At 42.4% G+C, this 141,228-nt stretch overlaps 3 protein-coding genes across 5 annotated transcripts in view; 1 reads left to right on the top strand and 2 right to left on the bottom strand.

Moving 5' to 3' along the window:
- The first annotated feature begins 31,139 nt into the window (after nucleotides 1-31,139).
- On the top strand, nucleotides 31,140-85,093 carry AVIL (advillin). Of its 3 annotated transcripts, none has more exons than XM_063427822.1 (20): nucleotides 31,140-31,421; nucleotides 51,228-51,331; nucleotides 60,072-60,146; nucleotides 61,518-61,714; nucleotides 62,438-62,546; nucleotides 64,588-64,698; nucleotides 68,112-68,317; nucleotides 68,804-68,882; nucleotides 69,770-69,868; nucleotides 72,105-72,258; nucleotides 72,796-72,896; nucleotides 73,658-73,795; nucleotides 74,048-74,206; nucleotides 76,493-76,672; nucleotides 77,281-77,426; nucleotides 78,658-78,802; nucleotides 79,813-80,001; nucleotides 81,326-81,394; nucleotides 82,139-82,270; nucleotides 82,675-85,093. In XM_063427822.1, the coding sequence occupies exons 2-20, from the start codon at nucleotides 51,266-51,268 to the stop codon at nucleotides 82,786-82,788; spliced, it is 2,469 nt and encodes an 822-aa protein (XP_063283892.1). In that variant the 5' UTR covers nucleotides 31,140-31,421; nucleotides 51,228-51,265; the 3' UTR covers nucleotides 82,789-85,093. The 3 variants fall into 3 exon arrangements, with proteins under 3 accessions (XP_063283892.1, XP_063283882.1, XP_063283902.1); XM_063427812.1 differs by lacking the exon at nucleotides 31,140-31,421 and adding an exon at nucleotides 35,284-35,434; XM_063427832.1 differs by lacking the exon at nucleotides 31,140-31,421 and adding an exon at nucleotides 50,475-50,553.
- Nucleotides 85,094-87,125: 2,032 nt separating this feature from the next.
- Nucleotides 87,126-118,768, bottom strand: TSFM (Ts translation elongation factor, mitochondrial). The gene is made up of 6 exons (XM_063444780.1): nucleotides 118,696-118,768; nucleotides 118,332-118,484; nucleotides 116,290-116,418; nucleotides 105,901-106,023; nucleotides 89,001-89,079; nucleotides 87,126-87,638 (listed from the first exon to the last, which is right to left on the bottom strand). The coding sequence occupies exons 1-6, from the start codon at nucleotides 118,726-118,728 to the stop codon at nucleotides 87,223-87,225; spliced, it is 933 nt and encodes a 310-aa protein (XP_063300850.1). The 5' UTR covers nucleotides 118,729-118,768; the 3' UTR covers nucleotides 87,126-87,222.
- A 16,498-nt stretch (nucleotides 118,769-135,266) lies between these two features.
- EEF1AKMT3 (EEF1A lysine methyltransferase 3) overlaps nucleotides 135,267-141,228 on the bottom strand; it is a 12,082-nt gene continuing 6,120 nt past the window's right edge. The window contains exons 2-3 of the mRNA XM_063427800.1: nucleotides 140,379-140,490; nucleotides 135,267-136,891 (exon numbers count right to left, since the gene is read on the bottom strand). Of these exons, the coding sequence (XP_063283870.1) occupies nucleotides 136,509-136,891; nucleotides 140,379-140,490 (495 nt within the window). The 3' untranslated portion in view covers nucleotides 135,267-136,508. The remainder of the gene's footprint in view (nucleotides 136,892-140,378; nucleotides 140,491-141,228) is intronic.

The following is a 141,228-nucleotide window of genomic DNA, read 5'->3' as shown; positions in this document are numbered from 1 at the left end:
ATCAGACCTGTTTGGCAGAACAAGGGGGACCTAAATGATATTAGGCGGGTGGTTTTAGTGTTGTGGCTGATCAATGTATCATGTTTTTTTTAGATAGGAATCATCCTCAGTCAAGTCTGTTTCGGACAACTCATTATTATTGGCATTTATATAGCAAGCGCCAACAAATTCTGTAGTGCTTTACAATAATATTATTGGAGGGGGAGAATTAACAATAAATTAGACTATTACAAAAACTTACAGGAACAATGTGATGGAGAAGACCCTGCTCAAATGAGCTTCCAACTCATCACAGGCCTGTGCCCGTTTCCAGGATATGGCTGATTTTGCCCAACTAGCGTCTCTCTTGCCCAGTGGGTGTGTGCCATCTGTAACTACAGTCATCTTGTCAGTCAGGGCAACAGCATCCCTGTCTGTTAATGGTGAGGAAATATCTTCAAATTTGGCCTGTGCTTTGCTGGCTGGGAGTTCAGCTTTAGTAGCAGCTGGCTATAGAGCCAGATGGGCATATGGGGTCACCTGTTGCACATGCATAAATGTCTGTGCAATAGAATGCGAGATTGAAGAGCACATCACCCCCATTGCTGAGGCAAGTGCTTTATTGATAGATTTCAACATGATTCAGTCTAAGAAGGCTTGAAACTCCTCTAACGCCAAATAGGCCAGTTCATTGCCTGATCCCGTAAGGGCTGGGGAGCCAGAGGGACCCTCACCATGGAATTGCATATTTAACAAATTAAATCCCAAACTCTAATAACTAGGAGCTGGATAACTAAATATTTCTCTTGTACTGAGAATAACAAAGAGGGAAGGTAGGGTGCCCACCAGATGTGGCAGGAAAGTTAATAAAATCACATACAGGGTCAGTATCTGGTCACAATCCTGTTATTATTGAAATCACACTCAGGATTCACAGATAAGTATGTCTAACCAATACAAATCCTAATCAGGTGAAACAATGGAGAAGTTTAACCTAAGGGTGCAAATAAATTCCGGTTTAATAACCCTGGGAATAAAATCAGACAAATAAACCGGATGAAGTGAAGGAGCTGTCGATCCGTGCAGCCCATTTGGAGCAAATAACAAGGAAGATGCAACACAGGGGTCCCAGTCATTTAAACTTAGGGACCCGCTTCAACCGCAGTTCAACCAACAAAATGGCTACCAGGAGTACGTGCACATTTGTGGCCCATTTTGGAAACAAAAGGAGAGCTGGAGAGCTAATAAAAGGAGAAACAAATATAACATCACTCTCAAGGAAAAAACAGATAGAAAATACCTTAAGCTCGGGAGCAATAATACAAGTGGCATAATTGCCAGGAAAAAAAAAAAGGGGGGGTCAGGTCACACCCCAAAGGGGAAGTTAGGGGTAACAGAAAACCACAAGAATCAATTACCGTAATCACAATTCAAAGCTACGATACTCAAATATGAACCCAGTTTATGAATGAAAGCAATATAAAGCTCTGAGCTCTGATACATATGCAAAGACAAATGGTTGTATTTAGCTGATCTAAGGGAACAGCTAAGAAAGAGAGGGGACAAAGATGATCTCAAGCCTTTTACAGACTTTACTCGTTTGTGATTGGTTATTGTTGTTTCTATGCAGTTTTGCTATACCTTACATAAATGTGCTCATATTTGTTTCTTTGCTGCTGAGGGAAATAAAGAGAAAAGTATAATAGGATCGAACTATAATAGGATCCTCATCTTTTTTTTTTTTTTTTTTAAACCAGATATTTTCTAGTGTGCTGAAATGCATTGGCTGAATATTTATGCTCCTTTATTGCAAATGGCATTTTTATTTAAGAGCAATGGCAGAAATCCTCTTAATTATGTATTTATAGTCAAAGGTTAGAACATACAGTATTTATTCTAATTCAGTGTCGAGGACCAATTTATAAAGAATGCTGTGAATTTTGTTATCAGCGGGTTTAAGGCAGGCGAATCAAACTCTGTAATAGGGGGTGGCAATCCATCCAGGATTTCAGGACATCTCAAATTAGCAACCGGGTAAATAATATATTAATCAAACTAACACATAGTTATGTGTTGCATATCTTGCTGTAAAAAAAATTAAAATTTTTTGTTTTTTTAAAAAAAGGTGAGGCCAATGAGGATTGGGTTTGAATATTAGACCTTTAAGAATACATTTCTACAAATTAAACATGTTTAAAATATGTATTGGCTAAATCCAGATATGTATGGATTTATAGGGATTTATCTTCCAGTTGTAGTCCAATGATGACTTATTAACAAGCATAGTGATTGCTAGTTATGCTTATTTGCTATTTTGTTTATATATACCATGGGGTATGTAGTACACAGATGTGCACAATGCTAGATTTCACCACCACTGCTCTAGTGATTAGAACTCTATTATAAAAAGTATTGTTGACTGAAAGTAACGTTCACTCTCTTCTGTTAATTTGGAGACATAATTGAATGGCTTTGACTTTATATTATGACAATTCCAGGTACACAAAAAATAACCAAAATGTTAATTTTCCACACTGTGTGATATATTGATAAATGCTAGTTGCAGATGGCCACATTGTATACAGGATGTAACTATTTTGTTTAATGTTTACTAGTAGGAAATAGATGCAGATTAATATATGAAAAGATCCAAATAGTAACATCTCCTAAACCTAATATAAAGGTAGATCCCCAGATGTTGTAAATCTAAAACTCCCATGGTGCTTTGCATGCATTTAGAATGCTTTAGAATGACAAAGCATCAACAAAGTTGTGGTTTAAAAACATCTGGGGATCTACCTTTTGGGAACCCCTGCAGTAATACAATATAGATGATTGAAGATGAACCTTGCTCTCTCCTTGCAATTTAACATAATATGTGTTTTTATTTTTATTTATTTATTTACCATCTCCCCTTTTCCTTCCACCCCCCCCCTTTTCCTCCCTCAATTTTCATTTATTTTGCTTAATTGTAAAAATAGTCACATGTCTGAAACACAAGTTAGACTCTTAAAGGGAATACAATTTAGAACAGAATATATAGTATATTAACGAAGCCAAAATCTATCAAATGCATTAAAGCTGCATTGGTGCCTGGAGTGTCCCTTTAAGTGAATTTGGATGGTCCACACTTTTTCAGACTTAAAATGATCAATGAATTTAACATCTTTTTCCTGCCAAAACAATTTTGTTTGTCTTCTGAAATGGACGTTTCTGTGAAAACTGGTGAAATTTACTATAAAGATAACTAACATTTTTTTTAGAACACTAACAAATATGAAATCAAAATAATGATGGAATTTCACTGTTACTTTTCAAAACACTTTCATAAATATACCCACGTTCAAAGTTCCATAGCAGCCCATAATTTTTTTTTATTTATTTGGTGGTTGCTACTAGAACAGAGCCAAGCCTGGCTGCATTGTGCCCACCATGACCTTGATGGAAGGGAAATAGTGTTTTGGTACTTTCTTTCCCACCATTGATCCAGGTAATTCCCTCCCAAACGTTCTAGGAAAAGGACACATTAAAAGATCTCTCCACACCCACAAGGCACTTCAGAGATCTAAGCTTTTAGAATTCGAACTAGAAACAGCTCCCTATTTGTCAATTTAAGGTCATAGACTGGTTCTCTCTTGCCTTCTCTTTTTCATGAGTTTTTCAGTTTTTAACAGTAGGGAAAGGTAATTTCACAGAATTGACACTATTGAAGGCCTTACATAGGTACATGGATAAAAACCTCACCCCAAGTGAAGTTAAACCCACATATATGGACAACAGTTACATCAGATGCCTGGGTCCTCCAGTCGGTGCAAGGATTTTTAGCTACACAGGCAAAGATGCATTTTGCAAAAAAAAAAGTGCCTCTTCACCTGTGTGTCTTGTAGCCCTCCCCCTCCCCCCCTTTGAATTTATCATTTTCTTATCCTCTTTTGTGTTTCATATCCCCTCTTTTGAAAGTATAACCTCTTTTGTGCTTTAGTGTATTTTATTCCCTCTTTCGGTGTCTCTTACCCACCTGGGGCCGGAAAGACAGCTGTCTGTGCTGGCGGCCGCAAGGGGGAGCTGGCTCCTGCCTGTTCTGGTGGCCACAGAGGGAGCTGGCTGTGCTGGCTCTGCTCCCCCGCCCTCGCGCTACTTAATGAGACAGGGGCCTTTATATGGCGTCATATTCCGGGCTGGGTCTCATTAAACTGCACGCTGAGGAGCAGCGACAGCACACCAGACCCAGCTGTCTGCCCTGCGCGACTACCTGGCCGGTCGCCCACAGTTAGCTATATTATGTGTCAGTCTGTCAGTGTGAGTGTATGTGTGTGTGTGTGTGTCTGTGTCATGGTGTGTGTGTTTGTCTGTCACGGTGTGTGTCGGTCATGATGTGTGTGTGTGTCTGTGTCAAGGTGTGTATGTCTGTCATGGTGTGTGTGTGTGTCAAGGTGTGTGTCTGTCATCTGTCATGGTATGTGTGTATGTGTGTCTGTGTCTGTCATGGTGTATGTGTGTGTTTAAAATTAGTGTTTTTACTCACCTTTTTTATCCCCACGCTGGCTTTGTACAGGGCTTTGTATCCCCAGTCCAGCCCTGCTCTTACCCCAACCCCCCTTCTTTGTCTCTTTCTCCACCACAGTCCCTCTGTGTGGCTCTTTCTCCCCATAGTCCATTTTGTGTGTCCCTCCCATCCAGATCCCTTTGTGTGAATTTTCTCCCAAGCCATGTAGAGATAGACATGCAGGCAAAAATACATACATACTTACACAATCAAAGACACACACAGGCATAATTTTTCAGGCACACAATAAAAGTCATAAAGGTACACTGTCATACAAACCCAGAAATCATCATACAGAGACATACAGACACAGAGACATACAGGCAGAGACATATAGACATACAGAGACAGTCACATGGAGATATACAGGCAGAGACATACACACATACAGAGACATGCAGGCATACAGTCATACAGATACATACAAACAGAGACATATAGACATACAGAAACATACATACAAAGACATAAAGGCATGCAGAGACATACAGGCATACATACATACAGACGCATACAGGCATACATACATACATACATACAGGCATACAGAAACATAAATACGTACAGAGACATACATGCGTACAGAGACATACATACAGGCATACAGAGACATACATACATACAGGCTCACAGAAACATACATGCACACACAGACATACATGCACACACAGACATACATAAATACATACATACAGGCATACAGAGACATTCATACAGAGACTTACATACAGAGACAAGCATACATACAGGCATACAGAAACATACATACATACATACATACAGGCACACAGAGACATACATATATACACAGACAGTCACAATTACATACCTACTGTACATACAGGTCCCTGGGATGCATGCTGTCCGGCTCTGTGGAGTACTTTCTTGCAGCCCAGCCTCATCACAGGGTGCCAGCCGCACTGTGTGGTACACAGGGAGCAGGTATATGATGTCATTAATATCCCAGCCACCTCCACACAGCCTACGCCAGACACCAGTGTAGGAGGCTCGTCGGGCGTCAGTAATCTGGGCGGGCGGTAAAAGGGTGGGCTGCGCTGAGGGCAGGTGCTTGCGCTCGGCCATGCTTCATAAAGTAACCGTCTGGAGGGGAGCGCAGAGCGCTTCCCTCCTACAGGACAGGCTGACATTGCGCCCCCAGCGGCTGCCTTATTGTAGCGCCGGCCCTGGTTACCGCATAGACCTTACAGAGATTCCATTCCAGCTATCTCTCCCTTCTCAATTATTTTATCACCGACACAAATACCTGGTAGATGCACAGTTGGTGGAACTGTGGTGTAAAGTGACCACAGAGCTGGCCCTTCCGGGCCTGGGACGTTTTGCAAGCAATATCTTTCTGGTGCACAAGAAGGGCATTCAGATGAAGCCTGTGACAAACCTTTGAATGCCTACCATGTGGATGCATGTTCAGTGCAGACTCCTTTGTTTTTCTTTTTGTTCATGTTTGGGTTTTAAGTTCTCTTGTGTTTGTGTTTGAAGAAAAACTGAGGTTTTAAACTGTCTCAGGTTCTGTGGCGAAACCGACCTCGCCACGTGTCCTTGGAGGGGGCTGATTGCCCGCCTCTTGCCTTTGGACTATGGACCAGACTTTATGGGAATGTGATACCCCAGATAGCCATACCATGGAGCCTATTCATATAATGAAAGACTATGGGAAAGACTTTAGCTCCATGGTAATTGTACTGTGTGAGTAGGATCTGCACGCTATTCGGTAGTTTTGTGCGTGCAGATCCCAGCTATCTGGGGATAGGTGAAATGTCTATGTGTTATGTGTAAATGTGACTTTATGTATTTTAAAGTGTTTTATGTTGTTTTGCAACCATGTGGTTAATGGAGTCTGCCTTTAGTCCTGGGTAATTGGATTATTTCTCCAATTAACTCCAGGGCAGAAGGGAGGAAACCAGGGTGCATTGTGGGGATGTTTTTCTGCCAGCTAGAAAGGAACAAAAGATACTTTTAGTAACTTTTGAACCCCTGGTCGGATTCATGCCATTTTTTAATATGTTGTTCCCCTGAATGGATTGATTGTGGATATGTATTTTTATGTGAATGTGATGTATGGTTTTAAAGTTATGAAAGTTGTGTAAAAGTATATTTTACACTGTATGCATAATGGGATTATGTGTCACACTAAGGGGAGGGGATGTGTGGGAGGTAACATCTATGTCATTGGTTCTTTTATGCCTCCCCCTGGGTGCGGCCTGTATGTGTGAGTTGGAAATAAAAGCCAGGCTGGATGAGCCAGTCCGGAGTTCCTGTTTTACCCTCAAAGTGATGTGTCGTCTCATTATTGGGGGAAGGATTGATCGTATGCTGTTCCAGTTGACTGCTAGGAGTACAGGCCTATTCGTATGGTTCCTATTCAATGGTCTACAGCATTCATACGCTTGGGAGAATTTAAAGGTTTCTCGGATTCGGTGATTATGGTGTCTGCCAGAGTGCTTGGAGTCCTCAGGAAGCACTAGGAGCATCCATTAACGGAGGTACCCAGTCGGGGTGCCAGGTGATCCGTTACATTGGTGGCAAGCGGTGGGATGGCGTCCTAGTGCGAGGTAAAGCAGCTCAGAGACACTGTTTAGATTTACAAATTGAGGGCAACGCTAGCACTCGTGCAGCGCCCCTGGGAGCAGACTAGTATGGAAGGTTCTGGCTCTGGAGATGATTGGCTGGCCGAGGTGAGGCAGCGAGTGGCCAAGTATGGGGATGATATACCCATGGAGACACGCCGAGTGATCTGGAACCAGGTCATGGCCGAGCGAAACACAAGGCTGGACCGAGAATTCCGGTTGGCGAAAGAGAGGAAGTATGCTCAGCAGCAGGAGCGTTACAGCAGCCGAGTAGAGGCTGCATCCGAGGAGGTTAGCCGTCTTTCCCTGAGGCGGCGGGAGGAACCCGAAGTGGGGGTCCTCATAGACTGGTCCTGTGAGGAACCACAACAGGCAGGTAGAGATGGGACCAAGGTCTCTCCACCGGGATGCTGGGCAGCCGGCCCAGATCCCCAGCAGCAGCCAGAGTTGCCAGGTGGGGAAGCAGGTGGCCCTTACTCACAAATGTTGAGGGGCCTCACGGATTGGTCCTGGGAAGACCCACAGATGGCAGGTGGAGATGGGACTGCGGTCTCTCTACCGGCCCTACAGGGATGCTGGGCAGTCGGCCCAGATCCCCAGCGGCAGTGTGCGTTACAGGGAGCTGAAGGTGCCGTTCTTGCTCCTCAGCGGCAGTCTACGGTGCAGGGAGAGGAGCCTGTTATCCCCTCTCCCCAGCGGTTGAAGGTGTGTAAGGGAGAGGAGTTTGTTATTCCCTCTCCCCAGCGGCAGCACAGCTCACCAAGGGGAGAAAGTAAGCCCCTCACCAGCGCAGATGGGACCGTGGTCTCTGCGCCCTGCCTACAGGGAGTACAGAGGGTCAGCCCTGCTCCCCAGCGGCTGAAAGTGTGTAAGGGAGAGGAGTTTGTTACCCCCTCTCCCCAGCGGCAGCTTAGCACACCAAGGGGAGACAGTAAGCCCCACACCAGCGCAGATGGGACCGTGGTCTCTGCGCCCAAGTTACAGGGAGCTGAAGGGGCCGTCCTCCCTCCCCAGCGGCAGTGTGATTTGTTGGGAATTGGGAGCCCAGTCTCCATTCCCCAGCGGCAGAGTATCCAGCAGGGAATGGAGAGCCCAGCCCCCTTTCCCCCTCAGCAGGACTCTGTGCTGGGAGGAGAGACAGTCGGTCTCCCTCCACAGAGACGGGAAGTATGTATGGGAGAGGATATTGTTACCACCTCTCCCCAGCGGCGGATCATTAATGTACAGGGAATAGAGAGCCCAGTCTCCATTCCCTAGCGCCAGAGTGTTCTAATGGGAGAGGAGCTGGTTACCACCTCTCCCCAGCGGCAGCTTAATGTACCAGGGGGAGACTGTAAGCCCCAAACCTGTGCAGATGGGACAGTGGTCTCTGCACTTCCAGCACAGGGGGTAGGGACGGTCGGTCCTGCCCCCCCACGACAGGGCTGTTTAGCCAAAGGGGAGACAGTCTGTCTCCAGCAGCAGAGCTGTGTACCCAGAGGGGAGACGGTCGGTCTCCCCCTCCCACAACCAGGCTCCAATCAGGCTACTTCAGTGGTAGCGCTGGCACCAGGGCAGAGTACCGCTGGTCTCTGCCCACTCAGCAACCCACCAAGGCAGACTACCAGTCCCCCACACAGCCGTGGTGAGGCACCTGGACCTGGACAAAGTTCTCCTCTACCCAGGTGTAGTAACCAGTTATTGTGGGTGGGAGGTACTGCTGTTTGTGCTTCATGGGTGGGTTGCTGGACTAACCAGGGCACTGACCGGCAGGAGGTCAGATACCCTGTTAGTCTGGGGGGTAAAGGGGAGAAGTGTGGCGAAACCGACCTCGCCACGTGTCCTTGGAGGGGGCTGATTGCCCGCCTCTTGCCTTTGGACTATGGACCAGACTTTATGGGAATGTGATACCCCAGATAGCCATACCATGGAGCCTATTCATATAATGAAAGACTATGGGAAAGACTTTAGCTCCATGGTAATTGTACTGTGTGAGTAGGATCTGCACGCTATTCGGTAGTTTTGTGCGTGCAGATCCCAGCTATCTGGGGATAGGTGAAATGTCTATGTGTTATGTGTAAATGTGACTTTATGTATTTTAAAGTGTTTTATGTTGTTTTGCAACCATGTGGTTAATGGAGTCTGCCTTTAGTCCTGGGTAATTGGATTATTTCTCCAATTAACTCCAGGGCAGAAGGGAGGAAACCAGGGTGCATTGTGGGGATGTTTTTCTGCCAGCTAGAAAGGAACAAAAGATACTTTTAGTAACTTTTGAACCCCTGGTCGGATTCATGCCATTTTTTAATATGTTGTTCCCCTGAATGGATTGATTGTGGATATGTATTTTTATGTGAATGTGATGTATGGTTTTAAAGTTATGAAAGTTGTGTAAAAGTATATTTTACACTGTATGCATAATGGGATTATGTGTCACACTAAGGGGAGGGGATGTGTGGGAGGTAACATCTATGTCATTGGTTCTTTTATGCCTCCCCCTGGGTGCGGCCTGTATGTGTGAGTTGGAAATAAAAGCCAGGCTGGATGAGCCAGTCCGGAGTTCCTGTTTTACCCTCAAAGTGATGTGTCGTCTCATTATTGGGGGAAGGATTCATCGTATGCTGTTCCAGTTGACTGCTAGGAGTACAGGCCTATTCGTATGGTTCCTATTCAATGGTCTACAGCATTCATACGCTTGGGAGAATTTAAAGGTTTCTCGGATTCGGTGATTATGGTGTCTGCCAGAGTGCTTGGAGTCCTCAGGAAGCACTAGGAGCATCCATTAACGGAGGTACCCAGTCGGGGTGCCAGGTGATCCGTTACAGGTTCTTATGGTCTAAAGTCAAGGCCTGTGGGTCTTTACATTTTTTTAATGTTGTTTGCTGCTACGGGGGCTAATTAAATAATTATATGCACAATACTCACCTCCGTGTCTTTCATAAAATTATGACTGTCTGTCATGTAACAGCAAAATCATGTAATTAGTTTGCTGGTTAAATTATTTATTACCAAGTAGCAAACATCTCTTAAAATATGTGAAAATGCATGCAGTTTGTCAGAGAAGCCACTAGATGTCCCTGCTGTGCAAGATATATCTTTTTTAAATTAGAGACATGGAAATATTGGATAATGCTAAATCATTTAGGAAGGGCATGCTTTGAAACAGAACCATGTTGCTGTTTGTATGTGGGAGACCACTATTTACCTGATGTATCCTTTAGGTGAAGGAGCAAGTTCTAGAGATTGTGTCTAACGCATTTCCTCCATTTCCTTTTCAGTTATAAGCTAATCTTGATACATGGGCACTGCCACACTTTTTTTTTTATAATATATTTAAAATAGACGAAGCACCACCCACCCTTTATTTGTCTTTAAATATTGAAGTACACTCAATCCTTTTCAGTCAACACTGAACATGATATAGTTGTTTCTTAACCATCTAAAAGTATGTTGACTGTATGATTTAGGTTCAATCGTGCTCCGTTGATTGCATAGAGCATGTTTTAATTCAGGCTAAGTAGCTTAAGCTATACATGTGGTTGGTGTTAGAAAAATTTGGTCTACCATCAGCATTTATTTCCAGCTGAATTGAGTGCATATGTCTTCTTCTCTCTTTATAAACATAAGGCTACCAAGACCCAAGGTTGCCCATTAATATGCCAGCAGTCGAGGTAGAAGCCTTGAAAGCTGCCTTTCCTTTTGAGTGGAGGTTGAAGTCTCCATCACGTATAAGCACAATCACACAAGCAAGAGCTTCTAACTTGGAAAGATGTCAACTTGTCCTGGGGCAGGTCACATAATTGCGCTTAAGACTATTCTACTACTGAAACTCCTATAAGTGTTCAGAATGCTCCACATCGCCATACGGTTACCCTCAACATACTGCAACATATTTGATTTTCTCCTCTTTTATCTAATCAACACAAAGCCAGATACGCGAAATCCATACCTTAACATCCGATGGTGCTAGGTGGCATGGGAGTACCTCATGTGATAGCTTACTACAAAGCAGCTCTATTAGCGCACACCATCAAACTTCATGCACCCCAGGGATTACTCCGTTGGGTGGATTTTTTTTGAAGATTTCTGTTACTGTCTATGCCTCTGGCAGCCTTGCTATGCAAGTGGTATCTTATGCTCCATAAAATCACATCCATTTTGGGTTGGAAATGCAAAACTCAAGTGGGGAATTTGTGTCACAGGTGGTGGGGTTGCCTGGAGATCTGCCCGCGGTGGTCAACTGCCTCACAAATTATAAATCCAAATAACTAGCACAACTGCAGCAAACCTATGGAAACATCTCCCTCCAAATTTATAGTTTGATGAACCAGCTTTAGCTTCTGATGTATTCCTAAATATCTCATGGCTCCAAGTTGGAAATTAATTAATGCCCTGCAAACGCACAGTTAATTGACAAATTACATACCAAGAATATGGATGAGGTGGCTGTGCCATCACCCCAGTGCAGAAAAAGACAATAACCCGTTTCTGGGAACCTTCGGTCTCGGGTAGTGTCATTCCTCCCCCCCCCCCTTGTTTCATCCCTTGTTTATTTGCAACCCCCGGTATACATGATGACTGATGTAATTGATGGTTTTGAATATACCAATAAACATTAATTTCCAAATAAAATAAATCTGGAAGATTTAAAATCTACTCTCCAATATTATATTTCTTTCTATACAAAAAAAACAAAACAATTTCATTTTGTTCGCTAGGTAGTCAAATGGTATCAAATTGTAGTATGTCAGATTCTAAGTCTAAAGGCTGATGGTTTTGTTTTTGTTAATGTTTGGTTACTCTTTTTGGGAATGTTTGGGAAGTCGAGTGGACGATTTTAGTTCCAGACACTCGACGACCAAGTCCCGCTGCCTCCTTTCGTGCAAATAAGATGGCCGCCGTTTTCTCTTCCACATGGCTTTCGTCTACGCGCCCAGAGTGCGCTTAATGGACAGTTCCCTTTGAAGTTAATGAGCCAGGAGGGTGGTCGGTGTTCCGTAGTTTAATCTACCAAACCAATAAACGAAAAATACCAAATACAAGAAGAAAATGCTGAAAGTTAGTCTATTTTCTTCACAACATGTAGCTGCAAGTACAAAATGATACAGTAGTAAAGTACAGGTACAATTAGTAACATTGTTATAGTAAATTAATAATGTAGTAACTAAGATGAAGGAAATACAGTAGAATAGCTTCTGATTCTCAGTCTGGCCCTTTAAACTGCAGTCTTCAAATTAAATGGACTTCTTGCAGGGATGGATGTAAAACGTGGTATGATTAATTTTATCTTTACTGCAACATATCCTGCTGCATTCCAAATCTTCCTGCTCAAAATATATTCTCTTTCTTTCTGTACACCCAACCCACAGAAAAATACATTGAAAAAAAAACGTAAAATTTTCTAACTTAAAAAAAATCATAATTTACTTTAAATCATAATAAAAAAAGAGAACACAGTATTCACAAATGATCAAAGAAAATAATATAAGTCAAAATCAATATTTAGACCCATAGGAGCCATTGTGTATAATGTATACAGGGAGTGCAGAATTATTAGGCAAATGAGTATTTTGACCACATCATCCTCTTTATGCATGTTGTCTTACTCCAAGCTGTATAGGCTCGAAAGCCTACTACCAATTAAGCATATTAGGTGATGTGCATCTCTGTAATGAGAAGGGGTGTGGTCTAATGACATCAACACCCTATATCAGGTGTGCATAATTATTAGGCAACTTCCTTTCCTTTGGCAAAATGGGTCAAAAGAAGGACTTGACAGGCTCAGAAAAGTCAAAAATAGTGAGATATCTTGCAGAGGGATGCAGCACTCTTAAAATTGCAAAGCTTCTGAAGCGTGATCATCGAACAATCAACCGTTTCATTCAAAATAGTCAACAGGGTCGCAAGAAGCGTGTGGAGAAACCAAGGCGCAAAATAACTGCCCATGAACTGAGAAAAGTCAAGCGTGCAGCTGCCAAGATGCCACTTGCCACCAGTTTGGCCATATTTCAGAGCTGCAACATCACTGGAGTGCCCAAAAGCACAAGGTGTGCAATACTCAGAGACATGGCCAAGGTAAGAAAGGCTGAAAGACGACCACCACTGAACAAGACACACAAGCTGAAACGTCAAGACTGGGCCAAGAAATATCTCAAGACTAAGATTTTTCTAAGGTTTTATGGACTGATGAAATGAGAGTGAGTCTTGATGGGCCAGATGGATGGGCCCGTGGCTGGATTGGTAAAGGGCAGTGAGCTCCAGTCCGACTCAGACACCAGCAAGGTGGAGGTGGAGTACTGGTTTGGGCTGGTATCATCAAAGATGAGCTTGTGGGGCCTTTTCAGGTTGAGGATGGAGTCAAGCTCAACTCCCAGTCCTCCTGCCAGTTTCTGGAAGACACCTTCTTCAAGCAGTGGTACAGGAAGAAGTCTGCATCCTTCAAGAAAAACATGATTTTCATGCAGGACAATGCTCCATCACACGCGTCCAAGTACTCCACAGCGTGGCTGGCAAGAAAGGGTATAAAAGAAGAAAATCTAATGATATGGCCTCCTTGTTCACCTGATCTGAACCCCATTGAGAACCTGTGGTCCATCATCAAATGTGAGATTTACAAGGAGGGAAAACAGTACACCTCTCTGAACAGTGTCTGGGAGGCTGTGGTTGCTTCTGCACGCAATGTTGATGGTGAACAGATCAAAACACTGACAGAATCCATGGATGGCAGGCTTTTGAGTGTCCTGTCAAAGAAAGGTGGCTATATTGGTCACTGATTTGTTTTTGTTTTGTTTTTGAATGTCAGAAATGTATATTTGTGAATGTTGAGATGTTATATTGGTTTCACTGGTAAAAATAAATAATTGAAATGGGTATATATTTGTTTTTTGTTAAGTTGCCTAATAATTATGCACAGTAATAGTCACCTGCACACACAGATATCCCCCTAAAATAGCTATAACTAAAAACAAACTAAAAACTACTTCCAAAAATATTCAGCTTTGATATTAATGAGTTTTTTGGGTTCATTGAGAACATGGTTGTTGTTCAATAATAAAATTAATCCTCAAAAATACAACTTGCCTAATAATTCTGCACTCCCTGTAGATCTAATGTATCTCCTGTTGCCTTATCTTTTTGGATGACATCCCCTTCATTTATTTAATTACATTGTCTAGTGTAAAAAAAAAAGATCCACTAGGATTCTGAACATGCTGCTCTTTAAAATCTAAAGATACACTATGTTTCTCAAAGCCCTTTTTTATATCATATGTATGCTCTTATAAGCTTATATGTAACTCTTTTCTTTTTTTCTACAGAATATAAGTTACTACATATATATGGACACACCTGACTAAGAAACACAGACCATTCATATAAGTGTATATATAAGTATTGGGTGCTTCTGAAAAAGCCAGTTCTCCACACTGGAGAAAAATTGTTTAACTCTGAAGAAGGCCGGTGGAGCTGAAACATCACAGTGTTGTGACTGTCACTACCTGGTGGTATGTTCATGGCCACCATCAGAAATTTTGGGGCCCCTAACAAGGTCTGGGCCCCCGGGTTCCCGCCTCCAAGCCCGACCCCAAATCCCGCCCACAGGAATACACAGACACACACACACACAGAAAGATACACACATACTAACAGACACAAATACTGAAACAGACATACACACATGCATAGGCATACTGACACACACATACTGAAACAGACACACACATATACAGACACACACACACATGCATAAGGAGATACAGATACACACACACACATACTGACATACAGACACACACACACACATATACATACAGACATACATACTGACAAACAGACATACATACTGACATACATACATACTGACATACAGACACATACATACACATAAATACATACTGACATGCATACATACATAATGACATAATGGCATACATACACATACATGCTGATTTATATACATATTGACATACATACAGACACACACATACATACTGACATATACATACACACACATACTGACATATACATACACACACAATGACATACAGATAGATACATACATGCATACACAGATACATGCATACTGACATATATACATACACAGATACACACATACATACTGACAAACAGACATACACATACTGACATACATTATATACATACATACAAGCATACACACACACAGACACACATGCATACTGACATACATACACAGTGACATATAAACATACACACAAACATACATTACATACATACAGAAATACACACACATAGACACACATACATGCATACTGACATATATACATACACACATAGATACACACATACATACTGACATACAGACACATATATACATACATACACATACTGACATACATTACATACATACATGCTGGCATACATACAGACAGACACATACAGATACATACTCACATACATATATACATACACACGCACACCTCATTTTTCAGCCACCCTCCTCTTTCTTACCTTTTTGTTGCAGGAGGGTGGCTGGGGATGATGGGAGTCAGCTGCCTTGCCTCACCTCTCCTCATGGCCTTCAGGTTGTCTCGTCTTCTTCCCATGCGGAGTAAGCTGGGAGGAAGTGACCGCCGTCACTTCCTCCCAGCAGCACTTGCGGTGCAGCTGCAATATTTTTTTAAAGAGGCCCGGTCGCGCTATTACAGCGCTGACTGGGCCCCTGAAGATATAGGGCTCATTGGGTGGCCCTAAATGCTTGGGCCACCTGATGGGCACAGGTGCAGATGCACCGGCGGCAGTTCTGCCGCTCTACGTGGGGCCCAGGCAGCCCTGGGTATGTTAATAGTATCCATACTGATATATCTCTGTACTTGCATTTGCATTAAGTGTGTGATTTGTGTTTTGGTTCTTTTGTGTTTATGCCTACTTTTTGTATATGTTTGATAAGTAATAGTATGCATAGACAGTTCTCACATAGCCATAAGTTATATTGATTAACTGTTCCATTAACCGTTTTGTGGACTAAATAAAATGTGTAGTTTTTATTAAATAGAAAATATATTAAAGCTCTATTACTGTGCAACAGAGTTTTTATAGAGTATTTATTTACAGAATATAAGTTAAATGAATAAACTAGGACAAATATTACATTTTGAGAGTGGCATGTCTTACATTGTTTTATGATGTGTCTTATTCGTACTGGCTGTGGCTGTACTAAAATCCTTTATCGCTCCTCTTGCTCCTGTTTCTTTGCATCCCTAACATTGACCATATTTAAAACAAAAACAAACCCTATGGGTATTTTAAATGCGTTGGGCGTCCTCATGCACAGCTCACAATGTGAGGACGTCCAACATAGTTTCAAAGAGTTAAGCTCCGAGAAAATGCCGGAAGCACTTATAGTGGCTCTCTTCCAGACAGCCACTGAAAGCTATCTTAACCCTGCAATATAAACATTGCAGTTTCTCTTAAACTGCAAAGTTTTACACCGCAGGGTTAAGGGGACAGTGAAACTGCACCTAGATCACTTCAATGAGATGAAGTAGTCTGGGTAACTATAGTGTCCCTTTAATTCCTCTCCTCAAACTATCTATATATTGTGAAGAAGCACTAGGAAAACCATGCTGTCCCTACTCTGTCAGGATAGGATGTAACCCAACATTAAGTTGTTACTATGGAGAAAAGATAAAGAGAGTGTGTCAGGTTGCTTGAGGTTAATGGGGGGAAACCCCTAGATAAATAATAACTTAAAGGAAGAAGGTACAAGCAAACCTTGAGGGCACAATAAATCTAAATAGTATCCCAACAGGTTTCTAGTACTGTAACAGCAACCCAAAAATTATTAAAATATAACTTTTAATAGAGAAATATTTTAAAAGAAAGCAGGGTTGCTGGGTGGTAGGAGTTGGGGGGCTACACTTTCGGCAAATAGATACTGGTTACACTTTTACCCCTTGAAATCCCTGCACCACCGGTGCCATTACCCGATAGTGGTGACACCTTTCTGACAAATATCTCCACTGTGCTTTTTCCCTTCTGTTTTTCTACTATTTATCTCTTTATAGCGACCCTGCTTTCTTTTTAAAGATTTCTCTATTAAAAGTTATATTTTATTAATTTTTGGGTTGCTGTTACAGTACTAGAAACCTGTTGGGATACTATTTAGATTTATTGTGCCCTCAAAGTTTGCTTGTACCTTCTTCCTTTAAGTTAACCCAACATTAAGAATTAACTCACATCTCACAAGGTAGAATAGAAAATGGATAGGTACTTATTCCTGGTCCATTGAGGTGGCCGGACTTAACAAATAAGTAGTCGTAGAAATAGTGGAGTCAATAAACAAGCCGACATTATGGATTTCAGAAGTAAACAAGAGTGATAAACTAGTCAAGGTCAGGGATATAGAAAGCAGAGTCTCCAGAAGGGAATTCATGACAGAGCAAAGGTCAGGTTGCAAGTGAAAGCTTAAATAGCCCCAAGTCTGATTGGCATATATAACTTCTGTGACGCCAAAAGACGTGTAAATAGTGCAGCAAAAATTATGCAGTGGTATTTGCGATGGAAATCACAGGGGCTGTGCCAAGCATAGAGGAGGTACGCCAAGGTGGAGGTTGCACCCCACGAAGGAGAAAACAAGGGTTTGGCTGCACTCACAGTTCTCACATAGCCATGCTTAAATGGGGTGCTGCTGGGGGCCAATACGTACAGTAAAAATGAAAATCCAGCGCACTCACTTATCTACTAGACAGCTATTTTGGTGCTGAACAATTGTGTTAGTTTTAGTAAAAACACCTAATCTAGGCAAAAAATATTGGGGGTTTAGTTACATTATGATGTAACTAATCTTTGTACACCATCTTTGGCAGGTCCTACTCTGTCTGCTATATGAGCTACTCACTTGGGGAAATCCTTCCATCTCAAGTTCTCTGCAGTCAAAACCCACCAAGGAGCTGTGACATCGGTGTTGATCAGAAGGTGAGTATTGTAAAAAAACAATGGTCACATTGAAGGTGAGTGAACATTTTATAGGCAATACACAGCACAATAACCATAATTAGACATATACAAGTCCATGATCATTTCACTTTCAACAACACAGCTTTGTCTGGATTGTATTAATAATATTAATGGAAGGACCGCGGGCACCCGACAGAGACAAGTAAGTGGCAAAGCACTCTTAAACGGTAATGGTAAATACACTTTAAACTAACCTACCTATTGCTTGTAACATGCAGGTGCCTGTAGTGCCCTTTCATACTACGTTTATGCTATCTGTACATTAATAGGAAGTAAAAGATCAATGTTTACTCTAAGGAATTTAGATAATGATGACTGGTTACTTTTTGGACATGGTGAATATCATTTTGTACATAGCATATTAAGTTAGGACAGATCATGATAGAAAGTAACAAACAGAAAAAGGCAAAAACATAAACCCAAAATGATTGGCACAAAAACTAGATTGCATAACGACATTGTAGCAACATTATGGCTACAAACTGTATTGTCCTTGCGATTCAGCGCTTGTGTTCACCTATGGTTTGCCATTAGGCAAGCTACAGCTTTGCTAACATCATACTGTGAATATTTCAATTTTCAAAAATGTATATAACAGAAAAAAACTATTATGTATGTATTTTCAGTAATTCAATTCTTATACCAGAAATAGGCAAAATGTAATTAAGGTCCGGGGCCAGACCGCCATGCTGAACAGTCACAGAACAGAGCAATCTTTTCTATTTTCAGCCCATAAACACTGAATTAATACCTACCTGACAACTGGCAGCTGTGACCCAGTGCAAGAAGGCATCCTGGTTCCGAGGAAAGGCATGCTTATTAGTTATAGTCTCTTGGAGGGGTGCTCTCCGTCATCTAAGATGGGGATCACTCGGGCGGTGAGTGGGGTGGACAGTCGCTGCCCTGCTATCCTGCCTACCAGCGTCATGCCAGAAGCACAAAGCTATGTGGAACTAGCCCTGTTCCCCCCCACCCTTTGGACCTGTGGCCCTTATACATGCAAAGACACCAGCATTCCAAGATGTGGCGGGGTCGACACAGGGTTCAGAGGCCGCATCCAAAATGGCAGAGACCGCATGTTGAGCCACCTATGCAAGAGGGAAGACCAACACTCCCTCCTCACGCGACTCTACATTGGTGGATTACCGACACCTGCTGGAGGGAAACCAGCGGATGCCTGCTAAGACCCTACTCAGAATCCGGGTTCCGGTCCTGAGACGAGTCAGGTTTTGACTGAGGAGCCAGAGGCACACCAAGCTACCGCATACAGCAATGAAGCGACCAACGGGGCAGAAATGCACGGGCCGACTGCCTGCAACTGTAGTGCTTAACCTGAAGATCAGCAAGGCCATTGGGATCTGTATCCTGTCTGCAGCGGGCATCGGCTGAGTCACAAGTTAAACACTTGGGGACGACCGCTCTGACACTTACCTAGATTTCATCTCCTACAGCAGTTTTCAGGCTCTTGTCCTTCTCTGTTTCTTTATCTAGGCTGGTCTAATGGCACATAGTCCCTGACTGTCATCTTGCTATCTTGAATCACCATGTCTTTGAATTTAAACTGGCAGGCCTCAATATACAGTTGTATTAAGTTTTGCTTCTCTGTCCTGCCTGAAAGCCCTGCAACAGCCGATTGCCTAGACGTGTTGTAATATCTTGTTCTCTCCTCTACTTTAACAAAAATGTTAAACATAACAGAATAAGGCAGTCATATCAGAATTGTATCTTGTGTACTTCTGTGATTGCTTACATATGCTGTTGTGGCAATGTCAGCTTTTATGTATTCACAAGCACAACAAAAATAAGGAACACAAAAAAAATATATGAAACAATTCTTATTAACATAACAGTCACAGTGCATAAAATATTAATAAATTATAGATTTTGTTATGGAAGGAAAGGAGAAGAAAAAAAAAAGTGACTCAAAAATCCAATTCTCCTACGAATGTTACAAGCAACTGACCTTCCATAAACGTGAACTTCTTCCAAAGTAGACATAAACTATACTCTTGATATGTAACTATACCTCTGTTAATAAGCCAGATATTTCATCATTTGTATTTAAGTATTGTCTTCATTGCAAATGTATATTATATGCCAGGTCTCCTCTCTATCTTTTGCTACTGATACCCTTATAATTATTTTCACTTGATATATTTGTTCATCATTTATATAAATTGGTTATTCATTTATTTGTTATACTTGTACAAATCTTAATAAAATATGTTATTTCCAAATACAAACTTATATCAAGAAAACCAGATGCAATAAAAAGAAGTAAATTAACAGATACAAAACTAGTGCTTATTTCTCGCAAAGTAACATTATTTTCTGTCCCTGGAGAGATTTTAGTGGGAAGTGACAATCCAACACATCTTCGGCTGTCTCTCCAACGCAATTACAAATGTTCTAGGTTACATTATACATGTGTTGTCAAAACCTTCTTGTAACTTCCATGTGTAAATTAATGTAAAACTTTGCATTACGAAATAAAAATTGCTAATTAAAAAAAAGGTTTCTAGGTTACACTAGATATTATATGCATTTTAGTTAATCTCAGGTTGCTAGGCCACGTGTTGAAGGTCTAATCACTGATGGGAATCTAGATAAGTAATTTAGTCTCAAGCATGGTATACCTGTTATATGTGATGATCTAGCAATTCACTTGTTTCTAAAAACATTTCCCAAAATACAATTTAGCAAAATGTAACCAAACTTAAAGCTTCCTATTACAGGAGTTGTGGTATGTGACGGAGCTACTGTACTCCTACTGAGTACCTCCGCCAAGTCAACTTCCTCGTTACTACCAGGGGACTCTGGAGCTCTTGAGACCCAATCACCGAAGCTTGACTGGGGTCTCTGAATACCTCTTCCAAAAGACCAGGTTGCAGCTCTCTCTCCTTCCAAGCAGGTATCGTCCCCTCTGCCTTTGTCTCTCCGGTTCCTCTTCCAGGCATGTATCAACAACTCGGCCTATGCTGTGACCAGCTGCTGCCTTTGCAAAGGCACTTCTGGTTCTTAGGTCTAGCTCTTATTTAACATTTCCTCAGAATCAGGGACTAAAGCAGCCAGCCAAAAGGTCTGACGTCTCTGCAACTGGGATCACTAAATAAACCAACCAGGGCACACAGTTCCAATGGAACTAACAGACAATGCTTTATTTTAACTCAGGACTAGCCCCCATAAGCATTACATTTAACTTATGGCGACTCACTCAATCTAATACACATTACTAAACCATATGGGAAAATCCACAGGAACGCATAGTAAAACAATAAGATATTTATAAAAGGGTGGGGAATTCAATAACTAAAAAGAAGTATCTCCCCTGCCCACAGAAATTACAATATGCATATCTACCTATTAGCTAGACTTGCTATTCACATAGTGCATAAAGCTATTTCAAGATCTTCACAACCAGCAGTTGACCTTAAGAAACAGCAGGACAACTGGCTTACATGGGAGGCTTTTGAGGCTCCTGTTGGGTATACCTTTACTCTCCACCACGGAGCCACTGCAGCTTAAATATTGGCCCTTGCGCTTGCTGACTGTCCTGCTGATCGACGCTCAGTTATACTCAAAGTGGCATTGGTTGACCAGCGACTGGACTCTTGCCCGCTGGCACTAACCTCTTTCTACAACCACCACAAGGCTTGAATTTGGTATATCCTCCTCTAGTTTCCCACTTAATGTTGCATATATATTGCCTAACGTTTATTTGGATTACTGCCAGTAGATGTTGTGCTTGGTGCGCATGTGACCTAAAAACTTAAACAGGGGCCGCTGGGGTGTTCCAACATCTGCATTAATTGTGTCTCAGACATACATATTGAGTACTAGCATTACTGTGTATCATGCCTTGATACCACTAACTGTTCTATTATTATTATTACTAAAAATGTGCATTGCAATGCCACACTGAAGTATTATAATGTCTAATGTTATTAAGCTTGTTCCTGCTGTTGTGGTTATACAAGCTCGTCTAATTTAATGTGTACAACAAAAATAAAGAATTATAAAAAAGAATCAGCAGGACAAGAGAGCACACAAAACATTTAACAATAAACAATTAATTTATACAAACCCTGCACCTATAATGAGCACAAGGTGACGAAATATAAATATAAACCAGATATCTACACAGAGTGTTAAGTCTTAAGCTCCTGGTGATGGTGACTGCCGTCACAAGGTATATTGTAACTCTCTCTTCTACAGCTCCTGTAATAAAGAGTAGTTAGCCTTAGGACCAGGTCTTTAGTTAAAGGGGCTTCCAAGCCTTCTAACTAGTGAAACAAATTGTTTTGGAGGGGGAGCATGACTGCAGGCACTATAACAACTTCAGTGTTCAAAGATGAAGTTGTTAACGTGCCTACAGTATTCGTTTAATTTGATACATATCAATGTGTATAATATGTGCAGAGAACATGTATGTGTGTCTAATATATAACACATAATTTAAGTATATGTTTGTTTTATTATATTTTTTCAGAAAGAAGTGACACTCCAGCAGTCAACTTCATTGAATAGAAGTGGTGCCAGGATACACAAATCCCACACAGGCTGCCCACTTCTCTTTTCTCCACACTGTAGTCCTACGTTCTCTCTCCCTTTCTCGAGCCTTCATATCTATAACCTCTTCCAGTGAATTATCCAATACTCTATCTGCTTTCTACCTATTACTCAGCTTCCCCAATGTCAGCACTTGTTCATTTCACACTCAATTCTACAAGTCTTTCTCTCTTGCTTCCTTAAAGGAACACTCTGGGCACCATAAGAACTTTATCTTAATGAAGTTATGGTACCTATAGGTTCTGGATCATGTACTACCTTAAGTTTGCATACAGTTTAATCCAAAAATGCTCTAGAGAGCACTCATCGTTAAGGTCCTTGTGCCTCCTTCTCTGGCCCCAGCCTAACTGTGGAAGTATTGCACTGGGTGTCAGTGATAGGCAGTGAGCATCAGGTGACACTGGTTTCCTAATAAATGTGGCTTTCTAATAAATTAGGAAGATACATATGGATTAGAAAGGCACGTCGGCTCCATTAGGAGCACTTTGGCTTTAAACCATTTGTACATGATTTAACACTTGAAGGTAGGATGGTGCCTAGGACCTCCAAGCACCATAACAACTACATTGAGATTAAGTTATTGTGGTTCCCGGGGTATCCTTTTAACTGTCGACCCCTTCAGTATGGCTTGACATGGACAACAGGAGCATACTGGCTGTTTAATGTCTACATTCAGTATAATACTCTTTTTGAAGCTGTACCTTGCTCTCCCTGTACTTCTATTGGCTTTATAAGCTCAGCAGGGTGATATTGTCCATACATTTATACTAAGCAAATACTTTCTGTCCCAAGTATAGCAGCAGATGTTCAGCAGAGACATAACATTCTATATAATTCTGCTTCTAGAATAATTACCCGAGGACTTTCCAAATCAGATAATCTTGTGCACTGTGAACTGTTATTCTTGTGAACAGTTAGAAACGTGTGGAAGGTGACTTTATTGCATCCACCAATTATTGGAGGGATTTGTTTTGTTGACAATATTACCTCATGAAATCGTGGGAGTGAACATATAACATAGGAATGCATATGCTGATGACATTTCTCAGTTGGATAATGCCTACAACCTGCTGTGGGTTTAATTATTGGCAAAGTCAATGTATTCATCCTGTAGTTGAATTAGGAAGCTGTAAAATCTATCTTTTATTCTGCTAAAACATTTTGAGTAAAACACATACTTTCAGCCAGCTTACTAGAGGGGCTCATTTGAATTTGTGCAAACTGCATGCAAAACAGTCCCCTTTCAATATTGATTTTAATAATTTGTTTTAGTTTACAATATAGACCAGTAGTACATCCACATTTGTGAACACTCCAAGCACCATAACCTCACTAGGTGTCCTGGAGCCCTCCCTGAGTAAGTAGTCAAACTGTTTAAGAATATTTTGACTTTATACCTGTGCCCTCTACAGAGCCAGGCTTAGCTCAGTGGCAGAACTTCCAGCAGCAGGGGAGGTTGACGGTGGTATCTTGTGAGGGCAAGGTAAGTTGTCAACAGTTTAACTGCTTTCTCTGGGAGGGTGCCAGGGCACTCTTGGCACCATATGGTGTTTGGAGTGTTCCTTTAAAAACACATTATAAGCCTTTTGTGAAAGGGCATCTGCACCTGGGCCCGCAAGCTCAAGGGGCCCATCGGGTGGCCAATGTACTTAGGGCCACCTGATGGCCATCTATGATCAAGTGCCCAGTCAAGCACCATGACCCTTTAGCAACAGGCCTGGGCCCCATGCTGGGAGTAAGTTAGTACACTTTCCAGCTTACCAATAAGCCATGTAGGAGATGGAGAGAGGTGAGGACAACAGAGAGGAGGGAGAGCCTGGACCAGATTCTCTTCATACTCTGCCAGATGCCACTGAACCCCATGGAAGCCAACCTCCTACACCAAAAAGGTTTGTAAGCAGGGATGTGGCAACATTTTTAAAATTGTGATCTTTGTGTGTATATGTCTCTGTATTTGCCTATATGTTATCTGTGTGTTTATATGTGTTATGTGTGTGTATGTGTCTGTGTGTGATTCCCTACAGTATGTGTGTCAGTGTGTGTACATGTGTTTATCTGTGTGTATGGTTTGTGCATTTGTGAGTGTGTATGTGTTAGTGTGTATGTATCTGTGTGTTTCAGTTCGTATGTATGGTGCAGTGTATGTGCATATGTGCATATATCCTAGCAATCAAACGACAACTCTACGTATATACAGATTCAAACACAAACACTAAACACCAGTACACTACTGCTTTCAAATAGCAACAGTACGCACAAACATACAATTGCATTAAAATTCTGGAAAAACATTGTGAGAGTGGTATAACATATGAGGATGTACATTTTGGCCATGCTTGCGCTAGTAGGGGCCCAAACAATATCTTGCACCAGAGCCCTCTCTACTTATATCCGCCTCTCCTTGCAGGCATAATGGGGTTGACACAACAATGATACACTCTAGTGTCTACATTAGAATGACAAGATGCAGGAAAAATAGTTGATCTGTCACAGCTTGGATTTTTAGCCAAAATCTCCCTATAATGATTTTTTCCTGAAGCTTAGTGAATAATACCCACATAATAGAGACACTGATTTTTAATGCAGATGAAAGTCAGTTGGCTTACCTAGTCTGCCATTTTCTCACACTGTAAAAAGCTCTGAAGTCAGCACAGCAATGTATACAATTACTATCATTATTATTATTCAAATGTCATATTCCAAGGTTTACTGCAACCACCATGACCACTTCTGCTTTTTGAGGTGGTTATGGTGGTAGGAGCCCTAATGTGCAGTGTTTAAGCTTGACACCCAGCGCATCCAGAGTTATTTTAATTGTTTAATTGCACCCCCAACACATGTGAATTACGCATCCAAGAGCTCTGTTCCGAGCCAACTAATGTCAATTTTGTACATATTTGACACTTGTCTGCGCACACAGCATGCTGGTGACAGACGTAATTATCTTCATTGGGGGGCTGGTACCTCCTCTTCTCTTGTGGAACCTCAATCAGGAATCCAGTGAAGGATGATGAATTGCTTTTATTATGGCAATCAATATATGAAAATAGGTAAACAAAACAAAAGTAATATAAAAGCAGGCCCTCACGTTTCACCCTAAATATAGAACTTCTTCAGGGTCGACACATGATTAAAAGCAATATTTCAAATAATCAAATACCACAAAGCATCCTCTAGCAGACTATTAACAGAGCAGCAGATAAGAAACCATATATTAAACAGACTGTGCTATACACCAAAACCACTTCATTAAGCTAAAGTTGTTTTGATGCTTATTTCCACCATGTTTTCTGGAACACATATAATTTTGTCATATTTATGAAAACGCATAAAAAAGGGTTACCCTGCAGTATGCATAATGCATATTCTGCAGGATTCTTTATTGCCTACTTACTTAATCTTATAACCCTCTGAATTCCACATACTACAGGGCAGACCTGTTTACCTTTTGTGCTGTCCATCAATATGTATACATCAGGGCTACACTGGGAAATAAATTCACCTGGGCATTTTTTTTTTTTTTTTTAATTCTTTATTTTTGTAGTGCACGTAAAGGAAACAGGCAAGCTTGAGGTGCCCCAAAAGCAATCCTCAGGAGATTCCCACGCTTAACATGCGGGGTATACGATTAACTGCACAATTTTATATTTTATCAGGCTTAATTAGTGTAACATTAAAACATCAGTTGAAATGTAAGTATATTATGTAAACAGGATTGGTTCATGCGTGAATTAGGTTAGTGGCAACATAGCTAGTACAGGTAGTGTAGTAAAGCGCTAGTAATAACATTTAGCATATACATATGTACCTGTGTGATATTCAAGGGGTCGCTTATATAGTATAACCAGCTAGGGCAGAGTCGCTTATAAGTATATCAGTTGCGCTTACGGTTATAAATACGTGGCTTGCATTTAATGTGATATATTCGCCTCATGCGCATAGCGGTGGGATTGACAAGTTGTGATGCAATGCAAACCAGTAGTTATGGTACATGCTTAACTTGCGCATTAAACAACATAAAACTAAATAGCAAAATGAGGCAGAGTAGAGCTAAGCACAGGCAAATCAGCGCAGTGAGTCTGGCATAAAGTGTGCTTTAGAAACGCTCTGTGTGGTAGGATTTAAGGGTCTGGCATTTGCGTAGGCTGTGGAGGGGGAGAGTCTCTGCATGGTGTGCAGGGTCTTGGGTTGTGGGCCTCACCCCTTGTCTGTCCATATTGCCTCAGCCGATGCCCGTCCTGGAGGTCATACGTGCGTGCCTGGGCAGGTGTTCTAGGCATTTTTGTGAGCACCTTCCATGGGGGCAGACGGATTCTGTGGCACCTCTGTGCCAGGGCTCGGTTCCCTCTATGGGTGGTGGCGTGGGTCCCCTCAAAACGATCCGGTAGGCGGCTGACACCGGAGAGGGTAGTTGTGTGTCACGCAGGGCTCGGCCAGGTGCGTGCGTCTGTGGCTTGTGTAGCTCCCCAGATCCTGCCCGTGTGGGGACGGGTGTACGTGCCCGCATACCCGCATACCCGGTATTCGCTTCCCGCTTTGCTGGTCGACCGCCATTACCCCGCCCGTCAGCTGGTCTGGGGGCCCGCGGCAGCGCTCCATAATGGCGGCGTCTGGTGGCTGGGCGAATCCAGGCGGCCACCGCTCTCATTGCTTGGTGTTGTGTCGCTCCTTGGTTGCAGAGCACTGCCCACATGCCTTCGCAGAGCCGGTCCATCGTCATTGTGGGCTGGAGTGGCGGCTGGATGCTTGTGTCCTTTGATTGGGGTCTGCGTTGGGCCGCCATCTTGGCTGTGCCTCGATGGAGTCTTACCCCTGTGGGCCACGTGGCCCTTCGTTCCACCCTCGGGTGTGCTTAGCGTGGCTGGGGCGGACCGGGATGACCCCCACCGGTCCAGGGGGGGGAGGGTATTTGCCGGGTTGGTCTGGAGTTCCCAAGGTCGGGGAGAGTAGGCGTCTTGCCCCGGTTCCTGTAGGCCCCGTTCGGCGTTTAGCGCCCCCGTCTCCGGCGGGCGTCGGACTCGTGCCTTTCTCCTCCGTGGTGCACCCCCAGCATGGGTAGTGCACCCAGAGGTGTCTGTGGGCTTTGTAGCCGCCGCTGAACTGGAAGATTTTGCCCGTCGGGCAGGAGCTCATGAAACCTGCGTCCGCTCCGCTTGACGGTCAAGCTCTGCCCCCCCACCTGGGCATTTTTTAATCACAGCGGCCCACTAAGAAGGGGGCGGGGCAGAGAGGGTGTGTTTTGTCATCACCAATGACAAGCACACCCCCCCTCAAAGTGAGCATGTTGGTTCAATGCTCGTCCAGGGAAGACTATGAGCAGAGCTCTGCTGAAGAGCTCTAGCATGAGAAAAAGGCCCTGTATTTGTTCTGCAGAGTCACGGCCGTCTTTAAAGCGGGGCAAACGGTGCAGCTGTCCCGGGCCCACTTACTCCTGGGGGGCCCAAAGCAGCTACCCCGTGGGCCCCGATGTCCGCCCAGACATTTTTTATTTGCCCCATGGGCCCGCCGGTGCTGCGGCTGCACCGGGAGCCCACACACTAAGAGGGCTGGTCGGGCGATGTGGCCCTTTAACAGCGCGACTGGGCCCCCTTGTTTTACAGCAGCAGGCTGGGAAGAAGTGACTGCCGTGAGTCACTTCCTCCCAGGTAGAATGAAGCCTTGCGGGAAAAAAGAGCAGGCCATCAGGAGGGGGCTGGAGTGCCAGAGCCTCACACTCCCAACTACCTCAGCCTGCCACTGCACCCCAGGGAACCCATAGGGTAGGACTGGAGGGCGACTTTATAAATGTAAACTTGCATGTGTGTGTGTCAGTATTTGTGTGAGTCAGTATGTCTGTGTGTGTCTTAGTATGTGTGTATGTGTGTGAGTATGTCTGTCAGGGTGTCTGTGTGTGTCACCATTTATGTGTGTATGTCTGTGTATGTGTCAGTATGTCTGTGTGTCTTAGTATGTGTGTATGTGTGTGAGTATGTCTGTCAGGGTTTCTGTGTGCGTATGTCACCATTTTTCTGTGTGTGTCTGTGTGTGTCTTAGTATGTCTGTCTGTGCATTGAAATGTCAACAATACATACAAACACATCTTTGTGTTAAATACCAAAAATATATATAAACACACCCCAGCATTAAAAAAAACTACACATAGATGCATGCTTGCATTCAAACACCAACACCACATACAAACACACCCCTACATTTACACAAACATTCTCCATACAAAAACATGCTTCCATTCAAACACACAAACACGGCTCAGTGCTAAATACAGCTCTGCAAGCATGGGAAAATGGTTCCACTACTGCATTGGGAAGTGGAGAGCGTGATTGCATGTCAGGGAGTGGGGGTCAGGGAGCCCCATCAAATGCTTGCCCAGGGCCCAATCAATATTAAAGATGACCCTGTGCACAGTGCAAGCAAATTTAATAACATGCTTGCACTGTGTTTCCTTGCAACCTGTCTATGGTGTCTCTATAAATGGGATACCAGGAGACAAAAGGGCCAGGAAAGAGTATTGTGCATGTGTTTGGAGCCTGCTTGTGGGATTGCGTGTGTGTAGAGTAAGCTGATTGTGGTGTGGTATTGTGTAATAAGGTCAGTTTTAGTGGTGTTGTGTTTGTGGTGTAATGTAATGCATGTGTGGGTATGGGCTGTAGAGAGTGTGTGCATAGGGGATGCAGTATGTTTGTGAGGGGTGCAGTGTTTGTGTGAGGGGTGCTGTAGTGTATATATATATATATATATATATTTGTGTGGAAGTATTGTGTGTGTGTGTGAGTGAGTGGTGCAGTGAGTCGGGGGTTCTGTGTGAGGGGTGCAGTGGGTGTGTGAAGGGTGCAGTGGGTATGTGTGAGGGGTTCAGTGTGTATGTGAGGGGTGCAGTGTGTGTGTGTGTGAGGGGTAAAGTGTGTGTGTGAGAGGGATGCAGTGTGTGTGTGATGGATGCTGTGAGTGTGAGGGGTGAAATGTGTGTGTGTGAGAGTGCTGTGTATGCGAGGGCGCTGTGTGAGTGTGAGGGTGATGTGTGTGTAAGAGGGTAATGTGTGTGTGTGAGGGAGCTGCGTGTGTGTGTATGTGAGAGTGATGTGTTTGAGAGTGCTCTGTGTGAGAGAGTGTTGTGTGTGAGAGTGTTGTCTGTGAGGGCAATGTGTGTGAGAGAGTGCTGTGTGTGTGTGTGAGAGTTGTGTGTGAGAGTGCTGTGTGTGAGAGTGATGTGTGTGAGAGTGCTCTGTGTGAGACTGTGGTGTGTGAGAGTGATGTGTGTGAGGGTGATGTGTGTGAGAGTGCTGTCTGTAATAATGATGTGTGTGAGAGTGTTGTGTGTGAGAGTGATGTGTGTGAAGCATTGTATCCCCCCTCCCATCTTACCTTTAGCCTGGGATGGGGGACCGTGCTGCCATTCCTGGTGGTGCTCAATCTTGCAAGATTGGGGGCGTTGCCTTGGCAACGCTCCGGATCTCGCGTGAGGAACCAGGCGGAGCTGCAAGATAGAGCTCCGCCGGGTCCTCTCTCCCTCCTTCCCCAGCCGCATGTCTATGCAAGTGGGCCGGTGAGGGAGATCTTTGATCTCCCCACCGCCCCTTCATGGACTACTGCAGGGATGGCATTCAGATAGCGCGGGTCCTGCATGGACCTGTGCTCAGATAGCGTGGGCCTTCCATAGTCTTTCAGCTATTTAGTAGATAGCTCCCTAATACAGTGGGAATTAGTGGGTTATCCACTAAGAGGCTGCAAAATGCAGCCACGGCACAGATTGGATCATAATTTCATTCATTCAAATTAAATTCCGAACCAAATAAATGGTTGAATTTTCGGAAAAAGAGACACAGAGGGGCTAGGGGTAAAAGAGAAACACACACAGGAGCTGGTAAGAGTAAAAGACACAAAAGGGCTGGGAGAGAAGGAGACACACAAAGGGGATGGGGGAGTAAGACACACAAAGGGGGGTTGTAAGAGACAAGGCACACAATGGAGAAAAATAGGAGATAAGATACACTAAAGGCGGTAAGACATTTAAAAAAGGGGATAAAAAACAAAAGGTGGGTAAAGGGGCACCCAGGGTTCGCCTGTGTATCCAAAAATCCTTGCACCGGCCCTGGTTGGAATTGACCAGTGAACAGCTCATTCCTTCACTACTAACATTCTAGTGCAATAAAGATTGCACATCTATAGTATAGTGCATTTGTACATAGCTTTCTGTGCAGTCTGTTGGAATCTTGGCCCCAAGTATATGAAATCTGCACAGCACGGCAGTGTTCATAAAAACAGTACATTGTTATTTCTGAGTACACCATGTTTGTTTCAAGAACATTAAAATAATAAAACAAACTTCAGACCTCCGACAATCTGCTGGTCATTTCCAGACTATTTTTCCCATTGTGAATTATTGATTGACTTAAAAGCACTTTAAAAAAATCAATCGAAGCAGGGTGTGGGTCCTGGCCTTGGCATGTAAGCAATATGAGGAGATGCTAGCCCTTACTTCTGCAGCTGATTTGAATTTGACCAAACAGAGAATTTTCATCCCATTTGAATATATTTTTCAGTAGAGTAACTGAACTGTGATTGGTGGAAGACAGAGGACAATGCAAACACAGGCAAATTGAATCAATTAAGATAGAACATTGACTCTTTGTCACACACTACGAAATGCTCTATTGTTATCTAAGAGACCTACTTGTTTTTTGTTTTTCTTGAGATCTTTCACTCCCTATGTAAGAAAAGGGAGCATTATTCTCTGTTTGGCCAAGCAACAAGTGGATGGTCCATCTATTAAGGTAAATGTTGTTATTAATTCCACGCTATTTTAATTTTAGTAAAAACCTATACAAATATGTATTAGCCTGTTAATATAATGCAAATATACTGCAGTTATCAGTTTATTGAGTGAAAACTTTCAATAGCATCATTAATTATTACATCAAACAAGGTGTTGATATTGGTAATGCATCAACAATGCCAATATCGACACACTTTTTGATATAATAATTAATTCAAATAGCTTGGATAGAGAACTGCTCCAAATTGGCTATTTTGGCTTTAAATGTCTAATTGTGCTGTCATTTTTCCAAAATGTGTGAATACACGGTACACCTCTATGCTTTCTATTTAACCACTGCTGTTAATCAGTAATGTTTTGCTGTCATTTATTTTCAAAACCCTAGCTTACAATGTAGTGAATTATAACATGCGTTTGGCTACAAGTCATCAGAAACTTAATTATAGAAGATTTAAAATTATTGAGAATTATGGGGGATGTATGTCATAGTTTTAAGAGAGGAGAGGGTTAATTAATTGGCTCCTCAATTTATACCACAAGCTTGCACAGTTCTATAATAAGATAACTGAAATATATAATTAAAATTGTGCAATTATTAAAAATATATATATAGTGTTATTTAAAACATTTTGGAAGGTTTTATGGCATATTGAATAATACATGGTTACGGTAACAAATTTTCTTTTGTGATATTAAATATTTACTATGTGGAATAGTCATATGACAGTAGTCAGGACTGATATAGGATCTCTATGTAGTGATGTCTGTGATTCATTTTAAAAGCTTGGATTTACCCCGAGTCTTGGCATGAGTTACAATTAATTCTTCAATAAAGATAAAGATAATAAAAATGAATTTTAACAAGAACGCATTAAATTAAATAAACTATTAAACCTTTTTTAATAAAGGGATACTCTAAGCATCAAAATAATGTAAACTTAATGCAGTAGTTATAACAGATTGCATGCAGTCAGTTCCAATAGGATTTATACATCTTTCAGACATGCATTTTATAGGTTTAGTGCAGGCATCTCAAGCTCCGGTACCCCAGATGTTGCTGAACCACAATTCCCATGATTCTCTTGCTATCTATTGTATTCAGGGCCGGATTAAGAGCACAGTGGGCCTGGAGCTGACAATTATGATGGGCCTAATTACTGACTCTTATCGACCAAAATCACTAAAACAATCATACCTCCCAAGCGTGATGTATCTGATGGAGATGGTGCACGAGGGAAACTCATAGGATGCAGCTATAAGAAAACACATACTCTATGCTAATCTCTCTCTAATTTATGCTTTCATCTTTTAAGTAAATCCATAACCCCTAACAGCAGTGTCCAGTGAAGCAGGAAGTCAATGGGCAGGGTAAAAGGTGTGCCACTGGCGCAAATCACGTGACAAGACCTGCCAAAAGGGGTGAACACAGCCTTAATCATTTGTATAATTAATTATGCGTGAAATCACATGATGTAAATCACAAGGAGTGACATCAGAAAAAATTCTGTAAAATCACGAACAAACTACACAGTTTGATTCTGCTGTATAGATGGATTGCTCCCAGTGTCTCAGTGTCCCTATGTATCACAGTGTCAGTGTCCCCATGTCGCCCAGTCCCCTAGTCTGCCAGTGTCTGTGTCCCCATTTCTCCCAGTGTCCCAATGGCTCAGTGTGTCCCCATGTCACTAGGATACTGGGGACACTGAGAGACATGGGGACACTGAGAGACATGGGGACACTGGGAGACATGGGGACACTGGGAGACATGGGGACACTGAGACATTTAGGGAAACTGGGAGACATGGGGACACTGAAACATTTGGGGACACTAAGACACTAGGGACACAGAGACATGGGAACACAGACACTGGGAGACTAGGGGGACACTGGCTGGGAGACAGACACTTGGGGACAGTTGTGGACATAGACATGTGGACACTGGGACATATAGGGGCACTGGGAGACATGGGGACACCAGGCACACTGAGACACTAGGAACACAGACACTGGGAGACCTGGAGACACAAACATTTGGGGACTCTAAGACACTAGGGACACAGACACTGGGAGACTAGGGGACACTGGGAGACTAGGGGATACTGACTGGGAGACAGACACTTGGGGACAGTTGTGGACATAGACATGGGGACACTGGGACATATAGGGACACTGGGGCACATGGGGACACTAGGCACACAGAGACATGGGACACAGACACTGGGAGACTTGGGGACACTGAGACACTAGGGACACTGGCTGGGGGACATGGGAACATAGTGTCTCCGTGTCCCAATGTCTCAGTGTCTCCCAATGTCACTATGTCTCACAGCGTCCCCATGTGTCTCAGTGTCCCCAAGTGTCTCAGTTTCCCCAGGTCTCCCAGTGTCTGTGTCCCCATGTGTCTTAGTGTCTGTGTCCCCTAGTGTCTCTGTGTCCCCTAGTGTCTCAGTGTCCCCTAGTGTATCAGTGTCCCCATGTTTTCCAGTGTCCCCAAGTGCCTCAGTGTTCCCAGTGTCTCAGTGTCCCCTAGTGTCTGTGTCCCGATGTGTCTGTGTCCCCTAGTATCTCAGTGTCCCCATATGTCCCCTAGTGTCTTAGTGTCCCCATGTGTCCCCTAGTGTCTCAGTGTCCCCATATGTCCCTGCTGCCTTTCCCCCCATCCCTCACTTACCTGAGCTGTAGAGCTGCTGTCTGGACTCTGTGCTGTGTTGCTACTCCCCCACGGATCCGTGAGTAGTAGAGAGAGGCAGGGATATGCTGTGTAACTTCCTATCCCTGCCTCTCTCCACACGCAGTGACCCCTACTGGCCGGTGCTGGTATTGCAGAGTAATTTCCATTTATTCTGAGAAAATTACGTGCATTTGTATTGCCGGTATTACTGCAATACTGGCACTGGCCAGGAAGCTTAAAATACCAGCTGTGCCAGTAATATACCAGTCAAGTGGCAAACCTAAGAGTACTGTGTAAAAAAAAAAAAAAAAAAATTTTTTTTTTTTTTTTAAATGGGCCTATTCCATGGGCCTGGGCCTGGAGCTGCAGCTCCATCAGCCCCTATGTTAATCCGGCCCTGATTGTATTCAAAGTATTCTGGGAGTCTGTGGGGGCATAGTTTAAGATCCCTGATTTAGCATATGCTGTTAATTGTCACTATATGCCTGATTACAAATTGGCACTGGTGGTGGCAGATCATTTTTACATTTCGGAGGTAACAGTAACTTATTCATATCCCTGTTGTCATGCTCTTAAAAAGTCTGCATGTTTTACGTAGGTATGCATAAATCAGTTTATATGCAGTTGTAATGTTTAATTTCCATGTAAGCTGTTGATTTGTTCTTCTACCTATTTATAATTTCAAACAACTGTATAAAAAAAAAACATGTGAACCAGTTGCCTGCTTGTTGTATGACTCCAAGTCTGCTGACTGCAGGCCCCTATTTATGCTTGTTGCAGGCCCCCATTTATGCTTGTTGCAGGCCCCCATTTATGCTTGCTGCAGGCCCCCATTTCTGCTTGTTGCAGGCCCCCATTTATGCTTGCTGCAGGCCCCCATTTATGCTTGTTGCAGGCCCCCATTTATGCTTGCTGTAGGCCCCCATTACTCATTCTTTGAAAGGGAATGTGGTGTGCAAAAAATGAGCACTGCAAGGCTGCATTTTAACCCTTACAATGCCAGTATGTTGTGCCAGCTTGATCCATCTATAATTTTCAATTATTTCTAATTACTAGTTTCGTGTGGGCTGTGCCAGATGGCCAGAGGTCTCTTTGATGGTTTAGTGTCTTAGTGCCGGAGATGCTCAAAGCATTAGAGGGCAGAGGAGACACAAGGCTGACCACAGAATTCACTAATTGGAACGTGTCTGCCAGTTTTGCTGATTCCACGTGGCTCTGGGTGTAACCTTAAAGTGTGCCAGCTCCACACCCATACTGACATTGTCAGAGTCTGATGTACAGGAGATATTAGGCTGGACCATATCTGAGGAAGAACAGGCACACAGACTCTGCCATACCCAGTAAGTGTTTGTCTTTCTCTTATTGTGTGTGACTGTGAACTGTACAATGACAAAGAGAGCAGCTGCAAAGCTTTATTCTAAAGCAAAGTGTTCAGGATCACCTGAATTATGTGTAAAGGGGATTGTTTTTTGGAAGGGGAAGTTAGGTTTATGGAAGCATCATGTTTAAGGTTTTAATATTGGGGGAATATTTTAGACTTTGTGTTTAAGGAACACTTTCACCCCCTAATAAACGTGCTGTTTTGATCATATTGGAATTTAATCACTCATCTGTAAAATGGAGTTGACAGGGAACTTGTCATTTTTAAGGAACAATAGCAATTATTGCAGATTTAGCCAGTTTGGCTACTTTGGCATAGATTTTCCTATCATTACTATCAATTTAGTGAAGGAACATCATTTTTATTTATTTATTTTAAGCCTTACGGATGTCTGAGCATTATGGGAGTTGCATTACCCAGCAGGGGGAGTGCCTGCCCTATGTGCATTACTAAGCATTACCTAACATCATGCTACAGACAATGCATTGTTGTAGAGACCATTGCACAGAACAACTGTGGGATCAAATCAGAACCTTGTTATGTTCTGTTACATAAAAAAATACAACCCAAAAGAACTTTTACAATGAACCCCTTCACATCAATGCATTAGGTAAATCCTATCCATGGGTGTGGGAAAGGGGATGGGGAGGGGGGCGCTACAAATCCCCCTTTAAATCTTGAAGGAGTAAGATCCTCCATCCATTCATTGTACTGTAGCTTTTAATGTCTCTTTAAGAAAGATGAGAAAAACAAAACATTTAATGGAGATGGTTTTGTTCACCACACAGCTTTTAAAACAATTACATTTCAACAACAGCATGCACACATATCAGTTAAAAGTTCTTAATTGCAGAACTAATGTTTTGGGGGAGGGTAAAATTCCATATATATATATATATATATATATATTAAAAGTTAGCTTTAATAGATCTATGTCCAATTCTACGAATTGCCTCCTAGTGATAGTGTATTAGTCTGCCTATAGATAACTAAGTGATACATAGTTGTTATGAAAACTCCTCGACCCAGATTTTGTTTTCCACTCCAATCATCCCATTATATCTTGATGTACATTGTATGTCATTGGTCATTATGAGGTCCATTTATCTTCTTCAATGGAGAACTAACCAAATAACTAACACCAGCAAACCAGTTTCCTGAGATTATAAAATGGCATTATACAAGGCATTTATTGCAGTGTTTTCTAGCATTTTCTTTTAATGTAATCTTAAGAATAAGACATAAGAGAAACCAAACATTCTAGAGGTCCACAAGCTGTGAATCCAGGCATGCATGCTCTAAAACCTATTATTCTGCCAGGCTCTTTATATAGCACTCCAGGTGTCCAACATTATAGTAAAGGTGTCGGTCCTATACTCAAGATATTGTAAGTAACAGTAACAGTACCGCGGACAATAGTGTGAAAAGGCCAAATATTTATATATGATCTTGGGCACCTTGAGTGCTATCTACAGAGCATGGGGATGGGTCTGCATTATGTGAGTGGCTGCATTACATTATGTTTGTGTATATTGGTACTGAAGTTTACAGCGATATTACACAGGTATTTCAGAGCATGGAGCTCCTAGAAAAGAGAGATATTAGGATAGAAGAGATGGGCCAGCTGGAAGGTATGCTGTATTTTTTCTTCAAAAATAAGAACGGGTCTTATATTAAATTTCCCCCTGAAAAATGCCCTTGGGCTTATTTTCAGGGATGTCTTTTTTTCGGTGAAAAACAGTAGAAGCATGTGCTAGAAAGGAAATCTATGTACGGGGGAATTCCCCGAAACATAGACCAGTTTACTAAGGCATTGAAAATGACCCGAACATGTATTAGCGAACTAGCGACTAGGGCTTATTTTCGGAAGATGTCTTATTTTCAGGAAAACAAAGTATCCTTGTGACATGCTCAAAAACATCTTGGGGGTGACAGAACCTCTTTCAATATGTTTATATAATATAGTTCCTTTTCTGAATTAGGCAACCAATAGATAGCTCCCAACAGGTCGATGAATCATCCAAAAGTTTTGGAACTGTTCTTGTCATGGTCACATCTCCATCCACGCCCTCTCAAAAAAAAGTATTGTTTACTGGCAATTTTCATTTTTGAAAATTATGACTGCATTACGTAACAAACAAAATTGGGTTATAAGCTGCATTTAAAGATAAAAATAATAGCATAATGCATAATGGAGTTCGTATGTTCTGTTCATTTAATATATATCAGGGTAAATAGCAGAGCTACTACTAAAAATATTGTCTTGCTCTGTAAACCAGTTTTGTTGTAGCGTAGTCAGGACGGGTTTGTAATTTATCTTTGACATTAAAAGTATGGATAACAGTTGCAGTATGTAACTAAATTTGATTTGCTTTACATTTCTGCTTTGTACAAAATTTACTTGGAAAATGTATCCTTAATAAGTCCCTTCTACGGGAAATTGGATGCAATTGATAAAACACATTTGAACTAATGCAGACCACCCTGTAGGGCAGGGATAGGCAACCTTCGGCACTCCAGATGTTGTCGACTACATCCCCCATAATGCTCTTAAACCGATAATGCTGGCAAAGCATCATGGGAGGTGTAGTCCAAAACATCTGCAGTGCCGAAGGTTGCCTATGCCTGCGGGAGTAGTACGTTGTGGAGTGAATGTTAGTAATGTATTTGGTACGAAAACTGAAACTAGGCTCACTATAACACATTTCTCTTTCCCATGTTTCCTTTCTAAGTACTGTAAAGGAGCATACTATAACAGTCTAATTTACTAAAGGATGAATTCAAAGTGAATTCGGAATTTTAGAAAAAGATATTAGTAAAATTAAGGGGACAAAATAACCTCTCCAAGTCAACTGTTTTGCATCAGAATGTGGTATTCACTTGGAAATCCTTACAATTCACACTTTCATAAATAACCTTATAAAACTTTGCCAAATATGTTTTAGTGCAATATATTACATTTCATAAAAGCTTTTTTTAAACTTTTAGAATTTTTTTTTTTGTTAGATTTGTTTGCTTATACTAGACAAAGAGTCTTACCATGTAGCTGTCATTATTAATTCCAGTGATTTATACCATTAGAACGGATTCTGCACATTTAGTAAATTTTGTTGACAGATAGACCCAAACAGTAGGTCTTAAAATAAAGCTTGCACTTTAATGTTTTATTTCAAATTCTTTTATTTTTAAACAGGCAGCGGTACAGTATCAGCAACTGAAAAACATTGCATAATAATAAATACAATTTATGAACCGTTTTACAGCAATTTTACAATCTGAAAAGGTAATCAAACTTCAAGAAAATGAGAGAGAATTAAATTTAAAAAAAAAAAGAGGGAAAAAAGACCGCAATTTATGAAGAGGAAATATTACCATGGAGGGGGGTTATACGTTTCCCACTAGACATGTAAGGTTACCAAGGAAGCCAAACTTTCTTAATGGAGGGTGTGTTTCGGACATGTGCTGTTAGTTTATCCATTTAGTAATTATCTTTAATTTTAGCATGACCGCTTCCATTGAAGGGACTGTATCTTGTAACAAAGATTGGACCAGAGGCCTCGAAGCTGCTAAAGTAACCTTGTTTAAAAGGTTTTAGTGGGAATAGGACAATGGATTTAAACATATGCCAGTAATTCACTACAGAATGCTTTCTAAAGTGATCATTTTAACAGAAAAATACTGGAAATTCAAAATGCAAAAGCTGACTTGACTTGAATAGCTAAATTCCCATGGTGCACAAAGTTAAAAAGGATTATTAAATATCACGGTAATTTGCATTTAATCCCTTCCCTCCCCATTCCATATTCAAAATAAAATCAATTATTGGTGTGTGTCTCCTGGTAGGGCAGCAGAAGACCCCTGCTGCTTGGAATGTATAATGATTTAAAAGAAGAATACTGTTGCATAGCAATCATGGAGGCCTGGCCTGGACACACTGTGTGCTTTACAAGAGGAGTTTAACAGCAGTATAATAAAACTGCCTGGTTTTAGTAAGAAACTGTGTTTACTTTATGTGGGCATTATGCTCATGGGCAGTTATAATGATTACATTAGATGCTATGTATAAGTAGGATATTTTATTTATTTCCCCTTTTATAATTTCTCTTTTTTTATTAATAATTTCATAACCTGAATGGATAAATTAATAGATAAAATGTTTTTAAAAAAAAGGGAAGTTGTTATTTATTCAATGCTAAACTTACTGTCGGGGATGAACGATGAAATATATTGTTTGTCTAGCCGGGATAAAGCAGTAAAACATCTGATAATGCCATATTATTTGCCATGAAAGCAAACTACCCCATATATACACATATTTAGCTAAACTGAATACCTTTTATTATTTTTATGTTTCAAACCTAGATATACTAGCATTGTATATCTTTGTCTGTAGAGTTTTGTAACCATTTTTCTATCTATTGAGACAGATGACTAAGTAATAAAGGTTCAGTAATTCATTTCACCCAGAGCCATTTCACTAAACAATTCCGTTTTACCGTAGACTTTCATTATTTTCAGCTACTTTCAAGTATCTGTCTGTCCATCAATCCTTCCGTCTGTCCGTCTATCTTTTAATGCAGTGGTAGTAGGAAGAGGGGGCTTGAAATATCATGGTGTGTTCTGGTCAGCTGTAAATTAATTTACTAGATCATATTTTTTTCTGAGAAAAATAAACACTATTTGTGGTTTTACCACTAAGGAAACCATTCAAATATTTGTAATTTGCATGATTTACCAGTTAATTCAAATATTGTTGATCTTACAAACAGTGCCACTAATAGAAATCTCCTCATTCATGCAAACTTTGGCACCACGCAGGCAGGCGACAGGAGCAGGTGAAAAATTCCCTCAATGTAAGGAAACTGATCTAACGTACATTGTCCTGAATGTGTGAGATGTTACTATAGTACCTCTGTTCCCCATCTATCCCTATAGTGCCCCCCTGTACCCCTGTAGTGCCCCTGCTCCCACTATAGTACCCCTGTTCCCCATCTACCCCTATAGTTCCCCCATCTAAACCTATACTGCTCCAGCTCCCCTTATAGTACCCCTGTTCCCCATCTATCCCTATAGTGCCCCCATCTACACCTATAGTGCCCCAGCTCCCCTTATAGTACCCCTGTTCCCCATCTATCCCTATAATGTCCCTGCTCCCACTATAGTACCCCTGTTCCCCATCTATCCCTATAGTGCCCCTGCTCCCACTATAGTACCCCTGTTCCCCATCTACCCCTATAGTGCCCCCATCTACACCTATAGTTCCCCAGCTCCCCTTATAGTACCCCTGTTCCCCATCTATCCCTATAGTGTCCCTGCTCCCACTATATTACCCCTGTTCCCCATCTACCCCTATAGTGCCCCCATCTACACCTATTGTGCCCCAGCTCCCCTTATAGTACCCCTGTTTCCCAGCTATTCCTATAGTGTCCCTACTCCCACTATAGTGCCCCCTCTAACCCTATAGTGCCCCTGTTCCCCTTATAGTACCCCTTTTCTCATCTATCCCTATAGTGCCCCTGCTCTCACTATAGTACCCCTGTTCCCCATCTATCCCTATAGTGTCCCCCTCTACTCCTATAGTGCCTCTGCTCCCCCTATAGTACCCCTCTTCCCCATCTATCCCTATAGTGCCCTCTCTACCCCTATAGTGCCCCCTCTACCCTTATAGTGCCCCTGCTCCCCCTATAGTACCCCGTTCCCCATCTATCCCTATAGTGCCCCCTATCTAGCCCTATAGTGCCCCTCCTTCCCATCTACCCCTATAGTGCCCCTGCTCCCCATCTACCCCTATAGTGCCTCCCCATCTACCCCTTTAGTGTACCTGCTCCCTCCATCTACCCCTATAGTGCCCATGCTCCTCATCTATCCCTATAGTGCCCATGCTCCCCCTATATTGCCATTGTTCCCCGTCTACCCTAGTGCCACTGTTCCCCTTATCTACTGCTATAGTGCATTGCTCCCCCATCTACCCCAGTGCACCCGCTCCCCCATATACTGCTATAGCACCCCTGCTCCCCATCTACCCTAGTGCCCCTGCTCCCCTTATCTACTGCTATAGTGAACAAAAATCACACACGGTCAATACACACATATACCAGACACAGTCAATACACCCATTACAAATATGGCACACAGCGAACACATCACACAATCACGTCTGACACACACATGATAAATGTAGCTGTCTACCGAGTTCCGGCCAATCAGAACGTTGCTGTGGATTACCACAGGAGAGCTCTGATACTGTAAGTGCCTGAGCTCATGAGACAGTGACTGATGGTCTGCACCCAGTGAAGGCACCGACCAGATTCCCAGCAAACAGGATCACCAGAGATCAGCATGCCCCCCCCCCCCCCCACCCCCCCCATGCAAGGTAATGACAGGGAAGAGGGGATAAATATTTGTTAATTGTTAAATTTTTATTTAATAAAAAAAAAATCCAAATCTCTATGCATGTTTTGTTTTCCCTGGAGTGTTGAGAAGTACTGGATTTGGAAATATCGTAGATGGTCAAGACCTGTTGGAGTGTCCCCTTAATTGGGAAAAAGATTTAAGTGACGTGCACCTTCTGAGCAGAGTTGCAGCAAGTAAGATGGAGTCACGCAGCTGCAGGAAAAAGAGTTAATGTTTATATTAAGTTTTATTTACCGCACCTCACAGATAAATATTTGTTAAAAATAGGGAAATAACACAAAGAACAAGGTCAATCTAAAAATTGAACCAAAATAAACAGAAACATGGCACCTAGAAGGGTTTATTTACTAAACAGCAGATTTTGCGGGTATGTTTCATGTTACATATGTTTCTATCAGACATCAATCAGTTTGGAAAATATAAGAGATTATCATTGCTCAGAGTTAGCCTAAATGTTTTTATTTTTCTAAAATGAAGGAAGTGACAGTTCCTCTTTTAAGAATCATTAATCCCATATGCATAGTACTTTCTTTCTTCGTGTAAAACGTAAGAATTAAGCAAACAATACAGACATTTAGCTGTTTTACTGTGTGTCCTGTAATACTGTGCCCCTATCCTCTATACTAATTTACAGCTGCAAATATTTAAAGGAATATCTTCTAGCCCACCTGATACAATGGACAACACTGGATTCTGAACCCATCAATGTTGAACTGGTCATATTACTGTAATGGTTACAAGATATAGTGTGTTGGGTGAAGATGGTACCACGTGGCTGTTTGTTAACATAGAATGGAACATCACCCTCTCTCAGTGGATGAGGCGGAAAGCACAAATCTAATTGGTTTTGTACACAAAAGAAGAGAGGGGAGTATGGGGTAGAAGTGGGAGAATGGTTGAGGGGTAGGAAGAACTCCATATTACTTGCAGCAACTAAGCTGAAAAGGTGCAGTTAAACCTCGTTCACGCCGAGGTGAGGGAAGGAGACAACCGGTCTGGAACGTTTCCGATATTTACAAATCCAGTATTACTCCACACTACTGCATAGGGAGTTGAAAAAAAAGAGAGGAAAAATAAAGAGGGGGGAAATAAACTGGGTTAAAGCGGAAAAGGAGAGTGGTTTCCCCTTCCACCCAAGTCCTAGTGAGGTTTGGGTAGAGAGGTAGTACTACTTCACACTCCAGGAAAAACATATATATATACACACATACGTACATAGAGTGTTGAATAAAAGAGAAAGAAAAAAAGAGAAAGAGGGCAGAGGGGAAAACAGGGTTAATGTTGAAAAAGAGTGTAGTCTCCAAGTCCTAGTGAGGTTTGGGCCGAGAAAATGGAAGAGGAGGGAAAATCCGTTTACAGATAAGGAGATCACATCACGGGTTCCAGATTTTGTAAACGATTTATGGATATAGTGAACCTAGGCCTTCACCTATCTATTTACATGACCTCATTTATTTTACGGGATATAATAGCAATAATCGGCGGTTGAGGTGCTTTCCACAATTCTGCTGTCACTCAATGAATCGACACAGCTGTGCTAGGGTACTGAATCTAAGCATTTAGAAAATCAGGAAACTTTTCCATAGTTTCTGCATTCCTCAAAGTTATGTCATCTACAAAATCCAAACTGTCACAAATCAAAAAAAGTATGCATAAAATAGATGAGCAGTTTACTAAAATGATCATATTCTATTAGAAGGAATATTTATAGCCTCGTGCAAACTCAGCAAATAATCGGCTAACACAGCACATTATTCATCCATACAGAGCTGACCATTCAAAATACTTAATGATATTTATTTACAGTCCTGTGAGAATATTGAGGCGGGTCAAACGATGCTTCAGGTTACATTTAAATGATTTCCTGTATAGATTCTCTAAGTAAATCTAAATCATGTAGACTAGAGTTTTTTTATTTTCCGCAGTGCACAATCAAGCATAAAGTAAATATCCTCAAGCAATTAACTATAGAAATTGTGTAATTTTAACTGTTTACACGTTTTACCCACTAAATAGTGAGTATTTGTTTTAAATTGAGAATTAAACTGTAAAATTTGGAGCTGTAGTAGGGCTTTTAAATCACCACGATTCGCAGGGAATTTATTATATAGTGAATTGTGGTAAATTAGAAAACTAATTTGCTACAATTAGACCAAAATAAGTAAATATATATATTTTTTTAATCAAATTTTGCTAGATATTTCTAACAAATAAATTGGCATACATTTCGTAAATTGTGTTTTCAGTGCACCGCAGTTCTATGCCCTCTTGTGCCTTGATGATGAGCAATACATTGAAGTTTTGGCCACCAGAAGCACTTTATTTGCCATCCCATACTACAAACAGAAAGTAGCTCAATCAAACTTTGTTACTGGACTCGGCAATAATGAAATAACCCTTCTGACCCTTCTAACTGTGCCATTAGTCTAAAGCCCCCTGAAAACATGTTTTATTTAATCTTTTATTTAAAAAAAAAAAATAATCTGTATGTGCTGTTAGGTGTTCATTCGCTAAGCACTAAATTGTACTTAACTGGAAATTGAATTGCCAAAAGAATATCTGATTTAGAAAAAAATCCACAACTTAATCACAAGCTTTAATTCTACAAACTGTAATCATAGCTTTTTAATTTGACTGCAATTTGCCTTAATGTCTAAGGATTATTCCAAGCTCCATAATCACCTAAACTCTTAGCTCTGGTTGGAGGTTGATGTCTTACATGAAAACAAACACCTCCACTCATAGGCAGATAAATGACTTGACCCAATGGGTTAAATTTTGTTTGTGTCTGGAAAACATCCTGCAATGCTGCAGCAATTAGGGCATGTTTTATTTTCCTGTGTGTAAACCAAATAGCTTAGAGGTATTTTTACAACTGGTACTGGTCTTAGGATACTTTTTTTAATATTGGACCTCATCAAATAAGCTGTCAAAGAGAGTTTGACAAATAAACACTTGCAATGTATATTGTAAATGAAAGGGAAACTATAGTGCCAGGAAAACAAAGTTGTTTTTCTGGCACTATAGCTCCCTATAGTGCCCCCTCTGTCAAGCTGCCATCAGCTTTCTCAGTCCCTCTCCCTCACAATGCTTGCACTCTCCTCCATGTGGTGTGTGCCTCCTCCCCAGCGGCACTGAGGAGGAAGTGATCTGACCTTCCCCCCAGCATGCCACGGAGAAGAAAAGGGATCACAGGGCAGTGTGTGAGGGGGCTAGCTGTGAGCATACACATAGAAGGTCTATTGCTGTGAGTATGTAGTCAGCCACCCCCATATTACAGGGGCCAGGTCCAGAGCAGTATTAAAGGGCTGTGGCCCCTGATTACCTCAGGTGCCCCAGGGGGCCCATGGGGCAGCTGCCTTAGAGCCCCTAGGAGTAACTGGGCCCGGGGCAGCTGCCCCTTTTGCCCCTCCTTAAAGACGGCCCTGCTGCCAATCACACTGGCATTAAGGGTGGACCAGGCACAAAGCATTGTCACAACACCCACCCTCAGAGTGGTCCTAGTTTCCTAATTGTGCATGATGGTTGAGACAGTTTTATGGTGTTCTCAAAAGCAGGACATAAGGTATCAAACCCAGGAGAGAGGAACAAGACCATGAGATAGGGACTATTCCGTCTGTTTCTGGACAGTTTGCACACCTAGCTAGACATCACACACATCCATGCATACATAGTTTGGCCCTATCTGTCCAAGATGAACACACTGACATGCCTTAGCTGCCCAACACCTTGTTAATGCTGGGAAAAGAACAGTGAGTCTGTGAGGGAGAGCTAATAGTCTGCACTATGTGGCCTTGAGTGAGAGCTAATAGCCTGCACTAAAATAGGCAACTGCATTTTAAAAAGGCACTCAGATGAAGATATTGCTGCCCCCAGTAATTTGCCACCCTATGCCCAATTTGACCCGTGGGTATATATGTCCCTACAGTAAGTATTATTGTATAACCATTTATTACGGCTTCTTCCCAGTAGGCATTTTTTTGTGCGCACTGCACCACACTTTCTCTATTTATCCATGCATTATTTATTACACTTTCTGCTGGGAGTACATTCTTTTTTTTTATTTTTTTATTTTTTTATAATATTTGGATGGTAGAATTGTTAATACTTTAAAAACGCCACAGAGCTAAGGTGTTTTTTTTTTTTTGCTTAAATTATGCACAAGAATTTGAGGTCTGCGTGTGAAAGTTCTCCATATTTTGTGGGCTGGTATTTCTGGTAACTGTGTCCTTCATAAAGGCATTCTGTTCTGGGAATATTATGTTGTTTTATTAGAACTATTGGCATATGGCGAGAGGGCTGGTTTTAATATGAATCCAATGGAATTTGTCTGGCTCTTAATGCTGGGCACGTGATCTTTTCACATTGTACATTCTCACAATTAGGACCCTCCATACAGCTTGCATCAATCTATTTGCATTATATTCTGCCCCAACTATAAAGTATTCCTTTTTTTTTAAAGTTTGCAATATAGTTGTAGCTAGGCAAAGGTATTTGAATACTCTACATTATATTTTAGAACCAGAGACAGGTTTTTATTTTTAATAGCCTCTTGCAGTATATCCTGTAGTTTAGCTTTCCCCAACTGGTCAGTGATCATTTTTTTCTCTTTTCGTTTGTTTCTGCCCCCATTTTCTAGGGAGATTTTTTTTAAAATATCTGCAACTGTAATTACTTCTATATCCATAGACCTCCAGCCTAGAATGTGTCTTTTTTTTTTTTTAATTCTTTACTTTTCGTGCAATAGGGTTTACAAACAGGCCTGCGATTTCACGATAGCAGGAGCAGGCTTAGTAAAACACATAATATCATGACAGGATTAAGTTGCGCTTTTTTTTTTTTTTTTTTTTAAACCCAGGATATATACTCATGGTCTGCAATGAAAGATTATGCATAGTGGCAGTTGTTGTAAACCTGTAAATGGAAAACAGACGAATGTAACCTTTGCCATCATAATAATAACAATAGTAAAAATAATAAAACATATTAATAATAATATTAAAGTAATATTCAGCAGTGAAATGTTAGCTAACCCCTGTAATATGCATGCTGACTAAGCTTGGTAGCTGACTATGCTGTACATTGTTTTACGATTAACTGACGTTTGGCTGAGCAGTAAATGTATAGGGATCTAGGTTCCAGTGGGTTGACCTCTCCTTGCCCAGAGAGCAAAGCAGGCTGCGCTTACAAGATTATTTGTTGTAATGCAAGGGAGTATAGTGATTATAGCAATCCCCAAAGTGAATATAGCTCTCCAGTCCCCCAAACATGAGCCTAGACTTCATAAAGGGTAAAACAAATCTGTTTAATGGCAGCCACAACTGGCCTTATATGCAGGTCCCCATGCAAGGGGCACTCCCCCTGGACCTGAGAGTAAACCACAGTAAAAACATACACATGATTACATTGGCTCTCAGGACCAGGACACCCATACAAAATAGGTCAATCCCTCCCCTGTGCCTGGGAGATAATTGAGTCAGCACTGTATTAAACTCAATTATTTCCAGGCACAGAAAACATACATTCTTACAAAAAAAAAAATACATTTAAACACACAAAATCCCCACAAAAGTTACATCCCCTGATAGCCCTGATCTGGTTGACCAACATATCCAAAAATCACCCAGATCGGTTCAGGGGTTCAGGAATTTCCTGGAAGTCATAATTTGACTGACCACACGCATGGTCCAAAGCCCAAAACAGTCCCAGAGAATCAGGACTTGCGGTCGGTCTAGTATGGTAGTTTAAAAACGAAGAAACTACCGGACATAGTCCATAGTCTTACCCTGGAGCTTGTTCCCCTTGTTCGTGGGAACGTTTCCACCAAACAGTGTCTTCCTAAGTGCTATAAAACCGAACACAGGCGATCATGGAAGTCCAGCGATGTTCAGGAGTTTCCGGTTCGTGCGGCTGTTCGGTTCCCGAACCAAATATAAAATCCCACGAACCAAGTCTGTTCACATAGTTTTTTTTAAAGGGCCTATAGTCTCAGTTCGTCACATTTGGCTTCTCTGTTTTCTCAAATATTATCATACTGCATAATATTTACCTACAAATGATGGGTAGATATGGAACACTTTCACTTTGAAGCGATTTTCCTTTCTTTTACATATGGCTACTGAAGCACTCTCACCCTTTGCTGCATCCTATTGCACGCTTGATGACAAACTCTGTCTCTCTCTAGGATGCTTTAGCTACTTATTTGGATTTACCTCCCTTCCCACCTAAATGTCCTGCGGCGTAATACAGAATTTTACTTTAACCCGTAGATTCCAAACCCAAGCTCCAAATGAAAACAAATTAGCTTCTATTAAGTATCAATCCATTAAAGGGACACTATAGTCACCTGAACAACTTTAGCTTAATGAAGCAGTTTTGGTGTATAGAACATGCCCCTGCAGCCTCACTGCTCAATCCTCTGCCATTTAGGAGTTAAATCCATTTGTTTGTGAACCCTAGTCACATCTCCCTGCATGTGACTTGCACAGGCCTCCATAAACACTTCCTGTAAAGAGAGCCCTATTTAGACTTTCTTTATTGCAAGTTCTGTTTAATTAAGATTTCTTATCCCCTGCTATGTTAATAGCTTGCTAGACCCTGCAAGAGTCTCCTGTATGTGATTAAAGTTCAATTTAGAGATTGAGATACAATTATTTAAGGTAAATTACATCCGTTTGAAAGTGAAACCAATTTTTTTTTCATGCAGGCTCTGTCAATCATAGCCAGGGAAGGTGTGGCTAGGGCTGCATAAACATAAACAAAGTGATTTAACTCCTAAATGACAGTGAATTGAGCAGTGAAATTGCAGGGGAATGATCTATACACTAAAACTGCTTTATTTAGCTAAATCATGGAATACCCCACAACAACCCTCTCTTGGTCTTACTTCCTACAATACACACAAGGTCATGGAAATAGATAGGCTAATGGACTTGGTTCACGTTTCACAAGCATTTCTCTTCCACTTTACATTGTAATCCTTCCTCCTCTGTATATTTTTTTCTTCTGTTCACTTCCAAGGCTCTCCTAATCCTTCTGTACTGTCCCCTCGTCTTGCCCAATTTTCCCCTCTTCTCTGTTTCGTGGTTAAACCTTCTTACGTTTTGACAGTCTGTCTTTCCCTCTCAGGTTGAGATACTAGTTTATTTTGTAGTGTCCCCGACATCCTATGTGTCTCAAAAATGTCATAATAACTTTTGCTTTGAGGTATTCATCTCAGAACCCTTTTTTTTCTGCTGGCCATTATGGTTGCAGATTAACTAGCAGACATATTTATTTATTTGCGCATTGTAACTGTATTGATTATATTTTGCTGGTATCGTTCATTTCCTTTTCTGTGACTGCCAACTGTTAAGCCTTTGGATTATATGTTAACCTGACTTTGTCTTTTACCTAGTAAAACTCATAAATAAATTATTTTTAAAAATATATATATATATAATTACAACTGTAGTTTCCCTAAAAGAACACTCCACGCATTATAACCATTACAGCCCACTGTAGTAGTCATGGTACCAGGAGTAAAACCATTTAAGAATGTTTTATAACCAGGTGCCTGCAAACACAAGCCTTCTTTTAGATTCTACTGCAGGGAAAATCCAGTTAGCTCCACTAAGCTAAGTAGGGCTGTGCAGGGACACTCTCATGGTCAGCTAGGAAATCTCATGCAATGGGTGCAAACCTGTATCGGCAGTAGTTCGCTCAAGGAATTCATCTTCTCCTGTAACAGAAATATGGAGTGAGTGCCAGGGTATCCAGGTAAGTTGTCAAACCGTTCTGGGAGAATTCCAGGGTGCTCCTGCAGGCTCTAGCGGTTATGGTGTTCTTTAAGGCATGTTATATCCTCTTCATATAAAGAAGATTAACAGACAGGAATATGTGATAAATAAATAGCTTTGACTATAACAAACAGAAGGCAGATTCCATTAAACAAACAGAAATCCTTTCTCATACAAGCCTGTGACATCCTGCCAAGCTTGAAGCAGTTTGGATACTCGATGTGCTGTAATTACGTTAATTGAGCTATCATAGAGTCGCATCCTGGATAAACACTCATAAAACCATTATTCAAATTATCTAAACAGAAAAACACAATTATACAGCTTTTATTGACGTGGATCAATTTTGTATAAATATCCATTCAAACAGTATTTTAGTTTTTTGGGGATTAAGATTACACTTTGATACATTTTATTAATGCTTTATATCACTGTCAGTACATCAAAACACACTCAGCAGCATTCTAAGATCAATGAAATTAATAGCTGCCAGGAAACTCTATACTAGTTCAGATTACAATTTTGGAGACTGGAAAAATAAAAAGACAACAAACAATAGTGTAACATTAAAAAAAAAAAAAAACATTTGTAGAGAACATGTGTGTACATTTCCACTCTTGTTCTACAAAGCCTATTTGCTCAGCTCTGGAGCTGTAATAACTTTAAGCCACTATGGGGAGTGTACACTTCCTTTACGTACATGGATCAGACAGGACTAAGGATTGGCAGTGACTATATATATATATATGACTCCTTCTTATATCACATAGAACAGGGGAATAGTAACTGTATGTTACTGGATAACCTTATTGCTGTAGTTCTTTATGAAATTCACACACATGTACCAGAAACAGTGGAACACTGGAAGTACGCCTTCGGAAAATAGGTAACTCAGAAAATAATGCTGACAATATATATATGTGTGTATATACCAATGTGGCGAGTGGAAATTTTGAGCCCTGTATATGTGTGTGTGTGTATATATATATATATATTCTCTATTGCTATTACTTATACTATTACTATGTATATTATTTGTATACATACCCACCTACAGGGTGGTCTCAAAATTTCCACTAACCACATTGAAAATGTATAATTAAAATGTTAACAAAGTTATGTTTTATTGAAGAAAAAAGAAGAGTGTATAAATGTAAAAAAAAAAAATTATGTAGAAGTAAAACAATAAACACTAAAAGTGCTCTATAAGTTCAGAGCATTGCCTGTTTTTCAATTTAAAAATAATAAAAAAATAAATAAAAATCAAACAAATGCTGGCCGAGGTGTATAGTTTTGCTGGTTTAAGGGGGATATGCCACCCACAGATTTATGAATGACAAAGTCCACTTCAGATAAGAAAACTGAATCTAAATGATGTGCTAATGGATTTGCCTGGATGCCATTGATTGGCTGAGGATGCTGAGCTAACCTGTATTTAGATTAATAAATGATATCAGGATAGGAGTAAGAATTAACATAGGTTAACTTTAAGTTTAATGGCCACAACGTCCGAGAAGTACTTAAACTTTGCTTTCTATTGTATTTTTCCATGTTACTCAGGTTTACATTGATTGTCTGTCATCAAGCAGCCAGCAGACATGTCGCTGAGTGGAGCATTTAAGGCTGTAACTAAAAGCCCGGGGCTCATTATTTGGAGAATTGAGGTAAGGAGTTTTTCTGTCACATATTGTAATAATATGGTGTTATTCTAACTGCCAAAATATAAAATATTACAAAAACAAAATGTATATCACAGAGTGTAATTGTATGCTCTTTTTATGCATTAAAGAGCATTTATATGTTCCTCTCAATTGGACATGATCACAAAATAATATTAAAGGGACACTATAGTCACTAAAACTAGTTTTAATTAAGCAGTTTTGTTGTATAGATCATGCCCTGCAGCCAATTCTCTTCCATTTAGTAGTTAAATCACTTTGTTTATGCAGCCCTAGTCACACCTCCCTGCATGTAACTTACACACCCTTCCTAAACACTTTCTGTAAACAGAGATCTCATGTTTACAATTCCTTTCTCGCACAGTCTGTTTATTTTAGAATTTCTTATCTCCTGCTCTGTTAATAGCTTTCTTCAACCTGTACTCATCTTCTGGTACTTCTTGAAGCATTTCATTTTATGTCCATGTGAGAAAACTGCTCTAGCTTGGTTCATTAAGCAACCTGCTGTCCGAGACTGAGAAGATTTTTTTTCTTTTGTTTGAATTCATTTATAGGCTTGTCTTAAAGAAATAGTAAAAACAAAGAACGTTACCTGCGCTCTGGCCTAAATCCCTATGTACATTTAAACAAAATGGAGGCTCTTTAGTTTTTATTCCAATGGCCATTCTCTTAAAAAAACAAAAAACACTGCACACAATTAGGGGAAATCTCTCACATAATAGCTAATTTTTTTTTCCAATCTTTCTTTTATTGAGGCATAAACGTTACGGGTACAGAATAGAAAAGGGAGACAATAAAAGGTCACACAGGATGGGTTATCACAGTTCAGTATACATCATCTCCGAAAATTGTCGGGCTCTTTTTTTTTTTTTTAAATAAAGTGTATGAAAGGCTTTGTGTAGCTTTACGCGCCTGTTTGCTTAGTGTCGGGGTATGTCTTGCAGGCGGGATTAAGGCACCTCTTGTCAGGCTTACCTTGCTGGGAGTCCAACATGCAGAGATAAATGCTCACCCTTGCAATTAGACACAGGCCAAGGTGGTCAAGGTAGAACTCACCTGGCCTGTGAATCTGTGCACGGGGGCTGTGCAGGTGAATGCTTGAAGTGGCAGTACAGAAAAGGAATTCCAGGAGAATAGTCGTAGGTAAGCCAATGGTCAGAGGGTGCCAGAAATCAGGAGATACGAGTAACAAGCCGAGGTCAAGGGATGCCAGAGGTCAGGGTACAAAACGAGTAGCAATCCAAGGTCAGGACAATACTGCAACGTGGAATAGCAATTCTCTAACCAGAGTCATTGAACTGACACTGCCCTTAGGGAGGGGCAGTGTCTTATACCTTGTTGATTAGGAAACAGATTCAGCTGGAGAGTAACTGACAGGTCTGAGCCAGGTGAAGTCCAGCCCCCTAGTGCTGCAGGCAATTCAAGATTAGACAGGAGTTATCCAAAGTCCTGAAATGGTTCAGAGGTAATAGAGCAGGTTCAGAACTGCCGAGTACACAGGTTCAAATCCCTCCTCGGGCAATAAAGGGGCGACCCCGTCTGGCAGTTTGGAGGTCACGGTGTGAATCCTGACAGTACCCTCCCCTTAAGAACGCACTCCGGGCGTGAACAGATTCTTTTTGGGAACTGTAATCCTCGTCATCGGACTCTGTATCACTTAAGAAGTCCTTGTAGTCAAAGTTTCCAGAGCGGAGTCCCTCAGTCGGGGACTTTGGGGTAGCAGTGTCGGGTACTGATGGAGAGAGGTCTGGGTCATTCAGAGGCTTGGTGCAGGCGGAAATAACCTTTGTCCCAGGAGCCATGTTATCTGAAACTTTTTCCTTAGGCGAGTCTTCTGGAGGTGGTTCTCCTTTGGGTAGGTAGGAAGTGGTGGAGGTGCTTGCGCTTTCTTGAATAGTAGATTCATCAAGAAGAGGTACAGATGTGTCTGGAGCAGGAGGTAGAGATTTTTCAGGGGTACCGGTAGCTGATTCTAGAGAAACACAGGTTATATTAACTACCGTGGTCTGAGTACTCTTATGTGTCACGGAGCGTGAACCAGACTGACAGCGACTTTGGCGTTTCTCAGGCAGAGGTGCAGAGTTGGCCGGATGGGTATGCATAACCCCAACTTGAACAGTTTTTGGTCGATGTGGGCAAATTGGGCAGAATGAGATAAAGTGCCCCCTTCCACCACAGTAAAAACAAACAGTGGCTTAATACGTAGTATTCGGAGGCTTACGGAGCCAAAAAATGGAAATAAAAACACAAATAACACAACTAAAAACATAAACCAACAGCAACAGCTTTGGAAATTTCAAACGTGGAACTAGTCAGGTATGTCTCTTGTTATGTGCAACAGGTAAAGGGCGTGTGGGCCCATCTTTGCTGCTGCTTCAGGTTGGTAGGGCCTGCAGGAAGGCTGGTATATCAGATGCGTGGGATAGCTTATATGTTTCGCCCGCCTTTTCTGCCTGTAGTCGATGTGGGCCCCATTTGTAGGGGATAGCTTGGTCCCGAAGTAGCTGGGTGACCCGGCGAAAGGACTTCCTCCACATCATGGTGTGCCTGGAGAAGTCTTTATAGAACGTCAGTTGTGCCCCTTCAAACTCCACCGTGGGGGAGCCTTTTATAGCCCCCATAATCATGCCCCTGTCAGAGTCCCGTATAAATGTAATCAGTACGTCACCGGCTTCTTCGCGTGGTGTGGAGGCCGCCCTGGTGAGTCTGAAACAAGAGTCTATTGTTATCAACTTTGCTTGTCGTGGTGTAAGCAATGTGGCTATAAGCCGTCGGCAGAAGTGCGGGAATTCCGTGCTGGTGAGTGTCTCCGGCACTCCACGGACCCGCAGGTTTCTTGCTTTGTACCGGTCCTCCATTCCAGCCAGTTGGGCTTGTTGGTCCGTGTATTGCTTGCGGAGTAAGCTCAGCGCCGCGCTAGCTTAGTGTCCCCCAGGCCCACCTCCACGTTTGCCACTTTATTGGTGAGTGTGGCTACTTCTGCCCTTACGAGCGCCATGTCCGCTTGGAACATGGCCTGAATGTCCTTCACCAGTGCTTTGATATCTGCCTTGGTGGCTGGAGCAGCGTCCCCCATGTCCATGGGTCTCTGTGGCAGTTGTGGCGCGCGGGTCAGCGGTGCAGGCTCTGCAAGGTAGCTATCCTCATCCGAGGATTGTGAGGCATAGATCTCGGGCGCCATCTTGGAGTCTGCAGGCTGCGACGCGGCTTGGAGAAATGCCCCTATATCTCCAGATCCCGTGCCCCGATCCGCTCTCTGCTTCTTGCTCTTCTTCCCCATACCGTCGGTGAGCTGTGAGCCGGATTAGGGGTCCGGTGGGTGCGGGGATTATGGCTCCGGGCAAGTTAATAGAGCGTGCCGCACGGAGCTGTCTGAGAATGCGGCCGGTTACTAACATCAATTTTTCATCTCTGGAGTGAAAGCTCTTTGGATTACCTACCATTTACCTGTTCCCATGCAAGGTTATTCATATAACATTCAAAGTTATAAACTTTATAACTAAAAATATGAAGCATGTGCGCTCCACAAATAATTAGAAGAAACAAACGTTCCTATAAAAAGATATACCTTTAATAAAAAATACCAGCTAAAACAATGAGAAAGAATTCCCCTAGATATATTTAATAACTGTTAGGTGGGACATATAACACACTTAATAAACTATGTATCCAATTCTAACATTTGTAACATAATATATACTTCCCCAAAACTGCAACAGTTTCAATGAATCCAGAAGCAGTATGTTGTAGTCCAAAGGAAAAGTAGATGTGAACACAAAGGGGTTTGAGTAACTAAATGTTGCAAACCTTGGTGAAAAACCCTTTTATAACATTACATATAAATTGTATAAAAACTGTAGGTAATGTAAGATACTGGATAAATACCTAAGAGAAACAATATCAAATTAATATACAAAAACAACAAGGATATTTGTATTGAAAAGTATATAAAAAAAAAATTAAAAACATGCCATATAACAGATGTAAAAGTACCTGACCTCAGGGGTGCCCCCCCCCCCCCAAAAAAATCCGAGGTGATAAAAAAATAGAAACGGCAGCTCTAAGATCAGAATGTGGTGATAAAAAACTGCTTGACTTGTTGATGAATGGTAGAACACATAGGATCTCAATGAAGGCAGTCACACAGGCAGTAATCCGTAGATATACTTGATGGATATCAGCACGCCAGACAATCAATATAAATAGATAGCAGAGAGGAGAAAGGCATTGCGTCTACGCGCGTTTCGTCCTGTTCACAGGACTTTCTCCAGACCATGTGCAGATGGAGATAATTGCCTTATAAACGCTCAAAATCAGACAACCTAAAAAACCTGTTATAGACCAAATATTTACTAAACAATTCTCCCTTTAGTGAATAACTCTGGTGAATTCCTGATGGTGTTTTTATAATATAGGAGGTTTTATAATATAAACTTTATTCCTTTTATGTTGGACAGAGTCCTTCATTCACAATGAGTGTATTTGGACAGATATTTACTCCTTTCCATGTGCAAACTCCTTTGTGCCAAACGTTCTATTGATTCAGCCATTGACAGGTATATATAAACACTTCAGCCTGCCAATCCTGCTTTTTACACCTGGCACCATTACAGCTCCCGGGATCCGTGCTATGTGTGTCTCCGCTAAATGGGTATAGCATATTAGCTTTTGCTTATGTAAATATATTCTTTATGGAAGGTATATTACCTTGTAAAAGCATGCAACTTTTCGCAAAGCTATAAAGAATAAAATACAGGCAAGCGTTTTCTTGACAAGACTTCAAGGATTGTATCTATCCTCTCTATGTTCATTTGTGGCCAAGTGTCTTTTCCATTGTCTACATCTGGGGAGGGTTCCATTTCCATGAAACAGATCTCACAGGTCTTAATAGAATTATAAGGTGTAAGTGTGCAAGGAAACCTTTCATGAACGTTATCTTTTCCTAAAGCTTCTAATGCGTCTGTAGCCAATTTAAATAAAGCTATTCCTTTATGTATTACAATAATAACAAGAGGAGAGCTATTCTAAAGACATTATTAATACCAGAGTCATCTTTTCAGATGTGCAGGAATAGGGGTGTGTTGAATGAATTGCTGACACATTTAGAATATCTATATTTGTAAATTGTGGCTTGCTCTATTGTAAAGAGCAAGGAAACACTTACGAACAAATATTCTGATGGCAGATGAAAGCCTATAGACCTGTATAAAGGCCAACTAAAAAAGTGGAAAGCTATTTCATTTTACACGTGTTTTATGTAAGAAAATTGTTTTCTGATGCTGCACGCACCCCGAATCTTCCTGTAATTATGTAACCCTGTCTCATCTTCTTCCCACCCCTTCAGTCTCACCCAAACAAAAAAAGTGCCTCTTTAAATCCTCCAGGGTGCTAACATTTCCCATATGTCTCCTTTCCACCCTCTGTATTTACATTCGAATATTTTTTTCCATGTTTTGTATTCCAGTAAAAATATAAATTGCTACCATACTCTGTGGAGACTATGGAATCTAAATCTGAAGGTTAATGCATTTTCTATCTATACTGTTTACTTAATAAAAAAAAGCCTTGGAGAATGGCTGGGTTCAGTTACAATTAAGCATTATAAAATAAGGGTTAAGAAATTTGGAAAGAGGGTTGGTTAAACAGAGCCTGCATGGAAAAAAAAAACTGGTTTCACTTTCAAACAGATGTAATTTACCTTAAATAATTGTATCTCAATCTCTAAATTGAACTTTAATCACATACAGGAGGCTCTTGCAGGGTCTAGCAAGCTATTAACATAGCAGGGGATAAGAAAATCTTAATTAAACAGAAATTGCAATAAAGAAAGCCTAAATAGGGCTCTCTTTACAGGAAGTGTTTATGGAAGGCTGTGCAAGTCACATGCAGGGAGGTGTGACTAGGGTTCATAAACAAAGGGATTTAACTCCTAAATGGCAGAGGATTGAGCAGTGAGGCTGCAGGGGCATGTTCTATACACCAAAACTGCTTCATTAAGCTAAAGTTGTTCAGGTGACTCTAGTGTCCCTTTAAGGGTTTTTGTGGTGGGTGTTCTCTTTTTACCAACCCTGTTTCTAATTTCCCTAACCCTTATTTTATTCTCCTATTTGGTTAGAGAGATCCACATATAAGTGTTGCAGCAGCTATTTATGGTATATAGTGACTGATTATTTCTTAAGCGCCTATATTTCTCACAGATCACCCTTGTCACAATTAAGCATTATATAGCCATTGATTGTGAACAAGATGTCAAATCGATAAATAAGGACTGTTCTCATTGAGTAATTATCTATTTATAAACGCATCATGCAATATTTACAGTATTATTTACTAAAGTGAGAATTTAGAGGGAATTTAAAGTGGATTTAACATTTAAGGCCAGAGTAGCCAAACTGAAAGCTTAGCTGATTTAGAGATTGTTTTCAGTTCAGCTATTTCAGCCTTAAATGTGATATTTACGTGAAATACCCAATGCATTATCACCTACTGAATAACTCTGTCATGAGGGGTGTATATGGCAGGGAGAGCAGGGGTGTTGAAATAAAAAAAAAAAAAAAAAAAAACTACTTGTCCAGGGACTAAAGCGTTTGCCCAATCTACTTGTCCGCCGTGAGAATCTACTTGTCCGGATACAAATTTAATTTTTTTATCCAAACCGCATTTAAATAAGGTCTTTATTGACAGACCAAACAATATTTTAATGCAATTAACTAATGCAAGTAGGTAGTGAACTTAAACATAATCATTTCCAAATGAGAATTGTAGCTTACTTTATCAAAACATAGAACTATAAGTAACTGAGGCCATTTGTTTTCATTGACTTGCTTGGTTACAAAAAAAGGAGTGCTTACACTGCCGAGCCTACAGGGTCAACCTCTTTGCTCCAGAACCACTACATTAAACTGTAGTGGCTCTGGTACCTAGAGCGCGCCTTTAAAAAGAGCTTTAATAAATAGCTATGTAGTGTGTAGGTGATGCAGTGTGTGTAAGGAACATAGTGTGAGGTGGGATAATGATGTAGTGTGTATTTGTATAGGTTATGTAGTGTGTGTACGGAATATAGTGAGGTGTGGAAAAGGGATGTAGTGTGTATGTGTGTAGGTTATGTAGTGTGTGTAGGGAACATGGTGTGGTGCAGTATAGATAAGTAGTGTGTAGGTTATGCTGTGTGTCTATGGAACATGGTGTCATGTGGGATATGGATGTACGGAACATACTATAGTGTGGGATAGGGATGAAGTTTGTATGTTTGTAGGTTATGTACAGTGTGTAAGGCACATCGTGTGGGGAGATAGGGATGTAGTGTGTGTAGGGCACATAGTGTGGGGAGACAGGGATGTAGTGTGTGTAGGGCACATAGTGTGGGGTGATAGGGATGTAGTGTGTGTAGGGCACATAGTGTGGGGTGATAGGGATTTAGTATGGGTAGGACACATTGTGTGGGGTGGGATATCGATGGCAGAGTGAGGGGATGACAGGTGGCAAAGTGTGGGTGAGAGGGAGTGACAGGTGGCAGAGTGAGAGGGTGACAGGTGGCAGTGAGTGGGTGGCAGAGTGAGGGGGTGACAGGTGGCAGAGTGAGGGAGGGGGTGCCTGGTGGCAGAGAGGGGACGACTGGTGGCAGAGTAAGGGGGTGACCCAGTGAGGGAGGGGGTGACTGGTGACAGAGTGGGGGTGGGCTGACTGGGGACAGTGACTGAAGGAGGGGGTGACAGAGTGACTGAGGGAGGGGCTGACTGGTGACAGTGACTGAGGGAGAGGGTGACTGGTGACAGAGTGAGGGGTGTTAGAAATACCTTTTTTCTTTCTTTCCCTGGTGGTCTGTCTATCCAGTCTGCAGCTCCGCCGGGTGTGAGCTGCAGACTGTGCTGTATCTTGCGAGCTCCAGAAGTCAGAGCGTTGCCTTAGTAACCCGCGGCAATGCTCTGATTGGCTAGAGGTTGCGAGATACAGCACAGTCTGCAGCTCACACCTGGCAGAGCTGCAGACTGTGCTGGCTCTCTCCCTGTGCAGATGGGAGGGGCCTCGCACCCGGCAGAACAACGGGCAAGCTGCAGGGCCCCCTCCCGATGTCGGGTCCCTGGTCACTCTGCTGCTAGCCTGAAGCAGGGCTAAAATAAAAATATAACTACCTGCCCGATGGGCGATAGGAATTGAGCATTCCCTGAGTCAGATATTACTTAAATATCTTGTGCGTGAAAGCATGCACAACCCAAAAAAGAGCTTTGGACCCCACAGTTAGTAATCTCTTAATATCGCCTTACTTAATATCCTGAATTGTAAAATATGGGACCTGTTACCTTCATAAGAATATAAGTATTTAGACAAGCCAAAAAAATTTTGAAAAATATTTTGCATCAATTAATCACGTTGTAAAGAAAAATAGAAAAAGAGTAATTTATGAGACATGGCAAAAAAATACACAGTGCTAAAATACGTCAGCTGATATCACTTTTAAACAGCTAATATTCTATATTACAGAGAAAGCACTTGTGTTATGTATATTTAGGAACATATATCTTTTAGGATCTCAAATCCACCAAAATGTTATATTCAGTTCTCTGTGTTATGTGTAAAATGACATGTGTAAATGTTTCGGTAACTTTCAGTACAATCCAACAGTTTCCAACAATATTCCAAACAATGATCTGGTCCTCGCTAAATGAAAAACGAATGATAGAATGCTCCCTTGATTTCTGTGTTTGATTTGACTTGTGTATTTTAGAAAATGGACCTGGTGCTATTGCCAACAAAAGCCCATGGGAACTTTTATGAAGGCGACTGCTACCTCCTGCTCTCTGTAAGTATTCCAAGAAACAGGAGAGAAAAGAGGATTTAACCCCTTAAGGACACATGACATGAGGTTTGGTCCTTAAGGGGTTAAACTAGTCAGGCAGGTATAAATAGCTGGCCCAATCACTGCAAGGAGTAGGCATTTATGTGATATGTAAACAATATAATCTGGATGCACATGAAAAGGATAATATATCAACAGGCACAAATAGTGAGTGCGTGTGACCCTAACTGCAAAATAATTGCCAAGTAGCGTTGTAAATGCAGCATCTGTGAAATCTGATCAAACATCCGAGGTCCAAAGAGCCTCCAAAGCTATGCTGCCCAATTGGGTTGTTTAAAAATGTGCTAATAATCCCAAGCGGCATGGGTTCTAGAAGGGCACAAGGGACCTTGCGGTAAAGGTCCTTCGGAGACCTGTTGACTTCTCCCCTTGGGTGTTTTTGCTTTCTCGTCCAATCAATGAGATACCCAAACATACCCAAAAAAATGCTTGTTATGATATCTCTGTTAGGTAGAAGGCATCTGGCTGATGGATGGCTGAAAATGGAAGCACCCTCGTTACAGTCTATACTTTCTAAAATTGAAAAAAACTTCAGTTAGACATTCATATTGCTCCTACTCTAAAGTATGCGGCCCTTGGAAGGAGTATATGATTAATTGGAATTAAGGAGTTAAATAAGTTTAATAGGTTATAGATTGGGAATTGTGCACAACAGTACTCCCTCCTCCCTTCTTTTTCTTGTTGATTCTTTTTCTTTGAATATCGGTTTACTAAAATCTTAGCGGACGAGAGGAAGCACTGGAAAGACTAAGGATTGGGGAAGATCTGGCATAATACCATATGCTATCATGCAGATTATTTGTTATTTTTAAATGTGTTTTCATGTCAAGCTCCTGTGGTCTCCGCATGTACTGTATAGCAATTTTCTTCCTGACCTCCAATTTTTACATAAATAATTTTGAAAAGTCCTAATAAGTATTAGTAATATTAATTAATAACATGTAGACCCTACTACGACTTACTTGAGGAGGAATATAATCTTAAAATAATTATTCTGAAGCTGGTAATTTACCATATTACTATGCATTAATTACAGTTTTGGTAAAAAATAACACTTGAACCAATGTAACTGATCAGAATAGGCTCATTTGTGATTAATTGCAGAATAATTTTGCTTTTATTAAATATCCAAACTGGAGATTTTTGTTTTATATATATATATTTTTTTAGAGTTCCATTTAAGGATCATTGTGCCACATTTTAAATAATAAAAGATTAAACCACACAGCTGAATTGTAATGAATTAATTATTGAGGAATTAAACCATACAGTTAAGAAGACTCCTCTCTCTCTTCTTCACTTTCCACCCCCCAGACAAGGCAATCGGGCAGTTCTCTGCTGTATGACATCCATTACTGGATTGGAAAAGACTCTTCACAAGATGAACAGGGCTCAGCAGCCATATACACAATCCAGCTGGATGAATATCTAGGAGGTAGCCCAGTGCAACATCGGGAAGTCCAGGGGCATGAGTCAGACTCCTTCAAAGGTTATTTCAAACAGGGAATCATGTAAGTACAGTAAATCAACTCATTGAAAATGTACAAGTAGAATGTAGTAAGTTCTAGAACACTTACCTTAAGCCAAAAATTACAACTGGTGGGGCAAGGGGTCATTAGAGGGGTGAGGGAATTCAAATCAAGTTTTCATTTCTCAAGAACATACCTCTCAAGTGGAGAGACCAGTAGGGTGTAGTGGGGGTTAGGAACTGTAGTGGGGGTCTAGGGGCTGTAGTGGGAGGACGACAGGGCACTGCTGGTATCATAACTACTACAGAAGGCTGCAGAGGTTATTGTGACTATAGTGTTCCTTTAAATAATCTCACAGTGCCCCTCCCGAGATTAGGTTCTGGATCCGCCCCTGCTCAGCCATTTTGAAACTTATTGGTTTCATAGGTTTCATGTGGAGAGACAGTTGGTGATATCACAAAATACATCATCTTCTTTTTAGAGATGTAACAACGTGTCTGCCTGTCTGTCTATCTATCTATCTATCTATCTATCTATCTATCTATCTATCTATCTATCTATCTATCTATCTATCTATCTATCTATCTATCTATCGTTAACAGGAAATTCAACTTTCAAAATCCATAAGGGTATTAATAAAGTTCATTAATGAAGCTGATAGGTTTCTGGAATTGCATCTCACTGTAAACCTACTTTTGGTTTACTTTTATATTATTTACAATTTTTATACCTTGATCGTGAGATATTATTATTTCCTCTCTATAGTTATAAGAAAGGTGGTGTTGCATCTGGAATGAAACATGTGGACACAAACACATATGATGTGAAGAGACTTCTGCATGTTAAAGGCAAGAGGAATGTCACGGCTACAGAGGTACTGCCCAAAATGTCCAGTCAAGTGATATCCACAGAACATGTCTTTAGTGTTTGGAGCTTTTGAGTTATACTATGGCCAATAAGATGACACTATCTACAGAGAAGTTAAATTGAACCACAATTGTACCAATACAGAGTGTACCCCAAGCAGAATACTCCTTCTACAATCATTCTAGAACATTCTATATGTGCCACTACTACAAGGCACAGTCTAAAAGGACCCCTTTTATAATCATTCTACAGCATTCTGTCTCTACTACCACTAAACAGCACAATCTACACCTGGGAGAATTCTCTCTATACTGATTCTACAACATTCTATCTTTACTATCACCACCGATTATGTGCTACACTGCAGTGCAATGTTCTCTCTTGCTACAGCGTTCAGTCCATAGTATTATAAGAATGTGGACTGTGAAGGTAACATCTTCTCGTATAAGTGATTTGGCAATTTAGACAATATGGATGTTCTAGAGGGGTGTCCAAGTGACTCAATTCACAATGGACAATAGGATAGATATGAGTATTAGTTAACAATCTTAAAGATTAAACAATACATAGTATGGTTTCTTCTCTTCTAGAAATACATATATTTGTAATACATTTAACATTTTTGACAATAAATATGTTATACATTTTCTTCTTACCAGAACTTAAAATTAAAAATTATTACTCCAACGAGAAAAAAGCACTCATAGGCTTCAAAATAAACAAAAGTGCAGATTTATTTTAAGCAGACGTGCCTTTGCATGTAATCAATGTCTCAGTCTAACTACCTTGATATATTAAGGAAAGTTTGGTAATGGGACTGAAATGGTGAATGTATGTAGGGCACAACTGTAAAAAATTACGTTATCTTGTTTATTTTGAAGTCCCGTGGGTGCGCTCTTCACTTTAAATATGTTATTGTGCTAGAGTATGCACCTAGCAACAAGACTGGGCCAATACATGCTCATTAAATATGGTACATATTAATAACATTTCTCTGTGTATTATGCATATATAAATGTACATTAATATATGTGTAAATATTATAGGCATAATTATATATATAACTAATACACACATTAATATACATGTCATATATATATATATATATATATATATATATATATATATAGCCCCTATGTGTGTCTCTTTCTACCTCCAGCCCCTATGTGTGCCTCTTTGTTTCCCCTAGTCCCTCTGTATGTTTCTCACTGCTCCTGTGTCCATGTCTCCCCTCTCCTTCCCAGTCTCTCTCTTCCCCCTGTTTCTTTTTCCCCCATCCCATGTGTCTCTCTCCCCCTCTGCCTCTTTCTCTCCCTCCCCATCTGTCTCTCTTGTTTCTCCCCCTCCCACTGTGTCTCTCCCTCTGTGTCTCACTCTTTCCCTCAGTCTCTTTCTCCCCCCTTTCCCTGTGTCTCTCTCTTCCACATCTCTCTTCTCCTCTGTCTTTCTGTCCCCTCCACCATATCTCTATTCTTCCTCTTTCTCCCCCTGTGTCCCTTTCTCCCTCCCTCTGTCTCTTTCTCACTCCTTTCCCTGTGTCACTTTCTCCCTCCCTCTGTCTCTTTCCTTCCCCTCCCCCTGTGTCTCCCTCTATTCTCCCACTGTCTCTTTCTTCCCTCTTCCCCTGTGTCTCTCTATTCCACCTCTCTGTCTCTTTCACTCCCTCCCCTTGTATCTCTCTATTACTTTTCTGTCTCTTTCTTCCCCCTTCCATTTACCAAAAGAAGTCAGAGGGGGCTGGCTGCGTTCCACACTGGTGCCGCCGGGCCAGGTGGCCTCCTAGCTGTCCGGCGGCACACTCATTAATGCTGACAGCAGTGAGCTGTCAGCATAGGATGACTGAAGGAGGGAGCATGTCTCTCTATCATGCTGCCTCACGGTTCCCACAATTTCCAGCACAGCCCTCAAGGGCTGCAGCCGCCTGAGCGCTCTAAACAGCAATATTGGGCAGAGAAAGTGTAGGAATTCCCATGGAAATCAAAGAGATGTTCATCGGTAATTCTTCAACTATTGTCACAAAACTGACATAATATAATTTACTTCTACAGGTTGAATTGAGCTGGCTGAGTTTTAATCTCGGAGATGTGTTTTTGCTGGATCTTGGTAGAGTTATTATACAGTGGAATGGACCAGACAGCAACAAATCAGAGAGAATGAAGGTATCAAGCTATGTTTATTATGTCTTTGAATTATAACCAATCAATAATCTGGGGGTAATTAATTATTTTATAGTGATTAGTAAGGCATCCCCATTATGATTAGAGCTTGCCTGTGCAAATAAATAAAAATACTGATTCCACCCATCGTAACGTCTTAATTAGTTATCAATTTAATGTGTATTCCAAATAATTTCATACAGTTAGAAGACTTTCCATCCAATTTATCTACAGGTGTCACAGTTGAAGTCTATGGGAATTTTTGTAGATAAATGAATTGAAAGATTTTCTAACGATATTGAAACTTTTTGGAAAGCTTATTAAATTGAGGCATTAGGCCTTGATTTAATGTTGCTATATAAGCTTTCTAAATTATTTAATATTTTTGGATAATGTTTTAAAATGATTTACATTTTTTCATATTTTAAAAGTATACTATTAGTATTATTTATTTTTTGATATTTTAAAATTTTGAAAAAAAAAAGTATTTTAAAAGTTTATCCAAAAATATTAACTCATTTGGAAAGCTTATCCAACAATATTACATTGAGGCCATGGTTCCTTATGTCTTGTACTATTATGTTGATGTTGATCATATAAATAAAAAAAATGTGCAATATCTATTCTTGTATATGTTAGTTCTTTATAATTCATAAATCATTTCCATCCTAGTTATTGTTATCTATCCAGCAGGAGAATTTTTTTTTGTAGATTTTATGTGTAATGGATATGGCATTAATCCCATTAAATAGCCCAAACGTATATGGTATACGTTTATGACTTTATTTGGCTTTGGAGACAAAGATTCCTTTTTTGGATTATTCTGTTCACCACAAAGGGAAGAGGCCTTATACCCCAAAGCTAGATTCTAAAGACACATCTTTTTCATCTGGTCATCAATTTAATATAACACTATTTACATTAGTTTTGAAGATAATATAAATACTGTATATCAATTTAATATTGTTGGATAATTTTTTTAAATAATTAAAAAATTTTGGATAAATGTTTAAAAAAAAGAAAAATTTCAATTCTTTATTTTTATTGTGCATAGGGAGGTACAAACATGGCTGCAATGCCACAATAGCAATTACATGCCTTCGCAAAGCTGACAATACTGTGACATGGGATTAAACTGCAAACATTTTTTAAATTGTTAGAGTAATGCTGAGTAAATCAGGTTAGTAAATGCGAGTAAGAATAGCAAGAGGTGTGTTTACGAGAAATAAATTGACATGACTGACGTAGATTAGTGGCCTGCTGAATTGCTAAACACAATAATAAGCAAAATGGACAATCTATCAAAAGACATGAGTAGAAGAGGAGCAATGGAACGTTATGACAGCTGTATGCCTAGCTAGGAACATAGATATCGTGGTCATGCTTAATAAACAGTTGTAGGTTAGAAAGGTACGTAAGCTGAACTAACTTATATAACAGAATAGCAAGGCTATACATAGATAGGCTTAGCTTATAATCGCTTGGTCCCTAGCGATACCCCCCCTGCGGTCCCCGGCATAAACAAAAGGGCTATTGAATTGCATACATACAGGTGTGAGAGTTCATCTCAGGTATTAAGAGGTAATGAATATTGTGCACTGTGCCTGACATTGAGTCCCAGTCTTGTGTGGATCAGCCGATGCCTTGTGGGGGCTGGGTGTGCTCCCACTGCGCCGTTAGTTGCGTCGGATGGTTCTGACCTTGTGGGTAAGCCCTCGCTAGGTTGGTGGGAGGTCGGGCTGATGTGCGTCCGCTGGTTTACTTTCCTGTTCCCTGGGACTGTCGGCGTGCTCCTGGGTTTTCAGTCTCCTGCCGCTTGTGGGTGTCTTGTTGCTTTCGACTCTCCGGGCGGATCGGTACTCGAGTTGTCCGTGCCTTCACCTGTTTAATCCCGCTTGGGTTAGTGTGTGGCTTGGTGACAGGCACTGCCTTTGAGTTCTCCGGGAACATTACAGCTTCCAGCTTGTCCCAGAAAGCTTGGAAGGCCCTGTCCAGCCGGTGCTCTATTCCTGGCTGCTCGCTGTGGGTACCGTGGGAGCACGCTGCCTCCACCATTTTGGGTGTAGTGCCTCCGTTTGTTACAGGCCCCTGTGTCGCTTCAGCAGTCTTGCCAGGTCGCACCAGGGACTCCCGAGTGTAGACCGAGATAACCCCCACCGGTCCAGAGGGGGGGGGGGACGAGGGTCTGGTCCCTGCTTTTTAGCCGTGGTTGTCAGCAGGGGAGCTTCCGTCTCCCGCACGCCGACCACGTGTGTAGGCCTCTCAGGCAGGGCTAGTGCAGTGTACTAGATTCGTCGCTTGTTTGGCATCGTTGTGTGCCCCTGCTTGTCACCTTGAGGCTGGTGGCCTTTTTGGGCCGATTAGGTGCCGATTTAGTGGCTTGTTTGTTGCTGCAGAGCAGGAGCTAACCAGGTCTGCGTCCTCTGCTCTTAGTGGTCAGGCCCCGCCCCCAAATGTTTAAATTTATGAGAAACAATTTAATATTTAATATGTTTTTATGCATATATATATATATTTTTTTTAATAAAAAATTATTTGAAAAGTTTATCCAAACATGTTAAAAAGAGAACATAATTCAATAACTACATTTTCCTGTGTCAAAGGGAACCTAGAGTCACAAAAAAAAAATCCAATTGTTTTTTGGGACTATAGGTTCCATTCTGTCCACTCCCTTTTACTAGAAAAAAAATGTCAAGTTAAATAAAGATTACTTACCTATTTTCCACCACAGAGACTCTTTCGATGTCATAGAGAAGTACTGGATTTGAGATACGCAATCATGGCCAAACACCATGTTCCTTCAATCAAATTGACTATTATTCACTTCTGGAGGAAGAAGTGCCTCTAGTGATTGTCAGTAAGACAGTCACCAGTGGTGGATTAAATCTTACAATGTAAACATTGCTGTTTTTACAAAACGGCAATGAAAGGGTTATAATGACAGGACCACTTCACCCAAATCTCTCCTTTGTGATGAAGTGGTCTGGGTGACTTTAGTGGACTTTTATATCCAACTGGCAAAATTGAGGCTAAAATAGATCAGTTGAAAAAATTCACCAACTCAGCTATAGTGACAATTTGTCTATTTTAGCCTTCAGTTTGCATTTCAATTTCCTTTGCTAACAGTTTGAACTTATTAAGCAACCATTATTGAGCAACCTTGTCTTTCAGTAAGGATCATATTCACCAAGGTTTATGATGTTTCCACTGGTCATCATTATATATTGTTAGCATTTACATTACGTAATCTTTTGTAGATGACCAAGAGCCATCATTAGTTGTTGTATTTATAAGTGTAGATAGTTGCTTTGGAGATCTGATGTCTTTGAACATGGTCATCATGCTAACTATAGGTATTTCATCATCTGCTGACCTTGTGAGATTTAATTAACAGTCGGATATTTGCTTGTATCCAGGGAATGCTGCTGGCTAAAGATATACGTGATCGGGAGAGGGGAGGACGAATGGAGATTGGGGTGGTTGATGGTGATCTTGAGCAATCTTCGCCCGAGTTAATGAAGCTTTTGATGAATACTCTTGGTGAGAGAAGCCATCGAATTGGACCAGGGAATCCTGATGAAGTTGCAGACCAGATACAGAAAGCCAATATCATGTTGTACCAGTAAGCAGACCATGCATGTCAACAGAGAATATATAAGGCCAGTAGATGTGCAGTAGAAGGATAGCGGGGCATATATGAGGTCTTGCTGCTAAAAAAAAGAAAACATATTAATACAGTTTATGATATCGTGAACATCTTAACACTCTTCAGATCTCTGGACTTTCCTTGTATTTACTCCATTGCCAAAGATAAGGAGAAACCTCTTCTCAGTAGCTGAGCAGAGAAAGTGAAATGTGATATGGCTCTTAGTGGTGGCATTATAGTATCCCAGCTACTAGTAGTAGATTTCAGGTTTCTCAAAAACAAAAGATCCATTAAGTTCTTTCTCCACTTATTCACTTTATATGGGGCTTTGTATGTGTTTTTTTAGTTGGGTAAAACTATCTGCAGTGCTCCATGTTCGTCACTTTTTATTTTGGTGAACTTATTTTCATTTTAAGTTGTATAAAGAAATGTAACTCTAGCACATCTGTTTCTTCTGTCCAGAGTTTCTGATTCTGGAGGTCAAATGGAGGTGACAGAGGTAGCAACCAGACCACTAGTTCAAGACTTGTTGAACCATCAGGTAAGTGCATATGGTGGACTTACCTTAGACAGTTGTTAAAAGAAACAAACACAATGTTCTGGCCCTATCTGCAGCTGAGAGTCTATCAGAGAAAATACAGATATATAACCTTGAAGACAGGTACAGATGCTTGTAAACTATATATATATATTTGAGTATCATGTGTTAAGTAGTTCATAAAGATCTTTAGTGTTGTAGTTAGCTGCAACTCTTATATAGTAATAAAAGGTGGTAATGCAGAAAGGACCACAGTGAAACTAAATATATTGTTTCTTTTGTGAATCAAAAGATTGAAATATAAAATCTGCTTTATGCTGTATTGTATGAAAATCAAAACGAAATTATGGATGCAAGATATGTAAACATACATTTTCCGAATCTTCCCTTTTCCCAAATATGATTCTTCCAACTAAAATGCTAATGGTAAAACCTAGTAATGTGGTAGCTTGTGAACTGTATTTGCCATGATGCTCCATCAATTTATTGACTAAAATATTCTACATGAGCTTACTGGGAAATGTAGCAGGGCTCAAAATTTCAACTCGCCACTAGCTACTGGCAAGTAAATATTTAGCCCTAATTAGTGTGCCATGGACCATCCAGGCTCCTGGAGGTGAGAAACATATAAGGACTGGCTAGTAGCATAGGACTTGAAATTTGCAGAGATTAATGTAGTCGTAGTCCATAAGTATTAACAGTGCCAAGGTAAACCAATGCCAGATTTCATTTGGCAACCATATGGGCTAGTCCAAATATAAAAACAGGTTAAGCACTGAGCAACGTTCATCTAGTAATGCTGACATAGTATTCGGTTCATAGTATGAAGCTTGCCTTTCAAATCTTCTAGCCTTGGTAATGAACACTAATGATGCTCTTTGTTCTACCAGGATTGCTTTATTCTGGATCAAGGAGGTACTAAGATATATGTCTGGAAGGGCAAAGGTGCTACAAAGGCTGAAAAGCAAACATCAATGTCTAAAGCTCTGGTGAGTAATTATGATACACTTCCGTAATGTGAAAATTCAACGTGTCATTACATATAATTACATGTGTCAAGCTAAACTCCCTAAACTGTGCATATTTTTTCACTCTGTATAATAATGTTAGAGGTGAATGTTTAAAAGCTTGGGGTTAGTCTATTTAAGGTAGAGTTGGTTCCATGGTACTATATAGCAGTGCTCCTCAATCCTCACCTCAAGGCACACCTAACAGTCCAGGATTTATGGATTAACTTGGGTGTGTCTAAGGTGTTTAAAAAAAAAACAACAACAACACCTTAGACTCTAAGGTGTTAGGTTTTTTCTTTTTCTAAACACCTTGGACACACCCAGGTAATCCCTAAATCCTGGACTGTTAGGTGTGCCTTGAGGTGAGGATTGAGGAGCACTGCTATATAGAATGGGTTAAATTAAACTGGTTGGTGTAGAAAGCAGGGTCATTCTATAACTTACATTCAAGTAGCTAAAAACCTCCAGAATGCTTATTAGCTTGCTTAGATAAACTACATCATGCATAATTGAAGTACTGGTGAAAGTTCTGAAAACTGATGTCCCACTGTAATACATACCTTCCATGCAATAAGGAGAGATCACAAGTGTCAGGGTGGAGGTCCGGTGACTGGGACCCAGACACTGTATGGGCGGCGGTCGAACGACTGGGACCCAGTATGCCTGATGTTGATGTAGGAGTCACAGTGTTGAAGTGGATTAGCAGGGTCTGGTGCAGGGTAACCGCACGCCCCCTGGTGTTGAGCACCAGCTTTTGTGCGGCCACATACCAGGACTCTGATGCAGCTTCAGCGGATCCCAGGAACTTGAAGCTTGAAAGTAAGCAGACCTCCCATGAGCTGAATAGGGAGGCTCTGCAGCAGGAATGTATCCAGTACAGAAACAAGGCAAGGCTAGGATAGACACCAACCATGAAAACAAGACAAAACTAGTAGAACCCAGAACCAGAGAAGGATAGGAAGCTAAACCCAGAACATGTACACAATACATATGGGAAACATAAACAGAACAGGGAGAGGACAGGACAGGACTGTACATGGACTGGGAATACAAACTAAAACAAGACAATATATGATAGGCAAAACAAGAGGAGAAATAACTTAGCACTATATGTGAAAACTATGGGGATTTAGTTACATTATATGATCATACATTGCATAAGCCTGCACACAGCGCCAATGTACCCCATATTTGGCAGGTCCTACTCTAACGCCTAATGTTTGCTAAATAAACCATAATGAAGCACATACAGCACTTACCTGCAAGAAAACGCAGAGAACCTGATCAACTGCCTGCAGGAACCAGACTGAAACAAAAGGATTCATGGAAAAGGAACAGGTGTGGCAACATAAAACAAACATTTAAATGAATCCAGGAGACTGGGAATTCCAGGAACGGAATACAGGAATGAACCCAGAAAACCAGACATAGAATAGAATATCAGAAAAACCAAGAAAAACTAAACAAGAATTGTAAAAAGAGTACTGGATACCAGAAGCCATTGCCAGAATGATCCGCAGCTAGGAACATGATGTGACAACAAGTAAGCTGCAACTCAAAAGTCAATCAAGTCACACATGCATCACTAACATCCAAAATACCTTATAAAAAGCCAGATCAATTAGTAACATCAGGCATGTGTTTTGACGTGTAAATTAGAAGAGTGATTTACATTACAGTCCCACATAGCACACTATTTACATACACATATTGTCTTGTATGTTTAAAAGCTAACATATGTAGTTGTGTTGTAGGTATATAGGGACATTCTCATTATTTTTGTTAACAGCAGGGGGGGTTAAATAGTTTTGAAATGTCAGATTTGGTGCATGAGTAAACTCGTTTTGCCCCTTAAAGCAGCTCGGAAACCTGCTATGTTGGTGTTTCTGTGATCTTGCTAATTCCTACGCAGGGTCAGGGGAGAGGATATGTCAATTTTTCTGTGTGTAAGTCACGTACGGAAAATAGTGGATGGGAACTGATGTAGTATTTAACTATGCTCTCCCATGTATTTTTTTTTTTTTTTTTACAGAAAATAAGCCAATTAGTGAGTAGTGTAATGGCATAAATTTAATGCAGTTTAAGGATTTTTTGACACAGCCAGCAAGTAAATTGACCTCAATGTGTTATTTTCTTATAAAAGCATAATAATAATAATTCCCATTACAGTATGGCCACTTGTTCTGCTAATATGTATCTGTGTTGGCTGTCACAGGAGTTCATAAAGATGAAAGGTTACCCGCACACTACCAATGTGGAGACTGTGAATGATGGAGCGGAATCTGCCATGTTCAAACAGCTATTCCAAAAATGGACAGTTAAAGACCAGTCTGTGGGCATGGGAAAGAGCTTCAGTGTCCATAAGATCGGTTAGTAGTCTTATAGTAATTTCTGTAAGATTAACAGTAGGGGAAATAATTATATGTATTTATTTATGAGTTATAAAATGTCAACATTCTCTGTAGCACTGTAAAATACCTTCTCAAAGTCTACAAAAATATGTAGAACTAGAAGGAGAGGGAGGGCTCTGAGTACTATGAGCACACTGCAATGGTTTTCTGCATTCTCTGAAATGCTACAGATTTTCTGAAATGCTACAGTTGAGGCCTAGAGTATAGTACAGATGCTGGGTGTAACTATATTTACTGTATATGGACATTGGGCCAATAGCAAACATTATATGAACATTCTAATGGAAATGATAGGAAGATGCATTGCTAAAACACCGTTACGTTTCTTACAAATACCCACAAGCAGGATATTTTAGCATTTTTATTTGTTTTTATTACACTTACTGTATGTCCGACGTCCGTAAAACGGTATTCTGGTATCAATGGTATTGATTTGCGGTTTGTAAGGTTTGCTGGACATTTTTATTGTTTGGATTAATCCGTGTGTCTTTTCAGCAAAGGTCAGCCAGGAGAAGTTTGATACATCATTACTCCATGCGCAGCCTGCATTGGCAGCTCAGGAGCGCATGGTGGACGATGGAAGCGGCAATGTCGAGGTACCAGTGTCTAATACTAATCCTTCTTTATCATAAGGTTTGCTTTAAGGGGTGCTCTTTAGATATGCCTAAAACACCTATTTATATTGTATGAAAATACCATATACCATACGGCTTGAATCTAGAGAAAATATTATTCTTCCATTGCTGACTCTCTCCTCTGCATTGACATGCTTTATACACTGGATTACTAGTTTATTAAATTCAGAAACGACTGACAGCACTATTCACTTTTGAGGGAATTGCCATTAATTTCAAATTTAGGTCTGGTAAAAAGTCTCCAACTCAGCAATGTTTTTGGGTTTTGGCCTAAATATTGGTCACATAATTGGTTATGCAATACATCATAAGGAATTGACAAAAAAAAAAAAATCACATTTTGAGCCTAAGTTGGAGAATTGTCCCAATTCGGCTATTTTAGTCTGAAGTTTGAAATTCCTTTGTCTATCCCTGCAGTTTCCGAATACAATCCTCAATGTAATATTTTGGAATAAACTTTTCAAATGATTTGATATTTTGAAAATATTTAATTTGTTGATCATTTTCATGTTTCTTTATATATGTTAATATTTAAAAAAAAAAAAAAAAAAAAGGTATCCAAGAATATTAACCCCTTAACCCCTTAAGGACCAAACTTCGGGAATAAAAGGGAATCATGACATGTCACACATGTCGTGTGTCCTTAAGGGGTTAAATCAAAGCCACAGTGTCACAATTCACTAATAGTGAATTCTGCAATTCCTAATTGTCTGTTTGCTCAGGTGTGGAGAATTGAAAACCTGGAGCTGGTTCCTGTGGAGCCACAGTGGTTTGGATTTTTCTACGGCGGTGACTGCTACTTAGTGTTGTACACCTACCATGTCAATAAGAAAGCTCACTACATACTCTACATATGGCAGGTCAGTTTGGCAAATAATAATCCGCTACCAGTCCCAGGAAACTCATGTGGTGGGAGATGCATTGCAACCTTGTGTGGGAAACAAACCGTATTATTGGTTTTGGTGTGGATTTTTCTTACGTAGCACTTTGCCCCAGAATTTAACCAGTTTTAGTAAACATCTCCCATTGGACATCACCTTAAATGTGCTTTCTAATTTTGTACCTGCAAAGTCTCTGTCTGCCAATGACTCACATACCTTCTTACTTCGCAGGGACGTCATGCATCACAAGATGAGTTAGCAGCTTCTGCTTTCTTGGCCGTGCAGCTTGATCAAGATTTTAATGGCGAACCAGTTCAAGTTCGTGTTTGCATGGGCAAAGAGCCCCGCCATTTCATGGCCATCTTCAAAGGAAAGCTCGTCATATTTGAGGTAACTTTATATCTGCTGGCTCACCTGGTGACCATAGCATACACGTTTGTAGTTTTTACATGTAGAGAAAATTTTCCCTAAAATGGGAAGTCCTCATTTATTGGGCTTATATTATTTCAATAAATAAATGCGAGTATTTTGACTTTAATAATAAGAGAACCTCAGTATGTACCAGTCTTGATTTTTGATCTGTGATTTCCCCCCCTTAGAACAGATTAGGTGACCCTAATTTATTTTTATTTGTCATTATACTTTATTAGACTACTAGAAAGCCCATATGTAATCTTCAGAATAACCTATAATGCACTTTTCAGAAAGGAAGTTTACTGTACAAAAATTGGCAATGAATTTCCCACAAGCTCATTCTCTAACGCTGACCTCAACTGACTCCATGTTTCTGACATGGTCAGATTCACATGTGAAGTGCCTACCTTCCCCCAGAATATTCCTAGCCCCTACAAAATACAGCACTATTGCATGTTCCATGGTTTGATGAATACACAAACAAAACAAAAAATGCAATTGATGTAGCAAAACAAAAATGCACATGCAAATCAATCTAAAATGGAACAAAAAGCACATTTGTAGTAATGGTAGACAACTTGGGTCCATTAAACTCTCCTCGACTTTTGGTGAAATAATACCTCTTGTCTCATTCACTTGTATAAAAACAATATATTTTTGTAATATTTCCATACATGCAATGCTATCTAAGCTGATCATTAAGATTGCAAGTAACATAAAAAGATTTTTTAATTGATGTTGAATGTGCTGCTTTGCTATTTCTCGTTTCACAGTTAATTATTACTGAAAACCCCATTTATGTTGAAGTTAGTACGTTCGGGATGATATAGCACAGAGCTGTATAACTACGTCTAATCACAGATACACTAATATAACGTGTATGCTTTATAATAACATGATATTACTTTCATTATCTCTGTGGAAGATTCACATTTACAAGATGGAATGGTTATTTTTTTCAGCAGAGTGACTTTTTATCACTGTATTCTGGATGGGATAACAAAGGAAGCAGAGACAGAAAATCCATTAACAAAATGTGCAGTAAATTAGATTAGTGGCTGGGAAGTTACATATTGTGTAACCATGAGGAGACAGAATGATCTCTGTCAGCAAGAAAAATACATTATTGCTAATTAGTTGTCCAACCATCCATATACATGAGATATTTATTATCCAGGCTTTTCACTAAGTCCTTGGTTGTTGAATAATTCCAGCCCTCACTAATCAGTGTTAGGTTGTTATGCCTGCTCAGGCCTCATAAATTACATGATTATTCAACAGGCCTCCCAACCGTCCCAATTTCAGCGGGACAATCATGATTTTTGGGTCCTGTTCTAACTTAGTTCCCTGGCCCGCCTTTGGGGACTCCTTTGGGAAGTGCATCATTGGATGCACTTGCGCCATGTTCAGGGCACTAGTACTCTGCTGAGAGAACTGAAATAGTGCTTCCTGTGAATACTACCCTTAGTAAGCTGGCTTTACGTGATTGGCAGGAAGCCTGGCGTGCATTCTTCAAGCCACAACACTCCAAAAAGATTAGTAAGTCAACCAAATCTAGGTTAAGATCACCACCAGACAGTGAGGGATTATGAACAAACAATGAAAGTGCTATAAATATGCATAGTCTAAAAAATGAATAGACCCCCAGATGTTGTAGAACTGCAACTTATATGGTTCTATGCCAGTGTTAAAACCAGGTTCCCAGTTGCAGACTACATTCTTGTGAACATGACTTCTTAGAGGGGCCTGAGATTGGGCATAGGTCCCTATTAATAGAGAATTGTAATCGAAGACGTCCATGGGAGGCATAGGCAGAGCGTAGTCAATCCAGTCCAAGAGTCAGCGGGCAAGCAGCAACAGTCCAATATGATTCTTCCTTGTGCTAATTCTGGCCTGAGCCACAATTCTTTTCTCTTTTATATCTGTAATGGAAATCAAATGAACTGAATCGTTCTGGAATACAGAACCACACCTCCAAGCCCTGTAAGAAGGCTTTTAAACATACCTACCCTAGTTGGCTGAAACTGTGCTTCTCCAAAGAACTTAATAAATGCGAGCTAGTGACTTTCCTGTATACTAAGAGAAAAAGGTCTGCATCACTGGAGGATTGATGAATGAATTATGAGACTTGTCTTGTTTACAATGTTTTAACGTATAAAACTCGCTGTGCTGGAAATATAAAACCTCCCTCACGCTACGACAACTGCAGATGGCTGAGCATGCATGGTCTCTTACTAACTTCCTGGTTTCCTCTGTGTGTAGGGGGGTACTTCCAGAAAGGGGGGTGAGGAGCCAGAACCCCCAGTGAGACTGTTTCAGATACATGGGGCAGAGCCTTCTAACACCAAAGCTGTGGAGGTGCCAGCCTTTGCCTCCTCACTTAACTCCAATGATGTGTTCCTGCTCAAGACACAGTCCGAACATTACTTGTGGTATGGAAAGGTGAGCATGAGAAGATTATGTCAGACACGTGTGTTCCTTAAAGGAACACTCACAACACCATAACTACTACAGTTTGCTCTAGTAGTAATGGTGCCAAGAATATCATGGCGCCACCCCATTGTAAGTAGTCAAACCCTTTAGAATTGTTTGATTTTCTTACTGCTCCCTGCCTCCACTACTCATGCTGGAGTTTCTAAGCAGTGAGCTGTAGTGGCGATGATGCTTGGAGTATTCCATTAAAGTATCAAGTGGAACATCACAGTGCCTGAATACAGATACGCTAACTCACCAAAATGTTAAGTGAATATAAATTGTTCTTATAATTATAATTTTTGTTACGATGGAATACTGTCTATTTAATAAAGTCCAATGAGTAAATAATGAGACAGAAGCATATTGTTCATATGGTTTTGTTGACCCAACCAGATTTCAGCTTGTGATATCATAGCCCTGCGGCTAAACATTGACCTCATGTTGAGGGTGAGCTTCATTCAGACAGAAACCCATCCACAGATGACAAAGAACCAAGTACAGAAATCTCAAAAAACAAAAGCTGTGAGCATTGAATATTTAGATTTTCTTCAGCTAATTTATTTTCTGTTTATCAGGGTTCGAGTGGAGATGAACGTGAAATGGCCAAGCAGCTGGCAGCCGTGTTATCTGATGGTGTTGAGGAGACATTGGCAGAAGGACAGGAGACTATGCAGTTTTGGGAATTGTTGGGTGGAAAGGCTCCATATGCTAGTGAGAAGAGGTAAAGAAAAGCATGTATGTTACAGAGAAAGTTAACCATTAGGTGGAAAGTTAAGATGACTGTTTTTCTACAAAGCCTATTCACCAGCTTTTACGTGAAGCTCCATAGAATTACAATGGAACGGACTATCTATGTGAGCATAAGTAACATTATATGAACCTAATAGTCCTAAAAATCTTTACGTTGGCAGATGAAGGTTTAGTAATTGTCTCTGTAAATTTGAGTTTCTGTAATACAGAGATCTATAGATATAGCCATGTAACTGCTGAGTGGCTCTCCAAATGTGACACTTGATTAGCTCTCCTGAAATAAGATCTAATTGTGGTCCTATCGTTATTCCCAGCAAAACATTAAAAAAAACAAAAAACAAAAAAGCCCGAACAATAACAAGGAAACCGTCCTTTTCATCGCCTTACATTTTTAAATATATTGATTTAATTTTAATGATACATAGCTAGGTTGCATACGAATTTAACTATAGCTATAATTAATTTTTTGTTGCAACAGCATAAATATTTATTGTGGTTAACATTTGGCAAAAAAAATAATTGAGATTAATGAACAAAAGCGAAAGCAGTACTGGTAAATATTTAAAACTTTGACAGCTTGTAGTAATACCCCAAGCACCATAACAACTACAGCTTGATGGAGTGGTTATGGTGTCAGGATGCTACTGGCATCCACCCTGCATTTTTAGGAGTAAAAACTATTTTAAATTGGTTCATGCCTTGTCTGGTGTATGCCAGGCTCAGCTACCTGCCTCTAGTACCTATGCTAGAAACAGAAGTTCCTAGTCAGCTGATGCCCAGCGAGCTAAGCTCTGTAGTGCAGCTCAGAAGACCTAGTGGAAGCAAGGCTTAGGAACATCCAGTCTTCTGGCATTAGTAGTAGAGGTGGGGAGCAGGGCCAGAGGATTCCAGATAAAAAGGCAAACTGTTCAAAAACAGCCTACTCATGTCTACTTCTAATGCTGGACAGTCAGAAGCTCCAAAGCAGGAACATCACTTAACTTTTCTTAGTTAAGCCCTGCTTAGCTAACTGGCTTAGAGCATCAACTGATTAGCAACATCCAGTTCCAGCATTGGTTGTGTAGATGGGCAGCAGCACCTGCTGGACCCCAGGTAAGAATTCAAACCATTCAAAATCAGTTCGACTACGTTGAAGGGTACTGGCAACATGCAGTGGTTATGGTGCTTGGAGTTTTCCTTTTATTATACGTTTTTTGTTGCAGACTTCAGCAAGAGCTAACAGATATTCAGCCTCGACTGTTTGAGTGCTCCAATAAAACTGGTCGCTTTATTGTCACTGAAGTTACTGATTTTAACCAGGATGACCTAGACCCGACAGATGTCATGCTCTTGGACACTTGGGATCAGGTAGGAGATACTTTGCTAGTAACAGAATTAGAATGCTGTAAATGACTACAATGTTTGGCTCAATAAAAGAAACGAATTGTTCTTTTTCCACTTTTGATGCTGCATGAACTCATTATTGTTGTTAAAGAACTGAAACAATTTGTATTTTTGTTTCCTTATACAAATTAACAGGATTATTTACTAAAGTGGGAATTCAAAGCTATTTTACATTTAAGACCTGAGTAGCCAAAAAAAATCCAAATCAAGTTAATTATGTGTCAGCCTTCCTGAGCTTTCTAGAAAATAAATAGAAATAAATAAATAAGCATGTGGGGGTCATATCATTATATTACTTTAACCCCTTAAGGACCAAACTTCTGGAATAAAAGGGAATCATGACATGTCACGTGTCCTTAAGGGGATAAGGAAGGTTTTAATACTGCATATACCCCCACCATATAAAACTAGCAACTGCCCAGTCACTAGAAGGCCTGTAATATAACTGGGCAGGGAGGAGGGGGCAAATACTCTCCATGGAGATTAGGTGAGGGTTAATTAAAAATAATCATAGGGGCTCTCTTTTGATGGTGGTCAGCTGATGGGGGCTATTATAAATTCTTGTAGAAGGACATAGAAGTATGTGGGGCCCTAAATATAATAGTAAAGGCGGAGCACCTAATGTCCAACCCGGACCTCCATTCATGCATGGCATGTGGGAGCCATAACATTGACAGTAAAGGGAGAAGGACCGAATTCTCCCTCGGTCCCCGTCCATGGGCAGCTGTTGGGAGCCCTAATATTAATAGTAAGACCAAAATCCCGGCCCCCCCACCCAAGGGCAGCGGTTGGTTGTACTAATTAACTAAGTAGGGGGTGGACATGCCATTGTTCAACCCCCTCAAATAAAGTCATGCCCCCAACTGACCCCTGGGTACCTAGAAGCCCTCCACCCCCTACCCAGAATATATATTCTGGAATACACATTTACCTTTTGACATTAATTTATTTTCTTTTCCTTTTTGTGATCAAAGATATTCCTATGGATTGGCTCTGAAGCCAATGATGAAGAGAAGAAGGAAGCTACAGTAATTTCTCAGGATTATCTAAGAACACATCCCAGCAACAGAGACACAGAGACTCCCATACTCATCATCAAACAAGGCTTCGAACCACCAGTATTTACGGGTTGGTTTCTGGCCTGGGACCCACACAAGTGGAGTGTGAGTTTTATGTGCTATTAAAACAATCTTTTTTTTTTTATAAATATCAGATCTGATGATAAAGAATCTTTTTCACAATACAACCACCCAAAACGGTTCATTAGTGCCCATACCCAGCATCTATAGTATTATATAAACACAAAATCAGATTTACATAGGTTAATAGAATTCATTTAACAGGAAGGCTCATCATCATATCCTTGTAAACATCACAATATTTGTAATACTGAAATGTATGAGCTGTTGGCCTGCAAGGAGCAGATAATAGTCACTATAGTGTTCTACGCTTACAATCATTTAGCACATATCCGTTACTACTGTCAGTTTTCCTGGATAGAGTTGTAGCATCACCGTACGAGAGCTGGCTATGAACAGTACAGCTCTTTAACACTCATGCCAGCTTACAATCTATTAAAAGCAGCTGCAGCAATTCATTCACCCCAGCTGTCTGTATGTGAACATTTACTAACTTTACTGAGCAGGGTTAGTACACAAAAGGAACAAAAAGTGTAAATGCCGATTTGCTGCACGTATGTTATGGTGTCTTATTGAGAAAACTTACACCTGCATTTGCTACAAGATTGTGCAGTCTGGCTCAATGGTATAGTTGCTCTTTTAAGTAAATACTTTAAAGGGACACTTTAGACCCCTAGGCAACTTTAGTTTGCTGAAAAGCTATGTATGTAAAGAGTGTGTTCTATTTTTTTTCATTTTGCAAAAAGTGCAGATTTCAATAGAAACTGACACTTCTTTAAATTAAGCTGGTTACACCCCCTTGACTTTCATGCAGACAACATGCGATATTACTTCCTGGTTTGGTTAGCTCAGTGGACCTAAACTCAAGAGGCAGCAATTGCCCAGAGTACCTGCCTTGCAAAGAAATCTCATTATGTTGCATTGGGAAGTCTGTGATTGGACAGCCACAGAAAGTCTGGGCGTGGTTAGACGGTGAGGGCTTGCAAAGGCTGCAGACAAGAGAACTTCAAGTTTTGCAATATACCCCAATATGCAATACACTCTTTTTGGATACACCCCAATGACAAAAAAATGCATGCACGTTTTCACTGGGGGTATATATACTAAACAGTGATTTTGGCTTATTTTGTATTTCGGCAGTGAAGTGTCCCTTTAACTAATTAGGGAATCAAGGCATTTTCTGGCCTACATCACAGTATAGTCCCTAAAAACCTGTACTAACAACATGTTTACACCTGTTTTGGAAAATTATCCTTACAAGGAAACTAAGTACTATAACAACTATAGCCAACTGGATAGGTCATTATTCTATAGAGACTGAAAAAAAAATCAATTTTCTGTTATACAGGGTGGGAAATCGTATGAAGAATTGAAGAAAGAACTGGGGGACGCTGCAGCCATAAGCAGGATTACAGGGGTAAAAGACAGAACCATTTAAAGAGTGTGTCAAGGTCTTGAAGCAGTCCACTTTTGATTATCCTTGACGGATTGTTTACTTGTAATGTACCTAGAACTCAAGAAAACCCCCAACTATTGCATTTATTGAACTATTGATTGAAATTCATTGAAAACACAACACAATCAAAAATATACACTATATAGTTACATGCGTCCATCAAATTCAGCTTTTTCACATTTGTTATTGCACCAGACAAGAAAGGGTTTACTTTGTCTCATGCAAAACCCAATTTTTGACATGTCATCTCACATCAGCTGTCATGATTGCTGACGGAATAAGCCACACCACGATGAGTGATAGAAGTGGGATCGTTGGTAGACCCTTGTTCTGTACTCGTGCACATGCGTGAGAGTACAGTAATTATTGTGTCTCCTGGTAGGTGAAGCTGTCAGGAGGTTAAGGGAAGAAGATGGAAGTGGCCAGGAGAGAGGGATAAGTATATACACATTTCTCTTCTCCCCCTGTGCTCTTCAATATAAGTGGACATGTAACCTTCAGGGAAGGAGGTCTTTAAAGAAAATGCACAAATACCAAAAGTGTCAGTTTTACTTTAAGGCTGGCAAGGAATCATGGTAGTTTTAGTATTAAAACAGCTGGAAATATAAATTTTTACCACTCCTACTTTACGTATGCACCTCAGTGTGTATAAAACACACTGTTGTACTGTAAACCAAGACTGTTTACTATAGTCTTCTTTTGTAGGATATGAATGGTGTGTCCCTGTCTCCAACCAGTCCAAAAGCAAGCACCACTTACCAGTGTTTCCCACTTGAAGTCTTGAAAGGCAAACAAAAACATGAACTACCCGAAGGAGTGGATCCAGCAAAGAAAGAGGTGAGTTGTCTGAGAAAGATGCAGGTTGGTATTTGTAAACATAAACCTATATGCTTTACCTACAAGGCATTAAGCAGTCAGCGGTTAATGTCCTAGTAAGATGAACAAGAGGAGATGATTTGCAGGTCAATGAAGAATCTATCTTGATAATGTCATATGGAAGGGAAAGGGAAGGTTGGCTAGGCAATGGTAATGTTTAGTTTTACACAAAAATGGCATTTTGTATATTTCTCTGTGTTTTGCATACCACGTTATATACATAGATACTCTTGGAAATTGTACCATTATTATAAAAGGGAGGAATTAGAGAGGATGAGGTTATACATACTATGCTCAGGTTATACCCAGAGCAGACATTTAATGTAGTTATTCATCTTTAAAAATTACATCTGCTTTTCTTTCAGAATTACCTCTCTGATCGGGAGTTTGTGTCCGTCTTTGGAATTACCAGAGGAGAATTCACTGCTTTGCCATCCTGGAAACAGCTAAATATGAAAAAACAGCTGGGGCTATTTTAAAATCCCCTGCACTATGGCATTTATGGGGCATTACTACCAAAAGATTTTGTTTCTTTGTTTTCTTAATATCATGGCCAATAACTAATAGCATGACAATGCACAGGCTGTAACTGCAGCGAAAGCAGATACTGTATGTAAAACCATGTAAGACATAATATTGCAAATAGCTGGCATTCCAATTATTAATTCAGTTGAGGCATTGGCATCTGAGCATGGCAATCTATTGGATTGGTTTTATTTATTACAAAAAAGGTGATGGCAGTTTTCATAAACAGGGTCATAAATCAGGAAGTGGCCAAATATCCTGTAAGACACTTAATAGAAGACTATTCTCTTGATTTCTATTATGCAACAGATACATGAGTATAACCAATTTATGTTACACTCATTGTTCTTTAGAAATAGGAGTAATGATAAAAAATGTATTTTATATAGAGTGAATTATGTAGTGTATTGTCAATAACAGGACATTATTCCACTAATTGGTCCTGAAATTTGACATTCTCCCAGTGGCAACATCACCGTCAATATTATGCAAAGTCCTTACATGGTGACAGTACCACTCTAAAACAAAGAAATAAACGGTTATTTTTGAGTAAGATGAAGTACAGGCCAAGAAAGTTTAATTACAGCCATCGCCTCAAAAACGTAAACATTGAGGTAACAAATATTTAACAAAGGGTGCGGCTAACAACGCAAATGCCTGTTTAGTAATTGCCCCCCAAAAAATGTGCCTTTTCGGAAATTCTAAGGAAATGCAACAAGTGATATTACAAACACTAGAATAGCTTTGATATTTGACAGGATTGTTTGTTTTTGTGCTGTACTATAGATGTGGCTCTACATGAATATGCTGCTAGATAGACTTTAACAGCAACCGTTTTTTTTTATTTTTATTAGTTTGGGAAGTCCAACATGTCAAAGTGCCCTTTTCAAACAAATGCTATACTGTCACTGAGAACCCATGAAAACTGAACGCTTTGACGTATGTGTAAAGGTGCATTATTTAAAGAACCGCATGTTATCAATTATGTTATCTTAAAGATATATAGATAAAGATATTGATTGCCAAACACCATAAATGTAATGGTAAATATTGAAATTAAATATGTCCTGAGCAGCCATTTATTAAATAAGCACTCTAATGTGAGAAATACAAAATGTTTATTTCTAATGTTAGAAGTACTCGTTGGCTATTTAGAATCTGGGGCCTACAAAAGATCCTGTAGGACAGTAACTGGAAACAGTGCTAGCATGCTGACTGAGCGACAGCCATTTTAGGTCTGCTTAGAAAGCAACGTTAACATGGCCTTGCTAACAGAACATACCTTTTATGCAGGAACAGTCTCTGTACACCAATACCACAGCATTAAGTTGTAACAGTGCTCATACAGAGAAAGACCAATAAGCCTTCCTTATCAGCAGCATGTATACTAATGCTAACAAGGCAATGCCAAATAAAGCCCTGTGTACCATGTCACATTCACACTCCAAAACACAAAGATCCCAGCCAGGCTTCCATTCTGTCACTTACAGGGTTATTCACTAAACACCGTTAAAATTTACCAAATTCCAAATGGTAATTCTCATAATTACTAAAACCAAATACAGTCAGAATTCAGACGAACCTAGCAAATCTGCAGCAATCGCCTGGATACATTGAGTGTCAGGATTAAAATCAGTGCTTTCACATTGGAAAAGGGTGGGAGACTTTAAATTACGTAATGGGAGGTGGACAGTGATCTGCTCCCATCTGTGACTAGCAGGTACGTGCCCTAATTATTTTATTGGAGGGGAGGATCTGCTCTCCCTTGCTAGTGCTGTCAGCAGGCAAATAGTTAAAAAAAATAAAAATAAAAAAATATTCTTATCCAGTCCCGGGTTTGAAGTATTTAGGTCGGGATTTCATCTGTCGGGCAGTGATGGATCTCCGCTGAAATTCAGGCCCATTCGGTACCTCAATTGCAAATCCAGACATTGTTGAATAGTGTGAATGTCCAGATTGTGCCGAGAGAATGGCCCTGTGTGCAGTCGGATGGTTTACCCGATTTGGATTTAAATGAGTAACCATAATCTCTACACAGTGACTGTAAATGGCAGCTTGCGTCCCTCCGCCTCTCACTCCATAGTAGCGTTTGTAGATCAAAAGTCCCTGGCTGTATTCTAGCATTTAGGGAAGGAGACATTGAGGGCTCTGAACATACTGAGTAAATTACAGAGATTATTTTCCATCTGTAACAGAGGACTAGAATGCCCTGTATAGTACAGATACTCGATGAGTATTCTGTCCACATACAAAAAAAAAAAAAAAGTGTAAAAAATCCATTTGTGGTGGCAATACTAGGAAGCTGCTTTCCAAATATACTTTGTAAATAATGATAAGCAGATAATTTGACTTGATTTGTACAGGTCAGATTTTGTCATTCCTATTATACGTCTACAATATTGCAAAACAAAGGAAAACTTTATCTCTAAAACATTGTATTCCCCAAATATTTATTTACAGGAAGAATAAATAAAATTAATTGTTTGTTTACATAATTATGTTTTACGACATTATAAACAAATGCATACATGAAACTAACGTTTTGTGCAATTAATGGTTTAAACATATAACATTTACTCTTTAATTTTCTTGTTTGTGCCAATACAAGTTGACCTGGAATAAAGTGCCAGTATAGCTTACCTCTTTATCAAAGTGTATATCAGCATCTGTGTTTCAGCCAATTTCCTGAAGGTATGTTTAGCTTTAACATTTCACAATGCAGTTAGTCAGTGGCACAACATAACACAAAATTGATGGTGGTTTTCTTTATATTTAAATAAACCAAACACCTGCACTAAAATCGAAATGTACCACAATGCAGCCAACAAGATTATAATGAAGACCCTTTGCGGGACAAGTCAAAAGAAATTATGTGTGAAAATGTAATGCAGGATAAGTTGAATTAAATTTTAAAAATTTCAAATAAATGAGTTTGGGTGTTATTCTATGCGTATTATAATATTGCATATGTTTGAGCCTTCAATGTAAAATTAAGAAAAGAAAAAAAAAGCTGAAAATATATTATAATAGATTAAAACAAGGGTCAATTCATATTTTAGACATTGTCACTACATGATAAATAACGCTAAATTGAACATTGCACCAAATCAGATTCTTCAGAAGAAACAATGTGATGCATTTAAAATAGCCACTATGGGGCTATTGGGGTAATGTACTTACCTGTGCGATAATTCAGATATGCTATTTAGGATCATCCGAGTCTTGTATATATCGCAAATCACAAGCTGAATAAAAGTAGCATCACTTAAAGGAACACTAGAGTCCCCTAAATTACTTAAGCTAAATAAAGCAGATTTAGTGTATAGATCATTCCCCTGCAATTTCACTGCTCAATTCACTGTCATTTAGGAGTTAAATCACTTTGTTTCTGTTTATGCAGCCCTAGCCACACCTCCCCTGGCTATGATTGACAGAGCCTGCATGAAAAAAACAAACTGATTTCACTTTTAAACAGATGTAATTTACCTTAAATAATTGTATCTCAATCTCTAAATTGAACTTTAATCACATACAGGAGGCTCTTGCAGGGTCTAGCAAGCTATTAAGATAGCAGGGGATAAGAAAATCTTAATTAAACAGAACTTGCAATAAAGAAAGCCTAAATAGGGCTCTCTTTACAGGAAGTGTTTATGGAAGGCTGTGCGAGTCACATGCAGGGAGGTGTGACTAGGGTTCATAAACAAAGGGATTTAACTCCTAAATGGCAGAGGATTGAGCAGTGAGGCTGCTGGGGCATGTTCTATACACCAAAACTGCTTCATTAAGCTAAAGTTGTTCAGGTGACTATAGTGTCCCTTTAACTAAGGGTACGCCATGAAGCTTTCTGAGCCAAGCCAATTAATGCTTTCCTATGGTGTTGAATCTGACGCAGTATGTCCCCATGCCGAGGATGTCCAGCGGCAGTTACCGGACCAAAGTCTTACATCTTCAATAAAAAATTACCATGAGATGCGCACTAATCCAACGAATGATAACAAGCATCCTTCTGCCCATTTAAAGGGACACTATAGTCACCCAGATTACTTAATCTCATTGAAGTGGTCTGGGAGTAGAGTCCCTATCCCACTTATTCCTGCAATGTAAATCCTTGTGTGAGGACATCCAGCGTCAGTAAAATCCCCATAGGAAAGCATTGAATGCTTGTGTCTGTAAGAAAAGCTATTTGTCTGTAACAGAATTTGTACAAACTTCTAACTGCCACATACTTTGATGTTTAAAGAAATAAAAAAAAGGGAGTCCTAAAATTATATAGCACTCTTGCTAGATATGATTATATTTCAGTTTTGATTTATTTTGCAATGCAGAGTAAAAAAGTAAATCTGTTAATTCAACAACTATGTAGATCTATGTAGATACATTAGTTATAACTAGCTTGCTTCAGCAGCTTCTGTTTCTTCTCCACATTCAAATCGTACAAAGTCCAGCACATGTACACCTCGTGGCTGTATATACTGCCCCACTGTTACGCTGGGCTCCAAGAGATAGGGCTGGGACAACATTCTGGTCTCCGTATCACCACTTGACTCATCTTCTAGGGATCCCAATGACAGAGGACTCATGCCAACTACGTGCTGGCCCATCCTGCGACCAAGTTCAGAGAGATTGCCTTTAAAGTTGCGATCGGCTTGACATATTACTAGCGCCCCATACTTGCCAAAGGACATGTTGGCCAAGGAAGGTAGAGCAACAGGAAGAGCACCATGCACATAGGAACCAATGAAAAGGTCTGATGGAGCCATCACCCAGGTAGCTCTCTTCAATGCCATATTTTCACCAAGCTTTCCTTCATAAGACAAAGAGGCATAATGAGCATAATTAATATAACTTTTTTGTTTTTTTAATACAAGCGGATTAATACTTCTTGGGAGATCGGGGGAAGGGAAAGGAAGGAGGTTAGATAAGGAAGAAACCCCCCCCCCCCCCTCCCCAAAAAAACAGAATAAAAAAGGAACTCTATACTTAAAGGAACTATACTTAAAGGGAAGCTCCAGTCCCCTAAAGCACCCTAGCTTACTTTACAGGAGAGAAATTAGCACAATTAAACATCTCATTAGTAATCAATCTTAAACAGATAAAGGAACGTTCTAATTTAAAAATAAACAAAGAATATATATATATATATATATATATATATACACACACACACACACACACACACACACACACACACACACACATATATATATATACACACACACCGTATATACTCGAGTATAAGCAGAGTTTTTCAGCACATTTTTTGTGCTGAAAACTCCCAACTCGGCTTATACTCGGGCATTGCCATAATACAGACTGGGGCTGTGGGGGCTGTCAGAGCTGTAACTTACCTCTCCTGCAGCTCCTGTCAGCTCCCTTCTCCTCCGCGCCGTCCGTTCAGCACCTCGGTCAGCTCCCAGTGTAAATCTCTCGCGAGACTTACACTGGGAGCTGACAAAAGAGCTGACTGGACGGCGCGGAGGAGGAGACAGCTGACAGGAGCTGCAGGAGAGGTAAGTTACAGCTCTGACAGCCCCCCTCTCCCCCCCACTGAACTGCCAATGCCAATGGACCACCAGGGAAGGAGAGCCCCCCTCCCTGCCATATATCAAGCAGGGAGGGGGGACGAAAAAAAAAATATAATAATAAAATAATAATAATGAAATTAAAAATAATATAAAAAAATTTAAATAATAAAATTGCCCACCCCCCACCAAGGCTCTGCAACACACACACACGCTGCACTCATACGCACACGCTGCATTCATTATACACACACTGTAAATAAATATTCAATTAATATAATTTTTTTAGGATCTAATTTTATTTAGAAATTTACCAGTAGCTGCTGCATTTCCCACCCTAGTCTTATACTCGAGTCAATAAGTTTTCCCAGTTTTTTGGGGTAAAATTAGGGGCCTCGGCTTATATTCGGGTCGGCTTATACTAGAGTATATACGGTGTATATATATATATATATATATATATATATATATTATATCCTTTAAAAACCCAAGAACATGTGACAAAAAAACAAAAACAAAAACTGTTGAACAAGTGCACAGCAAAATTGCTTGTGTCTTTTATGATTTCCAAAGACAAAACACATTTCTGATGGCCAAACAAAAACATGTTGCATCCTTAGGGGGTTAAATCAAGTACATCTTACCTATTGCCACAGCTACCTGGTCCTTCAGTAAAGACTCTTCTGTTTTCATCTGTAAAAGTTCTTCACTGCCCATAAAACCCTGTAACATATTGACAAACATTGGGTCACTATATTCAAATAATTGTAGAGTTGTGTCAAAGCTGCACCCACATGACAATGAAATATACATAGCCATGTGGAAAAGGACAATGGAGGTGATCTAGTAGAATAATGAGTGTAACAGCAAAACCAAACCAAGAAAAGAGGGAAAAAAGGTGACAGAAATGGGAGTAAATGAAATCTTATAAAAATCTAGAAGATGTTTAGAGTCCAAATCAAAATGAAGACAGAAAACTAAGTGACACTTAAGGAATATAGTAGAGAAATACAATTTTATTTCCCAACTTTTTCTTTTATGGAATTCAGAGAAATACACATTAACAGAAATCAAGACAATCATTGTTAAATGAACTGTATATGCTTAAAGGACCACTCTAGTGCCAGGAAAACATACTCGTTTTCCTGGCACTAGAGTACCCTGAGGGTGCCCCCCCCTCCCGCCGGGCTCTGGAGAGAGGAAGGGGTTAAACTTACCTCTTTTTCCAGCGCCGGGCGGGGAGCTTTCCTCCTCCTCTCCATCTTGATCGCGACGTCATCGGCTGAATGCGCATGCGCGGCAGGAGCCGCGCTCGCATTCAGCCGGTCGCATAGGAAAGCATTTACAATGCTTTCCTATGGACGCTTGCGTGCTCTCACTGTGATTTTCACAGTGAGAAGCACGCAAGCGCCTCTAGCGGCTGTCAGTGAGACAGCCACTAGAGGATTTGGAGGCTGGATTAACCCTCATTATAAACATAGCAGTTTCTCTGAAACTGCTATGTTTATAAAAAAAAGGGTTAATCCTAGAGGTACCTGGCACCCAGACCACTTCATTAAGCTGAAGTCGTCTGGGTGCCTAGAGTGGTCCTTTAATGAAATGTGATATTTAGAGATGTCCCGAATAGTTTGCAGCGAACATCGCTTGTTCGCGTTCGCCACGGCGGGCGAACATATGCGATGTTCGGTCCGCCCCCTATTCGTCATCATTGAGTAAACTTTGACCCTGTACCTCACAGTCAGCAGACACATTCTAGCCAATCAGCAGCAGACCCTCCCTCCCAGACCCTCCCACCTCCTGGACAGCATCCATTTTAGATTCATTCGGAAGCTGCATTCTTAGTGAGAGGAGGGACAGTGTAGCTGCTGCTGATTTAATAGGGAAAATCGATAGCTAGGCTAGTGTATTCAGTGTCCACTACAGTCCTGAAGAACTCATCTGATCTCTGCTGTAAGGACAGCACCCCAAAAAGCCCTTTTTAGGGCTAGAACATCAGTCTGCTTTTTTTTTCTTCTGTGTAATCTAATTGCAGTTGCCTGCCTGCCAGCGTGTGTGTCAGGCTCACAGCGTATACTGTGCCCACTTGCCCAGTGCCACCACTCATATCTGGTGTCACAATAGCTTGCATTTAACATAAAAAAAAATTTTTTGACTGTAATATAATAGCAGTCAGTTTCCTTGACACGTGTGCATTTCAGGGCCTGCCAGGGCACAGTGTCACACCAGTGCAACTCATATCTGGTGTAACAGTAGTGTACATTAAAAAAAAAAAAACTAGGGCGGGCGTGGCCTGACCAGGGAACGAACTGGACGTGGCTGTGTAGAGCTCCGGCCCCAACGCACAAAATTCAGCATACTTAGACGGTTAATTAGACGACTATCAATATCCACCACCAAGCATGGACAAGAGGAACCCCAAAAACAGCCCAAGGGGGGGACTGAGGGGGGGGAACGTCAGTCCTGGACCTGATGACTGCCATAAGACCGGGTCTGCGGATCCCCAAGATGGCGCCGGACGGAGCCCCTCATCCCAACCACCCTCACCACACGAGGTGCCGGGGGAAAAACACAAAAAGGGCGAGACGGCACAAATATTGGAGCGCCTAGCCGAAGTGCAGGCATACCTGGCGGGAGAGATAGACAACTCCACAACGGTTCTCCGAAGTGAAATCGCCGCCTTGGGAACGCGCACCACCCAACTCGAGGAGCGGCTGGATGTCACAACCAAGGCCCATAATGCAGCGGTAACACACATTAACGGCCTGGCGGCCCGCATGTCAGAGGCCGATCTGGCAATTGAGGATATGGCCAATAGGTCACGGAGGAACAATCTCCGCTTACGTGGCCTACCGGAGGGAGAGAAGGAGGGCACGTTGCCGGCTCTGCTCATGGCCTTATTCAAGCCCCTACTGCCGGACCTCTCCGAGGATAGATGGCACATGGAAAGGGCTCACAGGGCCCTCCGGGCAAGAAGAACTGACGTCAATTCCCCCCCGAGATGTCATCGTCCGCTTCTTGTTCTTTCAGACCAAGGAAGCCCTGATGTGCAAGAGCAGGGAGGCTAAGATTGTGCACGAAGGAAAGGAACTCCAGGTATACCAAGACCTGGCCCCTAGCACGCTTCAGAGACGGCGGGAGTGGAGGCCCGCCACGGAAGCATTGCGTGGAGCAAATATACAATACTCCTGGGGTTTCCCGTTTCGGCTGATGGCGTTTCGAGGGGGGAAGACCCACACCCTGACTCCCAACGGAGAGCAGAGAAGCTTCCAAGATGCCCTGGGTGTCACTACTCGAGGTAACCTGCCGGAGAGGAGGCCTTCGACTCGCGAGCTGGACACTCTCCCGACCGAATGGCAGGAGGTGGGAGCACGACGGCGCTGACTTCTGAGGCCAGTACAGTATGTTGGATCGGGGGATACCTTAGGCGAAGCAGAGACCCTACAGGGGGGGGAGCCGGGACAGTTTTGGGTGGGACTTGTGAATACCAGGCCCGGGCCTCCTTGGTTTTTAATGCTAGCACTGGGGTCGGGGGGGATCCCGGTGGTGTTGGGGAGAGGGTCTTAGGAGCTCCGATGTTAGCATTCCGATAGTGGCGATGGGGTCTGGGACTGTCTCCCCAATTTTTGTTTGGCCTGTCACTGACTGCGGCTTGAACTTCAGCGCATCGCAGCGGGGAGTTGGACTGGTGGGACTTTGCCTACAGGTCTTGGAGGGGGTTTTTGGTCGCGGGTCTGTTACATTATCCACGGGCTCATAGGGCAACTTGCCGCTCGTACGGCCTCTCCACTGTTTTTGATATGTGTACACAGGCTGGGGCACGGGTGTAATCTATTACTTCACTGGGGAGGAACACCTAATCACCACGAATGGAATGTTTATGCAAAAAACCCATAAAAATCTAAAAATTAAAAACGAACATAAAAATCAATAGAGAGAGCGGTAAACATTAGGACACAAAGGGGATAAATAGAAATTCAAACACATGATAATGAGGCAAGGGGGGGGGGGGGATAAACATAAACATCGTTACATCCCAACAACACACTTTATATAAAAACAAACACTTACAAAAAAGAAAACAAAAAAAAAAAAGATAAATACTGGGGGGAAAAAAATAAAAATCAAAAAAAGGGGATGAATTTTTTTTATTGTTACACGTACGAAGTTAATGGGGATCCCAGACAAGCTACAACCCATAATACTATGGAGCATAGCTGGAGTGACCCAAACATGGCGATGGACACTGGGGGCCACATAACGGCACTCAGATTTAGGGGGGTTAGAGGAGATTGTGGCCCCACATCCCCCCCACAAGGGAATGGTGTGACGGAGGTTGGAAGGGACAGGCCGCCAGCCTCACCCTGCTCTGGGGATCGGAATCCCCAAACCATGGGAATGTATATTGAAATGTTATGTTGTCTCGTTGATGCACTCTTTTTTTTTTTTTTATTCTTTATTTTCGTTGTGCATAGTTTCAGTAACACGTTAATCTTTGTTGCCATGACAGTGAGTGTAAACATATACATATATTCAAGTACAATTGCATGACAAGTGAAATCAAAGCACTTTTTTTGAGTTTGTGACAAGAGTCTGAGTAGTAAGTCAGTCTCGTTTGGGTTCGAGGGTTTGTCTGGTTAGGTGCCTATATGAGACTGCTTGGTGATCCTGGATGTGGATTTCGGGTGGCTGATTTAGCCTGGTGATGTGGGCTGGACAGGGTGTTTGTAGCGAGTGTGATCCCCTGAGAGCTGGGGTTAGTCCCTGGAGTCTTATGCTTGTTCTTCGTGTGGAGTAGATTTGTGTAGGTCTCTCGGTCACCGTGTACCCTTCCGCCCTAGTTGGCGTCTTGGGTGGTCCGGTTTAGAGGGGACTGGGGGTAGGATGTGGGTGTCCCTGTATGCCGTGTGTGTCATCATGTGGGCCCCTTAACGTGGGGATAGCGGGGGGGGGGGGGAATGCTGCGGCATGCGTGGGTGGGCCTGTTCTTGAGCTTGTGTGCAGTACCCTGTGGTCAGTACAATATGTTCTGGTCTGGGTTGTTTTGCCTCTGTGGCGTGTTGGCGGTCTGTGGGTGTCCTGTCTATGGTGTGTTGAGTACATGCTAAACTGGGTCAACAGATAAACAAAGTTATAAACTTAAATGAACAACAAATATGAGTTAGCATGTTACAAGTCAGGTCCCTGCGTTTCGGTCTCCGGCCGGGACGAACGGTCTAATGTTCGAAATGTCCCATGAGTGCTCGGGTTGGTGTCTCTGCTCCTCCGGGGGTCTATTCAGTAATCCGAGTGAGGCCAGGAACTCTGGTGCCGTAGCTCTGTAGGTCTTGTCCTCCAATGTCACTGTTAGGGCCCTTGGAGCAGTCCAGCGGTATGTTATGCCTGCTTCTAGGAGCCTCTTCGTAATGGGTCTCATGGCTTGCCGCCACTGAAGCGTGGCGCGGGTAAGATCCTGATAGAAGGTCGGGCTGTGTGTTTCAAAGTGGAGAGGTGTTTTGTCCCGCAGTGCCTGTTGGAGTCTTTGTTTGTCAGCGTACGCGTGGAAACGGATTATAATGTCTCTCGAGGAGGCTGTGGGTGCCCTGGGAGATTTCGCTATGCGGTATACACCGTCTAGCTCAATTGCTTTAGCCGCTTTTGCTGGCAACACGGAGGCTATTAGGCGTCTAATAAGGTGGGGCAGCTCTTCTGACGCTATTGTGTCTGGGACCCCCCGGATTTTCAGGTTTTTCTCCCGGCCTTTATCCTCTAGGGAGTCCAGTCTGAGAATCGTGTTGCTGTGGGCAGCTTGCAGTTTTTGTGTTTTGTCCTCCAAGGCTAGTAGGCCTCGCTTAAGGTCGGTGACATCCTCCTCCGTCACTCGAACTCGTTCTGTGACGGCCTGTACTTCTTCCTTCACTAGGGCGATGTCTGCATCAAATAGTTTTTTAATGCGGTCATATAGGTCGGATATATCCTGCTTAGTCGAGGGATCTGAGGATTGTGTGTGCACCGGTTCCCCTGAGAGCGACTGGAGGGAGCCGCTATGCCTACTGGAGGGTCGGCCATTTTCGTCCTCTGGTGGGTTCTTGGTGTGCTCGTCGTCCGCCCGTTCCGCGGGCGTCTGTTTTGTCGAGCCGGAGAGCATTTCGCCGATATCTCTCCCCTTTTGCGGGCCCGTTTGTGTTTTGGGCTTCGTGCGGCTCATTGTTATTGCAGGCAAGTCGTCTTCAGACGGAGGTGAGTGCCAGGCCCAGTTTGCAAAGGCCTCTGCGTATTCCGCGGCCTTCCTGAGGTCTTGAGGCCTGGGTGTTTTTCGGAGCTTGCGGGCTGATTTGGCCTTCGAGTCGTAGGTGAAGGGCATGGATACGTTTCTCGTGTGCTCGTACACCTATTGCACCCTTCTCCGGTTGTCGATGGGGCCTGAGTCTATTATTTTTGAGTGGATTAGTCCGTTTTGGGCCCGGAGCTCTCTGATGCATTCTTACTCACAGTTTTTTTCATTGCTGAACGACCCCGGGGTATGTGGGCATTTTACCCGGCACCCTGGGAGAAGGTATTCGCTTTTCATGTTATGGTGTAGTTTGTAACTGAAAAGTCTAGTTGCCACTTCTGTAAGCACAATTGTGCATAGTGGGAAGGGCTCGCGAACCTGCATCTCTTCCGAACGCTGGACGCAGCTGGGATGCGGGGTCTGGACCCCCACAAACGTCTGGCGGAAAGTAAGACTAGACAATGTTGGTGGAGCACGGGAGGTGCACCACTCTTTTTTTACTTCTTCTATTCATCTTCCTTCTTTAATATGCTTTTCCTTCTTACTTCCTATATTATCCCGAGGGGGTGGCGGTGGGACACGATGAAGGGGGCGCGGAGAGAGCAGAGGTGGGCGCGCACTGCAGCAGACCGAGCGGAATGGACTAATGGCAGTTAAAATCACTTCCCTGAATGTTAAGGGACTAAACGGCATCTATTATTTAGAGAACTCAAAAGGATGAGAACCGACATAGCGTTTATCCAAGAGACGCATTTACCCAGGCAGGCTAAATTTAATTTGAAAGACCACACCTATAGCTCAACATATGAAGCTAGGACATTATGCAAATCTGACTCGAGTTATATTCACTGAATCTGACTCGGAGGGACGCTATGTCATAGTCTCAGGCACCATGCTTTCCCATCACATCCATTTAGTTCATGTTTACGCACCAAACCGCCCAGAGGCAGCCTTCTGGGAGACGCTACAGACCAAACTTCAAACATTACACCATGGGATGATCATTGTGGGGGGCGACTTGAACGCAACGCCAAGCCTGGCAGTGGACAGGAGGGCAGGCAGTGGTACTCAAAGGTCCCAGGGGAGGGGGAGCCAAGACAAACTGCTACAGAATTTCATGGCGGGAACGGGGTTGGTGGACGTGTGGAGAGCGCATCATCCGAGTATGAGGGATTACACGTTTTTTGGCCCCACACGGATCCTACTCCAGGATCGACATGTTCCTGGTCAACAATAGGAGCCTACCAAGAATAACTAGCACTGACATCGGGTCCATCACTTGGTCGGATCATGCCGACATATCACTGACTCTGGGGAGGCTATTCGAGGCGACCCCTTGGACGTGGCGACTTAACGCCTCCCACTGAAAGACCAGGATATAGCGACCCAGATTAGGACAGAGCTTGACAGTTTTTTCAAGACAAACACCACCCCAGACGTGACATTAGCGACAGTGTGGGCAGCCCATAAAACAGTAATAAGAGGTACGCTCATAAAAGTTGCAACAGCCAAAAATAAATTTACATTCCTAAATGAAATTCCTCCTAACCGACCTGACCGGGCAGAACAACAACACCAGGGCAACCCGGACGAACTAACTGCAGGTCGACTGCGGGAGGTAAGGTTGGCAATACGCCAGCTGCTCCTAGACGACACGGCCAAATCCATTACATGGTCCAGAAGGACCTTCTACGAACATGCAAATAAAATGGACACACTCTTAGCCAGAGTCCTGAAACCTAGACAAGGGGGACACATTGCATCCATTAGACATAACGACGGCTCAACTAAAACTAGTCCCCGAGATATAGCGGAGGTCTTTACGAACTACTATAAATCCCTGTATAATCACTCACCGGGATCTGAGACGCGGAACGCGGGGGGGGAGGGTGAAGCACTGGCAAAGCAATTTCTGGCAGACTTAGGGTTGCCCAAACTGGCTAAGGCAGGGGTGGACGCGCTAGCGGCGGAAATCACAACAGAGGAGGTGGCGCAAGCCATAGCCACACTGAAAGGGAATAAGGCCCCTGGACCGGATGGGTTTGACGGGAGTTACTATAAAGAGTTTCGGGACGAACTGACTCCCCACTTAGCGGCTCTTTTTAACGAATTTAGAACAGGAGGCACCCCAGATTTAGATATGTCACTAGCAACCATTGTCTTATTGCCAAAGTCAGATAAGGACCCGGGCATCCCGAGTAGTTATCGGCCAGTCTACCTAATTAATCATGATATGAAGATCTTAGCAAAAATTCAGGCGACAAGACTGAACCCTTATTTGGCTACCTTGGTAGATGCGGATCAAGTGGGGTTCGTGCAGGGCAGACAGCTGTTTGAGAATACCCGCAGGAATATAGATATAATTTGGAAGCAGAAAGTCACACACACCCAAACTATGCTGGTCTCATTGGACGCTGAAAAATCGTTCGACAGGTTCACATGGACGTATTTATTCACACTTCTGTCCCATATGGGATTCCCTGAGCAAGCTATGACTTTGATCAAAGCTATGTATAGCAATGTGCGAGCACAGGTGAAAATTTCAGGAGCCCCGCTAAACCCGTTTAGACTATACAATGGCACCAGACAGGGTTGTCCTTTGTCCCCGCTCCTATTTGTGCTCTCCTTGGAGCCGCTACTCCAAGCTCTTAGGAGACACCCGGACATACAGGGGGTTCGTGTGGGAGGCAAGGAATTCCTTGTGTCGGCGTATGCGGATGATGTGCTCTTGACGCTCACTGACCCCATCAACTCGTTGAGGGCTTTGCAAGGAGTCCTGGAGGTCTTCGGGGCCGTGTCGGGGTACAAAGCTAACATGACCAAATCTAGCGCCCTCCCGATCGAGATTCCAGAAGTGGAGTTGACGGCTCTTCAGGAGGCACACCACATACACGTAGAGCGACAGTCGATTAAATATCTAGGTATTAAATTGACGGCAGACCCAGACCAACTCTTACAACAGAATTATACACCACTCATAAAAAACAACTCATCAGGGAACTAGAGACATGGAATGAAAGGCCTATCTCTTGGATAAGGAGAATTCATGCGGTCAAAATGAACATCCTTCCTATTCTATTTCCAATCTTTGCCCATACATCTCTCCAAGACGCACCTGGCGCCATTGCAACAGGCGATAGGGAACTTCGTGTGGCAAAATAAACGCCATAGAATTTCGAGATATATATTGCACAGGCCAAAGAATAGGGGAGGCCTCGGATTACCTAACTTATATGGCTACTACGTGGCGACACAACTGTCGCAAATAGCCTTATGGCACTCTCCACCTGGACAGCGGAAATGGGTGGACTTTGAATCACTGATGGTTGGGGCAGACATACCGCAGTTACTCATTTTGGTCCCCAAAGATAACAGACCAATCATTAGAGCCACATGTCCAGCGATATTGAACTCTATTCACATCTGGGATAGAGCTCAGCAGCGATATGGGTTAGCGTCAGCCCCGTCCCCTGTGATGCTGTTTCTGCGAAATAGGGCATTTCCGCCGGGAATGGCAGCACGGAATTTTAGGAATCTAGAAAGAATAGGCCTGCAACGTATACATCAGTTGGTACAGGGCTCAGAGGTGGTAACTTTTGATACCCTGCAACAAAGAGGTCACCTCACGCCTGCAGACTTCTTCAGGTACCTTCAAATAAAAGATTTCGTAAAGCTCCCATGGGTCCGGGCTTCGGCCCAAAAACCCATGACTTTTTTCAAACAAATATGCCTTCGAGACCATATGCCTATGGGTCTGATAACCCAGCTGTACGCCCACCTCTGCTCTGTGACTAACGAAGGGGGAGATCTGGCCTACACGGATCAATGGGAGAGGGACCTGAGGGAACAGCTAGAAGGGATTGAGTGGCAAGAGATCTGGGAAGCCAATCACAGATCCTCAGTATGCGTAACGATACAAGAGCAAGCAGTCAAGACGATGCTTCGCTGGTATACAACCCCGGTTAAGCTGTGCCAAATGAAAAAGTGCCCTACCGAATTTGCTGGAGAGGTTGCGGAATGAAAGGGACATATATCCCCATGGACCCGTGGCTATACCTGCTCAGTAGAACGATAGATGGGTGGACTAGACACGAACAAAAACTCATCCATAAAGTAACTCTAGCAGCCAGGAGAGCAGTGGCAGCGGAGTGGCTTAAACAGACCACCCCACCTATAGCGGGAGTAATTAACAGAATACGGGAGGTATACGTGATGGATGACCTGACGGCAAGAGTTAGGGGAACCCAAAAGCAATTCCAGAAAATATGGGCTCCATGGGAAAATAGCCCCTTGAGTTAAGACACGCAGCAGAATTGAGGCCCACAAGACAACTGAACAAAGGGATACATGACTTCGGTGCTTCCCCCACCCACCCCTACCCTGCATCCTCTCTCTTTCCTACTTCTTTTTTCTCTGATTATGTGTAGCATATATCTCCCAGAGGATGCTGGGAGAGGTATACCCGGAAACTGTTTAAACAACAGGTGTGTACTAGGGAACGCAACCCAAGACCTTTAGAGGGCCCTGCCTACTGCCGGCAGTTTGTAGAGAGCGCAAAGATGCCCGTAACACGAGACCCTCCGGGTCTTGTTTTTTTACAGAAAAGACCAGGGGGCAAGAAACTCGTAGCAAGTCATCTTACACTGTGGCACAAAGAAACTCATTACGCGACACCCTATTAGATCAGGGGGCTCCCGGCAGATAGAGGGCACACACCAATGAAGCTTTATGTACAAATACAACTTACCACATATTTCAGGTTTTCCTTTTCTATCTTCCACAAACCACAAGACTCAAGTTGACAAAATGTAACATGTACTCTCAGAAAGTTTTAAGGTAACCAATAAAACAGTTTCGGGAGCAATGATGGGATGTTTTCGACCACCATCAAAGCGCATGGTTATGCGATAGATATGTAAATACAATCTGTATGCAATGTGTATGTCACTCTTTGTTTGTACTACGGAGTGTATTCGATTTATACATGTCATTCCTGTCAACATAAATAAAGAATTGAAAAAAAAAAAAAAAAACTAGAAATTTGACTGTGAAATAATAGCAGTCAGTTTCCTCCACACGTGTGCGTTTCAGGGCCTGCCAGGGCACAGTGTCGCACACCAGTGCAACTCATATCTGGTGTAACAGTAGTGTACATTTAAAAAAAAAAAAAAAAAAAAAAAAAATACAATTTTGACTGTAATAGATTGAATAGCAGTTAGTTGTCTGCAAGCGTGTGTGTCAGGCCTACTCTGCCAACTTCTGCCAGTGCACAGTGCCACTCATATCTGTTGTCACAGTAGCTTGCACGCATAGTACCACTAATCGAAAAAAAAATCACAGGCAGAGGCAGGCCACCTCGCAGGGGCTGTCGTGGTCGTGGTGCTGTGATTCCCTTCGGCCCTAGAATAATGCCCAGTTTTCAGAGACCATGTACCCTGAACTTGAAAAGTTCTGAGGACATAGTTGACTGCTAACACAGGACACCCAATCTTCTACAGCTTCCGCTCGGAACCTTGACGCACCATCCTCCTCCAGCTTAGCTTCGGGCACCTCTCAAGTTACCACTCGCCCGCCTGCCGCCACCATCAACACTAGCACCACAGCCGCTTCACTTGATCTGTCAGAGGAGTTATTTACACATCAGTTGGAAGAAATGAGTGATGCGCAGCCATTATTGCCAGAGGATGTAGATAACAGGGATATGTTTCAGTCAGGCAGCATTACACACATGGACGTACGGTGTGATGATGATGATGTTGTACTCGCTGCTGCTTCCTTTGCTGAGTTGCCAGATACAAGTGAAGCGGTTGATGATGACGATGCGTCCATGGATGTCACGTGGGTGCCCGCTAGAAGAGAAGAAGAACAGAGGGAAAGTTCAGATGGGGAGACAGAGAGGAGGAGGAGGAGGAGGAGGAGATGAGTTGGAAGCAGGGGGAGGTCATCGCAAGGAGCTAGTGGCACAGTCAGACAGCATGCATCGGCACCCGGGGTCAGCCCAACAGCACGCCAATCAACGCATGCTGTTGCCACCAACAGAATGCCGTCATTGCAGAGCTCAGCAGTGTGGCATTTTTTTTGTGTGTCTGCCTCTGACAACAGCGATGTCATTTGCAACCTGTGCCAAAAGAAACTGAGTCGTGGGAAGTCCAACAGCCACCTAGGTACAACTGCTTTGCGAAGGCACATGATCGCACATCACAAACACCTATGGGATCAACACATGATTACAAGCAGCACACAAACTCAAAGACGCCATCCTCCTCCTGGTCCAGCATCTTCAGCCACGTCAACTACTGCTGTCCTCCTTGTCCCCTCTCAACCATCCGCCACTCGCCTTGAGCAGTTACTGCTCATCTGCCCACAGTCAGGTGTCTGTCAAGGACATGTTTGAGCGTAAGAAGCCAATGTCACAAAGTCACCCCCTTGCCCGGCATCTGACAGCTGGCTTGTCTGAACTCTTAGCCCGCCAGCTTTTACCATACAAGCTGGTGGAGTCTGAGGCGTTCAAAAAATTTGTAGCTATTGGCTATTGACACTGCAGTGGAAGGTACCCGGCCTAAATTTCTCTGCACAAAAGGCAATCCCCAACCTGTACTCGATTGTGCAAAAGGAAGTAATGGCATGTCTGGCACACAGTGTTGGGCCAAGGGTCCATCTGACCACTGATACCTGGTCTGCAAAGCATGGTCAGGGCAGGTATATCACCTACACTGCTGACGGCTGCCAAGCATGGAATGCGTGGCTCTACAGAGGAGTTGGTGACACCGCCACGACTTGCAGGCAGGCCTGCTGCCACCTCCTCTACTCCTCCTACTCCATCCTCTTCCATAACCTCCTCGGCTGAGTCCTCTTCTGCTGCTGCGTCTTGCTCCACATCAACGGCACCCCCCTAGCTCCCAGGTACTATTCCACATCCCGGATACGGCAGTGTCACGCCGTCTTGGGGTTGACTTGCCTGAAAGCAGAGAGTCACACCGGACCAGCACTCCTGTCTGCCCTGAACGCACAGGTGGATCAGTGGCTGACTCCGCACCAACTGGAGATCGGCAAAGTGGTTTGTGTCAGCAGAAGAAATTTGTTGGCGGCATTGAAGTTGGGCAAGTTGACACATGTGCCGTGCATGGCACATGTGTGTAATCTGATCGTACAACGCTTTGTGCATAAGTACCCGGGCTTACAGGACGTCCTGAAGCAGGCCAGGAAAGGACCTTCAGTGCAGCAGGAGGTATTGTCACTGACAAGAGAAGTCGCCTAGGTCAAAAAGGTCTAGATTACCTCACCTTTATTAAGATGAATGAGGGATGGATCCCGAAGGGACTGACAGTGGGCGATACATTCGACTAAAAAAGGCCTGATGAGGGGGACGTAACAGGGATTAAACTGATAGGAATAGTACTACTTAACACACCACTCCTATCTGGTGGCACATTAGATTGCACGCGCAGTGCCCCAAATTTGAAGTAGGAGGACCAACCAAGCATCTTTTTCCATCTTCCGGTTCCTAAAATCGATGCCATATACACGTCCCCTGATAGGGGACGTACCCGGGATTAAACTGATAAGAATAGTACTACTTAACACACCTTATAATAACGCAGAGAGAGGCAACGCAGAGAGAGAAGTCTGAAGAAGAGGAGTCAGAGGAGGAAGGTGGCTTTGAGGAGGTGGAAGACCAAACACAGCAGGCGTCCCAGGGGGCTTGTCGTCACTTTTCGGGGACCCTTGGTGTTGTACGTGGCTGGGTGGAGGAAGAGACCTTCAATGACATCAGTGAGGACAAGGAACGGGACATGGCTAGCTCCAACCTTGTGCAAATGGGGAGTTTGCGGTTGTGCAAATGGACTGTTTGCGGTTGTTTGCGGTGCGTTAAACGGGGAGTTTGGTCTGTCACTGTGAAGCGGGCGTAACCCTTACACTACCTGATCAATAGAACATCATACCTGATGTTTTAAAGCACGTTATTTCAAACAATTTAGGAATGTTAGGTGATTTATGCCCTTTATGGATTAAAACCAGACTCTGCACCAACTATGTAATTTTCCATGGGAGTTTTGCCATGGATCCCCCTCCGGCATGCCACAGTCCAGGTGTTAGTCCCCTTGAAACAACTTTTCCATCACTATTGTGGCCAGAAAGAGTCCCTGTGGGTTTTAAAATTCGCCTGCCTATTCAAGTCTATGGCGGTTTGCCCGGTCGTGAACATTTGCGGAAATTCGCATTCGCCGTTCGCGAACGGAAAATTTTATGTTCGCGACATCTCTAATGATATTATTAACATTATGTAAGCATAAAAATATATACAGTTGTAATAAAAATTATTCAACTGTTATTAAAAATCAGGTTTGTTGTCAAAATTTACAGACTTTCAGCTGTTGCAATGAACAAATCAAACAAAAGCAATTGAAATTGCTCAACACAACAAATGCTTCAAGTAGGTATGCTTGGGATCACTGTCTTGTTGGAGGGTCCAATGACACCCAACCTTCAGCTTGCTCACAGACTGCATTACATTTTCTCTTAGAATTTTCTGACATCTCAATGAATCCATCCTGCCTTCCACATACTGTAGGTTTCCAGTGCCAGAGGATGCAAAGCAGCTCCAGAGCATCACCGAGCCGCCACCATACTGAACTATTCTTCCTCCATACATACCACTAATGCATTGGACAAAAAAGCTCCAGTTTTGGTTCATCGCTCCACAGAACAGAATCTCAAAATCTGTTGCTTATTTATAGGATTTTGAGCATAGTGGTGATTTTTCTTGTGCTTTTTGATCAGTAGTGGTTTATGTCTTGGAGTTCTGGCATGGAAACCTTCTGCGTTTAGTATGCACCTTTCTGTGCTCACTGAAACATCAGTGCCTGTCGTCACCAAGTCTTGCTACAAGTCTTTTGCAGTCATTCAAGGGTTTTTCACAACTTACCTTCTCAGAAATCTACAACAGCAAATATTAAATCCAGAAGGATAAAATAGTGGTGGATTGGTGCTAAACGTGCAAGAAAGGATACAACAACTCCCAGTGCCCAAAATCACTAACTGGCACGATATACAGTTCAAAAGAGATAGTAAATAGCGGGGAGTGCAATTATACAAGACAAATATATGAAATGTATACTTATAAGTGTGAAGCCTCCTGATCTTTCTGAAAAGATAACATAAAAGAGCTCATAGCATAATACTGTTACTTTAACCCCTTAAGGACCAAACTTCTGGAATAAAAGGGAATCATGACATGTCACACATGTCGTGTGTCCTTAAGGGGTTAAACTGTTTAAAAGTAACAGTATTATGCTATGAGCTCTTTTATGTTATCTTTTCAGAAAGATCAGGAGGCTTCTCAGAAATCTGGTTACAGCCATTGATAGCTTACTGTTTCTGCCCCATCCAGGTAGTGTGAACACTATTCCTTCAACTTTAAACTTGCAAACTATGCTTCCATGTTCCTTGTTTGTGAACTTCGATGATCTCTTTTCTTAACTTTTTGGACCATTCTTCTGACTTTCAGAAGAATGCAGTCAAATGTGGCACTCAACAAACCCCTAGCCAATTCAGGTAGTTCAAGTCTTCCAACTCAAGCACACCTGGTGCAACTAATAAAGCCCTTGATAGTTGCATCAGATGTGCTGAAGACAACACCTGTTTTGCATATTTGTGCTATTGTGAGAGATTCTGCTCAGCAGGGTTGAATAATTTTGAGATTGGAGTCATTGCAAGTCACATTTTTAGTTGAATTTGGGTAAACCAGTTGAAGCATTCGCTGTGTTCACCTATTTCAATTGCTTTGCTTTTGTTTGATTTGACAGCTGAAAGTCTGCAAATGTTGACAATAAACCTGATTTGCAATTGGGGTTGAATAATTGTAACAACTGTATATATTTTTCAGTTGTGAGAATGAGGAGGAGCTGAAGGGAAATATATATTATTGTTGACTCTCCAAAATTATCTTACTGCAAAAATTTGCATATTTAGGCTGCTTCATGGAGCATCACACGTCAAGTCACTTATATGACAGAGAGCACCTAGATCTTATTAATACAGCTCACACTGCACCCATCAATTACTGATTGACATCTCTCTACAGTCCTGGGTTTAATCTATGCAACAAACCATGCACTTGCACCCATATCAAATACAGCACACACAACTCAGATTACATGAATTGAGTGGCACAAATAAATGTCAATAACATGTAGACCCTAAAAGTAGAGTCTTGTGACAGCAATACTTTTTACTCCTTGGCTGGATTTTTTTTTTTCCAATTCTCTTTTTATTTGTGATTTAAGATAGGTACAAGTACATAATGTAACAAGCAGGCAGGGGATCAAATCTGTTACCTGAGCAGCATATTGAAATATACATTCAGACATAACACAAGCATATGTGTGTACGAATAAAAATAAAAACATACAAAAGAACAGAAATGGTACCTCAGACATGGGCGAAAACGACATTTCGTTATTCACCAAGGTGCTACAGATTTGAGTTATCTCATCATATTGTGGCCTACCACAGGAATTGATCAAAGCAGAGCTTTGGTGTTGGCAGCCCCTTGATGGAGTGTGAGGTTTGGGAACAGGTAGCAAAATCCCCCCTCTGTCTAATGTTACTATTAAGTGAAAACAGGTGAGAATTTGCAATACATCACAGTAAGCCAATACAGAACCATCCCTACCTAACCATACACTAATCCCTGGTAAGCCAACAGATTAGGGGGGCTCTTCAGACACACTTTACTGGCACTTCTGTGCTGAGACAAACCCCCTCCGTGGAATAATACTAGTTGTGAGCTTGGCTGGATTTTGATGCAGACTGAGCACCCTTTAAATACATATACAACAAGTTGCAATACAAACAGCACAAACTGAACAAAAATTCTCAAAAGTACACACACACACATCCAATGTTTAATTACCTTATATGGATTAATTTTAGATTTACAAACTGAATTTAAGCTTGGTAACTTCCAGAAGGCAGGATAGTAAGACTTTATCTGCATATTATTTTAATATCCTTTTCTTGTAGTGTTTCCTAACCCAGATCTAAAAGCACACAAAACATCCAGGATTATGTGATTACCCTATTCTGTTCCTATATGGATATCAACAAAACCTGGACCACTGGTGAGCCCTGAAGACCGGCTGGAAATGAATAATCTATAGACACTCACACATTAACAATGTGCTTTACTGCACAAAGTTTGCTGGAACCAAATGGTATTATTGCATGTGTGTGTAATCAGAGGACTCATTGGTATGACTTGAGGCTTATGTATGTGTTACCACAGCACTTACCTTCATGAATGAGGACAAGCTCTGATCATCTCTTTGGCATTGTCCCAGCGCCCCCAATGCCACTTGTTGAACTAACTGCTGAAATTTCACATTTCTGGCAACAAAATCGGTTTCACAATTAACCTAAAAAAACAAAAAACACATCTTTGTAAATTACTAGTGTGTAATTAAACATTCACTTGTGTAACAAAATTCTTGAACATGGGTACATTACATTAACACGTATCTACACAGAAATGATACCTAAGAAATATTAAAACAACGGCCAGAAATATAATAAAACAATGCATGTAACAGACCGATATCTATCCATCTATTAAACTACAACTCCAATAATTATAAAACCTGCACATTAAAAATGCACACTGTATTAGTTTACATGAACGTATTAAAAATATATGCACTCTACCTTGCATGGGCTCCAGTAAGCGAAGCAGCAATGATCAAAAGAATGGTAAATAGGACATAGAGACATGGAGGCTGAATTAAGTCACCTATTAAGGTTTATTTACTGAACATTGAAGTGCAACTAAAAGCGGCACTGTCACTGAAATTTCAACCCAGTCAAGAGATATATAGAGACAAATTAGGGACTATTTTTTCCCTCTGTATTTCTCCTTCTCCTGACTTTTTTTAAATTCAGGGTGTAGTCTATGTATCAAGCCCCATCAGTGTCGGCAGCAGGGAATTGGCCGCGTCTATGGAGGATCCCGCGGTCTCGTACAACAGAGACTTCTGCTGCTGAGCAGAGCAAGAATAATGGTGGAGCCTGGGAGGCAGAGGTTCAGGTAAGTAATCTCACCTTTTTTTTTTCATAAATCTTTATTGTGTAAAGGTGACAGCTTGACATGGAACATGTTTTTGCAATGACAATATCAGGCGTAAGTTTCATATGAGGTAATCAACTTTACATCTGAACAATAAATTTGTGGGTAAACACAGTTACAGCTTAACTTTCCACCCATGTGGGTGTTTTTTTTTTTTTTTTTTTTGAATGTCCATACGTGAGAGGAAAGTTTATAGGTGATAATATCACAGTGAACGACGTAGTCGGAGATTTAAAGGTAAGGGTGTAGCACATGGTCGGCAACAAACAATATTTCGATCAGACCTGCAGGAGCAAGAAAGATTAATTCCATCATGCAAATGTGATACATAGCGTAGGGGGATCTACTAGTAGTTCCACGTTTGACGAGTGAGATGGGCCTGGTGTCCGTAACATTTATCCTGACATTGCCCACCAAAGACAAGCTATAACGTTAGAGTTCGTGAGAGTGGCTTTAACCTAGGTATCTCAAATCTCAACCAGACCGCCCTATCTGGGGCAGTGGATATCATTACCCCTAGCCAGTCAGCAGAGCATAGGGGTATCCCCCTCGTCTAAGGTCAATAGTTAGATACGGTTCATATGGCCACATCCTCTCCAGAGGCTTTTCTGTCTTGGGTCTGTCAGTGCTCTAACGTAGTGGTTCGGGGATGCGAACAGGAGCTATGTGAGAGTTAGGTTCGGCAATGTGTTGTTCCACTGTATCTTAGTCCCCCCAGCCTTAAACTCTGTGCGAATCAATGATGCATGTGTTATGTAGGTTATCATCTCCTTCTTCTCTAATGTGTAAATGTGTCAAAAGAAGTAAGAAAGCCACGGTAGAGAAGGCTATGTCATCTTTACTATGTTGCAGGTGGACCAGACTATAAGCTCTATTGCCTATGCTTGGGGTAGTTGGTGTGGGGGGGGGAAGAGGTGGAAAAAAGAGGGGGGGGAGGTATGGAAAAGGGGGGGGAAGGGGGAGGGGAAGGGGGGTAGGGGGAAAGAGAGGTGAAGGGACCGTGGTCGGCCATGGCGGTTGTATAGGTTACTGTATATGGTGTAATGGTCAGTTTGTAACTTGAGATTTAGGAAATATGCGTTGGGGGTGTGTAGTAGTGGCTCAATGCCTCGTGTGCAATAGGTAAGGAATCGGTAGTGTGCGGTGGCTTATGGTGGTCTACAACCGTCCCTTCTGCTCCCGGATTCCCCCAGACCGGCACCCCACCGGTCTGACATATAAAGTTGCTGCGGGAAGATATTCAAGACGAGAGGGCAGTATGGGAGGGGAGGGTGGGTAAAGTTGATCACGATCCATCACGTGGTGCCCATCCCCGCAGACGCTCCCTCCGCTGCTCCGGTATTACCATCGTTTCGCCGGTATCGTGAGATATATTGGAACCATGGGAACCACATCTCTGCATGTTTAGTTCCCCGGTCCATCAGGGAGGCATGCGCCGCCTCAGCTGCCTGTATGTCTTCGACTCGTTGTATCCACTCCTCCTTAGTGGGTATCTCGGTTGTTTTCCAGTGTACCGGTATAGAAGCTTTAGCAGCATTCAGAAGGTGCCGGAGTATCGATTTCTTATATACCGGGATAGGTTGCGTCGAAATATGGAGTAACGCTAGTCCTGCACTCCAGTCTGTGATGTCCCCCAGGATGGACGTTATCTCGTCTCTTATCATTGTCCAATATATGGTGATGTCTCGGCATGACCACCAGATGTGGGCCATAGTGCCCCTGTCCGTATTGCAACGCCAGCAAGTGGGGGAGGCGGATGGGAAGATCTGGTGTAGCCTTGTCGGTGTTCTGTACCATGATGAGATCAACTTATAATTTACCTCTTGATAGTGCGAGCTCATAGAGCTCTTTTGTTGCCAGATAAGTGCTTTATTCCATTGAGGGGTTGAGAAGGTCATTCCCAGTTGTTCCTCCCATTGTCGCTGGAACGTACCGGTGGCGGGTATGTCGGCCGTTATAAGGTTCTGGTAGAGTACCGATATCGCATGTTCCAGGAGGTCGCCTCCGTCGCAAAGACTCTCGAACCAGGATAAATTCCGGAATAGGTGGTCCTTGTGGGGTATGGTGTTGAAATAGTGTGTCAATTGTATGTATCTTAAGACGGCGATGGGGGTCCTAGGTTCACCCTCCAGCAGCGAGTCCAGAGTGCGAAGTGTCCCAGGCCCCAGCACACTGTATATTGGTATATATGTCCCAGTGGTTGCGATAGGCCACGCGCCGGGCGGGAGCCCTCCCCCCACTGATATGTTGTATGTCAGGGGGGTCATCGGGCTAGGAGTGGGAGAGATGCGAGACTGGCCTCTCATGGTCCTCCAACTCTGGATCGTCTGCAGGACCGTCCCGTCCTCCCGGTGCTGCGAGACAGAACTCCCGTCGCCTCCCCAGATCTTAGCCTCGATTGTGGGGCCTATAAGGCCTCTGTCCAGCTCTACCCATTGTTTCCAAGTTGTGCTCGCGTGCCAGTCTAGAATACGCTGCAGTACTGTGGCTTGGTAGTACTTCTTGAAGTCCGGTAGCGCCAGTCCCCCTCTATGTCTGGGTCGAGTAAGTATGTCATATCGCAGCCTGGATCTTCCGCCTCGCCACACATAGCGGATAACCGCCGATTTCAGGGGAGAGAAGAAGGTTGTCGGTAGTGCTACTGGGATGGTCTGCATTAGGTAGAGAAGTCTTGGGAGTATGTTCATTTTCAGAACAGCAATACGACCATGCCAGGAGACGTGCGGATACGACCATTTGGTCAGGTCAGCAACTATCTTTTGGGACATGAGTTGAAAGTTGAACCTGTATATGTCCGACGGGTCAGTGGGTATCCAGATGCCAAGGTACTTCATTTTATCATGACACCATCGGAACGTGAAGAGTGGTTTCAGTGAGTCGTATTCTGAAGAGGGTAGCGTGAGATTCAAGGCTTCGCATTTCGCAAGATTAAGCTTGAACCCTGATAGTTTCCCATATTTATCAATTTCAGAGAGGAGGCAAGGCAAGGTGGTTCTGGGGTTGCGAATAAAGAATAGCAGATCATCCGCATATGCAGCCACCTTATGACACTTCTCCTTCCATTCGTACCCCTGAATATCGGGATTCAAGCGGATCGACTGAAGTAGCGGTTCCAGCGTTATTGCGAACAGCAGGGGCGATAATGGGCACCCCTGGCGGGTGCCGTTATTGATTGCGAAGTCGGTTGTCGTGGCTCCGTTGACCCTGATCGTGGCCCTAGGTCTGCTATACAGCCCTGCTATCCAAGTGAGTAGCCTTTGTCCGCATCCCATCTGTCGAAGGGTCGCTATCATATAGGTCCAGTTAACGCGGTCGAACGCTTTTTCCGCGTCCGTCGACAACAGCATTAGGGGAGTTTTCGTTCGCCTTACGTGGTGTTGAATGGAGAAGAGTCGGAGAGTGCTATCTCTAGCTTCCCTGCCCGGGATAAAGCCAGTTTGGTCCACGTGTATCAAATTTGGGAGGAGTTGTTTCAATCTAGTGGCCAGAACTTTGGTGAATAGTTTAGCGTCTACATTAAGCAGTGAGATCGGGCGGTAGCTAGCGCAGGACAGCGGGTCTTTCCCTGGTTTTAATAGTACCGTGATGGTGGCCGCCAGTGATTCCATTCCAAAGTTACCCCCTTCCCCAGCTTCATTAATCGCCTTGGTCAGCCATGGAAGTAGGGTATTGGAGAACTTTTTATAATACCCGACCGAAAAGCCATCCGGTCCTGGGGCCTTGCCGGTTTTAGAAGATTTAAGAGCTGCTGCGAGTTCTTCAGTGCTAATCGGGGAGTCCAGTATCGTGGCCTCGTCTCGGTCAATCGTGTTCGCGATGGTGCCACGTAAGTATTCCAGGGTCCGCTCAGATTGTCGTGTCTGGGACTCACTGTCCAGTGGTGATGGCAGGTTGTACAGGTTTTGGTAGTACATCCTGAATTCCTCCGCGATTTTTTGTGGGAGGGGTGACACTTCTCCCGTCGCGAGACGTATCTTGTGTATCTGTCCGGGAGACGAAGGGCCCTTGAGGATTCTCGCCAAGTATTTGCCCCCTTTATTCGCGTGAGCGTAGTAGAAGCTTTTTGAACGCCGTAGCGTTCTGAGGTGCCTTTTCAGGATGAGATCTCTAAGGGTTCTTCTTTTTTCCATCAATTCGCCATATACTGCATTAAGATGGGTTCTTTTGTGTTGGCGTTCTAGGTGCGCTATAGATTGGTAAAGGTCGGTCATTTCCCGCATAGCTTCTCGTTTCTTGATCGTGGCAATGCGTATGAGTATTCCTCGGATGACACTTTTATGGGCTTCCCAGATAGTGATGGGGGACATCCCGGGGGTATTATTGTCTCTGAAGAATTGTTCCAGCTCCTCGGCGATTTGTGTTCTGGTACCTGGGTCCGACAGGAGAGTTTCGTTGAGTCGCCATGTCCACCTGGACGGTCGGAATAGTGGGGACTCTAACTCCATTATGACTGTACCATGGTCTGACCACGCAGCCGGTTCAATGACGGCTTTACGTAGCCTAGATAAGCCTTCTTGCGTAACAAATAAAAAGTCGATGCGGGAATATCTGTCATGTAAGGCTGAGTAATACGTATAGTCCTTGGACGTGGGATTCAGGGTTCTCCAGCAGTCGACCAGCCTCATGGAGCTCAGAGAGTCTCGGATGGTTTTAATATGGCGTTGTGGCAGGCAGCTATGTCCTGATGAGGAGTCCAGTGTCGGGTCTAAAGGAGCGTTAAAATCGCCTCCTACCAAGAGGATCCCTTCCGTAAAATCTTCCAGTTTGTGCAAGACATCGCGTAAAAAGGGTGCCTGTTTCCTGTTGGGGGCGTATATTGTCGCTATTGTGTACACTTTGTCGGTTATAACGCCCTTTAAGAAGAGGTATCGCCCTTGCGGGTCAGTTTCTCGTTCCAGTTCTCTAAATGATATCTCGGCCGCCACGACAATCGCAACTCCAGCCCTGTGGGCCGATGGGTGGTTGCAGAGGTAGGCATCAGGGTAATGCCTACTGTGTAATCTGGGCGCTGAACCTTCCCTGAAGTGGGTTTCCTGGAGCATGGCAATCGAGATGTGTTGTTTCTTCAGTGCTCTTAGTAAATGCGACCTGCGTTCCGGGGCGTTTAAGCCTCTGCAATTTTGCGTGAGGACCCTCAGGGGTGTGCAGCGGTACGCCATGGCCCAATCACGATCTGTGCGGTTCGAGCGCCAGTCAGGTCTGGAGCCCACGGTATAGGTCCGTGTCAAGAAGACGGAGAAGGGAGAGGGAGGTAGGGAAGAGATGGGTTGGCCCGTGAGGCACCAGGAGCGTGGGGGAATCCTCAGGAGCTCGATGCGGCCGCTAACAGAGTCTATCAGTGGGTGTGACAAGTAGGGTTGGGAGGGTTCCAACCTCCAACAGTAATCGTGTGCAGTGTTCAAGTGCGCCTTGAATCAGGGGAAATTAATGGCAACCAGGTCCCTTGGGGGGGGGGGGGGGGGGGGGGGTTGGCGAAGGGGGAGGAACTAGTGCTGCAACCAGCGCCGATAGGCACCAGACCTGGGACCCGCCCAGAGGTTGGAAAAGCCTACAGCCTGGCTGTGAAGCCTGGGCACTAGTGAAAGTGTGGGTAGCGTGATGCAAGGTCCGCACCAGATGTAGTGGTAGAGGAGATAGCAAGGAGTGTTAGAGATGTAGGGAATTTAAGGTCACCCGTCTCATCCCTCCTATCGAAACTGAGTGGTGAGCTTACTTATGCGTCAAGTGCAAATGGTCACATGTGTCATACAGAGGTTATATGCAGTATCTTATAAACTTTAAACATTACAATTATATGTCAAAACCAGACATATCAACTCTTTACGTGTATTATTAAATGCAAGATAGAAAACATAGAATGTTGAACAACAATCAATGAATATTCCAGGCTGAAGACTACCCATGAGTCGTGTATCGGGTCCCCTTAGGCTATGCGTTATCTAGCGGGTGTCATTGTCATTGTACCCCGTGTCCCCGAGCCCCTTTTAGCTGCATCAAATACGTGTTGTGTTTACGGCCCTGACTCCCCAGGCATATGGCCATCCCCCCCTACAACATAGTGTGGTGTCGTGTGGGCCTCGAGTTCAGGGCACCGTTTCCCCCTAGTATCCGGAGGCGGGAATGCCCAAGAGCTGCCATATACGTTAAGGACATGACGCGAATAATGTGCATGGGGAGTTTCCCATATTTATATGTAATAAGCAATCATCGGGGTGGCGCATATAGGGCTGGTGGGTATATGTTTTGCCGTTTACGGATAAGGCTCATTTACATACATCTAACCTTCAGTGCAACGTAAGGCCATCACGACATGAGTGTTATCTTGGAGACCTCTATCCTATTACCCAATAACAATGTAACGATGGGGGGTTCAGACAGCATATAAATGAAAAACGCTATGGAGAGATGCGTCAGATAATACAAGGTACACAACATTAACATTAACATTGGGATTGCATATTCACGTGTTCTGCCATGGTGTAGTCTAGTCTGAAGCGAAGTCCAGTGACTCATATCAGCAGGCAGTTCGGAGACAGGCCCCAAAACCCCAAAGACCCCCATCCCCACATCCCCCACCCCAAATATATTTCCAGGGCCCCGATAGTAACTGAGTCAGGGGGGCAGGGAGGGCAGTGAAGGGGTAGCGGTTCCGTACCAGGCATAATGCCACGAGTTCACATACCCGGGGGGGGACCCCGTTTAGAAAAAATATATCCCCAAAGTACCTGAGGTTGTCGGCTGTAGCCAGTCCATCCCCATCGCCGGGTGTGTGGAGCGCAGGCATCGGTCTTCCCAAAACAGGTCATTGATGTACCATTACGGCTGGGGGAACTGTAATGTCGTTGAGATGACAACGTGCGAAAAGCAGGCCAGGGTAAGCGAAGACATCTAGAGTGGTTGTGGTAGCCTTCATCGGGTAGAGTTCTTATCCTTATTCTTCAGGAGAGGTTGGGTTTCTGCGTCGCCTGGCGAGCTCGCGTGGCGGAGATCTTGCGTCTCTGCGTCTGCTCCCTCTTTGTGGTCTTGGAGGCAAATTTGAGGGGCCCAGTATCCAATTCGGTATTGGCAGCGGGGGGAGGCCGAGTTCCTCCAGGAAGCCCGGTACGTCTTCAGGCCCCCTAAGAGACACCCATCGGTTACCTTGCCGTGCCATGAGGGCGAATGGGAACCCCCATTTGTACGTAATGTGGCGGTCCCTGAGGGTATTAGTGACCGGGCGTAGTGCGCGGCGCGCTTCCAGGGTTAGCGGAGATAGGTCATTAAACAACGATACCTGTGCCCCCCTGTAGGGCCATGCCGGTCTGTCTCGTGCCTTTTGCATGATGGCATCTTTCGTTGGGAAGGAATGTAGGCAACAGATAATGTCCCTCGGGCCTTCTTCCACAGTGCGTGGTCTTAGTGTTCTGTGGGCTCTCTCAAATTCAATCACTTGAGGTGTGGGTAGCTGGAGTATTGAATGGAATAACTCCGTCAGCACCTCCTCCACATTTTCGGAGCCCTCTGGTTCTGGCACGCCTCGGACTCTGATATTACATCTTCTGCCCCGGTTATCCACATCTTCAAGGTGCCTCCTCATGGCCAGGAGCATCCCCCCCTGGCGCGCTACAGCCGTGTCAGTAGTTTGTAGGCGCGCTGTGTAGGCCGCAGCAGACTCCTCCACGGCGGCAATGCGGCCTGTGTGTGAGGTCACCTCTGCGCGGAGCCCCGCTAGTTCTGTCCTTACCGCCTCTTGTATGGATGTAGCAAGGGTCTGCAGGTCGGTTTTAGTCACCATCACAGTCGTTAGGTGCTGCAGCCTCTCCTCAATCCTCTCGAAGGGAGCAGTGCCAGAGTCAGAGTTCGCCGCGGGCGGCGCCGCCATCTTGGGGCTGCTTGGCTCTCCGCTCGTGGCAGGATGCGGTTGCAGGAAATTATCCAGGGGTCTCTGAGTCTGTTTCCCCGGGGTCTGAGAGTTGTCTGGCCGCTTCGTGCGACCCATTTAGCTTTTGTAAGCGCTTGTTAAGAGCTATTAGGAGGGATGTTTGGACGGAGCTCCTCACTCACGCGTCCATCTTGGTCGGCACCTAAACCACGCCCCTCAAGTAATCTCACCTTGACCACCAGTGGTGATGTCACTGTTGGGGGACTTTGCAAATTCTGCAAAATCCCGACACGATGACAATGCCATTTTAAGGGACACTCCAAACACCAATACAACATTAATGCATTTGCAGGTTTTAACTTAATTATTATGCTCTATATTTATTTTTTTGCATTAATCATTATAGTTTTTGCACACAAAAAAATATCATATTTTGCAGAATGCTGCACAATAAGTCTACATTCTTAGCCACACCCACTCACTCACTCCAGAAAGAGTGAAAATGTATGCACACAGCTGAAACCCATGCAGCACTGAGTGATCTGAACTAAGCAACTCGCATTAGGAGGAGAGGACATCAATATTTGTTTCATTGTTTCTCTAACAGTCTGCAGCCACATTATAATTTACAATCAGCTCACCCAGCATTGTTGAGGGGGAACGAGCCACGCGCATACCATTGAAAATTAAGTCATTCTTCTGTGAAGGGATATGGCTAAGGAGGCATGTTCATGATGTAGCATTCTGCAGAAAATTTATGTTTTTGTGCAAAACCTATAAAGATCTGCACATTAATATGGCCAAAATGTATCAAATGCATTAAAGTTGTACTGGTACCTGGTGTACACCTTTAATTTTGCCAATTCAGTTCTCAATTAAATAGAGCATACTATTGAGAGCGTAAACCCCAAAAACTCCACTTTTTCACTTGCAACCTATGGGATGTTGTGAAACCACCCCTCAACTAAATACAAAAATAAACATATTCAGGCACAACAAAATATACAGAAACTTATTATAACCTCACAGAGATGACATACAATCTTTCAACGAACACCAATTGATAACATGATATTAAAGGGATACTATAAGTGCTAGGAATACAAAGCTGTATTCCTGGCACTATAGCTCCCTCTGCCTACCGCCTCCATTGTGCGCCCCCACCCGGGTAAATAAAAGGTTAAAAACCCTTTATTTATTTACCCTTTTCCCCAGCGCCAATGTCCCTCAGAGCTGGGATGATGCTCCACCTTTTTCTCCATCCTGCGACAAGCGGGTGCTAATGTGCATGCATTAGACCTCGCCATAGGAAAGCATTGAATCAATGCTTTCAGCTGGGGAAAAATCTTACATCCATGCAGAGTGTTAGAATGTCCAGCGTCAGATACCAGACCAAAGGTCCCTTACGATTCAGGAAGCCCTCTAGTTGCAGTTTCTCTGGAACTCTGCAGCACTAGGTGCAAAAGGGACACTACACCCAGGCAACTTCAATGAGCTGAAGTGGTCTGGGTGCCTACAGTGACCCTTTAATAAGAGGCACTAATATTTAAAATGAATGAACGAGTTTAGAATTACAGCTAAAATTGTCAAGAAACAGTCATGTTGTTTATAAAACTATGCAACTTCCCATATAGCAAATCGATAAACTACATAAAACCACAAGATTAGGACAGCTTGAAATGGTTTCACACGTATACTCACTTCAACCATCACTGCTGTGTTTCCTTCTTGCAGCAGTCCCACAAGTCCCTCTGCAGTCTTTCTTCCTTGCAGTTTGGATGCCTTGTTCCATCCTTCTTTCTGAGCCTGCTGATGCAGCCATGTTTCTGCCTTGGGGTGAGAAAGACAGTCATGGAAACTGTCCAGGTGGTTATTATCCATCAATAAACACTTTGTGCAATCTGTTTACTAGCAGTTTAAACAAAATACCTCTTACAAATTTTTAAAGGATCACTATAGTGTCAGGAAAACAAACTCGTTTTCCTGACACTATATACTCCTTAGGACCCCCCCTCCCATGGCGCTGAAGGGGTTAAAAGCCCTTCAGCTACTTACCTTAATCCAGCGCTGGGCTCCCTCGGCACTGGTGACCTCTCCTCCCCCACTGACGTTGGCTCCCGAGTGGAGCGAAATGCGCACACAATCAAACCATCCATAGGAACACATTTCTAAATGCTTTCCTATGGACGTTCTGCATGCTGGATGCGATTTTCCCATCCAGCATCGCAGAAGCGGCTGTCAGGAAGAGCCACTAGAGGTTGGATTAACTCTGCAATGGAAACATAGCAGTTTCTCTGAAACTGCTATGTTTACATCTGAAGGGTTAAAACCTGGGGGACGTGGCACCCAAACCACTTCATTGCGCTGAAGTGGTCTGGATGACTATAGTGTCCCTTTAATTAAGCTAAAGGATAATCATAACAATATTTTTTAAAATGTGTTGATTCATGACAAATCCCACGCTTGTTTATATGTTCATTAAAGGAACACTATAGTCACCTAAATTACTTTAGTTAAATAAAGCCGTTTTAGTGTATAGGTCATTCCCTTGCAATTTCACTGCTCAATTCACTGTCATTTAGGAGTTAAAGGGACACTATAGTCACCTGAACAACTTTAGCTTAATGAAGCAGTGTTGGTGTATAGAACATGCCCCTGCAGCCTCACTGCTCAATCCTCTGCCTTTGTTTATGAACCCTAGTCACACCTCCCTGCATGTGACTTGCACATCCTTCCATAAACACTTCCTGTAAAGAGAGCCCTATTTAGGCTTTCTTTATTGCAAGTTCTGATTAATTAAGATTGTCTTATCCCCTGCTATGTTAATAGCTTGCTAGACCCTGCAAGAGCCTCCTGTATGTGATTAAAGTTCAATTTAGAGATTGAGATACAATTATTTAAGGTAAATTACATCTGTTTGAAAGTTAAATCTGTTTTTTTTCATGCAGGCTCTGTCAATCTTAGCCAGGGGAGGTGTGGCTAAGGCTGCATAAACAGAAACAAAGTGATTTAATTCCTAAATGACAGTGAATTGAGCAGTGAAATTGCAGGGGAATGATTTATACACTAAAACTGCTTTATTTAGCTAAAGTAATTTAGGTAACTATAGTGTTCCTTTAAATCACTTTGTTTCTGTTTATGCAGCCCTAGCCACACCTCCCCTGGCTATGATTGTCAGAGCCTGCATGAAAAAAAATTGGATTCACTTTCAAACAGATGTAATTTACCTTACATGCCCCCACCCTCAGGGACCCACTCCCGCCGGGCTCTGGGGGAAGGAAGGGGTTAAACTTACCTCTTTCTCCAGCGCCGGGTGGGGAGCTCTACTCCTCCTCTCCTTCTTCCTTGCGACGTCATCGGCTGAATGCGCATGCGCGACAGGAGCCGCGTTCGCATTCAGCCGGTCGCATAGGAAAGCATTTACAATGCTTTCCTATGGACGCTTGCGTGCTCTCACTGTGATTTTCACAGTGAGAAGCACGCAAGCGCCTCTAGCGGCTGTCAATGTGACAGCCACTAGAGGTTTTGGAGGCTGGATTAACCCTCAGTATAAACATAGCAGTTTCTCTGAAACTGCGGTTTATAAAAAAAAAAAAGGGTTAATCCTAGAGGGACCTGGCACCCAGACCACTTCATTAAGCTGAATTGGTCTGGGTGCCTAGAGTGGTCCTTTAAGCTAAAATTGTTCAGGTGACTATAGTGTCCCTTTAAGTTGATCTAATGATCGGAGGGTCACTTCTTACTTGTTTTAGATCATTGCTGAACTTCTCCAATGCCTTTTTGCAGTTCATAAACGAATAACCTGTTTTCTTCCGGAGTTTTACTAGAAGGTCCTTATTTGCTGCCAACAATCGGACACCCGAATGAAAGAGTCCAGCCTGCTGCCATAAGAGGAGCTGTCAGAATAAGAAACAAAACAAAACACACAGAAATATTACATAGAGAATATCCCAGTGCTGTCTTATAATACACAACCAATGACCTTAACTCCCAGGTTTCCCAGATCTCGTCCTCCCAGCCCACTCTGCATTATTACACAATGACCAATGGATCTAGCTCCTGGCAGCTCGGTCACTCTGGGTCTTGTGTTTCCGGTCTCAGGCTCACCTTGGCCCGCAGCGCCCCAGACAGTGCAGCCATCCTGAGCGCACCATGCGATGAATGACAAGGCGCACGGTGATGACGTCACACTGCCATCGGCAGCACGAAATTGACGCAACGGTTAAGTTGTTCTTGTTTTTTGTTTAAAATTTTAATAATAAATGGTAACAACATTTTTTTTTAATCTATATCATTAAGGATCTAATGATTGTTGGAGAATTTAACAAATTTGTAAAGACTCAAACAAATGCCGGTCCTCTACGGCGGCTCGCTCTGGTCATAAAGGTTTCCTATTTCCAGTATTGCCCTGTCAGTGCACAGACACAGTTAGTAAACATGCTCAGGATCACGTGCCCCTAGTGGTGATGAACACACCTCATTCATTCAGGATAGTGATATCTGGGCATGTCCTCATTTGCTCCTAAGTGCATGTTTCCAGTTTTTGTTTGCCCCATGCTTGCTCCAGTCTCTAGCACAGGCTCTCTTAGTGAGCTTATTATATGTATGTGCGTTAACAGATTTTTATCACTAGGATGTGGTATTGTGATTTTTCCTTTGACAAATGTTATTTTAGATTAAATTCCACATTTCAACTGGTGATTGGGCAGAGTCCAAATTCACATTGCTTTATTTACTTTATCAGATTTAATCTTTGCCAAGTGTATTTGTTTATTAAGTTGATCTAATGATCACAGGGTCACGTCATACTTGTTTTAGATCATTGCTGAACTTCTCCAGTGCCTTTTTGCAGTTCATAAACGAATAACCTGTCTTCTTCCGGAGTTTTACTAAAAGGTCCTTATTTGCTGCCAACAATCTGACATTCGAATGAAAGAGCCCAGCATATCATAATCCCACAGTGGGATGCAAACACGTTCTCACGGGGCAATTTAGCACCGGGTCTCACAGCTACACCTTGAGGTGCTCACTTGTTTTGTACATTTTTAAAATCCTGAGAGTCCAATATTTTACTTCATTATATATGTAAATATTTTATTATTTATTTATAAGATTGATTTGAGTTTATTACCCTTTTCTGCCTCTTACCTCTAGTCAGGAAGGGGGGACAATACTTTCCCTGGTGGTCCGGTTGTACTTTTGAGGCATCTTCACCAGAGGCAGACTCTTCTTGTGATCCCGATGTTCTATCAAAATCCCCTACCCTGTTAGAATTCCCTATCACCGTCACGTCCGGTGGCACGGCCATAGAGGAAGTGAAGCCAAATCCGCTAGAGGTTGGTTTACTCGTGTGGGGCATAAGATCCTTATGGGGTTCAGTGTGCGTGCGCAGCGCGCTAGGTTTCTTTGACGTTGCATGTGCACATGCACAGGTGGGATGTCCATATGAAGTGTGAACTGTGCATGCTCAGTGTCAGGTAGGTTTTTCTAACGCTGAGAGCTCGCATGCGTCAAAATAGGGTAGGTAATTCTGACGCAGCTACTGCGCACGTGCCCCGTAAGGATCCCATACCGCCTTCCATGGGTAAGCCAGCTTCCAGCTGTTTCAGCCTCATTTCCCCTATGGTTCTAACAGGGGAGGGGATTTTGATAGAACGGCATTTTTGCAGCATCAGAGGATTTTTGTGGTAACCCTGACAAGGCCAGGCTTACGAGAGTTGGAGGACCCTGCAAAAGGACAGACAAATTCCCCTATGCTCCCCCTCTTGCAAAGGCCCAGTGAGAGAGATTTTTGATCTTACCTTCTTTACCTGGCAAGATGACGGCTATATCTGTATGTATTTATGAGTATGTCTTTGAACCTTTGGTCAAATTTGTGCACTAGAAAATTTCCAATGTCTCAATTACCTGTTTTTATTATACGCAAGATTTTTTGTACTGTATCATGGGTTTGAAAATTTTGGACAATGTATCACCTGCTACTCTGGATGTATAAATGTATACACAATCAGCCTATATGAAATGGGCTTAAAATCAACGTCCACCATTTTACCACGTTTAGAAAGTGATAAAGGGCCTTCCATTCAATTCCTGTTTTCCTGACATTATTCATGGCAGCATTTACTCATGGGTTAGCTCCTCCCCTCACAGCAGAAAGGACAGGAAATAGAACTCTGAAACTGGTATAAATAGATCCTCCCCCTTCCCATCAGGCAGTCTTTTTTCCTGTCCTTCACAGCAGTTTGGAAGGAGTCTGCTTATGCAGGCCTAGAATTTTTCTTTTATGCTCACCAGGCAGTATTTTTGTAGCCATGCCAGGGTTCAGCCTCTAAGCCCTGAAGACCCAGCAGCGCACTATTGTTAATACTGCAAACCTGGGTACCCCCTTTAGTGACCGGGGGTCGGACCCAACCTCTCCCTTAAGGGATGAAAATGGTCCACTGCATGCCAGGGTTCAGCCTCTTATCCCTGAAGACCCAGCAACAGGCCAGCTTGGGTACCCCGTCAGGGGATAAATGTGATATACTGCCTACATGAAGCCAGGCCAGGGTTCAGCCTCTTATCCCTGAAGACCCAGCAAACAGCACATCTGTAAGAATTGCCAGTCTGGGTACCTACTTCAGCAATCAGGAGTCTGGTCTATATCTCTCCCTGAGGGGCTGACAGCTGTCCACTGCATACATGAGGCCCAGCCGAGTCTAACCCTTTATCCTTGAAGACCCAGTAAACAGCACTTCCATAAGGTAACTACCTGGGTATTCCTTTTCTATGTGTTCCACCTTGTATGGGGTTGGTTAAACCTCCTCCCACTGGTGATGATGGACGGCATATGGGGTACAGATGGAAGCCTATAGTTTAAACCATGGTTCGTCAACCTGGTCCCTACCGCCCACTAGTGGGCGTTTCAGGATTCCAGGTGGGCGGTAGGGATTTCCAGGTTGATCGGGCGGGCGGGTGCGCGCCGGCGGTACCCGTGCGACTGGGTACCGCCGTGACCATTTGCAGCTCCGGCCCGCGCGGTAAACTGCCGGCGCCGCCTTCCAAAGTGTCCATCGGGTGGCCCATGCTGTCAGGGCCACCCGATGGATGCGGATTGTAAGGGGGCCCGGTCAGCGCTGGGCGCTTTAACAGCGTGACCGGGCCCCCTGTGATGACATCATAGAGCTGGGAGGAAGTGATTCCCCGGTCACTCCTCCCAGCTAAAACTGAGAGCCGCGCGGGAGGAAGCAGAGGGAGTCAGAGTGGGAACTCTGATTCCCATCCACCTGAGCCACCACTGGACCCCAGGGAAAGTCACCCTCCTGCACCTTAAAGGTAGGAAACAGGAGGGTGACTTAAATATAATGTGTGTGTGTCTTTGTAGGTATGTCTTGTGTGTGTGTCTGTCTGTATGTGTCTTTGTATGTATGTCTTGTGTGTTTGTGTCTGTCTGTATATATATGTGTGTGTCTGTCTGTCTGTATGTATGTGTGTCTTGTCTTTGTATGTATGTGTCATTGTATGTGTGTCTTGTGTGTCTGCATGTGTGTGTGTCTATGTATGTCTTATGTGTGTGTCTGCATGTGTGTGTGCATGTCTGTGTGTGTCTGTTTGTATGTGTGCCTGTCTGTTTGTATGTATGTGTCTTGTGTGTGTATGTGTGCCTGTCTGTGTCTTTGTGTGTGTGTATGTATGTGTGTCTTGTGTGTCTGTATGTGTGTATGTGTGCCTGTCTGTGTCTGTATGTGTGTCATGTGTGTGTGTCGTGTGTGTGTATGTGTCTGTCTGTATATGTGTGTGTGTGTGTGTCTTGTCATTGTATGTGTGTCTGCATGTGTGTGTGTTTATGTATGTCTTATGTGTGTGTGCATGTCTGTTTGTGTCTGTTTGTATGTGTGCCTGTCTGTTTGTATGTATGTGTCTTGTGTGTGTGTGTATGTGTGCCTGTGTCTTTGTGTGTGTGTGTATGTGTGCCTGTCTGTGTGTGTGTCTTGTATGTGTGTGTGTCTTGTATGTGTGTGTGTGTCTTTGTGTGTGTGTCTTTGTGTGTGTGTCTTGTATGTGTGTCTGTCTGTTATAGTGGACTATAGTAAGTGGGCTACCTAGCTCAGCCTTCCTACTGGGCATTGCTATAAGGACGGTTAAAAAATAGAAAAAAGGGGAAAAAAAGGTGGGGAGGGGAATTGAGGAGGGAGAGGAGATGGGCTGACGCACAAATGAGAAATCATATTATGCGCAAACAGAGAAGTCGTCTGAATATCACTGAAAGAGACCTTCGTTTGTTCCTTACGAAAATCGAACCAGATATCAAATATTTAGTCTCGCAGCACCAACCTCAAGGATCTCATTAATCACTAGTAAAGGTAATTTCAATTTACTTTATTGTTTGCTCATTAAACTTTATAAAGTTAAAAACCATATAAACCTGCATTAAGTAGAAATAAAAAGATAAATGTACGTACATTTTTTTTTTTTTTTAAAACACCCTCCTTTGTTAAAAATATTCCGCATTTGCGCGAAAACTGGTGGGCGGTAAGGACATTTTTTTCAACCAAAAAGATGCATTAGTGGGCGGTAGGTAGAAAAAGGTTGACTACCACTGGTTTAAACAGTTTAGGCTGTCAGTTGATCAAATCCCCATTTTGCCGCTGAAACACAGGCCTGCAGCTGTTTGGCATAATCTGTACTATTTACAATATGTTTCTTTGAATGTAGGTACTGATGTGATTGATCCTTAACTAATCTGTATATGATTCTTCTTACCTTTGCCTAGTAATGTCATTGGTTTATACCTCTCCTGTGACTGATCTTTACTGTATCAATTCATCCACGGTGTGAGGTATTGTTGTGAGCCTGATTTTTGATATATATAGATATATATATATATTCGTTATTGCAGTGTTTTAATAACACTTATTTCTCTACTAGGCTCTGCCTCTTTCTGACAGGCAGGTATTGATTTGTTTCCTGTATCCACTGGTAAGTAGTTCACAAGGCAAGAGGAAGCAGTGTGAACAGTCCTTAATAATTACATCCAGGAAGTAATTGGATTCTCAGTGTAATTCTCCCCGTGTTGAAAAGCATGGTGTGTCTGTTCTCATCCAACATTCTGTTATGCCTTTGTCAAGGTTCTGATCTGATGAGGTCATCAATTTGGTTTTAAATTTTATATCAAAATGGCATTATCCTTATCTAACTTAGGCTATCATGGCCTTAATTCCTTTCGGACTCTATCATTATTCAGGATATTTCAGATATTGAATGCCAGGAGATTGCTGACCTTGCAGCCTCTAGGTTAATTTACTTGTCTGAGCAGAATGTATGACAATATCCTATGGATGTCTTGTTTGGCTTTTTTAAAGTCTTCTAAAATGTATGCAGCTCAATAATGGTTTTATAGCTATTAGCTGTTTTTGAACTCTGTCCCTCCCTCTATATATACTGCTTGGGTAATCCCCATGAGTAAATGCTGCCATGAATAATGTCAGGAAAAAAGGAAAATTTGCTTCATACTTACCGTAATTTTCTTTTTCTGATCATTATTCATGGCAGCATTACGGTCCCACCCATATACTATAAGATGTGATGCTAGTTACTAAGACTGCCTGATGGGAAGGGGGAGGATCTATTTATACCAGTTTCAGAGTTCTATTTCCTGTCCTTTCTGCTGTGAGGGTGATGTAGAATTATTAAAAATCTTTATTGAACTTGTATTGAATTATTGCACTAACTCCATTTTAACTTCATACTGTGACAAATCCTCCATTTTGTCCTCATAACCTGACTTCTTCATTTTAAAACTACATTACATGACAGAATTTCCCAGCACATCTAACACAATGGACAAAGACTGTATTTTCTATAAAGACATGACTAACTCAGGAACTGCTGAATTTCCCCTAACTCGCAACATAGTATAAATTGAAGGCCATGAGAACACTGTAGTAATGAAATGTTCTATTCATAAGAGACCTTGCACCTGACCACAGACCTGACATCACTGACCGTGTAAAATGACGCTCAAGCCCCCCTTTCCACCGAATAAACCTCATGCTAAGGGAAATGGCGCTTGAGCCCCTTGTCCCCACCCGTGTCCAAACAATACCTCCTCTCGGTGGGTGGACACATAGCTAACCACTTAGTTTTTGAGCCAATTAATTATATTGATAGGTGGACACTAATCCAGACACTTAACAATTAATCCAATTAATGATGTGTATTTACTAATATCTTGATAATCAATGATGACGTAAAATGCCTCTTAAAAGGGCCTGCGCGCCCGCTTTTCTTCACTTGCCAATAAATTTTCTCGAAGTTATTTTAACCTGAACTCCGTGTGTCAGACTGAATTACTTCAGCGTATATACGCAATTCAATTTTCTTAATTTGGACAGGAACAGATAGACATTTAAACATTTTGGTTTACTGCTAAAAAGTACCATAACAACTTTGGCGCCCAATGTGGGAATGTGGGGCTCCGGGCTATGTCTGGCCGGTGAGCCGTCCTAAGGAAGACGCTGTTGGACGGAGGAATCCGGGGGGAAGGAAAGGAGATTGATCACCTCCAGGTACACGGTAGAGACTTCTGCAGAGCCACCGGTATGTTCCGGCCCCTTTGATTGACCCGTCCACGTGTCTGTGACTGCTTCCCGGGAGGACATCAAAGACAGGTAATATCTTGCCCGGAGTCTCGTTACTCACTTGTTTACCTGCATTTAGTCTATCTGTTGCCTGGGTGTGTTTGAATTGTTTGCCTGTTTCCCCTTTTGGGATAAAGGGGGGGTGGACCTGCGGGGGTTTTGCCTGGGGTCCTTTGTTTGCCTGTTTTCCCCTTTTTGGGATAAAGGGGGGTGGACCTGCGGGGGTTTTGCCTGGGGTCCTCTGTTCGCCTGCCGGCCAGTTATAGAGCTAACCCATGAGTAAATGCTGCCATGAATAATGATCAGAAAAAAAAAATTACGGTAAGTATGAAGCAAATTTTCCTTTTTTTTATTGGATCTTGTTCTGAAACATAACTAGTTTTGTGTTGAAATGTTGTTTTACTTACAAGCATTGGGGACCTCGATTGGAGCAGGGATGGCGTCAATATATGCCAATGCATTTATGTATGAGTTTGAAATGGAACAAATTCTAGCTCCTGTGAAAATAATTTGTCTTAATATAGGCTGTGTGGATGATGTCTTCCCTCATTTGGTGAGATACGAAGCAAGCCCTTAAAATATTGGTAGACAGAATAAATGATCAACCACACTCACTCCGTCTGACCCTGATACACAGTCTTCAAAGCATGCAATTTTTAGACGTAGAATGATACAGAAAGGAACGCAAACTTAGTTATAACTTGTTTAGATAAACCTATGGAACGTAATTCATTTCTACAAGCCCACAGTTTCCAGCCACGCACCTCAAAGAATCTATAACTATTTCTCAATTTTTAAGAGTATGGAGAATTAATTCAGATGAATTTTTGGCTGGGGAACAAATTGACCAGATGTCAGGGTACCTGTAGTCTCTACCTCTGATAAGAGGAGAGACTTAGACGTTTTCCCGTTCAGAAGGGCTGTTTCCTCCGTTCCTCGCGGTCCCTCCGGTCGGTTACACGCCGTCCGCGAGGGATCCACGCCCTTTTATGACGTGACGCTCAGTAGCCGACGTCATGACGCCAAGCCGGCTCGACCTGTCACTCAAACCCTGAACACGAACCAGGACTCGTCGGGGGTGTGATTACCTCCTAGAACCAGGGTATTTAATAGAGCTTGCCGCATTTGCTCATTGCCCTGTCGTGGTTCTAGCCAGTCTAGTCACTCAGTGCTCTTGTATGTCTATTGTCTCTTTGGTTCTGACCCGGCTTGTTTGTATCACTCTGCTGATCTCTGTTATCCTTTGACCCGGCTTGTCTCTCGCTTACCTGTCTTCTCGTTCCCTCGACCTCAGCTTGTCTCTGACCATTCTCTACTTACTCCTTACGTTAAGTCCGGCCATTCTAAGGTCCGGTATACGTACCTACTACACTTTGTACTCTGCGTGTTGGATCCCTGTCCCGATCCTGACACCAGACAACTAATAGATTCCTTATAAGAAGCTACTCATCAAGCATATTAGAGACAGCCAAGAATGGAGCATTCCAAATTATACAGTGTCAAGTTCATCCACAGGCAAAGACAGAACAAGGAATAATTATACCATAAACATGTCATGCCGCATCATCCAAAAAGCCACCCACAAACATTGGAATATGCTGTTAGTTTATCCCATGTTACCTGATATTTTAGGACAACTCTATTCATTAGCTATAAACGAGGTAAAAATATGAAAGGCTTGGTAGTTCACAGAGAAGTTAGAATGACAATAAGATCATAAAGCATGGTTGTTTTAAATGCCTTTGAAGTGTGACATTTGATGTATGGGAATTCATATGTTAACCCCACATGGGAAAAAAATACACAATCAGACATCACATTACATGTTTGACAGATTTTGTTATCACTTGCCCATGTGGTTTTTCATATATTGTAAAGACTGACCTCACGGTCAGGGATTGAATGAGAGGTTACAGGTCAGCATTTACCACAGCGTTTTGTGATGGAAGGACGGATGAACCTATAGCTAAACATTTTTAGGCACTCCAACACAGACTTAAGACGTTAAAATGTATTGCTTTAGACCAGGGCTGTCCAACCTGCGGCCCCCCAGATGTTGCTGAACTACAACTCCCATGATTCTTTCAATTAAAAAGATAGCCAGGGAATCATGGGAGTTGTAGTTCAGCAACATCTGGGGGGCAGCAGGTTGGACAGCCCTGCTTTAGACCATGTTCTAATTTGATACGAAGTGGAAACCACGCCCAAGTAGTGGTTTAGAGGGATTAAACCATTGGACAGAGTTGGTCCGAAGGGCTTTTATGAACTTTCCGCTTTACCACCATATTTAGCAGAACGTTAATACCATAGCTGCTTTCCTTTTTATTTCAGTTAAAAGCTTAAAGGAACACTATAGGGTCAGGAATACAAACATGTTTTCCTGAAGCTATAGTTGTATAATTACAGTTTAGGGTCCCAGCCCCCCTCTACTTATTTTAAAAAGGTGTTTTACTCACCTTTTTTCTAGCGCGCACCAATCTCGTTGCGGCTGGCCCCAACTCGCCTCATTGGCAGAGATCAACAATCTCAGCCAATCTAATGCTTTCCCCTAGGAAAGTATTGGGATGCTATTGCAAATAATACCGGCGGCACCCATCGGTATCTCTTAATATAGATGCATTTAATCTATGCATCTCTATGGCATTTCCTATTGCATTAATTTAATGCATCTCTATGCAGAGCGTGGAGACGCTGAACGTCAGAGCTGCACATTGTGAAGCACTGACCCAGGAAGCACTTTTAATGGCTGTCTGAGTGACTGCCACTAGATGTGTTCTTAGGCAGTAATGTAAATACTGCCTTTTTACTTAAAAAAATAAAATAAGCTGTAGACACAAGAACAAATACATTAAAGGGAAACTCCAGTGCCAGGAAAACAATCAGTTTTCCTGGCACTGCAGGTCCCCTCTCCCTCCCACCCCCCAATCCCCAGTTGCTGAAGGGGTGAAAACCCCTTCAGTAACTTACCAGAGGCTGCGACATGTCCCATGTCGCTGCTTCCTCCTCCGCTCCTCCTACGCATTGCGTCGGCTGGTGGGCGAGACTGATCCCGCCCACCAGCCAGGGAGACCTAATGCGCATGTGCGGCAATGCCACGCATGCGCATTAGCGCTCCCCATAGGAAAGCATTGAAAATGCATTTCAATGCTTTCCAATGGGGAAATAAGCGACACTGGAGGTCCTCACACAGCGTGAGGATGTCCAGCGACGCTCTATCACAGGTTTCCTGTGCTATGGACCAGGAAGTGCCCTCTAGTGGCTGTCTAGTAGACAGCCACTAGAGGTGGAGTTAACCCTGCAAGGTAATTATTGCAGTTTATTAAAAACTGCAATAATTACACTTGCAGGGTTAAGGGTAGTGGGAGTTGGCACCCAGCCCACTCCAATTGGCAGAAGTGGTCTGGGTGCCTGGAGTGTCCCTTTAAGCTGCAGTAATTCAGGTGACTATAGTGTCCTTTCAACTTATTCATTCACATTTCACTTATTGTCTTTCTATTCATCCTTTTCCTCCATTTTTTTTTAACACTTATATAGGCATTGAGCTTAAATTTTTTTTTTTGTAAATCTTTCTTTTATTAAGGCATTTATGAGGGGTACAAGATAAGGAGAGGGAAATGCATATGTAGTACATATCTTTAACGTGATTACATTAAGACATTGTTAGTTACATTTCTAGAAAGGTGATGCCTTGTTTTTATATTTTATGAGTCGTTCAGTGGAGACGATTTTAAGCAAGCTAGAAATAGGTGCAATACAGCGAATAAAAGCTTTACATTAAAGAGTATTATCATGTGGAGCATCGTTAAGGTAGGTGATTCAAGCTAAGACTGAGCCGTGGAGGCCAAGATAGCAACACGTTAAACTGAGACCGCATTATTAAGACAGTTGTATTGTTTAGTTATGCTAACAAATAACAGGTAGGTCAATACATTGTACAATATGCCACTTAGTGTCTCGTGCAGCTAAGCCTAGATATGATGTTTAACAGCCTATGTCAGCCAGACCGGGATTGAGGGCTTATATAGGTTCCAGCAGCCTATTTACAAGTCGGTTCGCCAGTAAGGGTACCGCTCGAGTGGCCTATGGTTATTGCACCGCATGGTGGTAATTAGCACTAGGATGCATGTGGGCTATGAGCCTAACAGAATACACAAGCATAGTTGCACTAGTGAGAGCAGCAAGCAGCTAAAAAATATCGCTGGGCAGGACTGGCTAAAGGGTATTCATGAGTCATTGGACATATTGAGGAGACATGTATTACATCGCTGAAATATAGGACAGTATGCATGGTAACTGCCTGGATTAATAATGTCCCGTCTGTTACTACATATTGTCCAGTGGAATATGCCTGCTGTGCTCCGGGGTATATAGGTTCTGTCCGCTGAACCATGGATCGAGTGTGGTCAGGCTGTCAGGCAGTCCAAAGCAGCCCATAGACAGGTTCCTGTAGGCGGTATCAGGGTTGTGTGGCCCAGAACATGGGTAAGCTTTTAGGGAGTCCATTGATGGTGGTCGGTGTGTCCGGTCATCTCGGTTATATCTCACGCCGGGTGTGCCGTGATGCCTCAGCTGCTTGGTCGTAGGATTTCCCGGCGTTGTGACAGTGCCAGCACCATGGGTCACCAGCCTTCGGCCTGGGGCTTTCGCAGGCGCTCGCGCCCTTGCGCCATTGATCCCATCAACAGGATCGTGGGCCCCGGGTTCCGCCGGATTGCGGTCTGTCCCCGGGGGATATGGCAGGCTGTAGAGTGGATCCTCTTGGTGAGCGCCCAGCCCAGAAGAGGGGTGTGTGGTCCCACAGGTAGCTCCGTCTACAGGAGTAGAGTGATGCGTTTCGGTGAGTTACCGGATTTAAGTGTTGCTGTACGATATGGGTCACCACAGGTTTGCAGCTTTGTATTCCATGCTGGGTCCTGTCTGCAGTCTGCCTCAGGGTCCGCCGGTCTGGCCCCGCACACGTGGCCGCCGCCATTTTGACTGCGGGTCTCAGGCCTTCTTGGTGATCAAGTAGTGCCTCCGAGTGTGGTCGTGAGGCTTGGACCGGGATCACCCCCCCGGTCCGGTGGGGGGGGGGAACAGGACCGGACCAGCCGATGTGCTGTGCGCATGTTCGGCTCCGTCGGGCAGGATAGCGAGGTGGCGGCCGTCCACCCCACTCACCGCCAGGTCGGGTCCCGCTTGGTGCTGCAGGGATCCCGCCTCCGGGGGACTGGAACTCCAAGAGCGAGCCTCACCCCGACTTCGGTAGCCCGCATACGTTACGGATCAAGGTTGTTGGTCGCTGGGTGCCTTGTAAATCGCGGGTTATAGCGTATATGTTTCTCAGTCTGCAGGAGCTGTTCTTCCCTGCGACCGCTCGGCTCGGGGGCCCGGCCCCGCCCCCCTAAATTTGTTTTTTCACATAATCATGTTTTCATTTTTTTTTTACCCTCTTACATTTGTGACAGATGCCTCCTCTTATTCGTTGTCTTATATAACAGACATTAGACTTTCTTTCACATAGATTAAAATTGGATATCTTTTATTACGGGATTTTTTGTGTGTGCACTCAATTTTGTCTTCTTAAAAAATAAATTTCTTCATTTAAATAAAATAAGTGTATTATATATTTTTTATTGTTTATTTATTTTTGTAAATAAGATTTGTATTTGTAGTAACAGCAAAGGGCAACAACATTGGGACTCACAGGTCCCCTTCAGCATGTAAAATAGCGTACTATGTGCACAACATCTAAGTTTATTTTTTATCATTATTTTGATATTTTATATTTTTTTGTAGCAGCTTGCGTATAGGATTTTAAAAATACATTTCATTGAATTATACAGATTTATCTCCACCTTTCTCTTTAACAGTTGTTTAGTATCCAACAGCATCTTTTTAGTGATTGGATACAATTCATTAACATATGTTGTCTTAATATGGTATTAGGATTCTTTCCAAGGTTTTTTTCCCTTTTTTATTGAAGGGACCGTAATTCTCTAGTTCAAAAACGTTTCTTCAGGGGGCGGGACCAACACTGGAGCCGAGTGGACGCCATTTCTGCTTGCTCCTCATCTATCCGCCCAAATATCGCCAAAAATACCCGACCGTCTCGACCAACACTGACACAAACCGCAAAGCTGCACACTAGGCGTCGGACTGCACCGATCTGCACAGACACGAAGCCTGGATACACTCTTTAACGGCCTACTGGAGGCATACGATTGGAACGAGTCGGAACCCACTCGGCCGACGCCGCAGCCCCACACACAGCTAATGGGACGTTGCACACAAAAGCCCGACAGGGACATTGGGGTCATGCTCCAACGACCGGCAGCACAGTCTCTGGAGCATGTGGAAACGCCGGTACCGGCACCCGACACCCGGAGCGCTACAGGGGATACCTCACCCTCTCCACCACCGGAGCACACCCTGAGTCTGCAACTAACAGACAGCTCAGCTCCGACCACAAAGGGGGACCTTAAAATGCTCCTCTCGGACTTACACAAGATGATGGAAGCTGACAGAGCAATGCTCAGGCGAGAGATCAACGCTAACACCGTTCGCATAACAGCTACAGAAGACGGCCTCAAATCTGACCAATCAACGGTGACCTCCCTGAGCAGCACGGTAGAACAACTCCACACCCAGCAGACCCACATCTTTCAGAGAGTGACCGCCCTGGAGGACCAACAACGCTGCAACAACTTAAAAATAAGGGGTGTACCAGCCGACATAACGGCGGAGGAACTGCCGCACTTTACCCGGCAGCTGCTGGGGACCATCCTCTCACCCGGAGCGGCCAAGAAAATCGCCCTAGCGGGCATATACCGCCTCGCCACTACCACTAACTCTTCCACAACGCCAAGGGATGTTATAATCCGCTTCACGTCTATCTCAGACAAAGCCCATACTATGGCGGCTCTACGTGGCAAAACACCCCTGCAGTTCGAAGGCACACACCTGAACTTTTTCCAAGACCTCTCCAAGGCGACCCTGCAGTGGCGAAGATCCATGGGGCCTATCAAAGCTCACCTCCGATCCTCAGGGGTACAGTACAGATGGGGAACGATGGGATCACTAGTGGCGACACACAATGGCGCTACACACACGCTTCACTCGATGTCCAACTCACCAGCGTTCCTAGCAGCCCTGGGACTATCAATCCCAGACACAGAAGCATCGCCTGGAACCTCCGGCAGCAGCTGGGACCCAGCCACCATCACACCCTTTGTGCCCAGATGGCTGAACACATGAAGGACTAGAATATTAGTTCACTGTTCATTAATGTTTCGTTTAAACTTGCCGGACTGATCTTCTATAAACATCATGTGCAACCCACTTAGACGCGATACAACCAAAGCTGACAGATTGAGACCACACACACCTGCATTGACCCAGGCGAGTTAACCCCCCCCCCCCCCCGACGCCCTCTAGGTAAAGGGTACACCACTCAACAGAGAAAGGGGCCTTAAAAACGCCCACAGCATGGCACAAAAGACCCATAGCAAGGCACCTTACTCACACAGTAACAGCTTGACCGAACCTACACAAACACTAATATGCGGAATACACCCTCATACCCTGCTTCCCCACGGCCCGCATAAACCCAGGCCCACCAACCCAGGTCTCTGGGAACGCTATCCACTCACACAAAAGTCAACCTTAGTAAACTAGACCGCGACTTACCTGGAGAGACAAAACCTGAAAATAAAACATAAAATGGTGCGGTTACCCGAATTTACACCACTAGAACCGTTGTTATAAAGCCTTACTTGATTCTTGTATCACATGATGACAACTGTTTATGTCTACGATGCATGCACTACAAAAATAAAGAATTTAAAAAAAAAAAACACGTTTCTTCAGCTCTCCTTTTATATATCTATCTATCTCTCTATATCTATATATCTATCAGTGGTACCCAAACTTTTTAGATTCAAGGCACACTTAATATTTCAATATTTTTCCAACGGCGCTGTGGCATATACTAGTGCTTTAGTATATAATGTATAGTGTTAATGTTTGATGGAAAGTGTGCTAGTATGTAAATTTTAGTGTTTTAGTGAAGGGTGTGTTTCTATTTAATGTTTGCATGTGATTGCAGAGGTGTGTCTGGATGTAATGTTCGCTTTTAAATGCTGGTGTACATTTGTGTGTAGCTTTTGCGTTTGAGTGTAGGGGTGTGTTTGTATATAATTTTGAAGTTTGAATGCAGAGGTGTGTTTGTATGTTGTGCTGGTGTTTGGTTGCTTGGAAATATGCACATACACTGCCACATTCATATATACTTGCACAGATATACATACATATTAATACAAATATACATATATTATAAATACACTGACACACACAAAAATTCATATAGACACCGACACACACACACACAATGATACATGCACACACCATGACACACAGATCCACACTGACACAGATGCACATCCTGACACACAGATTGGCGCGCACACACTGACATATCTACAAACAGATGAACACCTTGACACCGATACACACTGACACACAATGTGACAAACACATAGGCATATTTGCAGCCACCCTCCTGTTAGCCTACCTTTTGTGTACAGGAGGGTGACTTGCTTGAAGTCCTGGCGCTAGCTGAGGTTGATGGGAGTGAAAATGTAGGAGCTCACTCCAGCCTCCTCCCTCCCGCACTGCCTTTTGTAAAGCAGCGAGGAAGTGACAGACTGTCACTTTCTCCCAGACGGCCAACAATTTAGGGGCCCGGTCACGCTCTTAAAGGGCCGCAGCACCTGACCGGACCCTGGTTCAGCAATTAAAAAGCAATACCCATCGGGTGGTCCTAAGTGCACGGGCAATCCGATGGGCCCCCTGAGTGTGCTAGCCTCAGTGCAGCCACACTAGAGGTGCATCAGGGAAACATTTTGCGGCACTCCTGTAAGCCAGTCATGGCAACCCAGTGCACTGAGGTGCATAATTTGGGAACCACTGATCTAGTATTCATTTTGATTAATTATAACATTTTGATCCCAATGTGGATTAAATACATAGAATTATTTTATGATTTAAACATTTGTTTATTTAGTCCCATTGTCCGGTAGAGGCAGGTATTTTTTTTTTAACCTTTTCGTGGAGGGGAAAGGGGTGGAGGAGCCGTGAGCGCAGAGAGACACTACAGTGTTAGGAAAACAAATATTCCTAACACTAAAGTGATCCTTTAACCCCTTAAGGACACATGACATGTGTGACAGGTCATGATTCCCTTTTATTCCAGAAGTTTGGTCCTTAAGTGGTTAAAGGGACACTAGTGTCACCATAACAACTATAGCTTGTATTTGTTCTGGTGAGTAGAATCATTCCCTTCAGGCCTTTTGCTCTAAATATTGTCTTTTCAAAAAAAAGCCTAGGGATAACTCTACTAGAGTAGATGGCTACTAGAGGTGCTTCCTGGGGCAGTGCGGCACACTGTGCAATATGCCAGTGTCTCCAGTCTCTGCATGCAGACACTGAACTTTCCTCAAAGAAATGCATTGATTTAATTCATCACTATGGGGAGATGCTGATTGGCCAGGGCTGTGTTTGACTTGTGCTGGCTCTGCCCCTGATCTGCCTCCTTGACAGTCTCAGCAAATCCTATGGGAAAGCATTGTGATTGGCTCACAGAATCACTTCTGATGTCAGCTGTAATAAGGGGATAAGGAAAGGGAAACAGAGGAAAAAATCCCACTAGTGGTACTTTTGAGGACTAGGGTTGCCAGTCCACCAGAAAAGGCACATCTTTATCAAAGCACACTTCAGATTAGTGCTAAATCAAATATTCTCATCTTGATTATAGACAAGGTCTCGGTTTGAGTTGTTAATAATCTGTTGGACAGTTTGCATGTGCATGAATGATCCCTAAATTCCCTTTGGAACACACTACAAACATTCATTCACAAATTGGAATCATCATAAATGAATGAGTAACTGAATGGAAATTAGTGGTGCACACGTTACTGGTATAGGCATCTATGATCTTCAAGGAAGATTATTTAAGACAAAGTAGATTATAAATGTAAAATTTTATTTTTAAAAACAAACTTCACATTTTGATTTACCGGATTTACTTTTTGTCTATGGAATATATATTTATTTTTGTATTTAAGGCATTTGTTACTTTTCTCTTGTGTTTCTGTATTGTGCTAGGTATAGTCTACTGTGCAAGTGGCATTATACTTTTATCAAATAGGTCTGAAGCTGGTTTTAAAACATATGCAACGTATAAGTGACATTCCTAGTACATCCTTGCATGGTTATGGTACAGCAAGGACCTCAGTCACTGTGTCCCTAATTAAAGTTGGTCATAACTGCAGATTTTCTAAAGATTTCAACCACACAGTGTACACTCTATATAGATCGCCACCTCCACTGAGGTTTTTCTGCAAAACGGTTAGTACCTCTACGTGTGCATACAAAGGATTCTTTCACATTTTAGTTCAGAATTATGCTACTGGTTGCACCATTCATATTAGGTAGCCACTGCAGATGCTATGTTTTAAAACATATGCAACATTTCGTAGAACATCCTTGCATGCTTATGGTCCAGCAAAGTCCTCAGTCACTGTGTCCCTCAACAAAGTTGGTACGGTGTATGAATGAATACTGTTAAGAAGCCTGATAGCATCCTCCAAGCATGTACTTGTACAACATTAAAAGCATAAAACACAAACAGAAAACAGTTTTAAACTTCTTGGATAACCTGACTCGTGTTTAGATTCATAACTGGACATCTTAAGCGAGTGTGCCCACTGTAAATCATTTCAAGGAAAGATTATTAAACACCCTGCAGATATCACTACATGGAAAAGCTGGAATTGAAAAGCAAGAAGAGTTAGGTTTTTAGCAATTTGAGCTCTTAATTTGTTTTTTTGCATGTCACTTAATAGAAAATGAAAAGGCACAACCAACCTCCGGTATATATCTATATCAATTTGGTCCAAAACCAGGCACATATTACAAAGTGTAAAAATATATCTTACGTTATCAATTTAGAGAGTGAGATACCTCAGGCATATATCAGAAATAGGTGAACTCCTCTTTAAGCAATACCAAAAGTATTCTTTAGAAAAGTACTTTGTTCAAGCTTGGCACCCAAAAGCCATAGCGCCCACGCCACCATGTATTAAACACAATAAGAAAAAAAATAATAATAGAATTGCAGTCTCCTCTACATGTTGACTGGGAGAGTTGACAACAATTTAGGAGCAGTAAAGTACTTCATGAAATATAGATTGTTTTATCTGGAAAGAAAGATTTGGAATTTGTTTTCACATCTAAAGATGCTCGTTTTGTTGCTAGTGAAGTTTAATTATGACATTGTGTAATTTTGTAGATATTTATATCCTCTTCTTCATCTCTCTGAACAACGTCTAAGACAAAATGTTGGGGCAAAATATCTTGGAAGAAGGTCAATGTCCCATGCTCTGAACGCATTTTGGAGGACAAGTATATGGTAGTCTGAGGGCCACAAAGATGCTTAAGAGTCTTAAGTAAGAGTGGGTAGGTGTCCTCTATGTACACAATGTCAGCTCCCAGGATGTAATCGAAGTCTTGCGGAAACTTGTCTTGGTCAAGGCCCCATGACAATGCACGGACTTTATGGAGATAGTCATCGGAAAGATTGGCAGCCACATTGGTTTTGATCTGGGACAGTGTGTGTGGAAGATCTGTCATAGTCACATCTCCACCTGCATTGGAACAGAGAAAGTTTAATTCTAAGATATGCCAACATAAATTAAACAGGCCTAAATGTTCTTTTTTGGACCAAATCACGGTTCAACAAAAGACAATTTTTCAAGGAATGCCTACTAATTTATTACTTTGTTAAGGAAAACACTGATGGTGATCTTCAGAACTGCAACTTTAGTGTTTGGTGTTAAAGTTCAGCAAAATGGTTTAACTCCTAAAGGTAAGATAGTGACCGGACACTTCTCCGTCTATAACGTAAACTGCTATGTAGGTGGGAGTGTTTCTTCAAAAGCAGCTCCTTCATATGTTGCAGAGACATCCTAAGGTGCCATCCCTACCTTGAATGCAGGGCCTAGTGGCACAGCAGAAGGTAAATATTATTTAAAAAGCTCCACCCTGAGGTAGTGTTTATAAACCTATTATGTGAAGTATATAAACCAGCTCCCACTTATCTGAAGAAAACATACATAGGTTCACCTCTACCTAAGTGACAATTAGAATTGTTATCCAGTTGCTGACTGGAAGGGGCCTATAGAACATTGCTGTGGTGAATGGCCTTAGGGAGCTAGGTAGCGGGCACATGCTGCATTTGTGGTTTTTGCAAACTTTTCAAGCTGACTTAGCCAAGGGAGCAAAAAGACTAGAACATGAAAGAAAGAACACAAAAAGTGAGTACTTTGTGAGGGGAAAAACTGTGTTTCGATCCAAATCGCTTTTCCATGCGAAACAAAATCCTTGAAAAATAAGGCCGCGATTTTACCTCTATTTTTTCATGCAGATTCCTTGAAGAAGAGGTGGGGGGGGGGGGAAACTCCTAAGCTGCTAGGGACATTTTGTATGGAGCAAAAAGCATGCACAAATGGCATTAAAACCTTGCACAATCTCCTACAATTCACAGTTCTCCAATTTTAGAAAAGCTCTGTTTTCCCATACAACCCTGGTGTCCCTGTTTAGGAGGGACAGTACCTATTTTGAGTCTTAATTTCTCTGTCCCACATTTTTTTTTATCTTAATATCCCTCTTTTCTAGGAGCTTTATATGGTTGGTGTGTGAGTATTATTGGTATGGAGCTCTGGTATACGGTTCCAGTAATAGGTCTTTAAACTACAATAAATGCATTCAGAAATCAGCCTGTGCAATAAGCTACATAGTTCATGCTAGACACAAATAACTGTTGATTTGATAAAATTCCCCAATTCAGTCTAGTCACATCTTGACTAATTTAACCTACATTTTGCAATTGGAATTGTAATTCATTACAATGTGGTGTTTAGTGAATACATCCTGCGTATTTGTACATTTTAATATTGTATATGATGCAGAAAGGGATGTGATGCAGACAGGCTCCTGCTGGGTCCATTGCGTGAGCACTCAGAACAGCAGTTCAACCTCGCCAGACTGCATAGGAATCTCTAAACCAGTGGTTCCCAACCCAGTCCTCAAGTACCTGGTACCTAACAGATCAGGATTTATGGATTACCCTGTTGTGTCTAAGGTGTTTCCCCCCTTAGACACAACAGGGCAATTCCTAAATCCTGGACTTGTACAGAGTATTTGAGGACTGGGTTGGGAACCACTGCTCTAAACAGCAGAATCAAACTAAGTAATTTTTTTTTTTTTTGTGATTTACAAATTTTTCCCCTTTCCAAATGTATTTCTCTCTCTTCTGTCACTCCTTATGGTTTACATCATGTGATGTCACATAATAATAATGATGGCATATATAATTAATTGTGCAAATTTGCATAGCTTTAAAAAAGAGAAAAGTGCTAGCCCTACCCGTGCATGTACCGGTAATTTACTTTTACATAAAAACTGCAAATGAAAGAACTTTGCTTATTACTATGAGGTCTATATCGACCCTTTGAGTTTAACATTTTGACTGCCAAATTATTACACAACAGTGTCCATAAAATGCATTGCCTAGCTCCAAGCACTCAAACGATTTTTGTACTTGCGGATCAGATTAATTGCTGGTACATGTATATTTTTTACTTGTATATGCATGACAAAAGGACAACACATGTTTCTACAGAATTTCATAAATAATTAATACCAGTCAGTTATAAAACCGCCTGACAGCTTGCAGCAGGATATTTTATTACACGGCATTTACCATATGGTGTATAATCAATGCATGCATACACTTTACAAACCAGATTTGGGGGGCCAAAGTCCATTATATCTTCCAGAAACTGTTAAAATTTGTACAGATTTTTGCCAAGTGCTTTGGGAAACATTGCTTATTCTGAATAAAAAAATGCTTAAATCTTTAAAAAGGGTTAAATCTCACGTGAATGTATTTGTATTGAACCACATAGAAAACACTTTTGGTAAATGAAATTTCAACCATGAAAGTTCTTGTGGCTGGAATTTTACTAGACCCCATAAGATCATTTAATGCACACTATATAGGCATCCAGATCACTTCAGGCCAGTGGCCCTGTCCTTTTAACTCTGCAATGTAAAACACTGCCATTTTGGCGATACCGCAATGTTTCATGACAGTCAGTAGAGGAGCTTCTACTGCAATAATAAAGTTATTCAGTCAAATGCTTGTCATAGAGAGCACGTGATTGGTGCAGTACAGTGTATTGCTGTGCATGTGCACTAGCCTCCTAATGCTAACCTAGAGTGAAGTATAGGATTGGCTGAAATCATCAAAATCGTGATTATCTCAGTCAAAGAAGACATGGCGAGACAAGCGAAATGCGGAATGCAAGTACAACTTACCTTTTAAAACCAACAAAGGGGGGCTGGCCCCTAAATAGGTAGGGAACACGCTAGCATTAGGATTATGTTTGATTTTCTAACTATATAGCGTTCCTTTAACATATACTCTATTGGAGCAATATGACCAGGGGTTACTATGCTAATACATGCAAATAAACATGTATTCTGTAAGAACAAATTACATTCTTATAGAACCAGACTCCATAGCATACACTCAAACGGATTTATTCATCAACCCTTGAAATGAAGATAATCATCAAGGAAGTTGAAAAAAAGTTTAAAATACAACCCAAGCAACAGAACGACTACAGCAAGCTGTAGTGGATATGCTGCAAGGCGTGCCGTCCTCCCCATTTAGAAGTTGTCAAACTGTTTTAAAGTTTGTTTTCTTACCCGGGGTCCATCAGGCGCTGCACACAATCTCCACCACAACTACAAGAGAGTCCGAATGCTTCTGGTCTGAGCTAAGCCTGGGTGTGCAGGACAACTAACAGACACTTCTAAGAAGGAAGTTCTTGCTCACCTGAGGCTGTAGTGGAGGCAGGGAATGGACCTAAGGTTAGACCTCAAACTGTTCTAAAATGGATTTACTGCTGACAATATGGGAGGGGGTGGGGTGGTAAGATCACTCCTGTTTTGCTTAATAATTGTGAATCCCTTATGGATTCTCTATGGTTCTAGATTAACTTAATACAAGAAGACAATACTTATGGATATGTATACAACCCAATGTTGTACACATCACTAACGTACCCAGCAGAGACACCAGAATTCCCACAATTCCAGTTCCAGCTCCCAGTTCAATAACTTTTTTTCCTTTGAAATTCAGCTTCTGTTCCTCAATAAAATTACAAAAAACAAGTGCCTAGAAGAGAGAAAGAAAAAAAAAGTCCATTAAATGTCATCTCTTCACTGTCAAAGGGTTAGCTTAGAAGCATAAGGCACCATAACAACTTCATCTAAATTAAGTTGTTATAGTGCCAGGCACACTTACCTCAAGGGGTAAAAACCTCTCAAACTGTTTAACCCCAAGGTTGCCACCAGTGCTTATCTCAAACCGCAGAGTTTGAGTATGGTTTAACCCCTGAAGGTAAGGGTGGCCTCCTTGCACCATAACATCTTCGTTTAGATCAAGTTGTTGTTGTGCCTGAAGTGCCCCTTTAAACACATTTTATACATCTGAACATCTATAGACAAAAAAAAGGGGAAATACATGTTCAATAAGAATGTAAACTATATATGATTTTAAAATGTTTCCAATTCATAGTTTGAGCAAATAGTCTGTATTTATCCCCAACCCTTATAATAGGCAAGATGGTAAAATCTCCAGTTCTGTTGTTTTTTTGGCATAATTTCAGATTAAGAGTAGAATATCATAATACCTTGTGCATTTATGTGTACATTTAAAGGTTACTCCAAGCACCATGACCACTTCATTGATTTAAAGTGGTCATGGTGCAGGAGTCTGTATGTGCAGCTCTTTGCTTTGAAATGCTGCACATTTTTTACCATTTACAAGTTTTACCATTGGTAAAATTGGAGGTGTAACTCCAACTCTGGCAGCATCATAGGGATGTCATCATCCAACCCAGGCTGGCCAATA

This window comes from Pelobates fuscus, chromosome 1 (genome assembly GCF_036172605.1).
Source record: "Pelobates fuscus isolate aPelFus1 chromosome 1, aPelFus1.pri, whole genome shotgun sequence".
Classification (NCBI taxonomy): Eukaryota; Metazoa; Chordata; class Amphibia; order Anura; family Pelobatidae; genus Pelobates; species Pelobates fuscus.
Note: the sequence above shows the minus strand (reverse complement) of the source record. Positions and strands in the feature narration are given on the sequence as shown.

What these genes read in the sequence shown, in the direction of transcription:
- TSFM (XM_063444780.1), bottom strand. Translation starts at nt 118,728, where the DNA reads ATGGCTGCACTGTCTGGGGCGCTGCGGGCCAAG. An exon ending in ACACAGCAGTGATGGTTGAA is followed by an intron (nt 106,024 to 116,289) that starts GTGAGTATACGT and finishes TTGTTTTTTTAG; the next exon opens with GTTAATTGTGAAACCGATTT. An exon ending in CCAGGTAGCTGTGGCAATAG is followed by an intron (nt 87,639 to 89,000) that starts GTAAGATGTACT and finishes TGTCTTATGAAG; the next exon opens with GAAAGCTTGGTGAAAATATG.
- AVIL (XM_063427822.1), top strand. Translation starts at nt 51,266, where the DNA reads ATGTCGCTGAGTGGAGCATTTAAGGCTGTAACTAAAAGCCCGGGGCTC. An exon ending in ACTGCTACCTCCTGCTCTCT is followed by an intron (nt 60,147 to 61,517) that starts GTAAGTATTCCA and finishes TCCACCCCCCAG; the next exon opens with ACAAGGCAATCGGGCAGTTC. An exon ending in GCCAATATCATGTTGTACCA is followed by an intron (nt 68,318 to 68,803) that starts GTAAGCAGACCA and finishes TCTTCTGTCCAG; the next exon opens with AGTTTCTGATTCTGGAGGTC.